The 144,179-nt window shown below is 33.2% G+C and overlaps 8 protein-coding genes and 2 long non-coding RNA genes across 13 annotated transcripts; 5 read left to right on the top strand and 5 right to left on the bottom strand.

The window, feature by feature from the left end:
* Positions 1–14,531: 14,531 nt before the first annotated feature.
* Positions 14,532–24,959, bottom strand: LOC111512776 (NAD(P)H oxidoreductase RTN4IP1, mitochondrial). The gene is made up of 6 exons (XM_074171180.1): positions 24,557–24,959; positions 24,290–24,495; positions 22,373–22,570; positions 21,635–21,747; positions 18,296–18,560; positions 14,532–14,673 (listed from the first exon to the last, which is right to left on the bottom strand). The coding sequence occupies exons 1-6, from the start codon at positions 24,771–24,773 to the stop codon at positions 14,545–14,547; spliced, it is 1,128 nt and encodes a 375-aa protein (XP_074027281.1). The 5' UTR covers positions 24,774–24,959; the 3' UTR covers positions 14,532–14,544.
* Positions 24,960–29,404: 4,445 nt separating this feature from the next.
* On the bottom strand, positions 29,405–32,716 carry LOC111512774 (omega-amidase NIT2). Of its 3 annotated transcripts, none has more exons than XM_074171183.1 (3): positions 32,692–32,716; positions 30,878–31,450; positions 29,405–29,805 (listed from the first exon to the last, which is right to left on the bottom strand). In XM_074171183.1, exons 2-3 carry the CDS (start codon positions 31,410–31,412, stop codon positions 29,510–29,512), a joined length of 831 nt encoding a protein of 276 aa, XP_074027284.1. In that variant the 5' UTR covers positions 31,413–31,450; positions 32,692–32,716; the 3' UTR covers positions 29,405–29,509. The 3 variants fall into 3 exon arrangements, with proteins under 3 accessions (XP_074027284.1, XP_074027283.1, XP_074027282.1); XM_074171182.1 differs by lacking the exon at positions 32,692–32,716 and adding an exon at positions 32,516–32,685; XM_074171181.1 differs by lacking the exon at positions 32,692–32,716 and adding an exon at positions 32,503–32,685.
* Positions 32,717–34,900: 2,184 nt separating this feature from the next.
* On the top strand, positions 34,901–42,119 carry LOC141480776 (uncharacterized). Its single transcript, XR_012464551.1, has 2 exons — positions 34,901–35,370; positions 40,396–42,119. It is a non-coding gene; the product is annotated as an uncharacterized lncRNA (long non-coding RNA).
* On the bottom strand, positions 36,273–43,794 carry Gmppa (GDP-mannose pyrophosphorylase A). The gene is made up of 7 exons (XM_074171184.1): positions 43,484–43,794; positions 43,235–43,433; positions 41,984–42,167; positions 41,711–41,922; positions 38,766–39,051; positions 36,470–36,734; positions 36,273–36,402 (listed from the first exon to the last, which is right to left on the bottom strand). The coding sequence occupies exons 1-7, from the start codon at positions 43,521–43,523 to the stop codon at positions 36,302–36,304; spliced, it is 1,287 nt and encodes a 428-aa protein (XP_074027285.1). The 5' UTR covers positions 43,524–43,794; the 3' UTR covers positions 36,273–36,301.
* A 673-nt stretch (positions 43,795–44,467) lies between these two features.
* On the top strand, positions 44,468–46,794 carry LOC141480777 (THAP domain-containing protein 2-like). Its single transcript, XM_074171185.1, has 3 exons — positions 44,468–44,720; positions 45,139–45,340; positions 45,535–46,794. Exons 1-3 carry the CDS (start codon positions 44,650–44,652, stop codon positions 45,631–45,633), a joined length of 372 nt encoding a protein of 123 aa, XP_074027286.1. The 5' UTR covers positions 44,468–44,649; the 3' UTR covers positions 45,634–46,794.
* Positions 46,795–52,014: 5,220 nt separating this feature from the next.
* Positions 52,015–65,533, top strand: LOC111509098 (cysteine-rich protein 2-binding protein). 2 transcript variants are annotated; one of them, XM_074171186.1, is made up of 9 exons: positions 52,015–52,237; positions 53,680–53,925; positions 55,312–55,601; positions 55,680–55,876; positions 56,008–56,060; positions 56,824–57,008; positions 57,209–57,502; positions 64,853–65,031; positions 65,094–65,533. In XM_074171186.1, the coding sequence occupies exons 2-9, from the start codon at positions 53,699–53,701 to the stop codon at positions 65,277–65,279; spliced, it is 1,611 nt and encodes a 536-aa protein (XP_074027287.1). In that variant the 5' UTR covers positions 52,015–52,237; positions 53,680–53,698; the 3' UTR covers positions 65,280–65,533. The 2 variants fall into 2 exon arrangements, with proteins under 2 accessions (XP_074027287.1, XP_074027288.1); XM_074171187.1 differs by lacking the exon at positions 52,015–52,237 and having other exon boundaries at positions 53,499–53,925; positions 55,312–55,484.
* A 3,222-nt stretch (positions 65,534–68,755) lies between these two features.
* On the bottom strand, positions 68,756–70,181 carry LOC141480779 (uncharacterized). Its single transcript, XR_012464552.1, has 2 exons — positions 69,761–70,181; positions 68,756–68,971 (listed from the first exon to the last, which is right to left on the bottom strand). It is a non-coding gene; the product is annotated as an uncharacterized lncRNA (long non-coding RNA).
* A 167-nt stretch (positions 70,182–70,348) lies between these two features.
* LOC141480778 (microsomal glutathione S-transferase 1-like) lies at positions 70,349–73,984 on the top strand. The gene is made up of 3 exons (XM_074171188.1): positions 70,349–70,635; positions 73,024–73,100; positions 73,156–73,984. The coding sequence occupies exons 1-3, from the start codon at positions 70,501–70,503 to the stop codon at positions 73,397–73,399; spliced, it is 456 nt and encodes a 151-aa protein (XP_074027289.1). The 5' UTR covers positions 70,349–70,500; the 3' UTR covers positions 73,400–73,984.
* Positions 73,985–79,137: 5,153 nt separating this feature from the next.
* LOC111509100 (microsomal glutathione S-transferase 1) lies at positions 79,138–84,636 on the top strand. The gene is made up of 3 exons (XM_023164791.2): positions 79,138–79,452; positions 84,036–84,112; positions 84,168–84,636. Exons 1-3 carry the CDS (start codon positions 79,318–79,320, stop codon positions 84,409–84,411), a joined length of 456 nt encoding a protein of 151 aa, XP_023020559.2. The 5' UTR covers positions 79,138–79,317; the 3' UTR covers positions 84,412–84,636.
* Positions 84,637–85,244: 608 nt separating this feature from the next.
* Positions 85,245–114,054, bottom strand: Cse1 (Chromosome segregation 1). The gene is made up of 19 exons (XM_074171189.1): positions 113,814–114,054; positions 113,613–113,758; positions 107,021–107,213; positions 106,812–106,957; positions 106,555–106,755; positions 106,320–106,487; positions 106,092–106,221; positions 103,243–103,406; positions 99,023–99,212; positions 98,659–98,857; positions 97,471–97,574; positions 97,228–97,384; positions 97,077–97,168; positions 96,814–97,019; positions 92,042–92,139; positions 91,814–91,984; positions 91,599–91,761; positions 91,398–91,542; positions 85,245–85,562 (listed from the first exon to the last, which is right to left on the bottom strand). Exons 1-19 carry the CDS (start codon positions 113,896–113,898, stop codon positions 85,408–85,410), a joined length of 2,913 nt encoding a protein of 970 aa, XP_074027290.1. The 5' UTR covers positions 113,899–114,054; the 3' UTR covers positions 85,245–85,407.
* Positions 114,055–144,179: the final 30,125 nt, after the last annotated feature.

Below are 144,179 nucleotides of genomic sequence, written 5' to 3' on the forward strand. Positions count from 1 at the left end.
TACTAATGTATTGCATTCGGTAAGATTAAATTGTTTTCCATTTCGTTAAAACGGTCAAATTGAGTGATTGCACGAAATAGTTGGGCGGGATTAACAGCAAAAGTAATAAGGGATGGAAAGGATAGAGGAAATAGGAAATGGATTGCCCAGTGCGTGTTCAAAAAAGTGCTGTAGTCAGAATAATGTTGCAATACGTGAGAAGGAAGGAATGGGTCAATTGATTGAAGGTAGATGTTCGAGAGAAGTTTTACAAGAATTAACTAGTGATGTAATGAATAGTGATAATAATAAAAATAGCTTAGTTTTTTTTTCCAGTTAGAGACCTGTGTATTTTCATTTTGTCCTCCTGATTTTTTGACAAATTCACTGTACTAGGCAGTAAGTCACAATTCATCTAAACAATTTACATGTCATTTGTACTATATTATCAATAATAATAACAAATACTGAAAAAAAGAGAATTGAAACTTTCTATGTTTTTACCGCTTTTATTTGTAACTAACGTTACTGTAGTTTCGTCCTATAAGGACATGTTCAAACTTATACATTAAGCTAACAATGGTTTATTACATTAGCCCTTATATATCACCCCTGTAATTAATAATAGAGGTACTTGGCTTGATTGAGTACCTGAATTTACATTTACAATGCGGCTGTGCTAATTTGAAAACCGGTGTTGTAAACTAAATGAATTTGATCATTCAACAGGTTGCACCCGCAATGTTCATGCTTGTGAATTTCCAAGGATTCTAAATAATTGAGTTTGTAACCCTTCCTTGCATAGTGCAAACTGTCTGTATCGTTTAGATTCGGGAACTTGTGGTTGCATGCCAAGGAATGATTTGAAAACGTCGAATCATTTTTTCCTAGTCTGAAGGACCTTTCATGTTCAGCATAGGTACCGTTTTTGGAAATTTCGACCACATTGTCCCACATAAAAACTATTACACTCCGGACACTTAAGCTTATAAACTCCAGATTTCCTCAACGTGTCCACCTTATCTTTGGCATTGAAAAGGAAATGAGATAACCTGGCATGTGGACTGAATGCCACTTCCACATTTTTTTTTCTGAAGAATCCCGCAATTATCTCTGTTCTTTTTCCAAAATATTTGTTAGAGTTACCCATTTCTTGATTTCTGGTTGTTTGACCTGAGGGTATATTAATATGTTAGTGAATTTCCGGCTTTGTTTCCTGACTAACTTCTGGATAGTATCTGCGTTGAAACCATTATTATGACCTATCTGTGTAATTGTATCAATTTCCCTAGCTAGATTGTCTGCAGACAAAGGCAGTGAGAATGCTCTGTGCATCATTGAATTGTAGACTGCTAATTTATGACTGTCTGGATAGAAAGAATCGCTTTGGATGGTGATGTCTGTATAGCTAGGTTTTCTGAAAACATTGAACTCGAATTTATTCTGATTTATGTAATGACCAGGTCTAAGAAATTTATTTGTTTCTCTATCTCTGTTTCGAGTGTGAACTGAATGTTGCTATTGAGATTGTTCATGAATGTCATAAATTGGTTCAGCTGTCGTGTAGTACCTCTGGAACAGGCAAGAATATCGTCTACATATCTGTACCAAAAATTAATATGTTTTTTTCCCAGGTCGGAGTTTTCTATCGTGGTCTCCAAGTTGTTCATAAATATGTCTGCTAAAAGTGGACTAAGGGGTGAGCCCATTGGTAAACCTAAATCCTGTTTATAGAATTTGTTGTTGAACTATAGGTAGCTCTGATTCAGGCACACATCGAAAGTTGTTGAAACTTCAAAGGAAGTGATATGGTCTACTTTGGCTTGATCTAATATGTCTAAAATGAGGGGCTTACACTCGTTGTACGGTATGTTGGAAAACATACTCTTCACATCGAATGATACTAAAATTGAATTATGTGGCGTGGTTTGGTTCCTCCTAGTTCTCTTACCGGACCATTTATATACGAAACTACCAGTCTTATGAGGTTATCCTCTTTATGTGTTTTTATCAGGCTATATAGTTTAGGGCAAGAGGGGTTTATGTTGGTGATTCTTCGTTTCTCTGATTCCGTGAAAATGTTTTTAGTATCTGAGAGGAAATTTTTCAGTTCATTTTGACCATTTTTCTATGAATCTTTCTTGATGACAGTAAGGTTTTCATTTTGAGTGACTGATTAAATTTTCTGAACATATGTTTCTCGTTCAAGGATAACGATGGCGTTCGATTTATCAGCTTTCGTGAAAACAAGATCATTTTTTCTTATTTTTTTTGTATAGCTTTTATTATGCTATATCTCTATTATCTGTCTGTTTCAATGCAATAGCTGTATCTGTTATCAAAGTATCCAAACTGTTGTCCCCTTAGACATTGTTGAAATTTTCTCTTCGTTAAACTCTACTTTGGTCAAGTTAATGATCCTTTCGCTGAACTGGATGTTTGATATGTATGAATGTTGTTGTTTTTGTATTAGTGCCCTAAGTTTCTTGAGTTGAGTTTGGTACTTCCGGTATATGAAATCTGGCTAAAAGAAGAGTGTAGGACACTGTTCTCAAAAAGTAGTATCCTGTATCATTATTTGAAGGTATTGCTTATAAACTCCACCAGTTCAAACGAACTGGAAAGGTATAATTCATAAGTCACATAATGAAAGGTCAAGAAAATAGACGGACACAGGTGAACTGAAAGATCGACTAAAGCGTACTCATACATACACGTAACAGAACCTCTTTGAGCAGATTACACTTGTTTATAATGGATATGCAGTTGAGAAGAAGCAACGTAAAGGAGACAATTAGCAAATCATCTCTGAATTGAGAAGAGTCATCTAAGAACACTGGACAGAAAGAAGCGTTGATACAACTACAGAAAACTGAAGATGAGCTGTTGAAAACAACAAAGATCTCACATGGAAAGAAGTAAACCAAAGAATGTAGAGGAAGAGCAAGCTGATCAAAGCGAACCGGAAGAAATGACATCTACTTGATAATAGACAACAGATCGCCATCATCAGAGAGCAAACACAAAACGCCGACCTCGGAAAGAAGGCGAAACTTGCAAATGCGAGTGCGATCGATGAGGTTTGAATGGATCCTGGCAACGGAAGGAGAAAGAAGAAATGTTTTAATCGAGGATCCAGACGAGACAACTGGTCCTACCAAAAGCACACATCGGAGATGTACGGCCAAATCCATAGCAGTCGAGTAGGTAAACACTTCGGCATCAACAAGACCCTGACAGAAATTGGACCTAGGAACTATTGGGTCAACTATCACGGTAACGTGGAAAAGTAGCATAAAAGCTGCGATTCAACACGAATTAACTATCGACTACTGTTGCAAAACTTGAAATAAAAAATTATAGAAATACAAAATATATAAAAATATACGTGTTGTTACTTTGAGGAATGAAATCTGACTGACTCTGAATGCGAAGCTTTAAAGATGTGTGCTCCTGTGAGAACTGCTTCATCAGCATCTAGAACAGGGTGGCTAGATCAGCGGGATTGTCCTAGATGGTGAGATAATTCCTCCTCCCGAAGATTCAACTACCATGGACGGCGGGATAGTTGAACAGTAAATAGATAGGTTTCTTCATTTATTACTTGCAGTTGGTTCTCTTCTTGACTTGGCTTCTTATTGGTGCAACTTTGAAGTACATTTTTTCTGTACAAGAAGTAAACTATCATTAATATAATCGTTAAATAAATCACTGAAGTCCATATACTGTTGATTGGTAAAGTTAGCCTTGGTTGAATGTTATTTCAGGATTGCTATCAGTTAGCTGATTTTTCAGGTTTTGGAGTTCTTTCAGGTCAACATGTTCCTATGGAAAGCTCATATTCACACTTCTTTTTCTTCATTGATGATTTCAATTTGATTCGCCTTGATTTTGCAGCCTACTGGGATGTCGATTAAATAGGATCCAATCTGGACTGTCGTTTTATTTGGAAATATTGCTATCCATTGGGCAGAGTCCTCCAGTTGGTTAGCTATTGGCTTAGTAATCTTAACATCGATTTGTTTTCACCAAGTATTTCTTCCTTGCAGAAGGGGACGATGAAGTTCCCTCAAGTGAAAGCAGATATATCCGTTTATCAGGACCCGCTGATGCTGATTCAAGTGAAGATTTTTTTTATTTCTTGCACTCTGATAATGCAAACATTATCCTTCCATAACCTGAGTTTTCATTTATTTCATTCAAAATTTCCTCTAGGAAATTGTTCAACTTACCGTCGTTTGAAAAACAGAACTAATTATTTCGCCCAAAGATATTCCGTTTCAACAACTCCAGGAAAACATCTTTTCCTAACGGAATCCTTTCCCAATTATGTTCACAACAAGAGAATGGCTCATCTCAATTAAGTATTCATGAATTGTTCTTCAATAATGATTTTGTAATGTAATTAAATACTTGATACAACTTTATCTGAAACCGTTAGATGGATTCAGAGAAATTGTTTGATGAGAAAATAATTTCACGGAGGTTATAGAATTTTGTATCTGAAAGGGGGTGCAGGTTCAAAATTTTAAAATGAAGAAAAAATTGAATAACTGAATGAAGTGGAAGAATATTGAACCGAAATCTTCGAGTCATTCATCAAAAATATATTAATAGGATATAACTGAAGATAAATATCAAAAATTGAAATACAACCTTATAAGAAGTGAAATTATAATTTGAATAGAAAAGGAGATATGTTTAGTTTTTTAGAAAAAAAATTGTACATGAAAAACATGTTTTATCCATTTTGTAAAACTCCTTAAGATGCTTATAATTGATTTGAAACAATTTTTGAATCGTATCTGCGTTTCTTAACTTTTGATCGTGGATGCGATCATCATTCAGAAAACGAACAGAGTATTAGTCTGGTTCACATGTGCTCGATTTAGCTCTTTTTGGTGACATTTTTCAGCCCTGTCCAAAAATTACGACCAAGGTGTCATTCGATTCGTATTTTTGCCTAAAAAGTTTAAGGAAAGTTCCGAAAACGCGACGATAAAAATTACAAAAGTTATAAACAATTAAGTGAAAAAAATGGGGCTTTAGTTTTTTCTTAATATCTCGGAAAATTTTCAAAATTTTGGAAATTTGAAAAAAGATTTGAAAAGATCAATGAATTTGCGTTATATGTAAAATGTAATAACATTTAAATGTTATAACATTTAAACACTACATAAGGACATATTGTAAAATAATAGATAACATTTAAATGTTATAACATTTAAACACTACATAAGGGCATATTGTAAAATAATAGATAAGGCAAATTGTAAAATTAATTTAGGGAGGTATACCTGAATGGGTGGTATACCTATATGGTTTACCTGTATAGCATAAATAACGTTAGCTTAGGAAAGTTTTCAGTTTAATCTTCCTCTTGAAGATGCTCACTTGGTGATCGAAACACGTGTCGAGGTGTTAAAAATAACGATTTAGTGTTGGGAAAGAACTCCAGTAATATTCATTACTACACCAAAGGTTCCAAACAGTGCATCATAAGGAGGTATACTAGTTGAGGTTATTATAGAAAGATGATATAGATTGAACGAAGCAGTTACAAGCCCGCCTTACATTTTAAAAAATTACGCATAGTTTTTTATGTCGCAAATATATATGTGCTATTTTTTTTTGGTTGATTCGGCCGTTACTTAATGAAGATCCATAGTAATTTCAAAAACTACAATATGCGCTATGTGCTATGCTATGCTAAGTGCTACATATATGTGCTATGTTATCAAGACTACAAAATTTATTTTAATTCGTGAGAATCCACTGTACATACCACCCTAATTGGACTTGGACTTAGGCCGGACCATCCTATCATCCCTATAATTCTCCCCTCGTAATAGGTTCATCCTGTGCTTCATCGAGAAATCTCAATAAAGCTGAATAAAAACAAGTCTATCCAATTTTTACGGATTATTTTAGTAACAAGTAATAACATCCGAGCGGGGTATTAATTCCGCGAATGAACAAAATACATATACCAATTATAAACGCAGAGATTAAGCGAATCTGAGAACGTGGACGCGAACCAAATTTATTATTATGAGAATACAACTAACGATGTGTAAAACAAAGTAAAGGATAATTACATACGGATTAGCGTCGACTACGAACGATAAATGCGGTCACTTCGTTCTCGTTTTGCTGCAGATGTTTTTCATCAAAATCGAATTTGTATTCGAAAACAGTTACGGAAGGATTGAAGAGGGTTTTCTGAAAAAAAACATTCTATTTTAAAAGACCTTTAAAAATTCGTTTGTAACAGAGTTGGGCTTTTTTTTTAATTTTTTCGGTAGAGAGGTTTTCAAATGATAGGAAAATAGAAAAAAATGTATCAATGGAAATTTTTTCACAAGACCATCATCGTGAAGAATTCATTTCCATCAGTATTTTGATTTTTCCATATTTGAACAATAAGGTTTACATACTGTGGATAACTCCAATGACAGTTACTCGAGTTTTCGTGAAGGCATTCAAACATTCTTTGAATGCCTATGAAAAAGAGGGTTTGAGGTTTCTATCAATTCAGCAGATGGCGTTTCCAAAAAGGAAGACCTCATTCTCACCTTAAGTGATTATAATAATCTCTTTTGTTCAGGGCAGCTGAGTGCATTCAAACTTTGCAGTCATGGCCAAGCCGAGTAACGCTGATGATGTGAATGGTCAATCAAAATATTATTGACTGATACTTGATCACGAAAGTAACGATACTAATGGGCTTTGCTGTCATAACTAGTTCTTGTGATGCACTGTTTGGAACCTTTGGTGTAGTAATGAATATTACTGGAGTTTTTTCCCAACACCAAATCGTTATTGTAACACCTAGACACGTGTTTCTATCACCAAGTGATCATCTTCAAGAGGAAGATTGAAATGACTCTTGAAGATGATCACTTGGTAATCGAAACACGTGTCGAGGTGTTAAAATAACGATTTGGTGTTGGGAAAAAAACTTCAGGGAGATTCATCATAACTAGTTGTCTGTGTGCGGTAAAGTCGGCAGAGCGATGTATAAAAATGCTTGGTTTTTTAACGCAGACCGCCACCGTCTTTATAGAGGAAGTCATCATGTTCATTTCATAGTCAGAATACGCTACCTGCATGTCTCTCTCAAATGACAGTTACATTCTTTATCACAACAATATGTTAATTTTTTTTTCTCCAAATGGAAATTTATATATCGTAAAATTCTTATTTGAAGTTAGGCTACGGCGGAACACGCAATAAGTGAAGGAAACCACATGACTCTCTTTGAAAACACGAAAATCATTGCCCCCAACAGAAATAACATAGTCGACTGGTACGGGAAGCAATACAGATTCACAAATACACGGATAATTTCAACAGAAAAGAAGAAATTGTGAACCTCAACCAAATTTGGAATTCCATTCTGGAAAGTTCAAGAATAACCAACATCATGACGGCAGGTAGAAAAGGGTCAACGAACGTTATTGACAAATTACCTAATCAAAGTACAGGTATTATACTATAAATCCAAAATAGTAGGCACTAAATTCTCAGAAATGACCGACATTATTATGGAATTGTACTATATATGTAGCGCACCAAACTATCAGAATCCACATAAATATACTATTTCATGCAGTCGTAATACCCAATCATCCAAAAACACCTCTAAAGTGTTACTATCATATACTAGAACCAGTGACGGCTCGTGCATTGGAGAACAGGGGAGGCTAAACTCATAAAAACTATATACACACAGAAAAGACCGCCGGAGGCGCAAACATTTTTTGGGGTACCGCACCTATTTAAAGCAAAATACGCAATATTTGCATAGATGCAAACAAAAATTGTGTATTGCCGAAAATTATACGTATAAAACTGACCGTTAAAAAAACAAAAACTCTTCTCAGTCAATAAATAATATTTTTCTCTTCTAATATAACGGTTTTGTTAAAAATTGCTACAAATAGCACAAATACTTAATTATGCTTATAAAAACAGGTCTAAAAGTAAATTTTATTGTCCAGCAAGAACCAACGAGGAGGTGAGAGTGGTGTCTTGCCAGGAAAGGAAAGGAGGATGAGGTAGGAAGGAAGGTTAAATCTGGTTTGTATAAGTGAATTCACAAGGCACCCGCAAACTACTTTTAATCGGCGGTCATTCAAGTTCAATATAGTTTGCGAATGTCTCGCATTTTGAAAGGTGAATTGAAAGGTGTATTTTGTAATTTTGGAAAGGAAGGAAAAAATTAAAAAGAGAAACTAAATGTAAACATAACATTTGTTCTTAACCAAGACAATATATCTGTTGCTATATTTTGTTTGCTAAACAATTTTAATTTACAAGACGAAAATATTTGCTCTTTAGATTTAAAATGTCTTTCTGTAGAACGAGTTTAATTTTTTAAATCGGAGTATCCTATTTTAGACTACGAATACCAAAGTTTGTACAGAAACTAAAACACAGGGCCAACAAAAAAGTTTTTCTCGTTTAATGGAGCCGGTTAACCAATCGCATTTATCGTACCAACTGATATTAAATCCTCGATTTTGTCGATTATCTGACGCTTTAATTGAAATCAAATTTGGTTGAGGCCTTCCCAGAGTTTTAATAATAACAAATGTATTATCAGAAGATGGAGACTCAATATTAATTGTCAGCAACCAATCGACTATATCGTCAGATTTTTCAATTTCGTCCAACTTATCCATAATAAATGAAAAAAAAAAACTTATCGAAAAGTGAAAACCTGAAAACGCCTTGAAAACACAATAAAAATATTACCAAAGAGCACGGCTATAATACAATACTGCCTGTTTTATACACAAATAACAAATATTATCAAGAAACACTAAAACGATTTACCGAAATATTTTTCAGTCCCGGTCCGTCACGGCATCTCCTCCGAATCATTAAATAAAAAATAAACGCAGTCGTACACTAACCGAGACCAACTGCAGACTAGCCTCCTCTTACGCTATAATTTCTGCAACCAAAATTACAAATCGGGACGTATGTCGCTGGTTGAATCGATCTCGCGGAGCTTGTGTTTTTTAAAACGGTTGGAGGCTTAGCTCCCTTGCAACATATAGAATTTATTATTTCGAGTTGATGGTTTATTCGTTATTTGTTCATGGGCGGTGCGTTTGAGGTTTGTTGATGCAGGATACAGTGTGATACGTACTACGTAGTGAGTGATAGTGTTTTTTCGGGCATATTATGTATTTATATTAAAAATTAATGGTAAAGTAAGATCACCCAAGCATTTTTAGAAAAAAATAATCATAATTATTTGTCAATATCTTTCAATTTATTGCGATGAATAGCCTCAAATTTTATGGGGAGGCTAAGCCTCCCTTGCCTCCTCTGACGAGCCTCCGATGACTAGAATCTTTCCTACTATAACTATACAATTTTGAAAAGAGTCCTTGATGAAATAAAATGTTTGTATATTTTTCTTACATTGATGTCTCTCATTTTGTTACATAAACTTCTGAAAAATTTTGTATAAAAAAGAAATTGAGGAAACCCTTCGAAAAATTTTCAGGCTAGCTAAAGAGTGCTGATTATTTTGTTATGACTCACACCATTTCATCTGACTGTGAGTGAACTGGGTTCGTATTGTCCTCTGGACTTCTGATGCTTGCATTTATAAATGCCAGTCCCTACTCAAAATTTTGACCTTAATCGGAATGTAGTTCTGAAAGTACTACATATCAGCAACCATGCTATTGAGGAACGCCTTTGATACCTTATAGGCCTTTTGATTTGGATTGGTGACAATTTAAAATCATTCGAAAAAATGGTTCGTTGCGTGTCACGGGAAAAGTTCCAAATACTTCTAGTACGAATTTATCGAAAGGGGGTTCTCGAATGATACCTACTGTCCTATTTTTCCTGTTCCACGTCGCGGCGCCAGTTGACCCAGTAATATCACTCCCGAAGTCAAATCAGGGTCCTTTTGATATCAAAGTGTTCTTCTGCTTAGCTACTGGAGACTTGTCCCAATACATATTCAGTTTATACTCTTCATAACATAAAATGGTGCAATACTTGTGGGGTTTCCTAATTGCGATACAATTGGCCATCGCGTATGCATAGGTGATCCCAATACATACTTGGTGCTAATCAGATTGAACTCCGTTGGTGAGTTAACTTCGAATCAACTTCATGTCCCTTCTCCTGTATTTTTTATCGACTGATTCATATGACATAAATCAGCTCCCTCCTAATCTAATCTTACGGTTGTGCCACTTTTTAAGACTTCTCTTTACATCTTCTTCACTTCTTCTAGCCTTCAGCAGTATCTGAATTGGTGTTTGGAACATAGTCTCATGAATAGCATATCTCCGATCACTATGGTGTACCACCTGAAACACTACTACTGAAGTCTCTCTAGCCAATTTATAACCTGATGGTTTGACTATTTGAATATTCCACTAAAGAGCACTGAGATCAAGCTACTTCAGACAACTCAATAAATGCTTTCGGCTTTACCGATAACTTAAAGACAATAGTTCACAACCTAGTTCTTTGCTTATCATTCCCTTCTCAGATATTACATAGCGAAAAAAATCACCTGTTTCTTGAACATCAAATATTTATCAATATTCAGTTCCAGGTACGAAACCACTTTCATTCAGCAAGCATGTTGTCAATCCTTGACAAGGCAAGCGGGTTGATTCATTCTTCATCATAGAAACATTGGGACTGACTTGACTTTTATGACACCTTACTTCTTATGACGGTTACTTCTTTTTGGCAAATGGAAGCCTTCTTGCAGCCCTCAAATCGATTATGTATCACCGGTTTTGATTCGATGCTAATCATACACCAGGTTTGTTTGTTCCCCAAATCACTTCCATAATTTTAGGATTCCTTTCTTTCGGTTTACTGCACCCACAGGTTTGCAGAGTTTTAAGAGGGTCGTTTTTAGTGAAAATATGTGGTCGGTAATGTTCCTCGGACTTTTTGGGATGTCAGTTAATAAGATCATTTTCGAATTACTTTCAGCACCAAATTAATACAAAACATGTCTCAATTGTTGATTATCAGAATTATTTCTTTAGTGTGTCGACTAATAATAACAAATATTCGGTTGTCATTAAAACTATCTGCATATGCGCTAAACTTTGGTTAATTAAGGGACAAGGTAGAAATCCTGGGGCTTTGAGCAAGGACAACAGACACAGAAGATGAAACTACATAGAATGCACATTCGGGCGATATGCGGGTGGTGTTGGAGACTTGTTTCTTTTTGGGGTTCGTTCATTTCCTCTCGATGGTCCATGGTCACTCCAGCTGCAGTCGCCAATGTTACGTCTATATGTAGTTTCTTGATAAATAAGTTATACGTTTATTCAAATATAATAACTTTTTCAATTATTCGAAATTACAACTGAAAACAGTAGAATAACTAAATGAAAAAAACAAGTGGGTTTATCTAAATAAAAGTCAATACCAATGCTTAAACAGAAAGCATGATGATGGGGTAGTTCTAACTTCAGATGAGGATCGTAAAACCACAGAATGACTCTATAGGCATCACAATATATGCTCAACTGGGGCATCACTTTTATATTATCGAAGCGCTTACCTCTGTTCATAATACCACATAATACGGCAGAGATTTCGTTAAAGTTCTGATAAACTTCCGCAATGACTAGATAAATGAAGAAGAAAAGGTTTGTCGGGAACAGCTTAAACACTACTTTCAACCCGGGTAATCTCGTTTGGTCCTATTTTCGGAACCACCAAGTCTCTTACTTTAATGAAAAAACTAATTCAATAGAGAATATGCTGAAGTGCAATGAAGGCAAAACTGAAAAATTCACCTCCTGAAGAGTCCAACTGATAACCTGTCATATTCAAAAATTTTGCCTATAAATTAAACAAGCAACTGAAAAAAAAAGGAAATTTCCATACTTAGCTTTTGTTAGATGCTTAACGTTTCGGAAAATAATCCTTTTCCGTTTTTAAAACCCAAAATTATCTTTAAAACAACACCTCAATGAACCTTTTTCCTGAAGTACGAAAAACCACTCACTAGCAGCGCTAGTAGTTCGGTAGGGACAAACATTGCCTAATCCTCATATAAACAAATGGTAAAGTTCAATTAAAAAAGGATGTTTTTAACAGAAGAAAATATTCCTGGAGCAAAACTAGAATTTGCAGCTGAAAAGAATAACAATATTGTAGCATTAAAACGTTGGCTTGCATGAAGTAATTTAAAAGTAACTGGAAAAAATTGAATTAATAGACAGGATAGTAGACAGTTAGTAATAAAAGAAATTTAACATAATTATGAATTTCAAATTTATTTCCGAGTGAAATATGAATCAAATATAGATAGTAATGAAGAAATTTAATTAAATATAATAAATAAATATAATTTAATAAAAGATTGAGGTTATATCTCATTATTTTCAATGGTAACTAACTATGAAAAATTTACTATTCATTTCGTGTTTAAAACATACATATGAAAAATTATTTATTTTTTGCACTGTCAAATCCACTTTCCTCGAAGCACGTATCCATTTCTTACATCTAACCTCATTGATATGAGGATTTATAAATGGTATAAAAAACATGTTTTCTTCCGGATATCGATTATCCGACGTACAATTCGCAAAACAGCAATGCTTTGTTGGCATTATACTAGCACAAAATAATTTTTTTATATCAGATTTATAATTTTAAATAATATATTAATATTACGTAAATAACACTGTTTTACATGTGAATAGTTTATGTTTGTCCCTACTACTAGTGCTGCCTCTCGTGACACGTTCGCTGTACTATTCTTAGGAAAAAGGTTCATTGCAAACAGCTATATTTCCTTTGACATACGTCAAAAAATGAAATGTCCAGATCCAGATGTCACATGCGATAGTCTACATGAAAATATCCGTTATAATACACATACAGGATGTTTTATGAAAATTCAGTTCAGATTCTTATTTCCGTGTTCAATCTTGAGCGTTAGCAATGGCTATAAAACTATTTGAAATACACATATTAGCAGCTAAAAAAAATTGCCGACTGGATGCAGGACAGAAATTCAGTGAGAGTTGCAGTGACAGAGGACAAATCTCGTTCAGCAGTCTGTACATGCTGTTTTTGGCGGATGTATTGGCTTGGAATGTGGGGGTTGAGCAAACCGGCCATCGGATGCCTGCTTTCACGTAGCCCCGCTGGATACGGGAATGACAAAATCACTTGTGGTTCTGTTATTCCCTAACTGAATGGCATCCCAACGATGGCTTAATCCTAAGGTGTGTGTATCCGTGCCGAGAGGATGAATGACACTGAGCCTATCAGCTGTCTCTACAGAACCTTCGAGATACCGGGCGCCCTCTCGTCGTAGCGGGGCTCCGCCATGATTGACCTTCTTTCCCTAACTACTCGTGGGACTTTTATGGACAGAGTAAACTTAAAAATTCTTTCTGATGCTGAGTCTACAGAGGAGATGGATGTCGAGCTTACGACTCCAACTGACTTCCTGTAAATTTAGATCAGGAGCGAGAGCTTCTCAACTCTCCAACTCCTGATCCAATAACTGAACCTAAAAAAAGATTTGGTGGTGCAGCCAGGAAACGACTGAGTCGTCTCCTCAAGAGCGAGGAAGCTTATAAAACCGCCTTGCACCAAATTCTTGAGTGGCGTACGCAGAATCTGTCTCAGGTGGAGAAACAAACCCCCCATGAGCAGGTTAGCATACGTTTCGCTCAAGTGATGATTCACCAAAACCAGAGGCGCAAAAGCCCTGTATGGTTGAATCTAGGGCATCGTCAGGTGTAGCTGACTTGCAAAAACCCTCATATGGGAAGGTTGTCACGGATATCAAGGTGGGAATCTTGCACCTTGACTACCTCATTAACGATGAAACAGCAGAGCATATACTTTGTACCTGCCCCGCTGGGGACCAAATCAGGTTTTTAGAGTTCGGCAGAGCCGTACTCTCACCATCTGAGAGGGTCGAATAAGGCCTAACCTAACCTACCCTAGCTTGTATTTTTAGGGCTAATGAGACCAACAATGCATTCTTGATTCATCCTAGCACCACTGATGAGAGTCTAAACAGCGCTATCTAGTGTAAGATCAGAAATAATTCATTTTTGGATACTGGTATTAACTCGTTACCTGAAATGGAAGCTGCAGTGAAAGACTGGGGCCGAATCTCGTTCGGCAGCCTATCTCGAAGCTTACAACAGAACAACTTAGGAAGTCTCGTTTATTTTTGATAATCATGAATTGAGTCTTTTGTAGTCTTTGTAGCCTAGGCTTGTCCTCAAAACAATTGTTCCGTTATAAATAACCAATGTTTCTTGGCAAAGTTGAATTACAAATTTTTATTTTTTCAAATTCTGGAAGGTAAAAAGATCCAGAAGAGGTCTATAAAAACTTTCAATTCTTACACAAAAACTGACGTTTTTTAAATACAAAAAAGTACTTGGACGCCAAATTAGTGAGGTCAAGAGGGATCTGAACCTCTTGACCTCACTAATATGTTGTAAATATGCAAATAATATGTTGTAAACAATGAAATAAAAGTTATATAATAAAACATCTCAACGAGAAAATATTCTATTCATTACAGTCATTGTCAATACTAAAATCTATCACAACTTTTCCTCTCAAGTGTCCCTCACTCACAGTCTTGAAGGCGTCTTGTAATTTACCAAAACCAAATGTTTTGTGAATAACGGGCTTGATCTGAAAATTAAATAATAGATTACATATCTGAGAAATGTAACATTGAAATAATATCTCAAAAGAAATCATTGGTAACAAATATCTATGAACACGTTTACAAGGCATCTAAAGGAGGTTTCCTGACAACCTATGTTAGTAAAACCAACGTTAATGACTATGTTAACACCATTTTTATCTGAACTCATCGAATTGGCTCGATAACGCTAAACGTTTTGGAAAGAGGATACCTTAAGCGTTATGAAACCAGATATGCTGAATCATGTAAATATTTACCGCTTAGCAAATTTCAACTTGCGGGTAGAAATTGATTCTAGATGTGCAGATGAAGTAGTGGTATGATAGATAGTATAGAGAAAATTCAGTGTCATTGCTTTTCGAAGTTGAAAGCCGCAACTAGATGGCGTTGCGATGGGGAGTTCACTTAGTCCAGTGATAGCAAATAATTTCATGGAACGATTTGAAGGGAAGACGATAGACACTTTTGAATTGAAGCCGACCTTGTGGCTACATTACGTGGATGACACCTTCGTCATCTGGAAACATGAAAGAGACGCCCTGAACCGTTTCCTAAACCACTTGAACGCCCAACACCCGAGTATAGAATTCACCATGGAGATTGAGCAAGACCAACGGATAGCTTTCCTAGATGTACTAGTAGAACGATGTGGTACCAGACTAACCCACAAAGTGTATCGAAAACCAACACACACAGATAGATACTTGCACTCACTATCGAATCACCATCCTAGCCAAAAGAGAGGAGTTATCTCCACTCTAACGGAACGGGCTCGGAGAATATGTGAACCAGAACATCTGGAGAGGGAACTGAAATACCTTGAAGTGACCCTGAGATCGAATGGATACAGTGCCTCCGAGACCAGAAAAGCCACAGGTACCACAGTTCAGAAAGCGAAAAAAGATCGGATGGTTGCACGCGCATATCTACCGTTTATCCCTAGGGTCAAGGATAGAATTGGAAAACTATTGGGCAAACACGACATCGTAACAGTCTTCAAACCCACGAGGAAGACACAACAAAGCCTCAGGTCGGCTAAAGACAAAAGAGACCCATTATCAGCGGCAGGGGTCTATCGCATACCGTGCGAAAGGTATATATCGGATCCACCAAACGATCCATGGGAACAAGACTAAAAGAGCATAAAAGGAACTGCAGACTAGGCCAAACAGACAAGTCAGCTGTGGCAGAACAAGCACTGAGTGAAGGAGACCACAGAATCTTGTTTGAAAACACAGAACTAATTGCCCCCAACCAGGGATACCATAGCCGACTGGTACGGGAGGCAATAGAGATCCACAAACACACGGATAATTTTAACAGAAAAGAAAAAGCGGTGAACCTCAATCAAATATGGAACCCGATTTTAAAAAATTCGAGAATAACGAACAGGACAACAGGCAGCAAGATTGTTAATGTTCCAGGTTCAAGTACAGGTACGAATCCAGGTACAAATACAGGTGCAAATACAGGTACAAATACAGGTACAAATGCAGGTACAAATACAACGGATTACCTGACAAGGCATAAAAATACGCTTTACGAAGCCTAAAAAGTAGTCATCGGACAGCAAGCCATGATGGTTAAACCTCTGAAGAAGCTAGCCACTCGCGCCAGCGAAACGTCAGGAAGAAATTGCAAAAATCCACTGTTTTCAAACTCGAAAAGCAATTTCGACCATTTTATAGAGAAAATTGCTATTAAATACAATATGAGGTATACATTTTCAAATGTAAAAGATATCAGTAAGGGATCCATAAAAGATAAATATTTTAAAATTACTAAAGTTACAGGTAATGAAATGTAATTGCACGTTTTGAATCAAATTCAATATATTTTGTTACATAATTAATCTTATTACAACCAGGACTGTAAAATTTCTAGTTTATACTTCTACCACTATCGTAGTCACTTCTATTTAAATCAGACACATCACTTTCATTTGAATTGATTATAATATCTTTCATAATTACCTATAACTCGTTTTTTTATGTGTTTGCAGTGCGATTTCCATTCAGCAAAATGTTCAATAAGTCCACTTTTAATATATGATCGGCAAAAGAAATATTGTGTTCGCTAAGCCATTATTTAATTTAGTTCTTTTCTACTGTCTAAGGTGGGGTACTTTTCGCTTTCTATATTATAGTGGGATGCAAATAAGAAACCAGCTTTTCCTGAAGTTATTTTTTACAATTAAAATAGTTCATCTCTCTTAGAATATGGTTTTCCAAGATTGTGTCATAACTCCAACCTTTTTCATGCATTTTCTCCAATGCCTTGTGGTACCTGACAAAATAGTGAGATGCCTTGAACAACTAATACCACTCTGGCGGACTCGCTTCACCATAGCATCTGGTCAGATTAGAGATCAAAAAGGTTGGGTCACTTTCAGAAGGGGTGTATTTCAGGGCAATTCCCTCAGTCTCCTTCTCTTCTGCATCTCACTATTGCCATTATCCGTTGCGATCAGAAATACTGTAGCACCGCCGTAAACCGGAGGCACAAAGTTACCTATTTGTTTTATTTGGATGATCTTGAACTTTATGCCCTTGGAGAAAAGGATCTTCATCAATCCTTGAAGGTGGTGGAAGAGTAATGCATGTTATCGGTATGAAATTCAAAATAGACAAATGTGCAACGATCCATTTCAAAAGAGGACGGTACGGGGACTACGGAGAGGATGTGCAACTCATTGATGGAAGCATCCTGCACCACCTGTATGCCGTAGAGACGTATACTTAACACGGGGTGGAACAATTCCACTCACATGAGGTAACAGCAGTAAAGAACTCCTTCCGCCGGCAAGTATCAGCACAAACTCCAACAGATCTGGTCATCTTAGCTGTCGGGGAAGAACAAAGTTGCTGCAACGAATATGCTAGCCGTTCCAATCTTAGTCTACTCGTTTAGAGTAGACTCAGATTGGAACGGCAAGATTGAGATGCAAACTCCTTAGGAGTTATAATTCGAGTTCACACAACTAAATATTCACTTCGAAGCAGATCTGTCCAACCAACCAGACAAACTAATAATAAAGAAAAGCTATAATCCAGAGAACGTTTCTATTTTTCGGTCCAAAATTTTACAATGAAATACCAGTACAAAAAAAAATTGACAAACTAAGAAATTTTGAAACTGAAATAAAGAACTATATCCTAAAAAACAAGGAAACTTTCTATAAAATACAACAATAGTGAATACACCCACCTTTTGCTGCTATCCCTGTCCTCTACAAATCGTCGAATGTCTTTCAGAATTTTGGTAAAAATACGTGCACACATTAAATATACAGGTGTTTTGAAGTTATGCTTTACATAAGAGTTAATTACCTTCCTTATTTTTTTCTTATTTTTTATCTTGTAAATCTTTGCCCGCCAAAATTTTTAAGATGATGTACAATACTAATAGTTTTTTTTAGAGAAGCCCTGGGTAAAACACACACACAGGCAATTATGCCTAGGTATGTTTAACTCAGAGAGCAAATCTAACCCCATTTTGTAAAAAAATTGTAATATTTTTTTGTACATGCAATACTTGAATAAAACTTGAATAAAAAACTTAAATAAACTTGAATTTAATGAAATGTAAGTAATGGCAAGGTCTCACCTTCTCTTTCGATATTAAATCATCAACAAATTCAAAACCTCTCGTGGATGGTATAAAAAAGCCCCATTTGACACAACTACTATCCTTGTAGGCTCTCAAATTAGCATCTAATAAATCACTAGCACTATACGCCAATCCAGCCATTAATCCATAGCTATCGGTACTTTTCAACAAAGGTGAATTAAGAGTTATGTAAGTATCATACTTCCAGCTTTTTGGTATATTCTGATATCCTATTTGAGCTGCATCTAATATTATATGGTACCTAAAAAAGAAGTATTCATTAATAATCTGTAGGAATTTATGACGTATCTGTACCAGTATAAGAAGAAATTATTGATCAACAAATCATTATAAATTTCATTTTCATGGTTGTTCATATAAATTTCAGCTAGCTGAGAACTCAACGGGTAATCCATTATTAGCCCTTCACAGAATAAATAAAACTTTTCAATAAACTGAAAATAATTTTGTGATAGACAAATAGTAAATAAATATACAATTTCCTGTTCTACTACAGGATTAATTAACATGATTTCTGAGTAAGAGACGCCAAACCAACTCAATTGTTTCAATTGACGGAATATTGGAAAACACATTCTGGACATTAAACGATATTGATTAAGGTATTCCAGAGGTCAATTATTTTGGCCTCTGGAACAGCGTTTGTATTGAAACTTGAACTTCAGTTTCAACACGATTGGAACTAAATATAATGCTTGGTGATCAGGTGGTGACGTAGGATTTCCAAACCAAGAAGAAGACTCAATCACAGTAGACACTCTTCAGAGACCAGATGTAGATATGTAAAAATAAGCCTTGGCAAAGAAATTTGAGGGTTTTAGAGAAAATGATGTTCGGGAAGTATTGGATTTTCCAAGAAATTATACGGCGGCTATAGTGAAGTGAAAGTAGGTTTTTAAGACAGAAGTCAATTCTGAAAGTGAAGTGAGATATCGCCCTAGGTTAGTAGCTAGGTTTCTCACAGAAACAAGAAATAGATTATGTAGATACTTTTTCTCCTGTGAGGAGACATTTGAGTTTACAATTGCTTTCTGCACTTTCTGTTGAATTTAGGCTAGATATTTATCACTCAGATGTTAAAACACCATGTTTAAATGGATATTCAAAAGAAACAGTGTATATGTTTTGTCAACTTAGATGTTAATAAATACTCAAAATTGAATAAAGTCATATATAGGCTCAAACAGTCATCTAGAGCATAGAATGATAGAGTAAATAAGGTTTTATGTGAACTGAAATATCAAAAATCAAAACATGAATCTTATATTTTTATAAAGAAGGAAAATCATAACGTTGTAGATGATTTTTAATTTTTTCTGAAGCCAATTAGCCTAAAAAGGAATTAGGCTTTAGGTTTTATGTTGAAGATTTAGGGAGAATTACAGAATGTTTGGGCATGCAATAGATTCAGATAAAAAATTAAACTTATAGAAACGATTCAAAAAATTATATAATTCAGTTGTTGAAGAAATTTAACATGTTCAATGCTAAAGGAGTTAAAACTCTGATGGAAATGTAGTTGGATTTGATAAAAGAAATGGTAGAGCTCAATTTTCTTACCAAAAGCTGATTGGGAGTCCTATCTACTTCTGTTTCAACTATGCTAGATACATCTTTTATTGTATGTTCAAGCACAGAAGCCGAATATATGTCAATATCTGAAGCCGCAAAAAAAGCGATACATATATTTAAAAAGTTTGTTAGCAGAATTGACTGAAAATATATCTTATCACCATATTTAATGACAATCAGAGTGTTATAATAAATTTATCGGTCAATTCAGTCTATCATAACCGCAGTAAACATATAAATATTCGGCACCATTTTGTGACAGAATTCATTTCTAATTTAGTTCTGAGAGTTGAATATTTGCCTACAGATGCTATGCCTGCAGATATTTTCACTAAAAATGTATGTTCAGAGAAACTTAAATTGTTAAAATTGGTAGGCATAATGATTACTTTCAATCAAAAGTGGGGTGTTGACGAATTATATCAGAAAAATCAGAAGTATGTACTCTGATCCAACGTTTTATATCATACTTCACTGACAGGCGTCAGTATGTTATATTCAATGGCATCAGGTGCGTGGAATATGCAACTACGTCGAGTATTCCACAAGGAAGCAACCTAGGTCCACTTCTCTTCAATGCCTTCATAAATGACATAGTTGAGGTCATTGACATCAACTGTTTGATATACGCGGATGACCTGAAATTATATTGTGAAATCAATGGCATCGAGGACTGTATTCAACTCTCCCTCAATCTGAAACGTGTTGAGCAATGGTGTTTTCGCAATAATCTTCCTTTAAACGCGAATAAATGTAATGTAATGACGTACACACTAAAAAAATCGTCCATTTTCATAACAATATTTAATAAACGATATCCCACTTCAAGAGCCTCTCACATTCACCGATCTAGGTGTTACCTTCGACACAAAACTTTCCTTCGTATCACACATTGAAGCCATTCTGTCTGCTGAAACAGAACTTATGGATTTATTGCACGAATCTCTAGAGATTTCGTGGATCCATCTACATTGAAAACCTTATACTATGCTTTCGTCAGATCAAAATTAGAATATGCATCCATAATCTGGAATCCATCTCATCAGTTGTATACAGAGAAAGTTGAATCAGTACAACGTCGTTTCCTAAAACTTCCCTTCATTAGATCAGACAATATCTATCCACCGATTGGATTTCCCCATAATGCATTGTTAGCTAGACATGCTATGAATAGCTTGAGTTGCCGTCGTGATTTTCACTCCACAAGTTTTCTTTTTGAACTTATTAATAATTTAATTATTAACCCACATATTCTGCAAAAACTGAATTTCAATATACCTAGACCAACCTCCAGAGTGGTTTATCCTTTTTATCTGCCAACACCACGTACAAATATTCTGAAATGTTCACCTCTGCGTAACATGTGTGTCAAATGCAATTCTGCAAGTTGTCAGCTCGACAGTTTTTTACTGTTTCATCTCTGAGATTAGGTATTTTTACTTCAGATAATTCTATATGTATTGTTTTTATCTTATTGTAATTGTATTGTATTGTAATTTGACTTATATCCCTGTTCTGTAGTTGAGTGTAACCTGAAGAACAGTGCATAAATCAATAAATAAATCTATCCAAAATTGTACTCATCTATCTTTTGTCTATTCGTCACGAGGTCAAAGGTTTAGTTTTGTGCTGAATTTGAAAAGAAGCACATTTGTCTTATTTTACTCTGCCTAACTACTTCACCTAAAGTTGTAGAATAAGATAAGTGAAATTTCAGTTGATAGTACATATTTTTCAATTTACCTGCCTTCAAGCTCCACATTTTTATGAAAATCTGGAGAGGTATAGTCAAATACACAATCAGCACCTAAATTGTAAACTAATGATACAGCATCACTGGAACAAGTCCCAAAAACCTGAAAAAATGATGATTGGAATGATCAGAAAAAAAATAATTTATACAATGTATACAGTACAATTATCGTCAATTAGCCTTACAGTGAATACCATAAATTGAGTTTTCAAAAATTAAAGAAAATAACGCTGACTGAGAATGACTGTTATAACAGAAAAAACATCTTTGTGCCAAGATGTTTTTTCACAGACCACCCTAAATATATAGTTTTTCAGATCACCCAACATAATTTAAACATGCCATTTAAAATTTAGATTCATTTGAATTTAAGTTTCTTATGGAAACATTGGGACATTCCAGCTCCGAATTCGTTTTCCATCTTTATCTGAATATACAATATAAATTGAAAAACTCACTATCATTAATAATAAAAGATAATGTATTCATTCCATTTTAAATGACTATTATAACCTTACTATAATAGCATGTATGTATAATTTTTGTGTTCGGACTGATGGCTGCTAATGGAAAAAAGAAAAATTTTGTTTCACATAGGATTTGTTTGCTACACAAGTATCAATCTTTTTGCATATTTTTATAGACTACTGCTATAGTATGCTACCATTTGTACTATTCATAATGCATCCATATTTAAAATGCCTCATTTAATTTATATTATGCCTCACCACACAGTCTTGAGATTTCAAAAGTTGAACAGCTGCAGTTCCTACACCTCCTGAGCACCCCAATATCAAAACTCGCAATCCATCTGTCTGTTTGCTCACCAAATTTCCAAAAATGAAGAGAGCACTCCAAGCAGTCATAGTAGCATAAACTAAAGAGGTACTCTCTATTGAACTCAGCTGTTTAGGTATTGGTAGAACCTAGAATATGTGTGATTGATGACTTGTTTATTTTGTGGAAATTCATGATCACTTTAATGAAATGAACGAAAACACTTTTGTCTAATTTCCACTGGTTATTTTATTTTTACGACCGGTTTCGGGTTTTGCCCCATTATCAAGTTTTATATTTGGTAATGGAGTAAAATCCGAGACCTGTCGTTAAAATAAAATACGTGTTTTTGTCCATTTCATTAAAGAGAATCTAGAATAAATAATTGTGAATTATAATTATTTTCTCCAACAACGATTCTGTGAATCTCAAATAAAAGTTTTTTCAATTCATTATCATTATATAAAATGAACTGTAATTTTGATAACAGTGATATTGATTAAAAATACAACAATTTTCATAGAAATGTTGTCAAACTTTTGGATAAGTATATGCCTAAAAAGGAATATGTAAGTAATAATTCCAAATTTTTGTTCAATCACAACATTTTGAAAGCCACAGAACAAAGAAATTATCGCTACAAACTGTACAATGTCACGAAGCAACTGAATGACTGAAATGAATATAAAAAAAAATAAGAAATTCAGTAGTCTCCAAAATTCGAAATGAGAAACTACGATTTGATTGTAAGCAAATGTTTAAAACTTTGAAATCAGCAATATTCAATGAAAATAACGTGAAACATCTAATGATAAATGCATAACATCAATGGATGAATATTTTAATAAATACAATGTTTTTTATGTCCAAAGCATACGTGAAATCTGAAAAAGAATTTCTGTTACTTAAAACAGTGTCAATTTGGTGAAAATTAACAAAAAATTATCGTATTTCAAATTAGTCAACATCGAAAGTCTGAGGGAGGTGGTTTTCTGCTTTTCTGATAAAGGAAGTTCAAATAGCATTACTAATTGGGAAAAAAGGTTTTGGAAAGCAATTAACTTCGAAATAAATTATTCACAAAGATGTGTAGATCATGTAATGAAGAAACTTTCAGCCACAAATTGGAAAAAAGTCCTCTCGAAACAACTACTTTCATATAAACATTTAATTACACGAAAGAAGAAATACTTTCAAAACATTGAATTATATAAAAAACACACGGTTCGTGCTCCAAACATGCATTATGGAATTGATTCAGATATCATTCTCAGGATTGCTATACAATATCATATATGAAAGAGGTAATATCATCTGCTCATGTCATCAATGACAGTACGTAATGACATTCACTTGCTTATTTAATCTAATCTCAGCCATAGGAATCTTGTTCAAATTGAAAGGGGTATATTTTGAGGATTTGAGGATTTTTCAGCTTCATACTTCTCCATCTTTACACAAAAAATGTGGTTTTGCCCAATTCTTGTGAATTTAATTGTTCAGAAAATAAGACTCAGTGCATTTTTTGGAAAATGAGACTCATTGTAACATTTGGAAAATCAAACTCAATATGTTTGGAAAATAAGACTCAATACAACCCACATGAACTTTTTAGTTTTGACATTACTCTATTCCAAACACAACTTCTTTGAAGTATAGCAGTGTTTTGAATGTATTTTTTATACTCAAATAGGGCTACTGAAATGAAGTCAATGTGATTCAAAGTTTGTTTTTGACCCTGTGTGTCTTAACATCATAAAATGTCTAGTTTTGAAAAGGTAATTATCCCAAATGAGCCACTCATCTTAAAAGTAATGTGTGAATGACTACTAATCTGTCCTACAAATGTGTAAAACATCCCCACATACATGGCAAGCATTGGCCAAAATAACTTCTGAAAAAGTTCCTTGCTTATGTAAAGGAATAAATCCATAAACTTCATCGCCAACTTTCATCCCATCTCGAACTTTATGACCTTTAGCTATGATAGTTCCAGCAAAATCTCGGCCTACAGTCAAAGGTAGTTCGTTTTCAAAATTTCTTTGAATTTGAAATAAATTTCTACCATAACCTCCTGCAAAATGTGAATTTTAATTATTTATATTCTTGAAGTAGCTAGAAAAGCATTGAACAACCTATCATAAGTAAATCTATTGGGTTAACGGAAGCAGCATTAACTTGTACAAGAACTTCATTTGGGTCTCTTATAACTGGCAACCGAATCGACCCAAGTTGTAGTTCATCAATTCCTCCATACTCATGAAGCTGCCATGATTTAATTCTCCGTTTTTTTGTAACAGCAGCATATTCAAAGGACTTTGAACTGAGAACTGACACGGACCTTCTCAACATTTTTAATTTAATTACTTTGTGGATCTTGGGTGAAAATCATAGACTCCTAACAAGTTTAAAGGCATGTCATATTATTTTTCATATGATAATGATACTTTTTTCCAAAGTAATTAAAATTGTGTACTTGACTATATAGGTTAGAGGTTAGTCGTTAGGCATAGACAATAGACATTACGCGACATACCGTACCTTAGCGGCACAGAACGGTAAATACAGAACATATCTAGTAGTGTTTTGTGATAGTAAACAATCTACTCTGAGTCAGTGGCTGCGTCAGAATTGCTACTCGATATTTTATCTTCGTACTAAAATTTAGATAATTATATGGAGATTCGACTTCGCTATGACTTTGATAAATGAAGACGAAAGTTCTTAATGATTCCATCCTTGTTTTCAAGAAAGCCAATGTAAAATTTTTACTCTTCCTGGTCTAAGTCTCAAAATCAATTTGCAAATTCAGGAAATCAGACTGTTTCTCTGTGCCATAACTAACAAAATCGTCAACCGAAAATTTAAAATGAATAACCAAAGTGTGTTACAATTTTATAGAACATGAAGTTATGTAAACTACCGTACTCAATGTAAAGAAAATAACATTCAAAAAGTACCACATAAGTAACCCAGGACGTCGTTGGTTGTAAGAAAAACCCCTGAGGAACCAATTTAAGCACCACCTTCACGATATATTACGTCTGTTGTTATAAATAAGAGTATACAGAAAGTTTGTTGAAACTTTATTATTACTCCTACAGCTGCCATAATAATATATTGTTCACCGGGGCATCATTGATTACGATCCAATTAGCAGTTAGAGTATAATAATGACTCAATTCAGAACTTCATTCAAATGATAAACCACCCCACATAATTTGAAATATTCAGAAACATATTTATTTTCATTTTACTGACTTTTTTATGACCTATTTTGAAGATTCAACGAATATAACAAAAGAAACCTACAAGCCTGGATCTCTTTTACAATTTCAACACGAAAGGTAACGATCAATTTATCAACAGATACCATCACGGGCCCAATTCGCGAAATCATGAGAGGATACTCACAGGGTTTTATATTCCCCCATAAATACTCCCAAGCAAATACTATATGGTATTCTTGATTGCAAATGGAATAGATATTCTCGTAGAACTAAATTACGTATGTATTAGAATTGATACCTAAATGTTGATAATCTACCAATCGAATTACTGGGAATCTCGGGAAATTCTAGATTTCTATGTTGAATATTTTAAGAAAAGATTTGCGTATTATTGATATTCCACTCAATGTTCAACGCATTCATCTATTGATTTCCATTTCACATCACAATTTTTTTTGTTAATTGTTAAGTTCGGCAATGCATGTATAAGTTAGTTGATTTCATATAATCATTGACTCCAGTAATCCCTCTGTTTATTATTTATTTTTCCTGCTGCCGTAATTCTCGCCCTTGTTTCTACTGTTACATACAGAATCTTATCAAAAATGCATCATGTATTCATTCCTTGATGCAACAAGTGAGATTAGTCATTGACTTTTATATTTTGTTAATTCAAGTTTCTCACTCAGTGTGAATACACCTGACGAAGCTATTGTATAGTGAAACAGGTGTTGCGGTTTTGTAAACTTCATGAAAATCTCACAATAAAGTGTTACTTGAATACGTTTTGCATTTTCATCAACTATCGGCCAATTCCATCACGACTTTTGTGAATGTTACCGTTTCAGGGAGTTTGAGATTTATCATTCATGAAAGAGGTTCTTCAAGCTGAGTTTTTATCATTCAGTAGGTATATATACTAGACAGAATCTGTTCACTTTTAGGAAACACCCTGAATAAAAAGTTGACGTTTTTGTCAGTAGATAAGTATTTTTTGTGACATTTAATTTTATTATACTAATTTTTAGTCAGCATGTAGCCACTATAAATCAATTCCTTGGAAAAAAAGCAATGGCATTATCAACATTAGAATCAATTCTATTAACGTTCGCCATATTGGGAAGTGTGCATATTTTAATAACCCTTCTCCAAAGCCTGGATAGTGAAGATAATGACTGCAGAGAGATAATGAGAGAGTATGCACGGCATAAGTTTTTTCAAGGAAATAACCACACAGCCTTCAAAGTCGCATCACCCTATTTTCATTAATTTGTAATTCAACTGAAATGTACTATAAAACAATTATGTCCAAAAATATACTCTTGTAGGAGAAAATAATCCTTTAACTTGTTATTTGGTTTTAACAGAGCGTCATCATCTGTGAAGTTATGCTAACATGACATTAATTTAGTCAAATTGCAAACAATTAAACCTATCAGTATTTGCTAATTCATAGAGCAAACTTTTACTTCGAAAAGTTATCACAATGTGAATGAATAGGAGCGTTAATACACCACACTTCAAAGTTAATGTGTTCTCATTTATTTACATTGTAAAAACGTTCACAGAGTGAAATAAGTTTGGTGTATGACTCAATCATGTAGAATGGTAGCTGAAGTGGTTGTGGTCCACATTATTTGTTCCCTAGATAGCCTTTAGGCTGTATACTTTCACCCAATCAGCTTCCTATTGAAAATAAATAGTGATTTTTCACTACATTTATAATATACACACACGAAAGTTTTATCTTGTAAACATCCAGTTCAAGTGTTCATTTCAGTATCATTTTTTACAATCTTATTTGCAAATTTCTATATAAAATATCACTGTTGCATGAAATGCATATTGAAATAACACAAATTTCATTCAATTTGTCCAAATTTTTCCACAGGCTGCATATAATGTATGTTTAAATATGTATTTTCCGTAAACCAACTATCGCACCCCTACGAACGATAACCCTCAGAAGTCGAAACTTGTGCGAGCTAAGGATTAACGAGATCTTACCTTTTAACGTGTGATTCCCAACACGGGTTGGACGATAGCAAGTGAAAATCAAGCGTTCAGTCTGGAACTTGAACTATCGATCGACTGATTGACTGAGTGAACAAAGCATCCACCTCGAACCGCCCGGCTACCGACCAACCATGCTTGTGGAATCTCGAGAATAAAATTGTTGGAATTCAAAATATTCCATCATTCCATTATGACTCGATGTCAATCCATTGTGTTCCACAATCAGAAATTATTTTTAAACAACCACCAGTTTTTTTTTTAAATATTGGCGGGTTTCTGAAAACTTTTAAGCTAACAAACATTCGATCTGCTTCGACTTGGCAACAGACGACATGCCAACTGACCTAGCAATTCACTTAATATAAATTACATGGCATACAACAAATTGCATCTACTTAACATGACAATTTTTGTAAAATATTTTGCACCCTGCATTTTTCTGATGATTATTATTTCAACAATTTTCAGTAACGAAGATAAAACAATATTTTCGGCTAATAACCATTAAAAGGTGTATGAGTAAAGGAGATGACATTTTCCTCTACAAAGAAAGAAGACTCGGTCCTTGAATATCAAAGATAAACAAGGTTCCCCAAGGTGGTCACTTACAAAGCCAAGATTCGATATCAACTGTAAAACAAAATTTGTCCTTTCTCTGTAGCTTCCACTGCAAGGCAATTATTTGAAACCAGAGCCTAGAAACAACGCATTCGTGATCCAACAACAAAAAGCGCTGCTTGACTTGCCATCAGTAGGTATCTAAGGTGAACAATGTACTGCAGGACAAACCTGAGTAAGCCAAGGCAATAACGTCTCCTCTTATTGAGTTAGCATAATAACGAGTTGAGAGACAGTATTTTATTTATTCGGGAAAATGTTTTCAATACATGCCAAATATATGCCTGACATTTGAAGAGCTAGCTGATAGTAATTGATTCTAGTTAATTTTTAGGCAATTTAATAATAAATGTGCGCTTCCTAACGGGTTTTTTTGGAGTATATATGGTTTTTTTGTATTATAAACTTATGTATGTTGTCATTTCTTCGGAATTTGCAAGAGAAATCATGAATTGCACAAATGGTTTGTTGTACCCATTCAGTCTTCTGATATTTAGAACAGTAGTTAGTTTGCACCACATAGCGTTTAGCCCTGCTAGGAATTGCACGTTAAAAGATGAGACCTCGTTAATCCTTAACTTGCACAAGGTTTAACTTCTGAGGGTTATCATGCATAGGAGACTGACATCTGGTCAACAGATCAGTTACATCTATAAGATGATTTCAACGATGACTTGAAAGACATCTTTCAAAGATATCATTATTTGTAAGAAAATATATCTTCAAGATGTCTTTATCTTATGTTTTCATAATATGTTGTCTTCAAACACACACCTTTAAGACACCTTCGTGCTCTAGGGGATGAAAGTTGGATCACAAATATGTATTTTTTTTTGGCTCTAGTTTCAACAAAGGTGCGTTTTTTTTCACAGTCTTTTATTCTCATTCTATGACTGCACATATTAACAATTGAACATTAGGTTCCTAAAATGGATAATCCATCATCTACTTTCTTGATAAGCAAATTGCTTCAAGTGAAAATAAGATAATTATTTCTTCTGAATAAAGACATCCTCAATATTGCCTCTAGAAGAAAAGAAGTAATGATATAACATGTAATGATACCACATAATACGTCGAATAAACCTGGTAATGCTATTACCAGAAAAAAATCTTAAGTTATTAATTCATTTTATAATTTCTTTATATAAATCAATATACATCAAAGAAAAAAGTGACCACCAGTCAAACATATTCTAACTCCATCATCCTGCAAACAAACCCTCATTTTTTCTTCACCGTATCATACACATCATTTCTTCTTTGATGAAAAATAGGAATTTGTGCCCTAACGTCATCACATTCAGCTAAGTCAATATCAGCTAATATTATTTCTTCCTTTTCTTTCGCTTGTGCAAGAACCTTACCCCAGGGACTTGTTATTTGAGAGTGACCCCAGGCAATGTACCCTGTATCATTCCTTGCAGGGCTGATAGTACATACAAACACTTGGTTATCCAGGGCTCGGGCCTTCTGAAGAATCTCAAAGTGTATAGGACCTGTTGTCATATTGAAAGCAGCTGAAAAATTCAATCAATTGATGGAAGAAGTCTCAAAAATTTTAGGTAACATAACCCGGTTCATTTCAAGTAACTAAACAATTCTAAAAGGCAAAGAGTAAATGATCAAAGTACATACGTTAAATAAACAAATCATTACTTTCTATTTAGCCTTCAGTTTATCATGCCAATGTTATACAAATATTTGAACCACGTTTGAAAGGTCAATATTGAAAGATGCAAAGTCAATACCCATTTGTTTGGTGAATATAAATGGTAACATTGCAGCTGAACAGTGAAACATTGCATAAATTATACAATATTTGGTGTTACTATAAGAAGGAAGAGCGTCATTATAGTTATTGGTAAAGTTGTGAAACAATCCAACATCCTCTTGTTTTAAACAAATGTAATATTTTCAAAACCGTAGCTCCAGTGGATTATATAGTATTTGTAGTAGACAAATAGTTAAACAATTTATTACCACTCTGATTCAATGACTAGTCACGAGTTATTGGACAAATGTTATTATATGCAAATTGTTTCCTTCTGCAGTTTTAAGTTCAGCAAAAAGGTAGGTAAATGGATGTGAAATTTCAAGGATTATACCTTCTCAATCAATCTCAATCTACAAAATTCTCATGTTTTTTTTAAATATATTTTGAAATGTAATGAAAAACAGATAAGTGAAAAATTTTTTTTAATAATACCAACATTCTTGGGGCTCTAACAGTTTCTAATCTGAATATTTACATTTCTCTTCTGCAAGTGAAATATATCCTTGAAAAATAATTTGAAAAATATATATGTATATAGGTATATCATGGGGTTTACTTAAAAGACATTTAGACAAAGAGAATTCCTAAATAATAATTCTGTTAAGAATAATTTTGTCAATATAGGTATTCAGATTATAAATTTTTTGATGAGCAAGTATTTTAAATTTCAATTAGGTGTATTAAATTAATATTTTGAATTATTAAATTAATATTTTGAATTTATCTCTGTATTTTTGCATACCATCTTGATTATATAATGTCTGTTCTATTTCTATTATCCAATGATCATGTCATTTCATCTCAAAACAGCTTACCTGGAAAAATTAAAATTTTACATCCCTGTAACCTGTAAAGCTTTGCAAGTTCTTCGAATCTTAAGTCATAACATATCCCCAGACCCACTTTCACTCCTTCCAAATCGAATGTCACCAACTCACTGCCTGGACTTAGGATATCTGACTCTTTGAAAGTTATTTTTCCAGGAATATCAATATCAAATAAATGCATTTTTCTAAACTTGGCTACCAGTTTTCCTTCCGGATTCCAAACTGTACATGTATTGTAGTATTTATTATTTTCTACCTCGGGAAAAGTTCCACCTACAAGGTAGACTGAATTTTCTCTTGCTGCTTTGGATAACATCTCACTAGTAGGTCCATTTGGGATGGACTCAGCATATTCACTGAAAAAGTTTGTTCCATACGGAGAGTTGAAACATTCAGGAAGAGCAATTAGTTTTGCACCAAGTTGCTTAGCGTTTGATATAAGTTTTGCTGCATGTTCCAAATTCATCAAGCGGTCAGCACCACTCTGCATTTGCACTAGAGCCGTTTTGATAATCCTCAACATTTGAAGTTTTTAATTCTGGATTACAGGAGATCAGTAATCTACAATAATTTGAATTGTGATTCTGAAAAACTGTTTATTTCAATGGAATAATGTTTTTCGAAATATTTTTTCCATTACTATACAAAGAACAGAAAGATTTGGAAGAAAAGAAACAGAACAAAGAAATATTAATGATTAATTCAAGAAATCAATAGTTAGAGTAGATAGAAATATGATGAAAGAAGTATACTTAGAGATAATGAATTGCTTAAAAATCACAATTTCTTTGTCAGTTCCTACATCGAATATTTATAATAGAAATTATACTAAATACCATTCGAACCCAATGCACAATAATGCAAAATATGAAAAGTATTTATCTAATATTTTGAATACCTACATTAATTGCATTTATTCTCAAACTGAGTCTATGGTTTTGAATGAACATATCTATGTTCAACTCTTCATCAGCAGTATTTTGAATAATCTTCAAACTTTAAAAAACAAGAAACAAGTAATAAATAGTAATGAGCATTCATCTTTCAACTTCCATTGTCTGAAAAGTTTTCAAGATTTGAAGAAATTTATGAGAAGAAATAGATAAATGAGAACTATTTTACAAAAGTTCAATAAAGATTAATCACTTATTTTGCTATAAATAAATATATCAACTTTACTGGAAAACATGACCAATTATCATTCATGAAAATATTATTTTCAATTACAAATGAATTTTTTTCATCACCAATGAGGACTCTCTGGGAAACTAAAAAAATTATATTAGTATACGCATATACATTTATTGGCACTCAAGTTGAATAAAAAATTTAATAAAAAATCTTATTTTTATGTGAATTTAATGTATTTGTGCCAAAATGGTTAAATCTTATTAGTTTATTTTAAAAAAGCATGCATTTGTGAATGATATGCACATTTTTCTACAAAGAGCTTTCATTGATTTGTTTGTTTTTTTTTTATTTTTCAACTTTTTCAGTTCTTCAAATATCAACAGATACGACAAGGTTTTTGTTTTTCCGTTATATATAAGTTAATTTTAATATCAACTTTTTATTCGACATTGGTGCTTCCCCTGTTTTGAAAATCACCTCACCTGCATTTAGTACCTATATATTCACACCTGCATTAGCATCTGACTTCAAAAAATTCTTCTCATTTACTCAACCACCAATCTCGAATTAATTAAAATATGACCTATAGACATTGACAAAATGAAAAGTCACTTTATCTTATCATGCAAACAACCACTACAAGTAAATAGGAATAAAGTAAAGTAAATTACATTGTTAAAACTAGAGTATGAATATGTTAGAAGTAAAAGTTAACTTCTATACGGTGGTACTGTTGATAGATTCAGTAAGTGGTGTATAATCAGCCGACCAGTCGACGAGATATTTTAAATGCGGAAACCAGATATTTTTACGTTTTTTGTTTATTAGCCAAGTTTAAAAGATGGACAAAGCTTGATTATCAGAAGCTCAAATAGGGGGTGTCATCAACAGGAGCCACATGATTCATTCAAATGGCCTTGTATTTACAAAGCGACAACTAACATATCCATGAAGGCAGCTATAACTATCTGCATGATATTCATGTCCGGGACTTTTTCTACAAAAGAGATATTTAACGAGTGGCGTATACATATAACCTAGCAATCATTCAAAAAGATGGTTGGCATATTGTAGACAACTAACAAAGTCAAGAAGATAGCTGTAACTTATTTGCGTTAAAAAATAATAATATTAAAAAACTATTAGCGTAACGTAGGAGTCCAGAATTGGTTAGGTATATAAAGGGATTTCAAGCAATAATGAACATTAAAAAAGTGAAGAACAAGCTCTTTTTTGTAAACACTTAGTTTTCTGAGCTCGTTGGTGAGTCCGCATATTTCAGCTTCTGGCAACCAAGTGTTGACCATCCTCTACACTTGGCTACAATTCTCTGATAAAGGCGAATAGGCCAGAAACACATATTTTTAGTTTTTCAAATTTGTCATTCGACTGCTTGGCCATAATCTTTTTACCCAAAATTCTTAGTTCAAATTCAGAATTTAATAAAATTCCGGTTTTTTCTCATGAATCGCTTTTCTATACCAGAAATCAATATCTCGAAATATAAAAAAATCGATAATAGGTGAGAAGACGCTCTGAAATTTCATACCTTCATTATAGATATATTGATGAGAAAATATTGTTTTCAGTTTGAGGGAGTTCTCTCTCTGATTAGATGTTTTGCTAGGAATCGCACATTAAAAGGTAAGACGTCATTAATCCTTAACTCGCACAAGTTTCGTAGGGGGCGACAGCTGGTTAACGGAAAACCAGATTTTTTAGTATTTTGACTAAAGTGTCATCACTAATGGTTTTGTTGCTGTGGGATTTATTTTAAAACAGGATCGCTATAAAAACTAAATATAAACTTACAGACCTTCAGAGAACAGTAATACTGAAAAAGTATTATTGTCGTTAATTAAATAACTTGATTTACATTTTGTTGCTATCTAAGGTATAAAGTAGTTTCAAAATAATTTTATTTTTTCAAGTATACGTTTCAAAAGGATTATCAAAAAACTATAAATCGACCGCTATAAATACAATTGGTCGGCTGAGCAGTCACTTCCACTCAATGGAGTTGGTACTCCTTCTTCACCTGACCTCGAAAAAAAGACGAGAGTCCCTAATTATTCGATCTTCATACGTTGCTAGTTTTTCTTTTAAAGTCATCGTTTTACATTAAACACGTCAATTTTTACAATTTTAGTTTCTGTCAATTATTGCAAAATTCTTTTACAAAGGCGGTGGGAGTAATTGTGACCAAAATTCCTACACGCACACTGTTTGAAATTCACTATCGTAGGCATCCCCTGTTTTATGGAATTGGTTCTATTACTGTCAGATTAGCAACTTACAAAATGTAGTTTTACTATTTTCATTGCTATTGAACGCTTTTCTTTGGGAATTTTAAAGTTGTTATGTTGGATATACAAAATTACCAAAAATGACGTCATTCTCTTCTTAACGTGAACAGCCTATATAGGATATACATGTTAAGAAGAGAATTACGTAATTTTTGGTAATTTTGTATATCCAACATAACAACAAGAAAAGCGTTCAATAGCAATGAAACTAGTAAAATTTAATTTTGTAAGTTGCTAATCTGACAGCCTATATAGGATATACACGTTAAGAAGAGAATTACGTCATTTTTGGTAATTTTGTATATCCAACATAACAACGTTGAAATTCCCACTGAAATGCGTTCAACAGCAACGAAACTAGTAACATTTCATTTTGTAAGTTGCTCAACTGATAGTAAAATTTAAGACGTTGCCGAATCGAAAACTCGAAAACTGTCAGTCTTTCTTTTCTTTTCAGAACTAATCATTTCTTTTGATGAGACCTGCGTATATCCATTATGCCTAAAGCATTGTCAAAATAGTCCCAACAAATACTAAAAGTAAGTAAGGATAATAGCGATAAAACATATCGATAGTACAAAAAATTTGAAAGTTCGAAATAGTGCACATGTTGGCAACGCCGTAACTTGTGACGTCATTTTCTTATTAACGTGAACAACCTATACCCCCTTTTATTGTGACTCACAAATATTCAAACTCGACCTTCTATAAACTAATCGGCTTCTTGACGAAGCCGATTAGTTTATATGGTAAGATATCTTTCAGGTCAGATGGTAAGAGTGTGGTTCTACCAAACTCTGAAAACATAATTCGCTCCGCAGCGGGGAAGGCACAAAATGTGTTCTGCTGTTTCATCATTTCCCAAAGGCGACACACGCTGTCTTCTGACAGTCCGAGTCTCTGCATATGTAAAGTAAATAAAACGCAGTTGAGAAAATTCATAATTTCCTGGGCAAAACAGAATACTTCGGAAATTTTAATATAGCAAATGCCAAAGTGCAATAAATCAGCCGTTGAGTATTTGCTTAAAAATCAACTAAAAAGGTAGTTCATAGTGATATGGATGAATTCCTTATAGAATTGCCTTTTTTTTTTCAATTCTTTCCTGACGTTATTTAAGAATATATTAAAAAACATTCTCCCATTGCCACTATTCTAACTGAGCAAGATGACGTTTACTGATTTTTAATGTAACGTTTCGTCTGTGAGTAACCAACACAATTTTTTTATATGGGCCAAAAAAAAATCACCCATTACCTATATGTTTAACCTTTTTAGCGACAATTCACTTAATCGAAATACACCACTCAAATAACATGATTATCCATGGCACACTTGACAAAAGTAAATAATTTTCCCATCTGATCATGGCCGATTAGATGCAATATCGAAAGTAAGTCTGAAAATGCCACACTCTAATCCAAAATTGTCTAAGGAAGCAAAAAAAAAATTTTAATATACCGGATGTTCCATTTAAAAATTTGAAACTAAAGACTTTCCATTGAAACCAGAAATGATAGGAAACTGAAAAATATGCAAGAATTTTTTTTCATATACCATTTACCTATACCAAGTGTCATTTTGATACACTTAATATTCCAAAAGTTATGTCTTGTCTAAAAATTTGTTGACACTAGGTGTATTTTCCATGAATCTCACAAACTTGATGGTCACCTCAATGAATTTTGTCTGAAGGTAAAAACGAGAATAAATTAGTCAATTGGGCATCTTTATAATATGATTGAACTTCTTTTTGTCTCATTATACCATACAGTAAATTATTGGAGTTTTATCGCAACACCAATCCGCAACACCTCGTGTCAAGGTGTTGAAAATAATGGTTTGGAATTGTGATGAAACTCCAGTATTCATTACTACACCAAAGGTTCCAAACAGTGCATCACAAATACCATACAGTGATAAAATGCATATATAATATAACATCAATATATAAAACACTATATTTTTGAATACTTTACAATATTATTTCATTCTTTATGCTTCTTGATAATTCTTTATTAGGAAGTACAATTGAATTCAATAAAATAGTCTCGGATGGAACGCTCACAGAACAGCCTGCAACAAAAGTGTAGTTGAAACAAAAAATGAACCATAATAACAATCTTCAGAACCTGAAACTCACCCAAAATTGTAATTGATGGGTTCAATCTTCCATCACTGTTGAACAAAGGAGGATTCTCCATCTTGGCAAATGGTTTGTTAGGATCTGGATCTGAAGGAGTTCCTTCAACTCTAGCCCATCGTCCTACCCTGGAACCTCGTCCAATAATGCTATGGAGAACTAAGCTGTGCTCATCAATGGTGGCTTCTGACAAAATTATACTCTCTCGTATCCTTACACCTGGGCCCACAGTCACTCCTGGTCCTATGCTTACATTTGGCCCTAACTAAAAAGAGTTCATTTTATTTTACTAGAAGCAAATCATCATACAAAAATTGTGGCAGTAATTCTACAAATGTGTAATAAAAATATTGAATTGTTCCGTGATAATTGTAAAATATGTCATATCCAAATCTATTTTTCTTATTGAGATGAATTGAACACTACTTTTACAATTTGCGGGAGTTGCATTTTTTGCAACAAAAAAGTAGAAGTTCGGACACCGCCATTCAAAAGGAAACATTGCAAACATAAAATCATGGTTTTAAAACCATTCTAGTATTCTGGTATACTATAGTCAAAATTTTATTTTTCAGGAAGTTTTTTGACTGAACCTCATTAATTTCGAAATTTTGTGGTTTAAATGAATACTGAACAAATCGTAAAGGTATATGTTCCACAATTCTCCTTTGACAATCATCTTCTTTAGGTAGGAATTATGGCCAAGTGGATATAAAAAAAATGTTTAATGTCTAAACAGGAAGAAATCCCAATAACAAGACATATTAATATCATTAGCAAGCATATTATATATATGCTTGCTAATGGTTAATGCAGTCAAGCTGTTGGAAATAATTCCATGAAAATCAAAAGATAAATAGATAAGTACTTTTTTGATCATTCCCATATTGATTTCAATTTAAGAGCCACTGGTAGACAGCTGTTTCAACCTATTGGGCATCGTCAGTACCGGGCAGGCGGTCCTCGATTGAAGACAAAATGTGAAAAACCAAGAAAAGTACTTGATAAAAATAGCTGCGTAAACGCAAGCGAAACATAACCACCTATTGGTGTGACACCCAAGTCAACTTGCCAAGTTTTTATGTCAGTGTTGGTGGTTTGACCAATCAACCGACAACTGCGGTAGCAGAAATTCGGAAAGCTAACCTGAAATGCCATCGAAAAACGAATCCACATGTTTCTAGAAATGATATGAAATCGAGAAAGGTTAATGCAGTCAAGCTGCTGGAAAATAATTCCATGAAAATTAAAAGATAAATAGATTAATACTTTTTTGATCATTCCCATATTGATTTCAATTCAAGAGCCACCGACAACTGCCGTAGCAGAAATTTGGGTTGATTGGTCAAACCACCAACACTAACAAAAACTTGTCAAGTTGACTTGGGTGTCACACCAATATGTAATATTTACATTTTTCTAGTTTATTTTCCATTGAATTTTCCCATTTCAAACAATTCCAAGTTCAAAATATACTTCTAATATATTAGGAAATGAATGTAAGCCCATTTTATTTAAAGTTGATAACTTGCCAAGAGAAACTCAGATCGGCGATAATGATGTGTTATAAGTTCATAAGAAAATCCACAGGTTGTAGACTAGAAATTCCGATTGTAATGGGCGTGCTGCGTCCCGTATTATTTCTAGACATAACTCCGGTTATGATTTAAAAGCGAAATTGCACAATTTCTTTCCTTCACACATTTCATTTATTCTAAGACAAGACCGAATTTAAAATTTAGGTGACCGGAACTGAACTAATTCACTGTTACATTGCGCACTGACTCGATATGTACTAGACGAGGTTTCACTTCAGACTGACTTTCGGGTATTAATATTTAATAACATCAAAAACATCCACTTGTAACTTGAATTAAACACACTAAATTCGATCTCAATTGGTAAACATATTTTGTATAATTAAAGAAAAACTATTATAATGTAAAACTTTGGCACTCTATTTCTTAAAAAACATAGCGAATAGGGCATAAGTATGTTTACATATGAACTTTTTTCGAGAAATGTGAATTAGAAATGATTCCTTGGAATTATATAAATATGTGGTTTAGAGTATATAACCTGAACCATCACTGTATATTATAGTGCCGCGCCCTGTCTGTCTGTTTGAACGTGATAGCCTCCAAAACTACCAAACAGATTTTCATACTGTTTTCACCGATGGACAGAGTGACTCAAGAGGGCAATTTATGTGTTTTGTGTAAATTGGTTAAAATATGACGATGCTATACGTGTAAAGACAGGTCGCTAGTACAACTTAGTTTTGTTCTATACTCACAACAGCTGTTGGATGAATTGTAGCCGTTGAATCGATATGGACATCTGGATAAATGGTACAGCTTTCCCCTGCAGCTCCTGGTGTGCACAGTAGTTCTGGATGTTTTTTTCTATAAAGTTCCAAGTAATGGCGATTGGCATAAATTGCAGATCCAGCAGTTTTCAGTTGAGACCACCAGGTATTAACCTGAAGGGCAAAAATCTTGCCTGATCCCGCCAATGGAGCCAATATTTCTTGTTCAAGCTGTATATAACCCGCCTCTTTATTTCCATTAGAGTTTCCATTTCTGGTATTAAATATAAGAGAAAAAGAATTATTTATAACTAATTTCAGGTTAATCAAATCAAATTTATTTTCATGATGACATACAATTCCTTGTATGACATAGCTGTTAAGATTTCAATTATCTTAAATGAGTATCTTTCACTTTTATTATGTTATATATTACTCATTCAGATAAGAGTACAATCCCAGGACAATCAACTATATCACCAAAAATAAAATTTAAAACTCATAGAGGAAACATAAAGTACGTATAAGTTGCTTGTATAAGAGGAGATACAGATGATATAGGAATTGTTATTCAATGTAGGAAATCAATTTCATTTTTCAGTATGAGTCAAATTTGTTTGACTGTTTAATTGTAAATTGCTTGAATGCGGTGGAAAGAAGAAAGCATTTCGGTTCGATATAAATTCTTTACAGTTTTTAACTGAAAGTAACTTATATGCACGATCTACACATATTTATAAAGAGTTCTTGTATCTAGATCATTAAAGCTTTTCCATCTGGTTATCTCCTTTCTGGAATCCTCTGTATATTCTAGATGTGAGCAGGTAGTTCTTTGAAGGCGGTGGAAAGAAGAAAGCATTTCGGTTCGAAATAAATTCTTTACAGTTTTTAACTGAAAGTAACTTATATGCACGATCTACACATACTTATAAAGAGTTCTTGTATCTAGATCATAAAAGCTTTTCCATCTGGTTATCTCCTTTCTGGAATATTTCTGTATATTCTAGATGTGAGCAGGCAGTTCTATCACTTTCCCCTTAAGTAATTAACTTTTCACACTATATCATCTAACACATAATTTATGGATATCTGGATTTTCAAGATATTCCTCAGGTTATTTCAACAATTATTATCTTTGAAACTAGTGGAAACTACCAATAGATGGAATGAAAAAATGCCACTATATTAGTGACTCGTTTCAATATTTTTGGGAAAACGTAAGAATATAGTTTTGTTCTCGTTATAACAAATATTAAAACTGGATATAATTGGTATAATAGTTATTTTTCATACATTTTATCCCAAAACAAAATGTAGGAAATGTTTGTGTATTTCATTCAAATAGAATAATACACGGTGAAGGTATATTTATAATCCATTACGAAATACCATTAACCGAGTCTTTTGCAACCTCCAACTGTTGAATGGGCATTTCATTCCTTGGCGCCTAGCGAATTATTTTTCAATAAAGTACCATAAATCAAATGGTTATTACCTTCATCATCAGTATACTATTCCAAATCAGATTCTCCCCAACCACAAACTCTGGCATGTATGTACATCAAAATTCGAATAATTGTCATCATGTCATCGTTGTCATCATGTCTTTTTTTTTCAGAGACAAAACAGAAGCACTGTAGGAAAATCCTCAAGGCTCTCTGAGAGAGGTGACTGTGCGAAAGTAGCGATTCACGTTGGATTTGAATGAATGGAGGGTTCTCAAACAGTGAAGTTCAAAATGTACTGAAAGTTTTGCTTCCGTTAACTTGTTTGACTGTATTTTGATTTTCACGAATGTCATAATTCACCGATAATTCTTACGGAATATTGAATAATACATAAATATTAACAAGTGATAAAGTAACGAAAATTTAATTTCGTATGTGTGAAGTAAATCTTAAAAATATTGTCCAGAATTAAATTTACTCATGAAACAGAATTTGTCAGAGTTTTCGAATAATTTTGCAGTCATTTGTGATAATGTAGTTTTAAAGTAGGTTTACTTCGTAATACTCAACAAATAATTTGAATTAATCAACAGATAAATTTGTTCTTGCTTCCATTCATTAATAGTAACACCTTTCAATACCTCATCTTACATTTCCGTTTCTGATAGCTTTCATAATGGATCTTACAAGTAGATAATAAATTCTTGCTGACTTCGTTAAGTTACGAGTTCCAAGTATTCAATATATACTTATATATAATAATCACAAGTTAATTAACCTATCCTAAAACATTAGATGCAAAATATAAACACTACTGGTTTTTCGTAGTAGATGGCTCTTGTTGCGAATAAACTCAATTTCTATAAAAACAATTCTTGACGTAAAATATCCCGATGACATCTTCTTGCATAAGTACATGATGTGGAACAAATTGGAAACAATCATTTACATACAAACACAAAAATGTAATTGTTTACTAGAAAATGATTACAGAATTATCTAACAAAGTGTCATGCAAAGTAAACCTGTAAATTGAAAAGAAATTCTTTGAATTATTAAAAAATGGTTCATTTGCTTCATATCACTTTTTTACTCCTAAATCAGCATAGTACTGTTTCTAATTTCATAACGATTTCTTGATCAATAAAGTTTCTTGATGAATAGAATCAATTGAATTTGTCAAGTTTCCATTGCAAGAATTTTATTTACATAATCCTTTTACATTATCTTTTGTGAATATCCAAAAATACCATTTTAACTATGGACTCTGTTAAAAGTAAGCAAAAGGGCTGAGGTGGTGAATTATCAACATATTTTTTGGGGAACAGGAAAAGCAAAATTCATAAATTTAATGACGGGAAAGTGTAGTTCCCTTAGGTGAACATGAATATTCATTAGAAAAATGAATTGTTATCATCTTTTCAATAGTTCTGAGGATATTCCCTATACTTTAAATACATTGACCAACGTAACCCCTATTGATACCTGTAAAATTCATCTTGCTTCAAAGTGAAAGCTTCTCCAATGGTTTGGAATATATCTAGAGAAAATACATAGATTCCACAGTTTATCAGTGTAGACACATAAGAACTTGGCTTTTCCACATAATGTGTAACCTCATGAGTTTCTTTATTTGTCACTATACAACCATAATGTAATGACTGCTGCCTTGTGGCTTCTGTACCCATTATCGTTACCTATATTAAATGGAAAATAGTAAAAATATATTTATAAATGTTTCAACAGGTTAAAACTCACCAGTGCTTTATTGTTATTTTTGATGGATTGCTCTTTATGAAACTTGTACAGCTCATTCAGGGGAAAATCTGCACAGACATCAGCATTCATAACGAAAAAGGCATCTGGATTTCCAAACCGGATTTGGTCTCGAAAATGAAAAAGACCACCTGCAGTTCCCAGAGCTGTGAACTCCTGAAGATATCTAAATGTGTTCAAATTTTTATAGAATCAATCTTGACATTCATTGAAGTTTTTGTTATGAGCAAAATTTTCAACATGGTTTTACACTCAAAACTATTTGTATTACAAATCAAAGTTTCTTATATCAGCATATGATTACCAGTTTAGATATATAATCATCTGCTGATACAGGGAATTGAGTAATTTCTCAATGAAAGCAAATGCATATCGAAAACAGTTATCAAGAAATTTCTATGGGGAAAATAACAATCACAAAACATATTCCCCGTTTTGTTATTTCGCGTTGATCTTTGCCATAACTATGATATAATATTCCTTCAAATTAATAAAGATTATATTCACAAAGACCACATTTATATGACATCATAAACTACAATTTCTAACAACCATTACTATTAAAACCAGAGTTAATACCTGTGTAGATATTATTTCCATCCAACGTTATCAAACAGGTTTGATAGTGCTGAACCTTTTGGAAAAGGAATTGGGATTATAAACACAAATTTGTTAACTTGAGTATACACCTACTGAAACAACTTATTGATATCGTATATCCCCAGAGTGCCGGAAAATATTTTTTTAAACTTAGGGTTGATTCAACAAAAAAACATGACGACTCAATAAACAAACATGTTTTTCTTTTTTTTTTTTTCGAGAACATATACCAGAAATTGCTACGTATGGAAAAATGCTAAAGCTACACATGTACATGTTTCGAAACAACTATTAATGAATATAATACATTTTTGGTTTCATTTATAAAAAAAGTGAAATGAGGACTCCTAGGCAAACATCTGTTTCTATAGAATATAATGTGCCTCTAATATAAACCTCAAAATAATACAGTTCCAGAAAGTGAGTGTATTCCTCCCATCAAGTTTATCAAATGTGTTAAGTTGGCGATTATCGAGTTGGGGACAGATTTTATAAAGGAAGAATGTAGTATTGCTTGATCGGTGTAAATACTTTCTAGATAGTGAATGTAAGAACCATGATTGTTATAAGAATCACTGTTATATGCTCACATAAAGGTGGTCAACATTCAGTGAATTATTCATAAAGCCTTACTTGATCATTATGTTGTACTGGTGCTGCATGTCATTAACGAAAGGTTGAATCTGGACAACAGGATAGAACCCAATCAGCAGAATTTCTTTTACACATTGTGTTGATACACAAGATTTTATATGGTGCTGAATAAGTGGTAAGCCGGCCACCGGAAAGAGAGGCTTAGGAATATCAAGGGATAAAGGTCTGAATCTTGTCCCTTAAAATTATATATTTGTTTATTATAGTCAACAAATTTCTTTGAAGTACCTTTTTGGGGGCCTCCTATCAAAATTACAGCTTTCAACATTACCTGAAATATTTGCAACTAAAAGCTAGTTATAATTTTTTGACACGTTGTATGATCAATAATTAATAAAATGTAAATTCGATAACGAAATTGACAAAACAAAACATCAACAAACTATAATTTTTTCATTTGCTGTTCTTTGTTTTGTTGTTCCTTGTCGCTAAAATACTTGAATCACAGAATTTCTGTGCTTGAATCACAGATTAAATATGTGCTTGAATGGCAACCAGTATTGCCGACGACGTATCTACAAAATACCCATACCACAGATTAAATTTAATCTGTGCCCATACCATTCAACCAAAATACCCGATTTTACCCGCTTGCTATTTAAAATATAATATACGTATTACATTCTGGCGTTTCCCCAAAACTCTTTTTTCTACTGAGAATCACAGTTTGTAGTGTAACCATCAATAAATCAATAGAAACTTTGGCATTTTAAAGTATATAAACAAATATTGAAGTAACAAAAAAATAAAAAATATCTCTAGATGACACAAAATTGAATATTTTACAAACACATTTCAAATTGCACATAATATATTTCAAATTTATATGAATATATTTCTTTAAAGTGAAACTCAGTCCTATATTGTGCACTAGAAAACGCTTCTGATTAGGAAATGTAAAACAAATAAATACATGTGCATACAATGTAGACTATAGACTCAACTATTCAACATAGTATAAAGAAAACCCATTATAGACCAAGTCGAGTTTTCTATTTTAGGTATTTGTTATTAGTGTCAATACCCATAGTCATAGTTCAGATATTACTTTAACAAAATATTGAGACAATCAAATAAAATATAAATACAAGTGAAGCAAAAATAAAGATAAAAAAATGGACAGAGTAGCTACCCTTACAAATTTAAGATATTCACGTAAAAATAATTAAACATATTTCGGGCGTTTTTTTTTTATAGGAAACACTGATATTCGACCTTAGATTAGGTAAAAGAGGGGATACATAACGCCAACCTCTGCGTACGAATCGAGTTTGTGACCAATTTCCGAGTGGCCGCCATATTGTTGGTGCTAAACATTGATCTTGGTGCTTGTTCGATTTTGTGCAATTATTGAGTGTATTTTGAACTATTTTGTGGGTGAGTACTGTATAAACATGGTGAAGTGCTCATCTTACTATTGTAGTAGTAATAGCGAGAAAAAGGAAACCGGTATATCATTTCACAGGTGAGAAAACATCAGTACATTTAGGAACAGTAGGCCAAACATGGATATTATGTGAAAACTATGTATGCAAATGTCTAGATTTTCAAGTATGTAACTCAGTGGTGGATAATCTACGGTTAAAGAAGATTTCAGTGCTTACTTTGTGAATTTTCATTCATAATTTTATGATAGACTTCAGATTCACCTTGAAAGTTCCATTTTTTTGCATAGGCGTGCATTTATAGCAGGGTCAGATCGAGTGAAAATTTGGAATATCTTGAAAATACATTTTTGATTGAAAAAAATGAATGACTACATTGTGGACCCTAGACAAATTAAATATTTCTTTTCTATTTCATTGAAAATGATCTGTGCAATACATTACTCATATTACAAGAAAATTTTATAGATTATTATTAAATACTATTTCATTTTTCAGATTTCCTAGAAATGAAGATAGACGGGCCATTTGGGTAGCTAACATGAAGATTTCAAACTGGTCCCCATCAAAAAACGATCGTATTTGCTCAAAACATTTTGAAACCTGTTATTTTTATAGAACTGAGGAAAAAACGAAATTGTTGAATGAAGCTGTACCCACTATTTTCCCAGAACGACCTACAAGTCTTCAGTCAATACAGGTATACTGCAAAAACAATTTGATAACCTTAATATTTCAAACCTTATTGATACTCTCTATTTAGAGGCCAGTCGACAATGTCTTTCAGCTAAATAGAGATTAAAGAATATGCATTTTTTGTTCAGCAGATTGAAAGTATTTAAGAGTACCTTACCATAAAGAGAGTTGTGTACTAAACAAATTTTTATTTTCCAGAAAAACAGGAAACGAATTAGACCCCAAACACCAGAACCTTATCCATCAACAAGTGCTCAACTGCAAAGAGATACACCCCGCAAAATTAAAAGATTTTGAAGATTGTGAAGGCACAGTACGTTTTATTAAATATATCAACACCGCTTTTGATATTTTAAACTCGATAACTGTGCAAGCACCTTGCTATAAAAAAGCTTTGTGCCCAAGCAAAATCGTTGAAGTTTTGGCTTTTGTTGCGAAATTCAATGAATATATTTGTGCTTTGAAATTTCCCAATAATGAAAAAATAATAAATTCACCTAGAAAAACTGGCTTTATTTTAGATCTCAAAAGTGCAGTGGATCTGTTTGATGACATAGTATGGCATAAAGAACTTTTGATTTATTTTCCTCTCTATAAAATGAGTCAAGACCATATAGAACTCTTTTTTTCTTCAATTCGTTCTAGAGGGGGTTGGAACAATAATCCAACCGCCCGTCAATTTATGGCTGCATATAAACGTCTCCTTATAAGAACGGAAGTGAGAAGTGGGGGCATAGGTAATTGTCTACCTTTAGAACAAATTTCTATTCTATCGGTTTCAAGTACAACCAATAAAACTCCTGAGGAGCAAATAAATAGTTCAATACCAATTATAACGGAAGACAATTTATTAGAAACCGAAAAAGAAGCTCAATCACTAGAAACAATTTTTTCTGAACATAGTTATATCATGAACACCAATGTTTTATCTCATTGCTCAGAAGAAATTGTAACCTATATAGCTGGTTTTGTTACTAAACATTTGTCGATGAAAATGAAATGTGAATCATGTGTTAATAGGTAACAAAGCGAATTTTCTTAATTCCCTTATTTCCCAAAAAACTGAAGGCGGATTAATATATCCCTCATCTGATGTTAAAATTTGCCAGATTAGTGAAAAACTTATAAGACACAACCACGAAGATTTGCCAAAAGGAAATGATGTTAAAAAATTAACCAATACTATATTGAGACAATGTCTTTCGGTTGATATGTTTCAATGTCTGAATAACCACATCTTAGACAATGAAGTCAATCATGTCTACTTTTTAATAAAATCAATTATTGAAAAATATTTGAATATAAGGATACACTTCATAATGAAAAAGCAGAGTGAAGCAAAAGATGCTATTCGAAACTATTTCACTAAAATGATTTTATTTAAAGGGCAGTAGGGCTATATTGTACAATTTTGGATGTATGTATGTATATAACAATATAATAAATATGTTTACTTATTACGAGTTTGATTGTTAATATTTTGAATTAATTTATAATGCTTTATGAAGTTACAATTTTTTTTATAGAAATATTCAAAGTTGAAACTTCAATATACCTCAGGTTATTCATAATAATTGGTATAAAGTGTGAATTAATCTGAAAGTGCAATAAATATAAGTCTTAAAATTCAATTAATGTGTCAAGTGAAATACAAACACTTTTTCTAGACCCTAACACCAAAACTGATGTTTTCACTTGACGCACGTTTCGCTAACAGTATTAATTTTCTTCTGAAGATGCTAGTTAGCGCAACGCGCGTCAAGTGCAAATATATCAGTTTTGGTGTTAGGGTAATTAATATCTAGAAGTAGTTTCAACTTTTACACCAAAGGTTCCAATCTCATCGTTTATAGGTGAAATACCTATAATAATACACCGGAAGTCTTTTATTTATTTATTACTTTTACTCAAGACTCCATATGATGAGGCGATAAAATAATTCAGTCCATACTGCTTTGATATATAGATTATGGAAGGATTATGTCTTGAACCCTTCTCATAGATACGCCACTGGCGTTTAGCGTTTGGTGCAGATTTGCCTCAGCATGCTGTTGGTTGTTACGAGTCCATATATCTTTCCTTGTCTAAGTATTCGACATATAATATTAGGAAGAAGACATGTATTTACTACGTTTGTAATAAGAAAACTTCCAACCATTACACGCCTGAAATTGGTTTTCGTGAATATAGTAGAGTAATGCGATGTAACGTAAGCCTCAACAATAAGTTTTAATAATTGCTTCATTATGTGTAAGTAATTTTTCCATTGATTACTTATGAAATTGAATAATGGAATAAGTTAAGAAATTGGAAATGAATTACGAATGAGAGTTAACATTTGTAATGGCGTCGGTGAGTGACGTTTTCGAGGCGACCACAACGACCGCGGTCTTTATATGAAACGGCTATAGGAGCATTTTGGTCGTTGTAAACGCTTAGTGGGCCGGATGGTGTGTGTAGCAAGTTTTATTCTTGAATGATGAACATAGTAATTTTTCTCAGTGTGCGAAGCATGATTTTACTCAACATATGATTTCAAGGTTACTAAAATTTGACCCCTTAACATCAAAGGTACCGACATAGTTTTAAACGCTGCTGATTCAGCAATACCCAAAAAATATTCGGCTCTAGGAACAAAACTCGAGAATACAAAGACCATCCTCATATGCAAAATTATATCAATGTATGTAAGGTAAGAGCATATACCAGGAAGTTATTACGAGAGAAAAAGAAACAAAACTTTCAAATGTTTTGTGCCCAACTCTTATCTGATACTCCCATCTCTAGGGTATGGTCTTCAGTTCGAGCATTTGCCGATTCCAGCATTTCTACTAAAAAACGGCATTGCTGAAATTATGATCCAATCTTTAACTCAGACACTCCTTGACAGCATTACTTCCGTGGAAAACCCTCATGTCCAACCCAGTATAGCATTCAACTTGGATGAATTGCATGCCGCGCCCCGGTACAAACGGGACGCCGCACTGGGCCTGGATCTCATAACTTACAGTATGTTGCAGCATTCACCGCAGACTGGATTTGTGAGTTTTCTGAATGTTTTTAACCTGAATGGTTCTATCACCATCCCAATGGAGTGGAAACAGCAATTACTCTGCCTTATTCCAAAACCAGGCAAGGATATATCGACAGATATATCTCATGATTAAAAACAGATTGGATTGGCATGTGGAACATCTCAATTTGCTTAATCCGCTACAGTCAGGCTTTCGTCGAGGTAGAGACACCACTAAGAATCTCTTTGGAATTCATTCTATTATTGCATCAAATTAAGCATCAGGTAACAATGTGGTAATGGTCCTGCTAGACATCAAGGCAGCTTATGATCATGTTTTTATCCCTAAACTGTTGGAACGATTTGCTCACTGTACAATTCCACATGATCTCGCAACATTGATCGGGCATATCTTTACCAACCGGCAAATTTGCATCCAAGACCCAATCACAGGGTGCATTATAAGGCCTGAATCTGTTAACCGAGGTCTCCTACAAGGTTCGCCAATCAGTCCTATTCTCTTCATTCATAGCGACCCCTTAAAACATTTAGTAGAAGACCAGGTATCTTTATTTGGGTATGCTGATGATCTAGCACTGATAGACGTCGGCACAGACACTCGAAAACTTATAGATGATCTCAATCAAATTCATAACTTTCTGGAAGAACTTGGCTATATTTTTCCATCAATACGTGCGAAGCAATTTCTTTCATCAATAAACATATGTTCGATATCGGCGACCATATACTTATCAACAACAACCCCATTCCATGGTCGCAGAAGGTAAAATACCTGGGCATAATTTTCCATCATCAGCTATCATGGCGGCTACATATAAATATGATTTGTGCAAAAGCACAAAAGGGAATGAATCTTATGAGGTCTCTATGTCGGACGTGGTGGGTGCGACTCCTTCTACTTTGATCCCATTATATAAAGCTCTAGTTCGCCCACATCTTGACAGCGGCAGCATATTTTTGGCAGATGCTCGAAAACAGTATTGTCCCAGCTCGATAAAGTACAATATCAACCATTACGCGTAGCTTTGGGTTTTATGAGATCAACATCCACCACAATACTACTATCAAAAAGCTCAGAGATGCCTCTTGCTCACAGGCGAAATTGGTTGGGAGTGAGATGCATTTCTAAATTGATATCTTACGTGAATCCTTATATTCATTCCGTAATGGAGTTGTGTGATACATATATTCAATATCCTACGCCGTTTTTACTGCATATATCAGACTAATGCCCTACATCCTGAATATTATGCTACTTCCAAACTTTCCTTGTTACCGCTATAGTTTACATGGTCAAATCTTCCCAATTCCCCACCACGAAATGAATCTCTTCAAAGAGAACGACAACCACCAAGATTTTCTCAGACTTGCCGAACAACAATTTGCCAATCATACATATTTTTCCACCAATGGATACAAAAATGTACGCGGTAACGTTGGCATTGGAGTTTGTTCACACAACCTACATCATTCTGGACAATTACCTCTTTCTTTTCAATATGTGAACCTGAAATAACAGCATTCGAGAAGCAGATCAATATGTTGTTGACAACGATATCAAACACGCAGTCGTCTTTAATGACTCAAAAAGCGCCCTAGCAAAAATTTCCCGGTCAACCATATTTGCAAACAGCGATTACCTTTCATTACGTACCAGACAAGTGATATATCGAGCCATCATAAAGGAAAACAGCATACATTTAGCATGGGTCCCCAGTCATTCTAACATCAAGGGTAACGATACAGCCGACACCATAGCCAATATTGAAAGAAACCATCCACTCTCTAATCATCCTCAAGCAGACTATAGAGTTTCAAGCATTATTGAACCATAATATCTGGATAGACTGGACCAATCAATATAGCGGGGACGCACAATTCAAAGCAAAACTTTACTTTTTCTCTGTAGCACAACCTTACAAAACTCTGGCTTACACAAGGATCTGGCTACTTGTTGTCGTAGAGAAATCATCAATATGTGCAAAATTAGGAGCAATCATTCTCTCAATAAAGCGCATCTCCATAAACTTAAGATAGTTGATGACGACCGCTGCGAATGTGGGGAAATATAGACTCTCCTACATATATTCTTTGTCTGCCCTAACAATTCTCACAATATACAAATGCTTCACTCAGCTGTCCATACTTATTCTTTCCTGCCTGTACATATATGCAGTAGAGGTAAATATTCAAAAAAATTAATCTCACTACACAAAAAATAATATGTGCCATAACTACAACACACGAAAAGATAAAGAATTGAGACTACCTCACTCACGTTTGGCGGTGGAACAGGACTCTGCGAGTTATCAAGGCATCATTTTCTATAACCATGCAGTGAAACTATTTGGAAATAAATGCAGTCTGCAAACATTTAACTCGAGACTATACAGTCACCTAGCAAACAATGCATTTTATTCTGTGCAAGAAGTTTTAATCTCCTAATATAAGTCGATAAGATGCTTTTCTTGTATTTGTAATGTACATGTATGTATCTTATATATAGCCTAGGGCTCATGTTTGACTAGTCTGATCAAATTTTATGAGTGTTATGTAATGCAATGCAATTGTAAAATTTTAAATGATGAATAAATTCTATTCTATTCTTTTCTATTCTTCATGCCTCTCTCAGTATCCCTCCTTCAACTATTCAGTCTTTTACCTTCCACGATATCTTTTTCAAACATATATCACCTTATCACCATTTAACATACAAACCATATCCTTATCCCTGATTACATCCAATATAAAGCTGTGTGATCAAGACAGACCTAATAATTGTGCGCGTGCAGTGCTTCGCCAATCATGACCTCGTAGTGTACACGTAACCGTAGTGCATCACCTCACATTAGTGCTTAAACTCTAGTGCAGTCGGACATTGCTTGTTAACTGACTTCAAATTATAGTTGAACTTTGTTTTAGCGCAAACCCAGGTGGGGTTTGGGTCCGACTCAGATCCACTTCAGTGTAGGCTCCACCTGTAGTAGCAACATGATTCTGGAACTCGTGGCTGGATTGCCTTGGCAGCTGAAGGCATTAATGGAAAAAGAAGAAGAAGATCAGAGGTCCGACCTTAGACAAGGAAAGATATACCTAATCTAAGGGTCCGACTTAGACCACCGACATAAAAGGTTATGTCGATGCATTAGACCAGGGGTCTCCAAACTTTGAAGCCTTCGGGCCATAATGATTTTTTCGGTTTGTTCCAAGGGCCAATTTCTGCCCTTAGCTATATTTCTAGACTAGGATAGTCGCAAAGTGCGTAACCTCAGCAAAACTTACGCTTTTTTTGCATTTAAATTATTATTGTGTATTGTGACACTTAACGACAGCTACCCGCTAGGTGGCATTAGGCGTAATTAAATATTTGGAATTACCGCGTTGATTCGAGAAAGTTCTGGTTCTAGCTAGTGTATTACGATCACCTCGAGATGGCAGTAATAATTGCATATAAAAAGGATAGCAGCGCAACTGCGAGTTAGTCTGCGTAGGAAATGCGAAGGAAGTGAAACTGTCTATTGGGAGATAAAGTAACACCCGTCAATAAAATTATTTTGATTTGACTTATTGCTTTTATGTGTGATTTGTTAGTATGGAAAAGAAGCGAAAAATCGACAGTGAATGCAGAACGTTCCAAGAAAAATGGAACTTTTAGTATTTTGTGATTGAGTTCAGTAATAAGGCTCTATGTTTAATTTATAATGAAACCATAGCTGTTCTCAAAGACTATATCATTAAACGACACTATGAGTCGAAACATCTTCAAAGTTACTCCAAGTATACAGGAAGGAAAAATTTGAAGCTTTGAAATGCGGACTCAAATCGCAGCAATCTTTGTTTACCAAAGAGAATACTGAACAAAAATATGTATGGTAAAAATAAAGGAGTGGTTGCATTTGTGTGTTGCATTTGTGTCATTGTATCATTCATCAACAGTCCTTGTGCGGAAAATGTTTGGATATGTCTGAAGTTCTAAAACCAGTCATATCAGTTGTTAACTTCATCAGATTAACTGGGCTGAATCACCGACAATTCCGCGAGTTTATTCAATAGATTGGAGAAAATGATTTACCATATCATACTGGCGTACGCTAGCTTAGTTGCGGAAAAGTCCTTAAGCGCTTTTTTGAACTTCGAGCAGAGATCGATTTTTTTTTCAAATGAGAAGCAGCGCCCTTTTGCCGATTTAGAAAATAGTGAATGGATGTGGAAGTTAGCCTTCTATGTCGATTTGACAAATCATATGAACGAACTGAATTTGAGATAGCAAGGAGAAAATCAGCTTCTCCATGATTTATACACCAATATCAAATCCTTCAGGCAGAAACGAATACTATTTCAATCGCAATTACGTAAAAAATGTTTCACACATTTTGAAACATGTGAAAAATTCAGCCACACTACATCAGAGACTGAATTTCCCGTCAATTTTGCAATCGAAACTTTGAGTGCTTTGAAGATAAATTTTGATACTCGTTTTTCAGATTTTGATGTCATTGCGAATGAAATTAAGCTTTTTCAAAATCCTTTTGATTCTGACATAGAAACCCTGGCTCCGGAAGTTCAATTGGAAATTATTGATTTACGGTGAAGTGATATGCTTAAGAACAAATATCAAAATTCATCTTTGGAATTTTATAAGAGTCTTCCACTGGAACAATTTGATAATTTGCATAAATTTGCTCGTGGGTTGTTTTCTGTTTTTGGTACTATTTACTTGTGTGAGAAAACGTTTTCCAAGATGAAGAACACAAAGAATGTTTACAGATCTCAATTAACCGATGAGCATCTTAAATCTCTTTTGATAATTGATACAAGTAAAATTGATCCACAACTACAAAGTATTAAAGTATTGTCGGTGGAAAATCACAATTTACTGCGATTCATTTCAATTATTTGTTAGTTATTAAAATGCTTAAACTTAGATACTTAAGTTAAGTTTTCTTTGTCATCATTTCTGTCGTTAAGTTTTACCTTGCAAATAAATAAAACCGAGTAATTATCATTCTGTGTTTTCTTCTTCAACTCATCACAGCAATAGTAACAACAATTAGGTAATCATTGGCTGTCGCGGGCCAGATTGATGACAGTAAATCATTGACTTTCGCGGGCCGGATTGATGACACTGGCGGGCCGTAGTTTGAAGACGGTGCTTTCGGCTTTCGCTTTTGTGTAGAATTCTGTGGCCAAAATGAATGTGTTTGAATCAGACGAATACGTTTTGAATACATAAGTGCCAGAGTGCCAGTTTTTGATATTTATTCTGACATTGTCTAATTCATTTCATTGTATGTTTTAATATTTTTAAGAAACACAGCATCTAGAATTATGGAGGTATTTACGGAAGACAAGTTCTGTAAGTACTGTGAAGAGAAACTAGGAATAAGTTTGGAAGAAGGACTACAATGCAGCGAATGTAATAAAAATGTTCATTTGAAATGTCTAAAAAGGGGCTCGGTGCCCGGAGGACTTTATGGCGATGTTTTTTTTTCGTTCACTTGCCAGGAATGTTCTTCCACAGAAATTGAAGTATTTTCAAGAATCAAATTGTCCTGGTGAGTATATAGGAAAAAGTTGGACAACATTTTCCAGTAATAAACCCCAACAAGAATTTAAAGATTCTAGGATTTGGTGTAAGGTTTTTAGTTCATTAGGTACTTGTTTTATCATAAAATATATTGAAATTCCCAGTTAGTATTATATAGTGAAATTTTCTAATTATGAAGTTCCATACAGAGTATCCACACACTTTTCTGAAATTTTTTGATTCTCATGTGCCAAGTTGATGAAAATTCACTGTTGCAACATGATGGTAATCTATCATGTACTCTACCGCATACACCTCAATTTGATTTTTTATTAGATTTGTAATGTGAGATTTTAAGTAATAGTTATTGTATTGTTTATTAAGCACATGGCAGATCCTCCATGTACATGAAGTGATTGGGAAAATTGAAATATCAATTAAGAATTTGGTAGAGCTACATATTCAATCTCATTTTGCTAATCCAGTAATTGGGCTGCTTCCAGTTCTATTAAATTGTTTATTTGATAAGTAAAATTCAGAACCTCTGGCGTGAAACAAATATTTCGAAAACATATATTTCTCACCAGAACAAAAATGGTGTCTTTCGATGCAACGTTACGCTAATGTGGCTAGCGAAACATACCAACGTGAAGTTAGTTATTATTCAAACGTCTCAATGGGAATACAGAAATCTTTTCATTTATATATTTGTATGTCCCAAGTAGGCATACTGGGTATGAAAACTTATTTTATGTACCGTTTCATTCAACAAATCATGGTTAATATTCAATATGTGCTCTTACAAAATTGATCTGTTTTCCAACAATCTGAACTTGATTAAAATTCAAATGCGTCAAATATACCAAATCACAAAATCACAACAACCAAATCACAAAATTTGGTTTCATTCCCTACCATTATATTAAAGCTAATTTCACCCGCTTCACGATTCTTGCCTGCTGCACGTGTCACCAACCTGTCACAATTGTGTGAAAAATGCTCTTCTAAAAATTGTACACTATACTATTTTGTAAAGGTGCATGTAAAATACTACATTATTCGGAAATATAATAGAACTGACCAGTACTCCTGTTTCTAATTCTATTTTTAACAATATGTGTAATTCAAAAAACTGCCATTTAAAATAAATTCAGACAATATACTACCATAATTTCACTCTGAGGCTGTTCACTTTACTTTATCATACTAGACATCTTCTTGTGTCTGCTTCAATTAGTTCATGACAGAGTTCTTGGTCTTATCAGTAAGTTTAGATTACAATAACTTTCAAAACTGAATACTTTATAAAACTCTAATGAAACCTTGTTTAAAATCATCTAGGAAGTGGATTTGAAAAACAATATGGAGCAAAGTAATGGATATAAACTTCAATCCAAAAATATTTTGATTTCAGGTTGCAAGTAGTTGTCTTAGTTTTATATCATCTGCACTATAAAAGTCCTGGATTAGCTAGAAAAGGGTTTTTCCATTGGAGGCATCATATTGGTAAATTTATCGATAAAAATTGGGAAACATTATTCACCAATGAATGCAAAAAGAAGAAAAAATGGACTGGGACCGTAGCAGGTACTCTTTCCCACTTCAGTAAATACATTTTTGTGTCAGGAAATGCTGTTCTCAATAAACCTGCTGTTTGGGCCTTGATGTACCCAAAACTTACTCCTCTTGCTATTTCTTGCATATGTAAGTGAGAAAATTATTCGCAATTGAAATACATAAGAAAAATATTTGTTACATGTATTACATATCACTTTTTTACAGATTCGGTAATGATGCTCGAGAAACAGCACATGAAAAATCAAAAGTTAACCCTTATTCCAGATGATGATCTTTTTCATGTAACAGTTCGCAAATGTATTGATAATGAAGACTTTTTGCAAGTTTTAACAGATACACAAAATGTTTGTGAAACCCAAGATAACAGTGATGATAATGATGTAGTATTCGACAATGCCCAAGTAAGAGAATTTTTTTTATCTCGTGTTTTAATGTTGAGGTAAGCTAATTTTTTACGTTTACTGTGTCCGGGAATTCTCGCTCCATTTGCTTGTCAGTAAAATTATCAATGTTAATGTTATTTCATTTTCAGATTGTCAAAAAAATGAAAAGGAGGAAAAACTGTGCTTCTCAAGTTTCTAAGAAGTAAGTAAAATTGTGTTTTGAGTATCTCAGCTTGAGGGTTCATAACATTATTCAGAAATATAGAAGAATTGACCAATACTTGATGAAAATCCTTTATAATGTATTAAAAAATACAATCCGACCGTGAGCATACCCTGAAGCTGCTGGATTCCATCCAGAGAAGAGCCATCTGCCTGATTGGAGACGCGAACAATGAAAGGTTGGAGATTTGTCTCTCTTCCATAGATACTTTCACGGGAAGTGTTCAAGTGACTTGGAACATTCGATTCCACCAAGAGTGGTACACATCAGAAATACGCGACGGACTGTGGCTGCTCATCATTTTGAGGTTCAATTCAGTACACCTCGAACTTCACTGTTCAAGAACTCTTTCATTTGGAGAATTACGTTTATGGAATAAACTTCCTTAAACTTCCTTAAAAAAATTGTGGTGTGCTCATTGACCATAGTAATAAAGTCTACTGACTGAGGCTACTAAGTGCGAATGGGAAGTTTTGTGCTTGCATTTTTGTATTTTGCGCGATCTGTTGTATCCAGATTACAAATTGATTGTCACTTTTCAATTTAGACTACATTGACTTCCAATTATATTCACTGGCTGTAGAAATCCAAGTGATACTCACGGTTTTACAGCCATTAAACTCGAGAATATCAGAACATATTTAAGCACGTCTACTCACGACAGATATTCATACTTTTTTTATCTCTATTTTATTCTATCACCTGTACACAGTTTTTCAATGTCCTTTATGATTTATTTTAGAATTAAGAAATTATCTAATTGTGAATCAATGCTGCCAAGTGACCTCCCTGGAATAAGCAGTTCCACAGATTTTCAAGAAGAAACTGAATATCGCATAATTTCAAGTACAACAAATGATGCAACCACAGTAGGAGAAGTAGCAAAATATGTGGACCCTATGTGTTATTATAATACTTCCTTGACGAGTAAGTCTTGCATTATTGTAAAAAACTTGAAAGAGAAAATGATTTCAGGGTATCAGTAACAAATTTGTAGTCAGAACAAATAAAAAATTTATGAATAAGTTATTGAAAGTGTAGTAAATTTTTTCACACATTTTCCAGTAAATCTCGATATTTATAAATACATAAAGTACTGAGTACTCAAAACATATTTTGTTTTTCAGGTTTTTCTAGAACAAAAGGGCTTGATATGTATTTGAAACTGACTGGAGGAATTCGAGAAATACCAATAAAGTCACCCTTCAGTGGTATTCACCTTCCACCTTATATTTTTAGAGACACCGATACATTTCCTCCCTGGTTGGAACTACTGGCAAGAATAAAGCTTGAAGCAAATAAAAAAGTTGAAAACTATATTTTACCGCCTCGGGGAGTTGTTGACTTTGTATATGTTCAGCCCGACCTTATTCCAGCTTTAAACAATCTTTGCAACCAGTTTTTCTGGCCTGGAATTGATTGTAAGTATCCATTGCTTTTTGTATAGTACATCAATTATATTTGCTTGTTAACCCTTTGAAGCAGATATTTTTTTCTCAGATACACTTTATTTTACCAATTTATTTGTTGCTTGTGGTATAAAAAACAAAAAAAAAATTAAAAAATAATATTTGTTGCTTTGTTTTTGCAAAATTCAATAAAAAGTGTGGTTCCTTATTAGGACCAACAGTTAAATTAAACAAGGGTCGTGGCAATATCTGAAGGAAGTTCAATCAAAAAAGCATAGACCTCATCTGAAGTTACTTTATTCAGGTTCATAATCCAATCTGAAAGAAATGAATAGAATATATAAATAAAATTTAAAAGCCTAGTGGTTCTTTTTGGGTTCACATCATTTTCTAACCTGTATCCTAAACCCCCTACATTTCTCACCCAAATAGGACCTTACATGAAACTCACGTCAAAATGATTGACAAAGATCACAAGCAGACAAAATAATGTTTTCAACCTGTTTGTTTACCTAGGTAACGTGTGACCTTGCCAGCTATTCAAATGTATCTCACACTTATGACGCCTCAAATAAAGTAAAATCAAGATCAAGGAGGGTTTCTAATAAGGTATAAACATCAGTGGTTTCAGCAAGCCCTTACTAGGCAAGTAGTACTTTGACAGGATCACTTGACGTCAAATGGTTAAGATTGACGTCATTGTTGACGTCATTGTTCTCTCTGTTAGAAATGATATACTCCGAATATAACGCTAAAGAAGCAGTCCCTGCTATTTTCTGTGATCTATCGAAAGCTTTCGACTGTGTCAACCATGAGATCCTTCTTAATAAGTTGCAACAGTATGGCTTCAGAGGCAACACTCTCCACTGGTTTCATTCGTACTTATCAGGTCGCAAACAGGTAGTTAAAACAACCGAGTGTTCCTCGGCTCAAACTATCAAATGTGGTGTACCACAAAGATCGATCCTTGGCCCAATTTTGTTTCTTATCTACATAAATGACTTGGCTTTTATAGATATAACGGCCACAATTACTCTCTTTGCTGATGACACCACTTTATTATGGCACAAAAAGGACATTCCTACCCTTCAAGATGCCATCTCAGCTGACATCAACAAAATCAAAGAATGGTGCGACTGCAATAAGTCATCATTCAATATCTATAAAACTAGCATACTTACCTTCCACTCCAACTTACCTGAGATCTGCCTTGGTGACAAAATCTTAGACAGGGTACATAATTATAAATTTCTAGGGTTGAACATTGATGATAAACTGAAATTTAAAAATCACACAATAAACTCAAGCAAGAAGCTTCCCTCAGGTTGCTATGCACTAAGAGTGATTTCTAGAGAACTAGGCTACTCCCATTCAAGAACAGCTAATTTTGCTTTAATAGATCCTCATATTAAGTATGGAATTGCCTTCTGGGGAGTCTGTTCTAGAGATTTATTTCAAATGATTTTTGTGCTCCAAAAAAAGGGCTGTCCGATATATGTGCAAAGCAGCTCCCAGGGATCCATGCAAGCCTCTTTTCATAGCTCACGGTATTTCAACAGTAGCTGCCCTGTTTATCTTGGAATCAATTTGCTTGATAAAAAAAAATTATTCTTGTGCATCTCCCCCTTCCTCATATAATACTCGTATCCACAATAGTAACATAGATCTGCCTATTCCTGCGAGCTCCCTTATTAGGGATTCAATTATATTCAACGGGATCAAACTGTTTAACCACTTACCAGCCCGAATTAAAGAAATTATAGTGCTTTACAAATTCAAAAAAGCAGTTAAAATGCTACTTGTTGATAGGGCCTATTATTCAGTTCAGGAGTATCTTGACGATTCACTTGAATCTTAACTTTTATTTCTATGTCTTGTTATTTCCAGCTGAATATCTCAGTGTATTTCACATTTTTAGCTTATGTTTATTGTATTTTGTTTAAACTGTTTATGTTTTTTTATGTAGATTTTTGTATCTTACATATTATTTATGACTGTCTACAAGATGTAGTTCTTCAGACAATAAAGTATATTTGATTGATTGATCTCAAATAAACATTTAGTTATCATTCCAAGGAATTGCCAACTCTTCAATAACACCTCCCACGATGTTGATTATGTTTGCTACATGTTTTTGTTTAGCGGATGGAAGCCTGTGGATTTGGTTGGGTATCACTATTGTTTATTTGATGCTGTAACAGATTTTTTCATTTGCTCTATTGGCCCCTATTTCATTGTAAGGTGGTTTAATATTTTCATATAGTTTCTACCATTTTGTTGATTATTGGTTTTCAGATTTTCCTTTCTCTGCTGTTACAATTTGAAACATGTCAATCAGTAAAATATTAACATACAATTATTTTACTCATTTTGCTGGCTTATTTCTCCTCTTGTTTTTTTGACTTGTATTAGAATCAACGGAGATCTGCAACTACTGGGTATTTGTGCAATAGTGGAAGAATCTTGAATGGTCTTCAAAGCTTCTGTTATTTCATGATTTGTTCACTTGGTGCCAAAAACTTCATGGCAAATATTTTTTTTACACATGTCCCATTAATAAAGGATGAATATTAGAGATGGTAATATAACACTCACAGAGACATGCTGTGTTGGCTGGTGCTTAAATGCGGATACGGCACATCCTGCTTGAGGGACATGCCCAATCTCGTGTTAGGAAATGTTAGGTTGGATTTATTACCACGGTTGCAAATATAGAAAGTTACTTCGTACCCATTAACTGGAAGCATATTTACCTATTCTCGATCGAGATTATTTTAGAGGGAATGGTGAATATGTGAAGACTGAGAAATAGTGAAGGTGGAAAATATTCTAGTGATTTTCACCTGTTAATTTAAGCAATGAGAGTTATATTCTCAAGTATACCTCTGAATCTCAAGTATACCTCTGAATTGTATATATACTTAATGGCATGTAATAATAAATCAATTCTGAAATGACAAATTTGCTAGAGAAATATTCACGCAGTGAATGTTTATGTAATTTTCACAATCTGGTATTTACATATTGTTAATGTGTGTGATGCCAATGTTCTAGTTGTGATGATTATTTAACATTTGTTCATTAATGTTAAAATTTCGTATCAAAACAACTAGTGTTGGTCCAGTTACTAATTCTCTTCAACAATAAATTGAATAAAAAGTACAATGTGACTTTTAAAACTTAGTCTATCATCTATCATAAATCCTAGATATTTAAATTCCTTAACCCATTCCAGATTTTCACCTTCTATTTTTATGTGTAAATGTTGGTAGTTTACGTTTTTTAATTTGTATTTTGTACTCAGGATCATTTTCTTTGAACTTAATTAGTTTTCAAAAATGATTCGAACCGTAATATTTCAGTTTTGATATTAGCATTTTTCTGTGAATAGTTTCAACGGCTCTTTTGAAATCAAGAAAAACTACAATTATAAATATAGTTACACTTATCTGTTTCTTGCTTCTTGCTTATATATATATATATATATATATATATATATATATATATATATATATATATATATATATATATATATATATATATATACAGGGTCCTGCAACAGTGGCGCGGTGTTCCATATCTCTATATAGGAAGCAGATAGGAATCTAATTTTCTATAATATTACCTTATTGCTCGAGCTCGACAAAATAAAAATATTGGCGGTCACACAGGGTGTTCGATTTTTTCTGAGCGGATCCCAACTGTGTCTTTTTAAATGGCAACCTATATTTTTTATCGCTTTTTCGGTTTCTTCATAGAAAATAAAATAAACTTTATGTATATCTGCACTTCGAAAATATTGATGGTTTTCGAGATATCTAGCATGACAGGTTTTTTTTTCCAATATTCGTCACTCAGAATATTTGAAATTATAAAGTGGTGCCAAGTCCAGTTGAAATTTTTTTTTGGTCGAATATTCTACATTGGTAACTCTCTCAAACGATATATCTGAAATCGACCTGTGATATACAGGGTATGAAAAACCGCTTGCCAAATATTGTAAATGAAAATTTGCAAAATCTTCCTTATATTAAATGGAACACCCTGTATATTATTGATCCATAAGAAGCGCCAACGAAACCTCTACAAATTTCATTAAGTATTCCCTATGGCTAAGTTCAATAGTTTTTCTTAAATGAGCATTTCTTTCGAAAAATGGTCATTTTTTCAAAGCGAAATCCATTTGACGACTGATAAAAATATACGAAAGATATCTTGTTTCAATTTTGTACATTAGAAGGTGTCCAAACAAATATTTTTTAACGAAATAAATGTATGTACCTATCACTTTTTGCTAAATGGAAAATTATTTTTTCATTGGATGCAGAATTTCACTCATAAATCGTGCAATATCAAACCAAACAAGTTAAAAGAAAGAAACATTATAAATAACTATTTTTTTCATGTTATTATATTCATTCAGAGCTTGAGTTCTAGATATTCAAATTTGTCAACTGGCAAATTACAAAACTACAAAAGGGAGAGTTTAATTAAGGTTGATAATGAAACTTTTATAAAATATGTTCAACATGTCTTCCATTTTCTTGAATGCAGACCTGAAGTCTATGTTTGAAAGACTGTTCTACCCTGCGCAAGACAGCTGGTGTAATGCTGCGAAAAGCATTCGTTATTCTAAGTCGCATATTTTCGGGAGAAGTTGGTGGCTCAACGTAAACCATATTTTTTATGTATCCCCATAAGAAAAAATCTAGTTTCGTCAAATCTGGTGATCTAGCGGGCCACCGTACAGGCCCATTCCGTCCTATCCATTTATTGGGAAATACTTCATTTAGATGATCTCTCACTTCTGCCGAATAGTGAGCAGGTGCACCATCATGTTGTAACCACATTCTATTGCGGAGGTCAAGAGGAATATCATCTAACAAACCTGGTAAATCATTTCGTAAGAAATTGAGATACATTGCACCATTCATATGTCCCTCAAAAAAGTATGGACCAATTACATATTCTCCAATGATGCCTCCCCAGACATTTATCGACCACCTATGTTGATAATCCACCTGTCTCAATAAGTGAGGATTTTCTGTCGCATAATAATGGTAATTATGTCGATTTACAAATCCATTTTTATGGAATGTCGATTCATCCGACCATAAAATATTATTGAAAAAATATTCGTTTCGACGAATTTTGTTCATGGCCCAATTGCAAAATCTCACTCTTTTCTCGAAATCAGCATACAGTAGTTCTTGATGTAACTGAACGTGGTATGGATGCAAGCGATGTTTCTTCAATACTCGTTGCACTGATCTCTCACTTATATCCACTATTTCCCCAATTTGTCGTTGACTCCTACTAGGATCTTCTTCAAGAGCAAGAAGAACTTGCAATTCATTATCTTCATTAGTAGCTGGCTTGATGCGCTCATGTTTGGAATAATTAATAGATCCAGTTTCAACGAATCGTCCCAAGACCTTTTAGAAAGATCTTTCATCTGGATGCCTTCTATCTGGATACCGTTGAGAATAAATTCTACTTGCCAATAAACAATTCCTGTCTGATTCACCTAATATGAAAATCATATCAATCAAATCACTTTTTGATAACAACAATCTGATGAAATTATACCGACAGTTCAACTTCACGATTGACTAAAAATTTCAATATTCATTTGCAGCCAAATATTTTGTTCTGTCATTTGCCAGACTACTTGATTTCCAATAAATATTTCATTCGCTGAAAGGTTGTTTTAGACCGAAAGAATATGGCACAAATTCCGAGATTTTTGAAATTATTGTAACTATTCAAGAACGTCCATTTTGTGGTGTAATTCGCAACTTGTTTATCTAGCTACAGGTAATTTTAGGAATGGGCGATATTTTAAGGAAAGGGTATTTTTTGTATATTCTTATCAGTCGTCAAATGGATTTCGCTTTGAAAAAATGACCATTTTTCGAAAGAAATGCTCATTTAAGAAAAACTATTGAACTTAGCCATAGGGAATACTTAATGAAATTTGTAGAGGTTTCGTTGGCGCTTCTTATGGATCAATAATATACAGGGTGTTCCATTTAATATAAGGAAGATTTTGCAAATTTTCATTTACAATATTTGGCAAGCGGTTTTTCATACCCTGTATATCACAGGTCGATTTCAGATATATCGTTTGAGAGAGTTACCAATGTAGAATATTCGACCAAAAAAAATTTCAACTGGACTTGGCACCACTTTATAATTTCAAATATTCTGAGTGACGAATATTGGAAAAAAAAACCTGTCATGCTAGATATCTCGAAAACCATCAATATTTTCGAAGTGCAGATATACATAAAGTTTATTTTATTTTCTATGAAGAAACCGAAAAAGCGATAAAAAATATAGGTTGCCATTTAAAAAGACACAGTTGGGATCCGCCCAGAAAAAATCGAACACCCTGTGTGACCGCCAATATTTTTATTTTGTCGAGCTCGAGCAATAAGGTAATATTATAGAAAATTAGATTCCTATCTGCTTCCTATATAGAGATATGGAACACCGCGCCACTGTTGCAGGACCCTGTATATATATATATATATATATATACATATATATATATATATATATATATATATATATATATAAATCGGTTCAATTCGTGAGGTTGCAGTCAATTGAATTGAACCGATTTATAGTTAATCCAGTCACTAATTATTCTGTTTTATATATTTATATATTTATATATATATATATATATATATATATATATATATATATATATATATATATATATATATATATATATATATATATATATATAAAGTGTTATTAAAGTATCTTTAGGTATTTTTTTGTGTTACTACTGTAATGAATCTGAGGCCGGCCCTGACCGTTATCTCAGACACCAAACATATGACTCATCGCGAAAAGAATGCGGTCGGTGAACCACAACGATAATTCTAGATGAGTGCCGAAATGACGAGAAGAGATCTGCAGTGATCGTTGCCGCTATATAAGCCGGCCTTCCGTCTCTAGAATAGTAGTCTGTATCTAGAGAGCAAATCTAGTGGTTAACAAACCGTGAAGATAAATTAAGCGTTAGTTACTAAGTGTTGTATATAAATTAGTTGTGAAAGTGAAATATTGTTAAAAATAAATTTGTTTAAGACAGTTAATTCTTTAATTCGTTACACTACTATAAAGTAAACTACTTTATAGTTGTGTTACAACTATAAAGTTGTATATTAATGAGTGTGTCTCTTATAAGTACTTTAATAACTCTTAAACACATACAATGTTTTCATTCAATGATTGGAAAAAATTCAATTTCAACATATTAAAACTTTTCTATCTGTATCTATATGTACATCTTTTCTTATCTCTCAAATTTGATCACACCTTTGATTTATTGGCTTTTTTTTTTAGTAACAGAAACATTAAAATATCCAGAATACAGTTGTGTCGTTTTGTACAGAAGACTCATTGTTGGATTCGCTTTCATGGTGCCCGTTAAATTTAAGGAAAATTATATGCCATTCATATTTACGAGACCACATTGGAGAAATTGTGGAATTGGACAATTCATGATATATCATCTGATGCAGGTAAGAATTTAACTTAATGAAAACCCATTTTCCACCTTGCATTTTTGTTGTATTTTTTTCAGGTTTGCATGGGTAAAGACATCACACTGCATGTGCCAACGGATAATCCTGCTATTATACTGTTCAAAAAATATGGTTGCCAAATAGAGAATCACGTAGAAGGTTTCTATGACAAGTACTTAGGAGTTGATATGAAAAAACCAAAACATGCATTTTTCTGTCGACTAAGTAACGACTGGCCCTCCTAAACTTGATGAAAACATTTTTTAGAGTAAATTGATTTTTTTTAGTGATACTGGTACTGATAGATGAATATTTTCGAAATATATTTAATTACTATCAGTAGTTACCAATTATGTGAATACTGTTGACAAGTTCATTTTTAGGTCAGGTTTCATGTAAAAAATATTTTATGTTGGTAATATGTTTTGTTATTCTGTTTTATATCTTGTATGTGAAGTAATGTTTAATGGTTTACAGAATTAAAAAATATATATTTTTAGATACTGATCATTTTCTCTGAAATAACCAGGGGTCTTCAAATAAAAAAAAAGTCCTTATGGAAGATCACAGTAAATTATAGTATAAAAATTGAAGTTTCAAGCTCTCACAGCCAAAAGTTTTATGGAAACTATGGTTATCCGAATTATAGTTCATTTTTCAAAGCAATGCAGTAATTGAGAGCTCATAACGTATGCAAAACCCTTACAGAATACTTCTTGAAGTTCTCTTTTTTCTACTCATTTTCTATTGTGAATAAGTATTTTTGTTTCGACACAGGTAGACGCTGTATTCACATGACTATGGGTTTTTGCATATTGTTCCCTCTAGTAAATTGCCGAAAATATTGTGTCACACCTTTTTTAAATTTGTTTTTATATAGTGGCTTAATCTATACGAGTTATTATTGAAAAACATATCAATTTCGATAGCATGAAATTTTCAGGGCTATGTGCTATTTTATTTCAATTTTCATCAATGGATAAGTTATGTTGTATCCATTGTGTCAATAATTTTGAAATGCCACTGAGTCCTGATACCTTCGATGACTAGTCCTTCCCCCTCTTCCACTATTTAGCGCATGTGTCTGATATTTTGTTGAAAACAATTTTTATTTTGAATCAACTGATATGACAAAGTTGAGAGCAACTACCAAAGATATAGAAAAGGTTTTTATTCTGAAACAATATACTAAGCGGGGATCAATTTCAGGGACATATAAGCACAAATGATACCATAATTTTGCTAATAGCCAAAGCTTATAATCAAATTAATGAAAGTGAATCAGCTGCAGCAGTATTATGCGACTTAACTAAGGCCTTTGAATGCTTAAATCACCGAATTCTGCTGGACACACTACTTTGTGGTGGTTCAGGTCTTACCTGAAGGATTGTTACCAGTTGGTAAAAACTGACTACTATTCACTGATTGGAAATCCTAGGTGCAGTGTGCCCCAGAGTTCGGTATTGACACTATTTTAGTTTCATTGTACGTCAACGATATTTCTGATTTGAATATATCTGGGAGGTTCGCGTTATTTGCAGATAATACCAAATGGTATCATCTGCGGGGGTCTAACACTGTATGTGTGTGTGTAGAGGTCCCTTCACAAAAAAATGATTTTGTAAAACCAGAAATGTCCGTGAAAATGCACTTAGGGAATATTGCCTTTGTCAGTGAAATGGAAAGAAGTATAAAAACATTTATTATTCCCAAGAAACACGAATGTTTATATCATAGGTATGTGGACAAGTAAATCATTACTTGAACTATCAATAATGTAAGTAATGATACAACCTCTGCATTTTCTTTAAAATAGTAAGTATGAACTTGATGGTTCTTTCGTGGCTGTGCTTTCAGTTTATAGACTAAATTGGGATGAGCAATTTTCTCTTCAACTTCAACATATTTTCATGTAGTTACTTCTGTAACATTCATATCAGTGCCCTTAAAATAAAATAATATTTCATCACTGAGAGAGAACATTTGAGATAGTTCAAGTAAAGGAGTAACTGAAATACATTCCATTTCATTGAAAATATAACTCAGAATGCAGAAAAAGTTTGTTGATATCTAACATGGTTTTCGTTCATCTGCTTCAATGAAATGTAAAATATAAACTCCTTTGTGTCTAAAACTATTCAACGTATTTTCATCTCAAGTACCCCAGAGCAACCAACAATTTTTTTAAAGTTCCACAGATTTTTGAAATATGTTAAATCAGTATTCTTTGTGCTGTTCCTACTATACTGTGGTAATGTGGTAATACTCAACAAATTCAGTTCAAGTTTCAAAAGTGTTCATTATCATATGAAAAATATAGACACGAAATCCATCTTGATTTTAATCAGGTTGAAAATCTCTTCCCGTACCCTTTCAATTGTCTTTCGCCATGGGGGCGAGTGGTTCAAATCTGAGAGTGTTGTTTTGGTAACGACATAGAGGTAAATGACATCTATGCCGCTCTGGCCTTGTGTACCCCTTCCTGACTGGGGTATTGATGAAAAAAACTGTTCATTTTAACAGACGTCGTGGGGCCTTCACTCAACCGAGCGACGGGGCCATGAAAAATATAAACTTCATTGATGCAATAATATAGATTTGTTCTGGTTCTAACATCCGAAACTGTTGAGAAACTGCGCATGACGGTGCGTACAAGCAAAAAATCTCAAACAGTCCAAAATATTCTCGGACACTTGTTTAAACCAGAACGCTTTTGAGGAGACCACTGTGCCACCTATCGTATATATGAAGAGATGAAGACAAGAAAACACTATTAATCATGTCCATTTTATTATGTAGCGTATCCCTATAGTCAGTTCAAATGTTATCTACCCTCAATCATCAATTATTCAAATGAAATAAATAAAAAAAACATCCTAGCAAATAGCCCAAACAAATTTCCACACGAATGCGCATGAGCAACGGGAACAGTTCAGCCTCGAGAGCAAGAACGATTCGGGACGGTTCAAAACAGTTTAGGATCATTTCGCAGTCGAAACCAGAACAGAGGATTCATCAGTCCGAAATTATCCTCAATAAACCAGAACAAACCTACGAAATTCAGGTTCTGGGACGTCCAGATCATGCGCAGTTGATATAGAGCGAACTGAAACTAAATAACTTAAACACGGTAAATACAAAGCTTTTAGATGCCTTCTTCTTAATATACCACAGTAGAATGCTTTGTGATTATACATCGAATACACAAAACTATATCTAGAGGAGAATGGTCGAATATGAAAGTTGCCAATCATGAAACTCCCGAAATTACCGCAACCATTTTTACGTGAATATGGTCAATTGCCAAGGGTTTATAATTATAATTAGATTTACAGAGACACATTTTATGTTCATATTCTCTATATAGTGATGAGTCTGGCTTGGACCATTAACTCTCCTAATTCTAAAATTTTATTTGCACCGTATTACCGTATTCATAATACTCAGCACTTCGCTTTGACGACTTAGGGCTTTCAAGCGAAACTTTTATGAACATAACCTAGTTTTATGTCTGCGATTGGGACTGATAAGTATATACCTACCAGTACCACTATATCCTTCAATTGTATCTGCAAACAACAGATTATAACCTTTCAGTTGTCTTTCAATTAATTTCAATAGCAAGTGATTCTTCAGAATTCTGTACCCCCAAAATATATTCTCAATAGTCAAACTTAATCATTGAACTTGAAGTTCTAACGAAAATTAGAATAAAAACATAGACAAGAAAAAAACGATATTTTTATTTTCAAAAATTAGTCACTTAATAACCGAATTAGAAATCCAAATAGCTTTATGTCACATTAACTTGTAAGCAACCTCCTGGCGTATACTGGTACTGGTTAGAACTCTAGGCTGGGTATCAAAGGTTCTGTGTTCAATCTCGGTTCACGTCACATCTCCAATGTTTCTCATTTTTTTCCATTCAATTTGCAAACTAAGTGAAATTGAATAAAATAACAAAAATAGAAAATATTCCTGAATGCTTTTTTTACGTTTATTCTTGTTATGAAATTCAACGCTAATATTCTGATTTGGGATATCCTTCAACAATAAATTTTATTTTTAAATATTTCTGTTGTTATAGAGAAAGTGTGTTTCTGAAAGGGGAGATTTTTAGGAGATATTAGTTTTTAGGTATAAAGATAAATAAGTAGATGGCCAAAAAGCTTTTTTCACAAAAAAATAAAGTATTCTTCTCGTTGAAAATGTCCATCACTCGCTCGAATTTCACTGTCACGAGTAATGGCCACATTTCTCCCTCAATGAATAAATCTGTTCAAAAAATCTGTTTTTCCGTTAATCAGCTGTCGCCCCCATACGAACGACAACTCTCAGAAGTTGAGAAACTTGTGCGATCTAAGGGCTGACGAGGTCTTACCTTTTAACGTGTGATTCCTAACACGGTTAGGAATCACACGTTAATATAACGTTCAACCCAGCAGACTATTTAGTGAACCCTACTTCCGAGTGAAAATTTGAAAACATGGCATTGAGGGCACACTATAGCTAGCTACAGCTAGTAAGGGTAAGGTCCGAAAGAAACCAAATGCTAATTAATACTAACCGGCAGTTTTAACAGCGATTACCTAAAAATCATGAAGGAGTGGCTATTTTGGAACACATTCAATTGTCAAGTTTGAAGATAAATTTTTATTTATAACTTAGTTATTTCTGTCTATTGAGGAAGGAATAGAGAATTTGCTGGATTTTTAAAAGTACCTACTTTTAACGTCCGATGAATAGACTGTTATTGGCCGAGGACTGGTAGTTATATATGAGGTCCATAATCGTGCTATTCGAATTCAGTAAACAAGTTGAAGAACTTCACTGAAGTTGCTGGTTTTTGTACTGAAGCAGATAATATTGAATATATAATATAGACAAGGATTACAGTTATTCTGCTCTAGGTCTGAATTTGGTTTCCTCATATTATATTCATTATTGACATTTGTTTATCGTACAATATTTGCCGGTGCCTTAAGTCAACAATTTTTCATGAACACCACAGTGGCGGTTACTTTAGGAAACTTTCGTAACCAAGAATATTTCAGAGGCAAATTTATTTTAAATCTATAACATCGAAAATTGATCACAGAAGTCTAAATTTACAAAGGGGTGCTATGAAATGTCTTGAGAGGTTATGTTTGTTTTATATTTCTCTAACCTCTTAACACTATATCTAATATCTATCTATATTTTTTCTAATGTCAAGGACTTTGAACTCTATTTTCATTGAATGCGATACTTGATTGAACAATTCAAAGTTTATGTATAACCACAATTCATATCTAAATTACTTTTTTTATGTTATCTACCCTGCCCCGCTTACCTCAATCTATTTGCGTCACTAATTACTATCTAATCTACATTTACACTACATGATTTTAGTTTGAAAAATTTGGACTTGTGGGTACGTTAATCTGAAGTAAACAATTATTTTTCTCCTAGAAAAATATCAATAAAATGGCTCAAGGCTTACCAGATGCTGTATCTACAGATAATCCTGTTTTCCGAGCATATCTATTTTATTGTGGAATACTTATTTTGAAAATGATGTTGATGACCATATTAACTGCTAGGCAAAGGATCAAACACAAGGTGAGACTAATTCCAATAAGTGTTCACAAGTCATTTTTACTCACTTCGGTTTTGTTTTAGTAGGTACTTTAGAAAAAAAAGTTTATTTAATTCTATATTCTTTCGCTCAAAGTATTATACAGATTAGAAAACGAAACTCTCCTTGTTCAGATCAGCAAATGCTGACGCTCATATGATTGAAGATAATCACAGACTGACCATCAATCTGGTCCTCATTAGATTGAGGACAATATACTGTGGTTTGTCATCCTTGAAGTGTGTTAATACTGAGTTATTATTCACTATGTGGTCACTTTGTATATTTATGTTATTTCTATCATAAAAAAAAGATATTATCAGTTGACAGTTTCATGTGAATAAAAGTTGTAAAAAAGTATTTAAATATTTTTGTGATATTGAAAAAGTTCAGGGTGGATTATTCATTACAAGGAAATTCAGGCCCTGGTTGCAGAGCACAAACTCATTGACTGCCCCATTGCAGACCGGATCTGATTTTCAGCTACCCTACTTGTTTGTGTCTTCTGTCCAGATAAATCAATTAGGTAGGTTATCAAGTGCCTCAAAGTGGAAAACATTCTTTCCTGAGTGGACATTATCACTGGGAATATTAGTAATATGTCACATGTAACAAACATATTGTCGCAACTCAGTACTTGCTTGGCTATTAACAGGAGGATTTTATTCGCTGTTTCAGCCATTCATTCATTCATCCAAAATAATGAAAGAACTCATTTAAAACTTAAATAAACAGTTATTGCGAAGAAATGGAAAAAATAAACTTACACTCAAATATTAATAAAAAAAATACATTAAAACACCAAAAACTTACATTATACTGCCACCCAGCAGGATTGAAGAGAAGGAGATGTGCTGCAATGCAATATTTTCCATATTTGACAATATTGGGGTATAATTTCTGATCACACTTTGTCAAAGCTTGAATAGCACTTGTTAACCAATCAAACCAATTTCATCTGAACTTACTGATGCTTTGAAACTAGGGTGAAATATAATTTTTTGGCCAGACAGGCATATCCTGATGGAAAATAGATTTAATTGTGATAGCTCCAAACTTATATTTGACAATTACTTATAAGTCAACTCCTAACATTTCAGTCAACATGTCCAATATATAGGGACCTCCAAATATCTCCAACACTCTCCTTATTTAGTGAGTCATTGATTGAGTATGCAGAGGCTGAACTCGTCTCTGTTTGAATCCTTTGTGAGTCAGAAACCATTTGTTTGGTTGATATAATATATTTGAGCTCAATATGCTTGCTGATTTTTTTCTAACAGAAAATTGTGCCTAACATCAATATGCTTCGTCCTAGCTGCCAATGGCATATGAAATATCCGGTCTCGAAATCTGTGCTGTAAAAAGGAATCTTCCCATAGCTTCCTGGTAAAGATTTTTCTTCATTTTCCCTGATTCTTCTGCAGATTGTGGATCTTTGAGAAGTTTTCATTGTTACTCATTGGTGTGGTTTGCAATGATCCATATTGAAACTCTTTGGTATTTCTTCTATGTACACTTCTTGACTGACCCAAATTTTATTATCACGATAGCGCTTCAACTGAAATACAAGAAAAAAAATGGCTTCTAGGTCAGTTATTTAGAACGTTTTCTTCAACTCAGATTTGATATTATTTTTCATGTTAATATTCGACAATATAAAAAGATCATCAACCCATACAGCTTAAATCAGCATTTTCTTCCCATCTACATTGAAATATACAGGAGTATCAAATTGAGCTCGGTCAAGACCCATTCTCTTCTTGCATGAGTCCAATACAGGTCCAACACCCTACATAAAAATTCTATGATCATATCTGATAGCACAATGGAAGTTTCAAGCGGCAATTGGTAATTTTTCAAGGATGCGAATGCACAAAGTTCTATCAATGAGACACTTCTTTTTCGTTTTAGGGTTTCTTTAATTGAAAATTAAATTTTGATAATTGCTTTTCTGAACAATATCTTGATCCAATTATTTTATGACTATGTGATTGATAAATGAGATAACTTTTGTATTGTAATTCATAACTTTCTTAGAAAAACTTTACATATTTCAAATTGTATCACACTGAAAATATAGAAAAGAATATTAAACCAAGATTATATTTGCAATAGGTTACCGGAAAGATTGAAAAAATACAAAATTCCTAGAGAAATTTTGTGAAATGAACTCTCACTATTGAAGATATTTGGTCACCAATTGTTTTTAGACTATCTAAAAAAACAAATTTTTTTATGTCATATTTTGAATATTATTTTTCATTTCTATTGAAATCACTAATATAAACAGATTTGTTTCTTGGTATAAATAAAGGAATTGTTCAATATATAGATATAATTTTAATGAAAGTCCATATATTTATTTCCAGGCATTTGCAAATGAAGAAGATGCCAAAAATTTGAAAGTGAAAGTCCGAGTAGATGAAAATGTAGAAAGAGTAAGAAGGTACATAATTCTAGAATTTCTTGAAGAATCATATATTTACTATTTGAATTTGTAGAGCCCATCTGAATGACCTGGAAAATATTCCGTTATTTTTTGTTGGCGCACTTATATACACACTGACCAACCCATCAGAATATGTTGCGAAATCTCTATTTTTAGCATACACTATTGCAAGAATTGTACACACTTTTGTTTATGCAGTTTATGTTGTACCACAGCCAGCAAGAGGATTATCTTTCGGAGTTGGGGTTTTCATCACAGGATACATGGTGATTAAAGGTTTAATCCACTTTGCATAGAATTTCTGCAGAATATTTCAGATAGTTATTGAGGTGAACCGGTTTGTTACTTTCATTAAATATATTTTCTGTATAAAGATAAGAAGGACCAGCAAGGGTGAACCGAAAACCGAGACAGATACAAAGTTGTTTAGGAAAAAGATGACCCCTTTAGAGTTCACTTAAATTAAGTTTGAAAATTTTGAAAATTCTTATTGGTTCTAGACATATTAGAAAAGAACTGAAATTCGCTAACTCCGTTTGAATTTTTTTTCTTAAATTATTTAAGAATATATTAGAAAACAAAAACACTTTCTCAAACACAACCTTTCAAGCTGTACAAGCTGGACTGAAAAAAGAATCACCCAGTATAAGTTGACCTTTTTGGTGAAAACTTTACTGTTGTATCATCATAATTATATAATAAGTAAATTTTGAATCGTCATCTAAATAAGCTTTAAAATGGGCAAACATTTTATTAATTTCAACTTTATCCCAGGTTTTTCGATTTTCCCATACTGGCCCTTCGTATATCAAGCATATTGTATATGTTTTAAAATTATTTCTAATTTGTTGTTTAATACACATTTTCATCAGAAGATTCAATTATATAGAGTTTTAATGTGTCTTGTCAACTTTTCCTACTACTTTGTGGTGTAATGTTTTATTATATGCATATTTTTGTATGTACAAAAAATTTGAAAAATGTTCTTGATCTATTTCTCAATTTCCTTCTAACTAAAGATAAGGCAAATTCAACACCTGGGCCAGTATCAAAAATTCAATGCTGTAAACACAAAAAACAACATTTTTATTAATACAAAAGAACAAACTTATCCAATGAAATTGTTAACAATTAACTTGAAAATTGAACATTATACTCATATTCTAAGTTAGTAATAAAACTAATCGATTTTCAGTCTGTTTAATACAGAGTCTGACACTGTGAATTCGTACAGGGTGCTAATGCTAATCCTGAAGCGTGACAATCCTTGGATGATTTTAATTCTGAGATACAAGATGTTGAAATTTAAGAAAACATCATTTCTCCCCTAAAATCTATGAAACCTCTTCGGTTTTTGTAAATTTCGTACATTAATGTTTAAAGGTGGCGTCTCTGTTAACTTGCCATATTAAATTCTGATACCAAAATAATATATTGGAAGGCAACCTTGAGGTATATGAGAAGATGGATACCTTCAAATTAAGATATATTCATTTCAAGGTCAATTTTATTTTAAATCTATATCATCGAAAATTGATCATAGAAGATGAAATTTACAAAGGGGATGCTATGAAATTCTTTAAAGTATATGTTTGTTTTATATTTTTCTAAACTCTAACGCCTTATCTAATATCCACCTAAATATTTTCAAAACGCTTTTCCCATTTTCCTATTATCAAGGACTTTGAACTCTACTTTCATGGAATGCGATACTCGATTGAACACTTCAAAGATCAAAATGTTTCTATAACCGTTTCACTAATAACCGCGGTCGTTGTGGTCGCCTCGAAAACGTCACTCATGACGTCATTACTTTCGCTCACGCAAGCTTACAACGACCCATCTGAAGAGGTGGGTCGAAGTGGACGTTGAGAATATTTCGGCGCAATTTTTGAAATATGACATTATTGTTATCTGTCATTCGTAATTCATTTTAAATTTCTTAACTTATTCCATTATTCAATCTCATAAGTAATCAATGGAATAAATACTTATACAAAATGAAGTAAATTTAAGACTAGCATGAATTTAGAGTATAATCTAAATAATATAATATAATAATATTTATTTACACTACATTAAAAGAGAAGGTACACTAAAAGAAGACATTCAATGGTAAATAAATACATACTACCCAACAAAGCAAGCCTTGGTAGTGGGAGTAAAACTTTACAAAAGTAATAGCTATACATTCAATAGCCTAATGGGGATCTGGTCCACAAACCAGAGAGTAAGTAGTTTGTGATCTGGTCAAAGTAGACAAAATACCAAAAGACGGACCTTGACTGCAGTGAAATTGTCTACGTAGATCCAGAATCTCGAAATCATATCAGGAAAATTAAAAGAAAATATGAAATTGAAATATGAATTATGAAGTGTTTAAAATATAAAAATATTGTTGTAAAAATAAAATTCAAAATAGTGTTGTGAATATAAAATTTTAAAAATAGTGCTGTAAATATAAAATTAAGGATAATGTTGTATATATATATATATATATATATATATATATATATATATATATATATATATATATATATATATATATATATATATATATATATATATATATATATATATATATATATATATATATAATATCATGGAAAGAGTATCGGAAGAGTAATAAATAGTGCTTGAAGGTGATTGACAATGTTTCGTGATGAATTTCACTAGTTCGGACTTCCATTGTCTATTATATAAAATGATTTGAAATCCCTGAAACAAGTAAAAAAGTAAAAAAGAATAATTAAAAAAGAATAGTTGAAAATAACAATTATATTAAGCAACAATAAACCTGAAATGAAATGATAGTAAAATAACCTACAAGTAAAAATATAATAATTGAATAAATAAAAATTAAAGGAATGCAAAAAAGAAAATAATAAAAAATAAAAAAGTGTAGAGATTCCAAGTCACGTTAGTTCACGACGTTTCGATTGTTGGTATCTACAATCGTCTTCGGGTGATGACTGGACTGATTCCTCCGAGAGATGACTATTTTATAGGTCGTTGAAATACTTTCACTTTCTCTACTTTCCATTTTCCGCTTCACTGATTTCGTGAGAGATGACCGATTTGGCGGGAGTTGGTCATTTCTCGTTTGATGATGGGTTTCCATATGTTTCGTATATCTACGCTGGCCTGGCTGAATACGTTGTTAGACAACATGTATGCGGCTTCCTTAAATTTTCTCCTGAACCAATGTTCCTCTCTGTGCAAGATCTCAGCTTGGGACCACTCGATGTTGTGTTGATGGGTCCAAACATGGTCTGCTATTCCTGATTTGCTGGTTTCTCCTCGCTGTGTGTGCTTCTTGTGCTCGGCAATGCGAATATTCAATGGCCTCTTAGTTTCACCAATATAGGATTTTCCGCACTCACAGGGTATCCGGTAAATGCAATTCTTGGAATCGCAGTCCGCGTTTGGGGGCCTGGTTTTCGTGAGGCTGCTACGGATAGTGTTACCGGATCTGAAACAGGTTCTAATGTTGTACTTGGAACCAATTCTTCTTATCCTCTCCGATAATCCTCTGATGTAGGGAAGTGCAAGCACTGGTTGTGACGGCTTCTCTTCCTTGCGAGGCTCCTGCTGTCTTTTGGCCAAAGTCTTTTCTACCATCGCTTTGGAGTATCCATTCCGCTGAAGATCACTTTTGATGATGTCTAGTTCCTTCTCGAGACCTTCCTTTGTATTACAAAGCCCAAAAGCACGGTCTAATAGAGTCTTGATGATTCCTCTTTTTGTCGATTGATGGTGGTTGGATTCGTGGTTCAGATACTGTCCCGTATGAGTGGGTTTTCGGTATACAGATGTTTCCCACTTAGTGTCGGTCCTCTTCACCAAAACGTCTAAGAATGGCAATTCATTGTGGATTTCCTTCTCCATTGTGAAAGTGATGGAAGGTCTCACGCTGTTGATGTGTTTCAGAAAGACGTCTAGTTCAGTATTCCCATGGTTCCATATTATGAAGGTGTCGTCAACATATCTCAACCAGACTCGAGGTTTCTTGTGGGCTTCTTCAATGGCCAGAGTTTCAAACCACTCCATATATATGTTGGCTATGACTGGTGAAAGTGGCGATCCCATTGGCAGTCCCTCATCTTGTGTAAAGAATTCGTCCTTCAGTTGGAAATAACAGTTTCGCACACAGCATCCTAGTAATTCCATAATTACTTCTATAGGTAGATTCGTTCTCTCTTTCAGGTTCCCGTCTTCGGATAGCTTTCTCTGTATGATTTGGAGTGCTTCTTCGACCGGAACGTTGGTGTAAAGGCTTTCCACGTCGAAACTAATTAGTTGATCTTCCTGTGTGACTCACGAAATCAGTGAAGCGGAAAATGGAAAGTAGAGAAAGTGAAAGTATTTCAACGACCTATAAAATAGTCATCTCTCGGAGGAATCAGTCCAGTCATCACCCGAAGACGATTGTAGATACCAACAATCGAAACGTCGTGAACTAACGTGACTTGGAATCTCTACACTTTTTTATTTTTTTTATTATTTTCTTTTTTGCATTCCTTTAATTTTTATTTATTCAATTATTATATTTTTACTTGTAGGTTATTTTACTATCATTTCATTTCAGGTTTATTGTTGCTTAATATAATTGTTATTTTCAACTATTCTTTTTTAATTATTCTTTTTTACTTTTTTACTTGTTTCAGGGATTTCAAATCATTTTATATAATAGACAATGGAAGTCCGAACTAGTGAAATTCAATAAATAGTGCTGTTGATATAAAATTCAAATATGAAGTCTCAAGTACCTATATAAAATATAGAAAAAATAGTGTTTTATATATAAAATGTAAAAATGGTGTTGCAAATATAAAATCAAGAGTAATGTAGGTATATATAAAATATCATGGAAGAAGTTTTGAATGAAAAGAGAATAATGTTGTATATATTAAATATATTTACCAAGGAAACAGTAACGAAAGAATACTTATATTATAGAGCAATAATTTCTATGTGATTTTTTTTAATAACAAATTGTAATATATGTTTTTTATATCAATATATTGATGGATTGAAAGGCGTGACTGGGCGCTTATCCATTCCTTAATTTTTGCTTTAAATGAATGGTGGGAATTATATTCTTCATTTCATGAGGGATCAAGCTATATAATTTGGGTCCCAAGTAGACATAACTTCTGTGTAGGGTGTTTTTTTTCTGGTCTTGGTATAACAGAAGAATTGATTTTGTGACGTGCACTGTAGTTATGATTTATGGCTATCAGTGTATTTCTGTGAGTATGCTGTCGCATTACTGCTGAGAAAATATAGTTGTCGAAGATCAAATAAACTTCGTTTCGCGGTATAAGTCATTTGTGGGGTAAGTGTATGGTTTCTTAAATATTATTTTGATGATCTACTTTTGTATTTTTTCCAGTTGTTTGGTATAATTATTTGTGTAATGTGTAATTAGTTTCGAATTCTGAGGATTGTCGTTCATAAGGGTGCGATAGCTGGTTAAGGAAAAAAAAAACATATTTTAAACAAAAAAATTAGACAAATTTTCAAAATTTACAGTGTAATATGTGATAGACAATCATGTACCTGAAATGACTTGAATCATTCATCTAAATAACGATGAAATATAATTAATAATACGTCGCCTTAATTTTCAGTTTTCACAATTATGATTTTGTAAAGTTGCATTCCACTCTCCATCTGAACTAGATGAACTACTTTCCTGGAGCACTATTGCGACTCATCTATAATTCTCCAATTGCCGTATAAGACATTTTGATTACCTACATTCAAACTAAATTTGTTAAATAATTTATATTTATTTTTTAATATAAATGAAGTTAGCTTGCATTTATTGAAAATATTGTTAAGGTTTAACCTCATTAAAACATCAACTAAATTTTTTCAACCTCGCCATTTGTAATGTTTACATGAACGCTCAAAACGTTCCACTTGTGTTTACGACATAACGATCGCAAGCTAGTGGAACGGGACAAACTGCGGTCATGAGCGTAATCGTTGTGAGCGCCTAGTGGAACGCACGGTTATATTTATGTCATTACCTTGCCTTGCCTACCTCAATCTACTGCGTCACTAATTACTATCTACGTGTACTCTTCGCTGTCTGCATCCTATATCTACAGTAAAGTAAAATATTTATAGTTTCAAAAATTTGGGATTGTGGTTACGTTGAGCTGAAGTAAACAACTGGTTTTTCTCCTAGAAAAATATCAATAAAATGGCTCAAGGCTTACCAGATGCTGTATCTACAGATAATCCTGTTTTCCGAGCATATCTATTTTATTGTGGAATACTTATTTTGAAAATGATGTTGATGACCATATTAACTACTCTACAAAGGATCAAAAACAAGGTGAGACTAATGCCAATAGGTGTTGGGCCTAGAAGTTTATGTCTATGAAGCTTCACAAGTTTTAGTGGGTAGGTACTTTAGAAAAAAAAAGTTTATTTCGTTCAATACCCGAGGCACAAATCTTAAAAAAAACTAAAACTTCTAAATTTAGAAGTAACTTTCAGTTGAGAAAGCTATTGTATAGCGAAACGTGTCGCGGTTTTTGTAAAACCCTTTATAGTTTTATAGTGAAAATCCTACAATAAACTGTATTAATTATTTTTTTTAATATGGATTTTCATGAAGTATTAGCCAGTTTTATTAAATCACAAATATTTTCTGTATAAGTACTGTACAGACTAACAAATATGAATTATAAAATATCCAATCTAATTCAATTTTGCAGTGTGCTCAGAGCTTTACCCAGGGTTTTACAAACCATACTTTAAAGCAAATTTTGATTCGACTTATTCTGCTGGAATTTAAATCTCCAATTAGTCTCAATCTTTCCAGTCTCTTCGGTTCAGATAACTTTATGAAGTAATCAAGTGCCGCGCGCGAAAAACATCTTTGGCTAAATTGTACTTTATGGGATACTCACGGATTTTCTCATTTTTTTCTGGGGTGATGCTACATGATGGTAGGAATTCAGAATACTTTCAATTTTTTGTTGGACTCAATTAGTTTTCGAGATATAGCCTGTCAAAGTTTGTATGATGTCATATTTTACCTTTTTTTGGGCAATAAACGATTGTAATTCACATATTTTTCAATTAACAAATTTTTTTTTTAAATAAAATATTCGAAAATAGGTTCCTTTTAGAATTCGGAGGTTTGGTTAGATTTTGAGGAAAGATTGTTTTTACAAAATAAATATTCGAAAATAAGTTCGTTTTAGAATATGAAGGTCAATTGAGATGTTGAGGGTAGATAGTTTTTTTAAAATTCTATATTTAATTTTCTAAATCACATGGGGTATTCAATTTAGTAGGTAAAGTTAGATGTTGAGAAAAGATAGTTTTTTTCAATGTTAAATATTCGATCCTTTTAGAATTCGAAGGCAGGTTAGATGTTGAGAATAAACAGTTTTTCACAAAAGAAATAATAGACAATACGTTCGTTTTAGAATTCGAAGGTCAGGTTAAATGGAATGTTTGTTGCGGTTGTTCTTTTTGGTTAGCTGTTCTCTCTCTAAATTTCAATATTTCAAATGTCACTTTGGAAAAAAATTATTATGAAGTCCTAGATACTTTTGACAGGTCAAGATGAGTTAGGTTTGGTTGTGTTAGGTCGAGTTAGGTTGTGTTGGGTTAGGTCGAGTTAGGTTGTGTTGGGTTAGGTCGAGTTAGATTAGCTGAGGTCGGGTTAGGTTAGGATAGCTAAGGTCGGGTTAGGGTAGGTTAGATTGGATTAGGTCGATTTAGTGTAGGTTTGGTCGGGTTAGGTTAGATTGGGTTAGGTTAAGTTAGATTAGGCAAGGATAGGTTAGGTCGAGTTATGTTTGGTCGAGTTAGGTTAGGTTAGCTAAGGTCGGGTTAGGTTAGGTCTAATTAGTATAGGTTCGGTCGGGTTAGTTTAGATTGGGTTAGGTCAGGTCGAGTTAGGTTAGGTAAGGTCGGGATAGGTTAGGTTCTGTGATGTAGTATCATCACAGAAAAAATCGCGAAAATCCGCCACTATGAAATTAAGATAGAGAACAGCTAACGAAAAAAAAGGCAACTGTTTTACAGATAAACGTGCGCTACTAGGCACTAACAGTTGAACAAATGCGCACATCAATATTTTTCAATATTCTGTTTATCCGTCATTTATTTTTCTCATTTTAGGTATAAATGTCATAATTATATGGTAGTTAAAATCAATTCAAAAACGTTATGAGTTTCTAAGTGATTACTGAAAAATATAGTTCAGGAGGCTAGGTGGTGCAACCAGGAAGGGATTTATCACTTCTTCAAGAGCAGGATATTTTACGAATCTGCCTTACATCAAATTCTTGAGCAGCAGAGTCAGTAAATTGCATCATGAGAGAAAACAAAACTTCCCTGGGCAGGTCAGCAATCGCTGACGCTCATGCGATGATTCACCCTAACCAGACCCCAAAAACCCTGCATGATCTTCTTCGCCTCTGAGCGGATCAGGAGAGAGTTTCTTTGCTGATGGGTGGAGTTGATATCCTGCAGCCACGAGAAGCCTTTCCCTGAAATTTGTCTTACCTAATCTACTCCCCAAGCCACACATTTGTATTGCTTAACTTATCTGACTGAAGATAGTCGCAGACTGACCGCCGATCTGGTCGTCACTGGATTGAAGATAATATACCACGGTCTTTCAACCTTCAAGTGTATTAATAATGACTTATCATTTACTATGTGGTCACTTTGTATATTTATGTTATTTCTATCATGAAAAAAGAGTTTATCAATTGACAATTTGAATGATTTTGTACTTTTTTATGTGAATAAAAGTTCTAAAAAATTGTTTGAAATATTTTTGTAATGTGAAAAACATCTCTTTTCCTGTGTGGACATTATCACTGGGAATATTTATTAGCAATATGTCACGTGTAACAAACATTCTGGGATATAGTTTCTGATCACAGTTTGTCAAAGTTTGAATAGCAATTGTTAACCAATCAAACCAATTTCATCTGAACTCACTGATGATTTGAAACTAGGGTGAAATATTTTTTTGCCAGGCAGGTATATCCTAATGGAGAATAGATTTAACTGCGACAGCTTCAAACTCAACATTTCAAAGTCAACATGTCCAATATATAGGGACCTCCAAACATTTCTTTGGTTGATATAAAATATTTGAGCTCAATATGCTTGCTCTGATTTTCTTCTCGCAGAAAATGGTGCCTGACATCAATATGCTTCATCCTTGCTTGGTATGCACCATTTAGGGCAAGATTGAGAGCACAGTAGGGCTATCAGTACTTTTTGAAATTACTTCCTGGACCAGACCTTTCAACCATAACACTTTTTGACTCGCTGTAGATAAAGACATATATTCTGTTTTTGTAGTTGAGATTGCAATCGTTGGTTTTCTTTTGGTACACCAACTGATAGGAATGTTACACATAAGAAAGATGTAACCAGTTACAGATCTTCTCTCGTTTGGTTCACTTTTCCAATTAGAGACAAGGACTGTTACACATAAGAAAGATGTAACCAGTTACAGATATTCTCTCGTCTAGTTCATTTTTCCAATCAGAGGCACAAAATCCAATAATTGCCCATTTTTTGTTTCTGATGAATTCAAGTTTCCACAGCAAAGTACCTTTTAAATATCGGAATACACGCTTGCCGATTGAATACACGTATTGTGGACTTGGATTACTGTTGAATCTGCTCAAGTTGCTAATGGCATATGAAATATCCGGTCTCGAAACCTGTGCTGCAAAAAGTAATCTTCCCATAGCTTCCTGGTAAGGATTTTTCATTTTCGCTAGTTCTTCTACATATTGTAGATCTTCAAGAAATGTATATTGGTACCCATTGGTGTCGTTTGCAATGATCCATACTGAATCTCTTTAAAATTTCTTCTATGTAAACTTCTTGACTGACCCAATTTTTTTTATATACGGATCACGATTCAACTGAAATCCAAGAAAAAAAATTTGCTTCTAAGTCAGTTAATTTGAATGTTTTCTTCAACTCAGATTCGATACTATTCTTATGACTATATTCGAGAATATAAGAAGATCGTCAATCCATACAGCTAAAATCAGGATTTTCTTCCCATCTACATTGAAATATACACAAGTATCAAAAGTGAGGTTGATCAAGACCCACTCTCTTCCTACATGAGTCTAATACAGGTCCAACACCCTATATAAAAAGTTTATGATCATATCTGATAGTACAATGTAAGTTCCAAATGGCAATTGGTAATTTTTCAAGGATGAAAATGCACAAAATTCTATCAACGTAACACTCCTCTTTTCGTTTTAGAGTCTCATTATTTGAAGATTTGATTTTAATAAATGCTTTCTTTCTAAACAATATCTCTTGACCCGATTATTTTATGACTATGTGATTAGATAAATGAGTTAAGTGTTGTATGTAATATAACTTTCTTTAAAAAAAGCTATAAAAAATCAGTCCATCATAAATTTCAAATTGTATAACCCTGCAAATATAGATAGGAATATTAAACCAAGATAATATTTACAATGTGTTCACCAGAAAGAATAAAAAATACAAAATCCCCCCAAAAAAAAATGGAGAAACGAACTCGCGCTATAGAAGATATTTGGTCACTAATTATTTCCATAAAATACACCTTACGATTTGATCTTCACAATTGAAAAAGCTACTGTGATAGCAAAACATTGTCATGATACATTTTGAAAATAAGGTTTGTGAAGAATAAATCGTAAGGTGTAGTTTATGAAATTACTATGGATATTCGTTTAAGTAACGGCCGAATTAATCAGAAAACACCAATTATTTTTAGACTATCTATAAAAACAATTTATTCGATGTTCACATTTCTAATGAAGTCCCTAATATAAACAGATTTGTTTTTTGGGATAATAAATGAAGGAATCATTCGAAATATAGATTTTTTTTAACGAAAGTTCATATTTTCATTTCCAGTCATTTGCAAATGAAGAAGATGCCAAAAATTTTAAAGGGAAAGTCCGAGTAGTTGAAAATGTAGAAAGAGTAAGAAGGTACATAATTTTAGAATTTCTTGAAAAATCATATATTTAATATTTGAATTTTTAGGGCCCATCTGAACGATGTGGAAAATATCCCATTATTCTTTGTTGGCGCATTTATATACACACTGACCAACCCATCAGAATATGTTGCGAAATCTCTATTTTTAGCATACACTGTTGCAAGAATTGTACACACTTTTGTTTATGCAGTTTATGTTGTGCCACAGCCAGCAAGAATGTTATCCTTTGCAGCTGGGAATTTCATCATGTCATACATGGTGATTAAAGGTTTAATCAACTTTGCATAGAATTTTTGCAGAATATTTTAGATAGTTATTGAGGTGAACGAGTTTGTTAATTTCACTAAATATATTCGATAAGGATGACCAGTAAGGGAGAATCAGAAACGAAGACAGATACAAAGTTGTTTAAATTAGGAACAAGTTGCCCACTTTAGAGGTCATTTAAATTACGTTAAAATTTTTTGAAAATTCTGATTGGTTCTAAAGATATTCGAAAAGAATCGTAATTTGCCAACTACGTTTTGATTTTTTCTTACATTATTTAAGAACATTAAAAAACAAAAACACTTTCGCAAACAACACCTTTCAAGCTGCACAACAGGGCGTTTACAGATTTTCAATTCAACGATTTGTCTCCAAGAAACCACCAATTTAAATTTTTTATATGGACTGAAAAAAGAATCACCTAGTATAAGTTGACCTTTTTGGTGACAACTTTACTGTTGTATCATCATAATTATATAATAAGTAAATTTTGAATCGTCATCTAAATAAGATTTAAAATGGCAAACTTTTTCCTAATTTCAACTTCATCTCATATGGTTTTTCGATTTTCCCATGCTGGAACTTTTTGTATCAGACATATTGTATATGTTTTAAAATTATTTCTAATGTGTTGTTTAACATACATTTTCATCAGAAGATTAAATTAGGTATATCAATTTTTATTGTTTCTTGTTAATACTTTTAACTTTGTGTTGCAATTTTTTATTATATGCATATTTTTATATGAAAAAAATAATTAAAAAACATTTTCTTGATTCATTTCTCAATTTCCTTCTAACTAAAGACAAGGCAAATTTAACACCTGCACCAGTATAAAAAATTCAATGTATAAATACAAAAAAATATCAACATTTTTATTAATAAAACTTTTAAGAATAAACTTACCTAATGAAATTGTTAAAAACTAACATAAAAATTGAACATTACAATTATATTCTGAATCAGTTTCTAAAAACATAATAAAACTAATCGGTTTTCAGTCTGTTTATAACAGAGTCAGACCAGCTGTACTCCAAACTTTGCTAAATATCCCTGAAGAATAGTCTGACACTGTGAATTTGTACTGCTTATAAAAGTTGGTAATCGCCCAGGATGGGATCTTCCTAGGGCAGCAAGACTTTGGACCAGGAATTGCCTTGGCTCAGCAACAGCTGCAGAATAAATTATATTACAAAAAAGACAAATACTCTTAACACAGGGTATTTAATAATCGAATGCTGATCCTGAAGGGTGATTATCCTTGGATGATTTCGAAAAAAATCTCATTATGAACATAGGTCCCCAAGTGCTTCATTTCTGACATACAGGATGTTGAAATTAAAAAAAATATTTACCCCCTGAGATCTCATTGGTTTTTAGAATATTGGTAAATTGATGTTCATCAGTTGAGCCCCTGTTAACATGCCATAGTTTTTATCAGGATCATGATACGCCAGTGTCTTTTTTCCAAATAAATATTTTTTTTTCATAAAAATGGTCTCATGCCCTTTTTTCGTTCGGCGAACGGTTTCTGAGGTAGAAAATAAAATACATTCATTTTATATTCACAAATTCAGGCTATTTATAACATCACCAAAATGCAGAACGATTTTGCTATTTACCCTTTCAGACTACATTCACAAACATGAAAGACCCTACCGGATTTGATTGCCATCCCAAAAGATCTACTTTATATCCAATGATTTTCCTTTGAATGAATCTTCTATACAACAAGTTTCAAATATCATTCTTGTATAGCCACAATTAAAGTTATATAAAATTGGACACCGATTAGATTGTAATAGCATCTTACAGCTGCAGCGACATCGAATTATTAATTTTTTATATTACCAGCTATACATAGTTTTTATAAAAAAACTATGACTGTTATCATAAAAAGGAAATAATTTTCAGAGATGATAAAAAACTTTTTTTTTTGGTAAATTTCAACATCCTGTATCTCAGAAATAATGAATTTTTCTTAAAATCATCCAACGATAATCGCCCTTCAGGATCAGCATCCAATTATGAAACACCCTGCATAATTATAGCTCAAAAAAAAATGTCAAAAAAAGTTGGTGTGAGAAGCACTGTTGATTCCTGATATGAATTGACATGTGTAAGTGTAAGGTAAAAATTAGAAAAAGCAACTTTTTGTAAACACAGGATTATATATAGGGGGGTAGACAAAGAACATCCTAGATTATATTGTTTTAATGGTTGTTTTCAACATACGAGTCTCTTCAACAATTTTCTGGTGATCACTTAGCATAAATCTGTTTAAAATAAACCGTTTAAACGATTTTTGGCCATCGTAGACCGCAATCTCGTTTTAACACGTCGCTAGGTCGAAAAATGCATTATATTGCTTGTTGTACATGGCTGTGCCAATGATAAGTTTTCTTGTAGCCGGAAAGAAGATGTACGCCTTCTTTAACACATCATTGAAGTCTAATTTTTCCACAACTTCACTTGGTTCGCCTTTATCTTTCCACAATTCATACCATAATTCCGCTTCACATTCAAAAAGAGGAAGATCATAGTACTGACAGAAATCTTGTGGTTTTTCTTTAAATCAATTACTACTAAGTTAAGCCTGTGACTTTCACAATGTAAATATAAGGCTTTTTTATATTTCTCCCTCAGTTTTTCTGAACGCCACCAATACTTCCAGCCATCGTAGAACACCCATCGTAACTTTGGCCAATGCATCTATCAAGTTAAAGTTCTGAGTTTTCTAAAAACTTGTCAATTTCTGACGCTAAAAAATTGGCATTCATTGCAATCAATTCTACGAATCCCAGAAATTCTTCACGTATCATATTTTTATTTTCCTCATAAAAAAAGATTGCAATGGAAAGCTGCTCTTTTCCAGGAATGTCACATGACTCATCTGCCTTGACACTATAAGCATAAGCTTTCGTTGTAACCTGTAAAATTTCATTTTTCACGACCGAACCGCCTAAATTAATTATGTTAAAAAAAATTATATTAGATATCACATTATTGGATTTCACAAGCCAGCCTTCAAGCCTGTTAGTTTCTTAGGTTTTATAGGTGTCGCAAGCTATGAAGCCTGTCAGAATTAGTTTACCAGCGAAAGACCGCTCTTCTATAAGGGGTGCAGCTGCCCCTTCCTGCCGGTACCTCGATACGCCCATGGTATATATATATATATATATATATATATATATATATATATATCTATCTATATATATCTATCTATATATATCAATCTATTTATTTTTTATATATATATATATATATATATATAGATATATATATATAATTATATATATATAAAATGTAACAAATAGTGGACATAACACTCCAAAAATGGGGGCAAACCGTTATGTCATGTTACATTTGTTACATTTTTTATTTGTATCATACTTACTCGATAAAATCTCTCTCTGTATATATATATATATATATATATATATATATATATATATATATATATATATATATATATATATAATTTAGTGCCATAGGCGTACTGCATTCAAATTATTTACTCTCAACGAATTAAATAAATGAATTTATACGACGAAAATACAACATTTATTCTTGAAAAATGTCATTCATAACAAACAAAATAACAAATCTACTATTACAAATGTTAAAATATGTCCAGTAGTATAACCAAGACATTCTCCAACAAATAGGTATTTAGTTGAATTGAATTGGAAAAACATTGTTTTTTTGAAGGAGGTATAAATAGATATTCCTTTGAATTATACTTTCAACAGACACATCGCACCCATCAATAAGACCGACTTGGTTTTTTTAGCGGGGTTATTCGTGATATTCTTCAGTTTACTTCGAGAGCGCATTAAATAAATAGCTATACAACATGGAAGCTAGTTGTTCGGGAATCGTAATGCGTGCGAAATTATCACCATTAAATATAAATGAAAAAACATTTGTTATGAATGTATATAATTCTTTAAGAATACAATATCCGCCCGAAATAAAAAGTAAGGAGGAAGTAGTGCAAAAATGCGAGAGTATGACCGGTGTCAATAGATCGGCAATTTTTAGAATTCTCAAGGAACTCAAGGAAAACAACAACTTTTTCGAGCCGAAAGTATCCACTGGTAGAAAGTGTTTGGTTATCAATGAAGAAGTCAAGAATTCTATTAGGAGAACAGTAGATTGGTTAAAGAAAATGGATAGAGTCTTTAAAACGTCACCAGATGATACATATTTCTTTTAATATGCATTTTTTTTAAATTCAAGTAAATGACAAATTTGATTTTTTTCCCAAAAAGCGAATTTATCAAATGCAGTAACTTTTTTTCTACACTTGTATTTATTTGTAAATTTAATATTCTGATTATTTTATAGATCTGTAGATCTAAATATATTCTAAATAATAAAAAAATATAAATTGTCCTTCCCAAAATTTTTAAATATCTTATCATACAGAATATATCAATGTAAAATTTATATTAATACCCCCAGTCCGACGCCTTAATATTATCTTAAACGTAATATCAGAAAAAAACATCGAGCGGTTTTTTTGACGGTATTTTCGCATTCTTTGTCGGTTTTTTCGCGTTCTTTGCATATCTCTATTTTAATGGCTCGTTAGCGGCGTACTCAATGATTTTGTGGGTGAATTGCAGTGCTATTTGCTTGAGACAACTATTTTGCTTTCTTTAATGTAGCGACATGTTTGCATTCTTGAAATTCTTTTACTCTCAAACAATACTGAACGAACTATAGTAAATATTATAACTTCATTTGAAAAAGTTCTGAAACGAGTAACTTTTTCCTAATTGAACCGACTCTGTATCTGGCCCTCCTCATATTGGACACATCAAAGTATAGAGTATATTAGAGAAATGCTGAAGAAATATGTTGGTACTTACAGTTTATTGTGATTTTCACTATGAAAGGTTTACAAAACCGAAATACGTGTTTTGGTTTTGTAAACATTTCTAGTGAAAATCGCAGTAAACTTTTCTAGTAAGTTTTTATGCGGATTTCCATCAAGTACCAGTTAGTTCCATTTAATCAAAGATATTAGTTTTGAGTGGAATGAAAATTATGATTTGGCATTACGTGAATTGAAACTAGTTCAGAGTTCAATTTTTTTAGGAGTTGATTAATCTCACACAATGCCAGTGGATATTAAAAAGTCAAGTTAGATTATAATTCGAGAGCATTAACAGCAGAAACTCAAGGCGATTATGACCATTGGAAATGCTGACAATCTGTTTTGGACAAGTTCTCATTTTTATTGATTACTATACTGATAATCCACTTCTGTTAATATTTAAAAAGCCATTAAATAAATATCCAGCACGTCTGCGCACAGGATGTTTTTACAGGTTCAGATGTATGAGATTAATCTTAGGTATATACCAGAAAAACATTTAATATGCCAGAGTGTATCTTGTAATATTTTTGAATTTCTCATCTCTATTAACTATACACATCGTCAAAATTCTTGGATCCCCTAATGTTTGTCTAAATGAGGTACTATAATTGGCTAATTCAATTTTAACTGAACAAAAAAAAATACAAAAAAATAGTGCATAATAAAATGATTACCGGAATCTGAAATGTAGAAGAAAACCATTTTAGAGCGAAATCAAAAATAATAAGGGCGTTAATGGTATCCATTGTGATGTTCCATTCTTCTTGGACCGCGAGTGTGAGTTCCGGGAGGGTGCTAGGAAGATTAATTCTGTTTGAGATTGTTCATTTAACGAAATACCACATGTGCTCAATGGGATTCATGTCTGGTGAATTTGCTGGCCACGGTAATATTTGAATATTCTCAATCTCCAGTGTATTTTGTACTCTTCTCGTGCGATGGAGCCTAGTATTGTCATCCATGAAAATGAAATTGGCTCCAATTTCATTTCGGAGAGGATAAATAATGGGTTCAATAATGGTTTCGTCCAAAAAAAGGACATTTTGCCGTTGAGCTGAATAAAAGCCAGTCTCTGTGTTCCTGTGCCCACTGTAGACGAGCGGCTATGTGTCTGGGAAGTAGCCTAGGTACTCTTAATGGCCTCCTGGATTGCAAATTGGCTCTAGCAAGTCTCCGGCATATTGTGGTACTGGAAGTTGATCGACCAAACGTTTTTCTTAAATGAGTTCAGACTATAGAGACTGTTATGCTTCGATTCCAACGTATATATCCTGCTAGATACTGATCTTCTCTTGCATTAGTTACCCTAGGACGCCCAGTTCCACGTCTCCAGTTAACGCTGTTAGTTTCCTGGTACAAATGCACTATTCGTATAAGTGAAGCACGGGGAATTCTTAGTCTAACCGCGATTTGATGATTCGGCAGACCCACCATGCAGAGCCAGTATTCTTGCTCTATTGAACACTGAAATTCTATTGCCAGGCATAATTGCAAAGAAGAACTCAACAATCACTTAAATCGATATGAACCACTTTTAAAACATTGGCATCTAAAATTAGAGGAAGTTGTTTTTGTAAACATTTTTGCATGCCTAGCATAGGTGAAAGAAAGATGAAATCTACAAAAAACCAGACATGATAAATATTTTGTTTTACAATTTACGAGGGGGGTCCAAGAATTTTGGCGATGTGTGTACTATTCAAAATGATAGAAATTGAAGAATTGAATAAAGACACCACCAACTAAAGTGTTATAGATAAAATGAAGAACATTTTCGCCAGACACGTGTTCCAAAAATCATCGTTTCTCATTCTATAGATAAGCTGAAAGGAATGTTCAGTTGAACTAATTTTCAATGAAATCCTCTACAATCTTTCGCAGGAAATTCCATTACTTTAAGAAAAACGTTCAAAACCCCTATCATCATCTTTTGAAGAATATTAACATTTCAATGAAGTATTAATCTGACATTAAATGTATAAGTTCTTTTTTTTAATCATTGTAATAAATAAATGATACGTTACTTTAAAATACAATAATTGGTATATTTAATTGTATGGCATATATTTTTTCCTTATACAAGTAATAACTTTAGATATCCAATTATTTCAACACATACCTTGTAAAGGATCATTTTGAGCAGTACTAGCAAAGTTCAATTTTGCACTTGTTGTCTGGAAAGTGGGAGCATCATCAACTTCTATGAAATGATCATCGGGAAAAGTACTTTCATCTCTTGGCATTTCAAAAAATGATAGCAATGCCTACAACATTGAAAACATGACATCTCAATGAGTTACTTCGATTATTTCAATAATACCTGTAAAAGCTGAGGCCAATACTTTTGATAGTTTCCTACATACATTTCTTTGCATTCACATAACAGTTTGGTGATTCCGCATGCTACAATTTTCCTCTCGATGTTTCCTGAAATCTTTTGTAACTCTGCTATGAATAGTTTTTCTAAAACCATGCCGAACATTCTGAAATTGAATTTTGATAGAAAAACTAAATACAATTTTCAAAAATACTCACTGTTTTTGTATACCATCAATAGTCGTGACTAGTTCGTTTGCAGAGTACTTGACAATGTAGAAACAAAAATAAACTATTAGACTTTTAACAAATTTTGTAGTTTTGCTGGAGGATGAAAGTCTCTGGAACAGCAGGAAAAATATCTGATTGTGATATGGTGCTAAGACTTCTCTGAAAAAGTAATTTGTTGAGATAAGGGAATACTTAAAGAATCCTGGTAAAACTCACGTTGGGAAATGTTGAATCAAGCTCTGCATGAGAAGAAATCCTTCATGATCATTTGTTTTTGAAGCTATTAGTTTTTGAAAAACTCCTAAATATCCTGCCTAAAATAATACAAATTCATGTTCCACAAATACTTTGATATTTTTACAATATTTTTAAAAATGTATGCTTTCAATTCTTATAAAAAAAATAAAAAAATTAAACAGATATTTTTATTAACTTCCAATTATGTACTTGTATATTACACTACTTTCTTTTTGAGGACTACTAAGTAATTTGAGAAACAGTAATTTTTTACAATTTGTAGACGAAAATTTCAGGAACAACTTTCAAAGGAAAAAATATTTCCGAATACATTTGCATTCTGTATTTTGTATATTCACATAAAAATCTGTTCATATAAGATATTTTGTGAAGGACATCGCAAGAATCCTTATGGATTCTTGGCTAAATTGGTAGAGACTTTGATATTACAGATAACAATGTATTAATCAAATGTCTCAATGGTACGAGGTTGAAAAATTGCCAGTTTTGGAGATAATCGAGGTCAAAGGTTGTCAAGTATTCATTTTGAATTGCAAATTGGCACTCGATGAAATTGGAATAATGAAGATTTGGGTGTATGCATTCATACATTAGTAGTTGAAAAGGTGATTTTGGTAATCTGTGACCTTGAAAAGTGATCTGAAAAAAACCTTTCAAATTATATGGTTTTTCAATGTTTCACAATTCGAGCTTTGCCATCAAGTCTGACGAATTTTTAGAATTACATGAGTACTATTATAATAAAAAATGATCAAAGTGAAAAAATTGTAGATGTTTTTTATTATTGGAAGTGCAAATTTGTATGTTAATATTTTATTGAAATATTCATTTATTTATTGTAGATACTATACAGGTCGTGACCCAATTATACAATTACAAAGTAAGAACTATATAACAAGTAGGTTCATATACACAGTCTGACATTAAATAAAAATAATACCATGATAATAAAAACTAAACAAATCTGATACAATCTGCTTCTAAAGGTTTGTATAGTAGTTTATATTGAAACTGGAAATTCAATATAAACTACTGAGATGATCTTGTTCTATGCGCAGGTACATTGAATATTATTGTGCAGAATTTTGTGAAGTTTGGGAATGCAGATTGTATCTACAACTACTTTACTATTATTTACTCTTTATAGCGAAAATACACCTAAGAAATTTGTTTTGAATTCTTTCAATCCTATAGTTGTGACACTGATACTAGGATAACAGATAAAGGATGCATATTCCAAAATAGGTCTAACAAATGTTATGTACAGCAGTACAGCAGATGAAAGCTACATTATCAACTGCCCGGAGTTTCTGAAGAATTCATACATCTTTATATTTTGTTTGTTGTTTAATATTTGAGACTTGAATGATAATGAGACTCCGTGTTTAACCTCATCCTGTACGTGGATTTATCTCTCCTTTTTAATATGAAGCCCTTACGAAGTTTCTGTTAAGTTTGATATACTAGAAGCAAACATATTATTCATAGTTTCAAAGATACATCAATTTTGGTAAATTTTTCAAATAAGATGTTATATTTCTCAGGAATTTCGTATGAGATTCAAATCATTATACCATTGTATTTTTCTTAAACACTGATACAAATCGCAAGACTTTTATTTATAAAACTTTTATGAAAACATTGATGGTCCATTGAACGTTTCTGAGATAGAGTATAAACATATTTCCACTATCTCTGAGAATAAAGAAGATGCAGTCTAATATAAAATTTCGAATTTCCCGGTTATTCCCTTATATTTCTGGAACTAAAAAACCAATAGCCATTTTTTGGCATCAATCAATAGTACTCTAAAATTAGTAATTTTGCATCTATTGAAAACAATTTTCTCTTCCAGAATGAAAATGCTGTTACTCGACATATGTTTCGCCAACCAAGTTAGCATTAGGAGATTATTAAAACTATTCCTTATATGCTATATTAATATTTCTATATGCATCTACACAAATCATTACCTTGCTTAATGAGGGTCAATTGATTGATTCCCAGTATTTTGTTATTGTCCTATTGTTATTTACTACCAGACTGATACCTAATCTTTATCTAAGATGACTAAAACTACTCTTCACAAGCTATGTTGAGATTTTTTTAAGCGATTCACATTGGAATTGAATCGCTGGAGATTAAGTCCATTCGGAAAAACGTTCTCAGGAAGTTTATTCCACATAAACGCTGTTCTCCAAATGTAAGAGTTCTTAAACAGTGAAGCTCGAGGTGTACTGAGTTGAACCTCAAAACGATGAGCAGCCACAGTCCGTCGCGTATTTCTGATATGTACCGCTCTTGGTGGAATCAAATGTGCCAAGAGAGACAAATCCCCAACCTTTCTTTGATGTTCCAGACTATGAAGATTGCAAGTGATGTTCGTGTATCCAATCAGGCGGATCGCCCTTTTCTGGGTATGCTTAGGGGCGGAGCTCAATACATGAGAACAATACTTCAACTAAGGTCTGATCTGAGCTTCATAAAGCATCAAAAGTTGCTGAGGTTTGTATAGTTTTCTGGTTCGAAACAGTGTTCTAAGTTTTTGAGAGCAGCCTTAGCAATTCTAGCGACATGATTGTGCCAACAAACAACAAAACCCTCAACAAACTTATCGAAGTAGAAAGCATTTTCACGAATCATTACCTTGAATAATGAGGGTCAATTAATCAATTCCTAGTATTTTGTTATTGCCCTATCGATTCTATCCTACTGCCCTATTAATTTTTTTCCCTTTTTTCCCTCTACTTATAATTTTGTATCAATGTGAACAATAAGCTATGAGCTAACTTATCAAGTTAGTGATTTTGCCACAATTTTACGAACTCTTCATCTCTTACCGTTTACGAGATACCCATGCACAGACACGAATTTGAATAGGTCTGTTCAAAAAATAGGGTAAATGTTCAAATTTCGCGGATTACATACATTCGATTAACGATTTTTTTATGTTGGTACACATCTCGAACGTTTGTTCACAGTTTCAATTGTTCAGGATGTTTAGTTTGTTGGCGAGGAGCATAAAAGTTCTATTGCAAAAGAGCATAAAGAGTCAAATAAAAACCAAACGACCATACAAACAGCTTCACAAATTCAACAACATCCAACTCAACAAATATTGACTCAATATTCACCGACATCTTTCACAACTAACGTTATACCTTACATTCCAGGACTATCTGAAAAAATAAGACGAATTGGAAATAGGTATGATGTTAGAAACACTAAGGTCTATAGAAAAACACTGAAGAAAAAAACAAAAAATTGCATTTATGAAATACCTTGTTCTTTTGATGAAAAGTCATATTGCGTGAGAATGAACATCGAGATTATATAAAAAATAGACAATTGACAGAATCTAAATTGTCAGAACACATTTTAAAATCAGACGGTGAACATCGAGATGAATGGAACAAGACAAGAATGATTACCAATGAGCCTCACTCTAAGAGACGTAAGCTAAAAGAATCAGCGTATATTTTCAAATTGTATTTCGAACAGCTCCTTAGAAATAGACCTTACTTGGCTACCCATCTTGAAGGAAAATTTGGATAGTGGCGAAATGGCAACAGATTGATATCAGAGAGAACATTGAATGTTTCAGTTGTCAATCAACAACATTGACATCATTTCACATTTCAAAACTCCATTGACATCTGTCGAAGAAGTTGAGAAATATATAATCAAAAGGAATAACTGCAAATATCTTATTTTTTTTGTCCATTTCTGAAGACGGAGGCAGATTGTGGCCTCCGAAACATAAAGTATTGTATTATTTCTTAGCAATTTTTTTGATAGGTTAATATATATATATATATATATATATATATATATATATATATATATATATATATATATATATATATAGATATATAGAAGGAAAGGTTAGCTCGACTGGCTAAGTTAAGGAATAACGAAGGGAATGAATCGGGTATAGCAGTCAGAGGCAGAAAGATTGTAAAACTCTTTTTTCTGTTCAAGCTTTCGAGGCGTTTATTGTCTCTTCATCGGGAACTCTACAATAATTATTGAATAAACAAACGGGTATGGACAACGTGTTCATACTTTCGTGTACCTCACTTTCGTAAGTATGAACACGTTGTCCATACCCGTTTGTTTATTCAATAATTATTGTAGAGTTCCCGATGAAGAGACAATAAACGCCTCGAAAGCTTGAACAGAACAAAGAGTTTTACAATCTTTCTGCCTCTGACTGCTATACCCGATTCATTCCCTTCGTTATTCCTATATATATATATATATATATATATATATATATATATATATATATATATATATATATATATATATTTATATATATATATATAGAAACAGAAGTTAATATCGGACATAGCACTCATGAAAGTGGCAAACCATAGACACGTGTTTCGGGCTTTTGGCCCATCATATTAACTTCTGTTTCTATATCAAGACACTCAATAACTTTCATATTTGTATATATATATATATATATATATATATATATATATATATATATAATACGACAAGTTAATGATAAATAGAACATTTTTCTTTGTGAAAAATATTTTGAATTCACGCAGTAACTTATCGGGGTCAACTGTAAGTTTGCCCTTTCTACACTTGTATAAAGTTCTCCATTATAATTTTTCACATTGTGGAAGGTAAAAAATACCCAAAAAAGGTCAGTGAAAAACTTCCTCCACAAAAAAAAAATACTTTCGTTGAATAAGAAAAAAAAGTTCACTAACCAGTTTATCTTGTGCGATAATCTGTGGCGCAGCCTGTGTAGCAAAAGCGCTTAATAATCTCACCAAAGGATTGATATTAGCAGGCCTCTCCCAAAGAATAGGTGCTAACAGACATGGCAATAGTTGCATATATGGTTCAGGTATTGAACCAGTAGGCGTATTCTCCATCAGTAGGGAAAGAATTTGGAAAACGTAAGGGATGAATTCTAAAAAAGAAATGTTATCATACAAATTTGAATGCATTCATTTTTGAATAGAAAAACCTTGAATATCTTGCTGCAGAATTCCCTGGAAGATGGGGAAAAGGATATCTTCAAAGGATGTTACAGCTGATTGGTTTGCTTTGCAAACGATCCTGAAGTTATTCAACAATTGTAATTAAAAAAAAAAACAGTAACAATAAACATTACATACCTGATTGCAAGTGAGAAGGTTTCGAATAGATAATGGTTGAAATGGGGTTTTGAAGGATTTTTAGCCACCATTTGTAATTTTTCTGTCAGTTTTGGAAGAGACATATTTAAAAATGGTATAACTCTTTCTTGCAGGGTTGCAAACGTTCGCATTATAGCTAGAATAATCATAACAACAATATGTGAAAAACAATAACATTTAGTGGTACTGAGAAATTCTCAAACAAATATTTCAACAATTTACCTTTCATTACATACTCATTTTGTTCTGAAACTGGCCTTTCCAATATGGCAAACAAGTTTGAAAACAAATCGCTCGAGATAGTTTCTAACTGCATTCCAGATACGCTGTAATGTATTTATATTAAGTAGAAACATACTAAAAACATACAAAAAACTAACAACTAGAATACAATGAGCTGTATCATTAGAAGTGATGAATACTCCATCCAATTCTTATTTTACATGTCTTATTTATTTGAGGAACCTCTACTGGAAGCTGTTTCCTATCTTAATCAAAAACTCTCTGAAATCAAAGACATTTATTGAAAATCACTTCATCTGCATTCCATATCAAAACATGTCCTCTGAGGTTTTTGATATCATCTTTTTTTTTCAAGGACAAAACACAAGCACTACAGGAAAATCCTTAAGGCGCTCTTAAAGCGGTGCCTGTGTGAAATTAGTGATTCATATTGGATTTGAATTGCTGGAGATTAAATTCATTTGGAAAAACTTTCTCAGGAAGTTAATTCCACATAAACGCAGTCCTCCAAATAATACAGTTCTATAACAGTGAAGTTTGAGGTGTACTGAGTTGAACCTCAAAACGATGAGCAGCCACAGTCCATCACGTATTTCTGATATATATCGCTCTTGGTGGAATCAAATGAACCAAGTCACTTGAACACTTCCTGTGAAAGTATCTATAGAAGAGACAAATCTCCAACCGATATATGACTATTGATATGGTGATTGAAACATGTGTTGAGGTGTTAAAATAACGATTTGGTGTTGTTAAAAAACTCCAGTAATATTCATTACTACACCAAAGGTTCCATCATGACTGGTCGTAATTTAGAGTTATATGTGTGGATGTAAAAATAATATCGATTTTCATGGCCTTTCTAAGCTTTCGTTTGTGGTATTACATTTATCCACAAAATGTAACAATATTCATTAGAAAAGTAATGTAATACCGTGGTTTATTAAAGTTTTATATTGTTTGGTCAGTCAGGTTAAAACCCTCATGAACTCATTTTCGATGTAGAAATTTAAAGAGTTGATTGACAAAACCTAAGAATAGATATAATTATAAAAAAATCAAACAAATAATATGAAGGTACTTGAAGAAGTAGATGTATGATACCATTAAGAATTTTTTTTATTAGGAAATTATATACCTATACCTAAAATGTAAAAAAAAACTTACATTGGTTGATTATTGTTATTCTTCATGATAAGAATTTTTTCCAAAGCACATGCTGCATAGGTATGTACAACAGCACTCTCACTAGACATGTGCCTTATTAATTGAGGTAAAGTACTGACCACAATTTCATTGGGTAAAATTGTTCTGAATGTCATGACATATTTTATTGCGTCTGCTTTGAGAACTGGTAGTTCGTTTACTGAAACATAAAGATTATGCATGAGTATTAAAAATTTTGTACCATTATAGATTTTTCAACAAAAAAAAGCCTTGCAAATATTCATAAGTTCCCAACATTATCCAATCAATAAAAGTATAATTTATATTCTTAATTATCGATAACATCTCTTATGGTTAATCTTACCATCTGGCCTTTCTAATTCCGGTAAAACTTGTTGCTGGCAAAACTGAGTTATATTAACAAGTTGACTAGTTTGAGTTACTCCATGCTTTTGTGTTGATCCTCTGCTTGCGAGAGAAGTAACTAAATACAGAGCGGAATCTTTACTTCGCCAAAATTGTTTCGGATTTTCTGCATATTTTGTCAACATCACCTAAAAAGTTTGCATGAAATAAATAATGATTACAAAAATTAAGTGATACAATATAGTATAAAATGTCAAATGAAGTAAAAAACAATACGACCACAAATTATTGTGTATAAGTCTAAAGCTGTATAAAAATCTTAACAGATTAAAATAGTGAATGTATCAGAGGGAATCTTCATAATAATTCAAATTCAATTTTATTGCATCCATATTCTATTAACAATAAATAGATTGGATTAGTCCAATATTCTTTAAAATTATAATAGGCTTTTTCCCCGGAAGGTTCTTCATTGCTTTTTTAGATTCAATAAGGGATTCTATGTTCTTAATGTCGACAGATAAGTGATGAATCCTAAAGCTATTGTGAATACATGAGTTTTTATCAAAAATTGTAGGAGAAATTTTGGCAAGTATTGTAATATGTTTGATGGGAGCCAAACGTGTTTAAATGTTTCTTTATAATCAATACCATTTCTAAGATACATAATGATTCTGCAGTTGATATTTTATAGGATTTAAATAGTGGCTTATATAGCTTGTTATATTTAGCTTTACACATATATCTTGAAGCTCTTTTCTACAATTTGAATATGTTTCAAATACAGAGTGATACACCATTTCAACTGTAGAATACCCTAATTCTATCGATTTCATCTTTACTACATTCACCATGGAGTGAATGTTCATCGAATTTGAGTTTATGATTCCTAAAGAATTTACACGGGTTTTATTTTCTATTATTTACAAATTAATTGTCAAATTTTGTATGCCAATTTTTTTTTCAGTATAGCTGAATACTTTTCTCGTATCTTCCTCAGCACACTTTTAAAATCCTCCAGGACTGTTCCAGAAGATAGTTTTATCATCAGCATATAATGTAAAACTACTCAATGTATCATTAATTAATGATCATTAAGATAGATTAAGAAAAGAACTGGATCCGGAACCGAGCCTTGTAGAACGACACATATGAGTTTTTTTACACTTGAATTTTCATTAGCTTTTACTATTTCACTACGATTCAATAGGTATGATTCTATGCATCGATAAGAGCGTCCTCTGAATCCACACAATCAAATGCTTTAATTAGATCACATCATCAATTTCAGTATTTATGTCATGTAAATGATTAAATACAGCATCGGTAGCGTTTTTTATATTTAGAAATAATGTTTTTTTTCAGTTTTCCAATTTTTTTTATTATTTTTGGTATAGTTGGAATGAAAACTGTTGGTCGATAGTTTAAGCGTTCTTCATGGTCACCTCCTTTATGTAGTGGAATTATAATTGATGAACTAATATCAACAATGCTTCATCTGGTAGGTTCTCAATGATTCGTATAGAGATTTCATCAATTTCAGAAGATTTTTTTTTTATACCAGAAAACTTGTTTTAGTTCTGTCAGGTCAGTGACATATAAAACGAAAGTTTCACTGATTCTTCTAGATTTAAGATATTTGGTGAGATCCTCACCAGGTCTGAAGTTATAACTGAGATTTTCTGCAACTGAACAAAGTGACTGATTTGTAACCCATATTTGGTAAAACTAAATCCTATTCAAAAGCCCCACAGTAAAAAGTGCTTGACAAAATCTCTGGTAAATGCGTCACATTCAATTAAGTTTCGCCTTCTATCCTTACACATATAATTTATCCATATTTTGAAACAAACTTTCTCCAGCATTGGAAGACATCAGTCAAACCTATACCTATGAAGCCCTCGACAAGAGTAAATAGTCTTGGTGATCTTTGTCCGAAAAGTACCACAGACAGGCGACTTTCAAGTTCCTTGACAAACAAGAAATAGTATATCTTACCCTATTGGATATGTTACCAGCTTTTGATACTGTTGGCACTATTAATTCATCAGTCAACTGGCTCAGAGGTTAACTCTTCAAATGATTACAATTTGTCCTAATGATCATGTACAGAACTTACTAGAGACACCCAAATTCTCGAAAATGGCGAACCTCAGAGTTCGGTACTCGCTCCCACTCTTGTTTCTATATTCAGATCTGACTTGTAGCACTTAGTGGAACATTGTAATCTGCATTTCAGGTGAATACTCTCTCTATCTGAACTCCCACCATTATCAAAAATTTATTCGCTGACAATAAGTCGGCTGAGAAAAACCCCAAAACCCTTCTTGATGAATTTTCTGTATTTAACGACAACGAACCTATTCCTTCTGTTTCTGAGACTAATGCCTTGCTGTTATTTCTGACCAACAGTTAAAATTATCCAAATAATCATGTGCAATTGCAAAAAAAATCTATCTTTTCTCTAACCCATTAACCGTCAAAGGTGCGTCAACGCAACTTTTCTATACCCTTTTTTTTTGTGATTTGGATCAATATTATTTATGTTTATTCTGATGAATATTCATAATAATAATCCAGAAAAAGTAAAAATATTTTTATTCAATCCAAAACATGATTTTTTCAATTTCTGAAATTTATTTGAAAATGTTATAAATTGACCGTTCTTGTAATTTTTCAATAAAATCAAATTTTTTCGATACTGAATATAAAATGATAAATTCATTTTGTGCTGAACAGTAATGAAAAATGTGCTCAATGATAACGTGTATTCTCATTTACGTAAATATTTTCGGATGTCGTACATTTTTGCATGTATTTGTGATGGTTTAGCCGATAATGGTAAACATTTTCATGCACTAGTATGCGAGTTTTGACAAGTTTGGGAATATCAGGATACGATGGTCAGTTGATTATTAGCCTTGATTGAGTTTATTTCAGTGCGAATCAGTATCAGCAGGGAAGATTTCTTGTATTTTTTATAAAAAATTGTCAAAATGAGGTAAGAATCATAACTCGAGCGTAGACTTTGGTATTTCATTATCATTATTTATTCTTATAGTCCGTTTTCGAAATGGAAAATGAAGAGAGCACTGACGACGCAAGAGTTCTTTTTGTGAGCTTGAGAGAAAAAGGATTTTTCGCAACAGGAACAGTGAGGGAAAATCGCACTGCTGAATGCCCCGTTGAAGATAGTTAAAAAGGAAAGAGGTTTTTACACTTGTGCTTTCGATCCCATCCTCGGAGTTCTAGTTGTGCGATGGAGTGACAATTCTGTTGTAACTGTGATATACGTATGAAGTTCTCCCTCTTGTTCAAGCTAAACACTCCAATCGAAAAGGACATAAAGAGATTCTTATACCCCAGCCAAATGTTATACACCAGTATAATAAATATATGGGAGGAGTAGACCTCCATGACAATGGCATTGCCAACTATCGAATTAGGATAAGAGGAAGAAAGTGGTGGTGGCCCCATTGTTCACAAATATGATCGACAGTATGGTTGTGAATAGTTGGAAAATTTATAAAGTTGCGAATGAATCCAGAATATCACAATTGGAGTTTCATTCTCAACTGCTAATAAGTCTACTGAAATGTAGTGGGCAATCAAGTAATACCAATGAAACCTCGAATGGTGCCGAATCCAACCCATTATACGTTCTACCAGATGATATAAGATTTGATAATGTCGGACATGTGATAATTAGACATACCAACAGTGCAAGAAAAAAATGTTGATTTTGTAAAAGTAACACCATATATTTATGTAGAAAATGCAAAGTGCATGTGCACCCAGATTGTTTAGAAAATTATCATATGAAGAAATAGGACACCTATTCTATTTTTTTTTCATTCGATTATTTTAACCATTTTTGGCCAAAGGTGCGCTTACTCACCCACTTTAATGAAGAATTGTTTTTTTTTTTGTTTATTCTAAACGTGCCACAATAAATATTTTTTCTAAATTACAAATTTCTAATGTCTTGGCCGTTAATGGGTTAAAAAACTAATTCCTTTTAAAAAGGTCTGTAGAAAATGCCTAATCAACGAATTTACTTCAAAGCAGCAGTCCCTCTCAAGCAAATGTCACCTTGTTCATCAGGGAACTGCAACTCTTTTGAAATTGAAAGATACACACTTTGTTTACTTCAATGTAATGGTCATTTGTTTTTGTATATTGTGACACAATAAATTATGTTATTCCGATTATACTCACGTGTAAATATTGACCAAAAATCTCAATAATTCTCTTTTCAAAATTCTGACTGAGAGTATTTACTAGGTCACAGACAGCTCTTCTTCTTGTGTCAACATCTGACCCTTCAATATCTCTACGAGTATATTCCTCAGGATTGTCTTCAAACAATTCTTCGTCAGATACTGAAAAAAAATCTGTTCAAAATCTGTTTTTCCTTTAATCAGCTGTATTGTTGATTCTATTCTTTCAAAAATGTATCATTTTGATACAGGCTATAACGACAAACGTATCCACGAATTGAACTGTCATATAAACATGACTGTAGTACAATTCAATAATAGTAGGTACTAACTTCTCAGAAATATCGATTGTAGCCGTTGCTACGTTGTAGGAGATCATCATGAAAAATAAAAGTGTCTATGTTTTTTACCAACTTTATTCGTAACTAATTTTGTTACTGCAGTTTCGTCCTATAAGGACATGTCTTTATAGGACGAAACTGCAGTACCAACATTAGTTACGAATAAAAGTGGTGAAAAAACATTAAAAGTTTTATTTCTCATTTTTTATAATTGCAATATTACTGTAATTGTTTGAAAATGTCCTTAAGGACGAAACTGCAGTAACATTAGTAACAAATAAAAGTGATAAAACACATAAAAACATAGAAAGTTTAATTTCTCATCTGTCATCTCAGAAATATTATTTGTTAAATATGGAATAATGCCACTACCGTGTTTGTTCATATACTATTCTATGACACAAACACAAACACAAACACAAAAGCAATTTTACACTAATGTCAAAGTCCCATACTTGCAAAACCCGTTCATCTAATCTCATGAAAACACAGTCTTTTCGAGTTACAAAATCAAAAAACAACTGCCCTCCCCTAGGGCTTTACAATAAAATACCGGAGAGAATAAGGCAGCTCCCACTACAGAATTTCAAAACAAAAAACTAAAATGTTACCTTCTTAAAAATTGTTTCTACTCTGTGGAAGAATTTGCCTCTTCTCACATGGACATATAGAACACTGTACGTTGATATACAGGACCCACTTATTGAAATTATATATATGAAGAATTTTTCTCTATTTTAAATATTGCCTTCGGCAATACTGCACGTCTGTATGTGCGTTTAGGTAATTTGTATTTTATTTATACAGTGTGTAACAACGAAAACTTAACAGAGCCGTTTTTGTTAAATAAAATCCCTTTTTTAAAATCAATACCCACTCCTCTTCTTCCAGTTTTCATTAGTACATCGTTCGATTGTTTTGTTTAAACGGGTCGTGTATTGTTATTTGTTTAAAAATGCCTTACACTACTGCTGAAAGGGTTTCAGTTATTGCTTTATTTTTTGGCAACGACCAAAATGCTAATAGAACATCAATTTTATTTAACCTAAGCAGGAATGACGTTCTGGATTTGGTCACAAAATTCAGGAAGACAGGTTCGGTTTTAAATAAGAAAAGAAATGTTCAGAGAAGGGTAGTGAATGACGATAATGCGATTGGAGTGATTGGTCAAGTCATCGCCAATCCCACCCCTCCGAGGGGGTGCGTACTACAAAAAATCTGATTAGTCTGAAAGGTGTTCCCCTTTAATTAGAAATCGACGTGTCCGAGCTTTTTTTAAAAATCTTACTTTTTATATTCAAAAACGGCTCTGTTAAGTTTTCGTTGTTACACACTGTATATATTTCAGTCGGTATGTGTGTGCGAGTGCGTGGGCATACCTATATATATGATTTATTAATATAATTCATATTATAAAGGAAGTTATACTATAAACTGACAGAGTCTTCCTAGTTTCTACATTGTATAATGAATGACATGACTTGCTATAAATGTTTTTTTTTACATAACATAGTCAAATAAAATCTATCTATCTATCTATCTATCTATCTATCTATCTATTTATCTAAGGCAAAAACGTCAGTTATTTCTGAGAATTTAGTGCCTAATATTTTGGAATTATGGCATAGGTTATTGTATTAAAATCAAAAAAGTTAACTGGTTTCCTGCAAAATGCCTTGCAGGAAACCGGAGAAGTCAATGACGATGATGAAGTAGTAGATGAAGAGCCTACCAATAAGATATCCCATCAAGAAGGTTTTGCTGCTTTAGAGAAGGCTTTAATTTATATTGAGCAGCAATCAGAGGCAACTCCTTCTTAATAGATGGTGGAACATTGCAGCAAGAAAAAGACAATGCAATATGAAACAGAAGTGAATAGATAGTAATTTTACTGTTTTGCAATGTACTTATCTACATTCCACATATTTCCTTGTTAATTAAATATTTTAGGAAAATATATAATGTTTTATAAGACGAATAATAAATAAATACGGATTATCCGAGTTTTCATTTATCCGAGATGGGTTCCCCCCCATTACCTCGGATAACCGGGGTTTTACCGTATTTCCAAAAACGACCTGCTAAAAAATATAAAACGGTTCCTAATTCCTTAAAAAAAAAACTTGTAGACGCCTAATATAAATGTTACTTCGACAAACTACTTCACAAACATTTCAATTGTTAATATCCGTAATCTTGGATGACTCAACTCATAGATTTCCAATCTGTAAACAACTTTTCAGATAATGGACATTAAAGCATTCAATGTTATTATTACTACTACGCATGTCTCTGTTGCATGTTTGATAGCCACAGTGAGTCAGAAGATGCTACATAAATCGTCATTTCGTCAACAAAAATATCATCATGCTTAATAAAAAATGAAATATGTTTTATATAACTGGTAATTTTTTAACATTATTTTTAGATAAATAAATTTCAAATATTTCAAACAATAAGATTAAAAAAAAAAACAATAAATTATCATATAATTGGAACAGCTTACCCCTAAACTCCATATTAGGTATGATTACTTTTTCACAGATACTACTCAAAACAGTATCGTCTTCAAATAAACTTCTATATTTTGCCCGTTCTGCTACTGACGACAAAAATTGTAGAGCATTTGAAACTATCTGAAATGACCAAATTAAACATTTTCTTTCGGTTTTCGTTAAATTATTTATTTTCAAGTATCTTAGGAATGTATCCAATTGTTACAATAAGTCCTCACCAGATCATATTTAGGTTCGAGACCGGTTCCAACTAGAAGGCTCCAAGTATCAGTCACAAACTGTTGCAGAAAAGGTTGAAATTCTTCATCATATTTTTGAGCATACAGAGCAATGTTATCACATACTTGCGATTTCAGTTGTTCAATAACTCCAGCTTCTTCACTGTTCTAAAATGCAAAAATCCATCTTACCTTTATAATAATGTTACATGTATATCATTAAATGTATACTTACATTATTTTGAAGACTTTTTACCTCCACAGTAAGCAAAGTGTGAAAATTTGACATCCAAACTTGAATATTATCTTCAAAGAATTCTGGTAAGTCTTGGAAATTTAAAGAATAAAACACTTTGCATATGAGAACTAAAGAACTATAGATTACTTTCAATGCATTTACATCATTGGCATGAGTTTGGGAAAGGTTTATTGTTGCCTAAAAAAAGTTGGTCCAGAATTTGTTCATGAAATCAAAGGGTTGAAATGACTTACAATGAAAAGATCGGTAAGAGGTTGAGCTATTTTCTCAAGTACATATTTTATTTCCATCCACAGTTTTTGAGATTTGAACTCGTATCTATACTTTTTGAAAAGAGAATGTGCTGTTCGAAGCACACCATTAATCACATTGAAGTTGCCTTGAAAATGAATAATCAATCACAAAATTTTAATATATATTTTTAAATAAATTTTCAACATACCTGTGGCAAACATTTCAACCATTTGTGGAATCAAGTTTGGCCATTCCATGCGAAAATCAATCTTCCCAATAATACTTATTGCTTCACTCAATTGTTTCTGTATCATTTCTGGTGAACTCAACATTAGAGTTACAATTGAATTTTTAATTTCTGCTCGATCTGACTCGTGGATACGATCCGCTTGGTTTTCTTCCTAGAAAACGAATATTGATGTCCTACAAGTGGTATAAAAACAGAAAGTTGTAATTCTTATTTCTCATGATGGTCTCCTACCACGTGTAATGGCTACATCCACCAATTTATTTTAATTTTCAGTGTCACACCATTTGTGGAAATGGAAATCCTTATAAACCTACCTCACTTCCACAAATTACTAGAGAGAGAGAGATAAAGAGAGGCTAGATGGACCACATACAGAATTGTGCATATTGTCAATTTCTCAAAGCAGACTATTGATCGACACTGAAACTCTCAGCATTCTGGGAATGACTTTTGACTTAACGTGTCCTTCAGTCTATTAAAACCAGCCTTATACAGTCCTAATCCCAAGTAGAAAGCTGTATCGTCCAGGAGGAGATCAGCTAGCTGTTGATTCACAATTGCAGGTAATACAGAATGAGATTTCAGTCTGCCTAGGGATCTGAACGACGTTATTTTAAGCAGAAATCTACGTCACTGATTTATGTATATTGAAACACTGAGAGTATGTTTCAATGCATATAAGAATCTACATCTCTATTACAAGCAACATCAGATTTGACCAAAATTCCTCTCTCGATGTACGCAAAATAGTCAAAAACAAACCTTATGGGCGCAAGAAACGATGTGATACAGGATTACCAAAACCTTTAGATATTCATCTACTTCAACTGTATGCAGATGACACCGCACAGACAAACTCCAAATAAAACATCAAATAGAGGAAGATCTCTCCCATATCGAAAAATGGTTAATTTATCACAAATTAACTCTTAATGCCAACAAGTCAAACTATATGATAATAACAAGGAGCAATCCATGAGATGATATGACAATACAAATTGGAACAAGTCACCTGACTAGAACAACTTGTATCAAGTATCTTGGCCTTTATATTGATGACAAGCTGAAGTGGGACAAACATATACAGCAAATTTGTAAAAAAATAGCCCCTGCTATTGGTGTCTTGGGAAGAATCTCAAAATTCACCACTTTAAACCAGAGAAAATCAATATAATACTCCCTTGTGCATAGCCATATCACATACCTGACACTCATCTGGAGTTGTGCGACACAAAAACGAATAATCAACTGAAAGTATTGCAAAACAAAGCTGTTAAGAGAGTATATAATCTTTTGTACCGATATCCAACAGCACAATTATACCTAACCAGACGAATCAATTATGTACACTCACTGTACATAATTCAAACCTGTACGTAATATAATAATAATAATAATAATAATAATAATATTTATTAACTTCTCTCGTTAAAAAGTATAAAATTTCTTTCACAAAATAGTACACAGTAACATGGAAGACGTCCATAGTGTGTAAAACACAATAAACATAATACAATACAAATTAAAAAAATGGAGTGTAAAACATATTAAATATAAAACAATACAAATTTAAAAACATTTACCGTCTAACATACAAATGGGGTGTAAAACATAATAAATATATTACAATACAAATTTATAACATTTATAGTCAACATACATATGAGAGGGTAAATTGTTTACTAATAGCTGCCCGTCTAGAGTGAAGAATTATTGATTTGCAAAAAATTCATTGATGGTGTAGCAGTTTTTTTGGATGAGATAGGCTTTCAATCGTGCTTTAAAAATCGAAATATTAGGAGATTCTCTCACTGTGCCGTCTAACTTATTGAAAAATTTTGGGCCAAGGTATGGATAACTTTTCTGAAAAAGTGCAGTCCGATGTGCAGCAGTTACCAAAAAATTTTTTGATCAAGTTGAGTAGCCATGATTTTCTCGATTCGCTTCAAATGAAGATATATTTTTGAACACATAAATACATGATTCATATATATACAACCCAGCAAGAGTGAGAATTCTCAATTTCTTGAAGGAATCTCTACATGACTGTTGCCATTCTAGATCATCAATTATTCGGATAGCATATTTTTGGAGTACATACAGAGCACCCAGCTGCATAGTAACCATTCAAACATTCACTTCATATCGAATCTACAAGTCCATAACAACAGTACCAGAAATAGGCAACAATTACGAACAACTGCTGTGAGGAATTCCGCTGGTCAGCAGAGTATTACACATCAAGGCATCAAATTCTACAACTCAATTCCCGAAAATCTAAAGATTCTTGGAGTGTTCTCTTTTAAAAAGAAATTGAAGGACTTAATATTTAGTGGTTATTTCCAGACATAGTATTAGTATTAATAGTATTAACGATCCTATGAGATTGATGCTGTTATATAGATTTATATATATGTGTATATATTTTTCTGTTTTCTGTTCTTCACTGGTATTAACATTACTGTGAGATTGATGCTGTGATAGTTTTCTTTATCTTCTTTTCAAATTTTATATATCTAGAAAAAAATATTTTATTTTTTAATTTGAGTAGCTTATAATAATTGATTCTCATATTTATTTTCTTCTAGTTGATTTACATATGTATCTTTTTTTTATGGCCTACATAGTTTCCTAAAGCTCAAGGCCTTAACCATAATATGTACTTTGTAGAATTTTGTACTCATATTTGTAGTTTTTGCAATTCATGGAATAAATAAATAAATAAAATCATTGAAAAAAATAATAAGATTCCTACAAAAGCAATGAGATTCCTACAACTGAAATCATAAGGAAGAAATTGGATACTTCCGGCCATAACGTGAGCTGCTGTAACAAAACTCTTCAGAATTGGATAAAGAAAATAGGATTTAGATTTAAAATAATAAACAAACGTCAAGCAGTTATGGAAAACAAAAGAATAGTGGAAATGCGTAATAAATACTTAGAACAAATAACTAACTATACACAAGAACAACGGCAAATTTTCTATTTGGACGAAACTTGGTATGCCACTCATGACACCGTTACGAAAGGGTGGACTGTTGGTTCGAAAATGTGTACGCCTAACATGCCTGCAAACAAAGGATCGCGACTAATCATTGAGCATTGCGAAGTAAAGGATTGGTTCCGAATTCTTTAAAATTATGTGGAAAAAAACTTGAGGACTGCAATGTTGACTATCATAAGAACATGAAAGCTAATATTTTTGAGGAATGGTTCAAAAACACATTGATACCAAATTTGGATTCGAATAGTGTAATAGTTCTTGACAACGCTTACTATCATTCGCGACAGCTCATCAAAGTACCGAATAAAAATTCGAGGAAATACAAAGTTTTTTAATGGAAAACAATTTGTATTTTGAAAATAACTATACAAAAAACCAACTTCTTGAAGTTAAAGATGAAATACAACGTTTTTTAATGGAAAACAATTTGTATTTTGAAAATAACTATACAAAAAACCAACTTCTTGAAGTTTTACAGACAAAAACATTTGAAAAAGTGTATGCCCTTGAGAGTATTGCTAAAAAGTATGGACACACCATACTGAGACTTCCCCCCTATTTTTGTGTTTTCAATCCTATCGAATTGATTTGGGGAAAATTGAAACAAAGTATCAGGCGGAAAAATAAGTTTCCAAAATTTGATAAAAAGGTACTAGAGCTAGTTAAAGAAGAAGTAAGAATATTACCGAAGAAGACTGGCAGAAAAGGATTAAAAAAGTAATTTTAGTTGAAAAAGACTATATGGAGATTGGACACTTGCATATTAATAGCAGAAATAAATTCATTATTGATTTAAATGACGATAGTGATAGTGAAACAGACAATATGGAAGAGGAATTATCAGAAGCTTCCGAAGAAAGTATGTGATGTGTTTTTGAAGCGATCGGTCGATTTGAAGCGATCAATCGATTTGAAGCGATCGATATATGTGAGTAAGTAGTATTTAGAAGTATTTTCAATCATCACTCGTGTCATTTGAATCCCTACTTTCCCACGCATCTATATAAACGAAATATTTATTATATGTATTGTTATATAAATATTTATATACATATATATACACACACACAGATATATATATATATATATATATATATATATATATATATATATATATATATATATATATATATATATATATATATATATAAATATATATATAATCGAGAAAGGTTAATGCAGTCAAGCTGCTGGAAAATAATTCCATGAAAATCAAAAGATAAATAGATTAGTACTGTTTTATCATTCCCATATTGATTTCAATTCAAGAGCCACCGGTATACTGCTGTTTCAGCCTATTGGGCATCGTCAGTACCGGCAGGCGGTCCTCGATTGAAGACAAAATGAGAAAAACCAAGAAAGTACTTGATAAAAATAGCTGCGTAAACGCAAGCGTTCCACTTATGTTTCGCTTGCGTTTACGCATAAGTGGAACACAAGCGTTCCACTTATGTTTCGCTTGCGTTTACGCATAAATGGAACGCAAGCGTTCCACTTATGTTTCGCTTGCGTTTACGCAGCTATTTTTATCAAGTACTTTCTTGGTTTTTCTCATTTTGTCTTCAATCGAGGACCGCCTGCCCGGTACTGACGATGCCCAATAGGCTGAAACAGCTGTATACCGGTGGCTCTTAAATTGAAATCAATATGGGAATAACCAAAAAGTACTAATCTATTTATCTTTATATATATACACACACGTCTTGTTACTCTATGTTTGAAGAATTGTCTTATTTTTGTGAGGTTATGTGAATCAGTGAAGTGTAACATTTCATCATTTTTCATTTCAACCTCTTATTTGATTTGTCTAGTTACTGTCATAATCATAATATCTAATTAAACCTGTGTATTTCTATAAAAGCATTTATGCAAAATTTTAATATTCAGTCACAATTATATTTGAATATTTGATTTTATTGATTCAATTTGATTTTCATCATTTTATTGGATTGAAGGAAATAATCAGTATAAACAGGGGTGACAAAAGAAATCAAATAGAATTCTATGGAACTGTCACTCTAAATGAGAATTTCACAAGGCAGTATTATAGATCCCTAAAAATTCTTATTCTACTTGAACACTCAAAAGTTGTAAAGGTAGATGATTTACTCATTCATAATTTTTGTTCATGGTCGGTCGGTAGCAGCGCGGTTCGACGTGGGTGCTTTGTTCAAGCCCCAGGCTGAATGCTCGATCTTCACTTTATATCATCCAACCCGTGTTACGAATCACACGTTAAAAGGTAAGACCTCGTTAGTCCTTAGTTTGCACACGTTTCGACTTCTGAGTGTTATCGTTCGTAGGGGTGAGATAGCCGGTTAACGGAAAAAACATTTTAAACATTCAAACATTTAAGAAGCCTAAAGAAGGTATTGTATAGTGAAACAAGTGTTACATTTTTGTAAAACTGTTTAGTGAATGAAAATGTCTGTAACAACAGCTATCCAGTATTAGTAAAAACTTTTCCAAACATGAAATGTTTGTATCAAATAAATGGTATATTATACTTCAATGACAACACTTTTGAAAAATTATCATTTTGTGTCATGAACATAATTCAAAAAGAAAATGTATTCTAGAGATGGTTCATAAGAAATAATAAAAAATATAATAATATCAACAAGATTAGAAGAATCAGAACCTCTGATTAAAAATTAATGTAATAAAACATACCAGAGAAAAATTAGTCGATATGTGCTTGGCTAATTGAGTTAGCATCGTTTGGAAACAAAGTATAGAATAATGCTGACTTCTGATAATGTTAACTTAGTGAAATTTGTATTGATAGAATATGCTCCAGTTATGGTTAATGGGAAAAGTTCATCATTAAGATATAAATGAAAAGTAAAAAATGCTGATGCATGAGACATGTATATATATGATTTTCTTAAATGACTTTATAGTAGCATCATAGCATCACTTGAAACAATAATAATAGAATGAGATGAAAGAATAAATATATCCATTTGTGAAATTAGTTTATGGCTAATACAGGCTTAATTTAACTTGGAATTTCATGTGAAAGGTGTATCAAAGTCATCAATTACATTGCTTATTTCAATACCTTGTTTTGATAAGTTATATCATGTTGAAAAGCAGATTATTGTTTAATGATTTGCGGTTGTTGAAAAAGAAGTGCTGACTATTCTTCGCCAACAGACAATCTGCAATTCATATTGCAGTCCAAAATCTATGTAACTGTTTTTGTGTAAGTTAATATCGTGATGTTAGTTTTTGTTGATTACTTACATGATTTTATTCAATTTAATATGGTCTAATTTAAACGTGCAAACTTGTTACATATATCTAGAATATATTTTAGGGGAGGGGTATTAGTGGATAGTCTTAACAAAATGAATAACTTGCGACTGGTCAGCATATTAGCAATTTCAACAACTGATAATTTTCTTACCATGTGTAACTCAGCAGCAAAATGAAAATTATAACAAAGATGTAAATTATAAATTCACCTATTCCTAATATCACTTGAATAACTCTCAGATTACATGAAAATGGTTTGAAAAAAATATTTTGAATACTCACTAATTCCCAGTTTCGCTTAATATAATTTTTGAATGCTACAGCTCCAGCAATGCGAATAGTCATATCAACATCCGATTTATTAACTACATTTAAGAGAATCACGGGATAATTTTGATTGACCTCGACTCCTTCTAAAAACTTCTCAGCTGAAAAAATTATTTTATAAAAAAAGTAGACAATTTTTCAAGTGAAAATGCTCACCCGGCCTCCTGACGTTAATATCAGGATTGAGAGTTTCCTGTAAATATTTTGCCAATGTTTTTAGGTTTTCCTCAGATATTTCCATTTTATATACACTAATTATTACAAAAACCAGAAACTTTATCGGTATCGCTCCTTTCAAAAACGGTTCAAATTATAACCTAAAATTTAAATTGGCAAGCAAATTGAAAAAAGATCAAATACCTTAGGCTTCGTACAAATCTACAACTTGCAAAGTAATTTGTCGCCAAATACGTACTAACTAAAATCAGAGAAAACATATGTTCTGTGACTAGACGGGAAAATCACAGAACTCATTTTTCTGTAAACTCCAAAAATAGTGAACTCTATACTACATATCGTCGTGGAAACAGCAATATGTCCAAAAATCAAAGTTTTCAGGAGGAACAAAAAACTGTTCCAACATGTCATTTTGCTTACAATTTATTTCTTAAATGCTCAAACATTATTTATTTCACCTTAGAATGATAATGCCATAATTTTTGTTTGAAGATTTTTTAATTTATATAATTTATGTTGACATACGACCTTTTGTAAACAAATTTTTTTCAATTTTCGTTAAAATACGACTTTTCCTCAGTTGTTCTAAGAATGAATGGTATGTATGTAGGTCAAAATAAAAAAAACAAAATTGCTAAAAACTTCTTTATTATTTATAAAAATAGTTTAAAAAAAGACAAACTAATTGAAAATACTGTTATGTTAAAAAATTAAAAATCCTTATTCCAAAATGAAAATTAGAAAGACTTGAAACTAATAATTAGCCTAATTTTTGTATGGAAGAGATTCATAAAAGCTTCTGTAATCTTCTGGTATAAGTTTTTTAGCTCTTGAAGGTGTTCAAATTGACTTTTTTCAATTGGGAAGGGTCGGTCATATAACTTCCACCTAATGTCGCTGAGGTTTACTGAACGTTGTGGACGGCATGGTAATGGTGCCCAATTGTCGTTAAATGCAAGTTTATAATTGATTATCTTATCCGGGGTATACTGGAGGGCCACGTGGTCATTAACACAGGGATCTCTTGCTTTATACCCTGCTCGAAAACTGGTATATTAATCAGAATTGAACTCTTCAAAGTCATTGTAGTTCAAATAATAAGTTTTGAATGGCTGGTCAGGTCGTGCTGATTGTAAAATTGGAATGTAGTCTGCAGGAAGGAACACTTGCTTTCGATGCTTCAGCTTACTTTCAATTGCGGAATGGCATCCATCTACTTCCATGTGGGTTCGGCCCACCTCAAGATACTTTTGCTCAATAATTAACCCGTACTTCATGCTCAAGTCTAATAGGGCATTAGACAGTTTGGTATTCCTATTTTGATAAACACACCCATCACTCCATATAACTATTTTTTTGTGGAATCGGCTTGGCCTGGGCTAATTCATTTGAGATGAACATAGTTGCTATAGAAGCAAAGACGTCACTATCCAATCCACCATTTCCTTCGTGCCAAACATAGAACGAAACATCTTTTGATGACAAATTATAATGAACCTGATTGTGGACTTTTAATTTAGTTTTGTAATAATTTTCCGTCGCATTTAAACGTGGTGCCAGAAGCACAGCTGGTAGGTCAACTGTACTACTATTTTTAACAGCTTTACTTTTGTCAGCCTCTTTTTCGGTGATTGCTTCTTGTTTTTTTTTAATATGCTTTGCATAAGATTCTTCATCTATACTTCCATTTTTATGCATGGTAGATTCGTTGCATTGATCTTTTTTTGGCGTGTAAAATGCCAAGTTCATCTTGCCCATAATTTTTTTTAACGTTATCCTCGATACTTTAGTTTTTCCTAAAGACTCAAAAATTGCGATATATTTTCGATAAGTCTCTCATACTACCCCAGACTGGTTCTAGGTACAGTTTATCAGAAGAGGTGCGGCAGTAATGTGATTCAACCTTTCCCAAAGAGTTCAGCCTCTCCTGTAATTCTGTTATTGCGTTTCCTGAGGCATAATATTTTCCATAAAAGTGCTTGCCTGAGAGCTAGAGGTTTCAGGCGGTTTCTCCCAATCACGTAATGGTCTTTCCCCAATGCTTATTGTGTGCATGAACATTTGTTTACAAACTTGTTTCTTAACTTTGCCCCTATTCCCATCACTCACTGAAAACTAAAAGCGGAAGGTCGTTTTTTTCTCGTGACATCAATGCTGTCAACTCCCTTTTATATAAGCTTTTTTAGAGTCCCAGTTGGGGGAAAAGCTCAGAATTCTGAGAAAAGACGATGGCGTTCTTCATCGACGATTTGGTCACAAAAAAAAACTTTGTCTTGGCCCCCCTTTTTTATGCGACTGTACCCTTTTTGTTTGTTTTCTTTATATTTGTCAGAGGCGTCCTTTTTGAAACCAACATGGGACTTGCCAAATAAGTGCATATTTGCATTCTTTTGTTTTGTATACTCGCTGCCGTTCCTCCTACGTTTCTTCCTTTTTCTAATTGTTTCTTCAGTATCTGATTGTTCATTATTTTCAGCTTGGAGGATGCCGGCTTCTTGTATTGAATCATCCGATTCAATGGATGCAGTTGAATTTTTACTAGAAGGTCTGTACTGTTCATCAGAATCGCTGTTGAAATCAGAGTTGCTGGAAACTACTGAAGAAATTTCATGATTTGGTACCTTCAATTCTAGGTACTGCAATGCTTCAACATTCTCATTAAATGCTGGTGGTTGATCTCCTGTTCTATGTATGGCCATAGGTATTGCCAAAAATTCGTGAAAGTGATAAAGTAAAATGATATTGAGTATAAAATTACTCACTTTTAATGTATTTATTGAAGAATTACTATGAGTTATAAATAAACAATGTCAACAAAACTTGAAATGTATTGACATACCACACCTTGCACTGACCAAAATGAAAGAAAACAAATAAAACTCATCACTCTCTGTGACATACGACTCTATTTGTTGTGACCAAACATCAAGCAGATGTCAGATAGACTTATTGCAAGGGGAGGATTCTCAGCATTTTAATTGGTTTACTGAGTTACTACCTATTGCATGTTGTGCAGATCAACAAAGTTGGCCATAGTGGTGCAATAAGAAAAAAATTGATTTTTTTAACATACGACATATATTGCGGTTTCTATGACGATATATACTATACATTCCACTGTCCAAAAAAGATCAGTGTCACATACTGAAAGGTTTCAGAGTAATATCATTACTGACTGAAAAACTAAAGAAAAATCATTAATTTTTCATTCGGGTATGTTAGACAAAATTGTATTATTGACAGTCAAATTTTACCTGTTTAAATCATTTTATGAACATGAAATCTGTATTAAAAGTTTCCTCACGAAAGTTTCCCTTTGACCTTGAGGTTTCACAATTAACGAAATTCTTGAGAATAGTTGTTGATTATAAACTAACTTGGGAGGCACACATATTATTCAAAAGTTGGTTCTGCGTGTTATACAGTTCAAAATCTAAGAGATAGTGTTTCCAAAAGACATCTTGAAACGCATCTATCATGAATTCGTACATTAAGGCTACAGTATGCATGAAATTCTGGTGTAATTCAACTCCGCACACACTGATCGGTTATACACCTTCTGTAGTAAGTAGTAGTTAAGATGTATTAGTAGTCACTGCTGTTTGTGACAGCTGGCTTGAAGATACAGAAAGTGACCTACATTACCGGCACCAGCATGGTGACGAATTCACATGGTTGTAACTGACTCTTTAATAAATTAGTTAAACAATAAATGAGGAATCTGTTTGAGTGTGAATATTTTGTTTGGCATAATACTACACCTTCAAAAAAGGGTTATTTGTTTCATGGATAGAGAACCCTTTCCAGATCCGTGTAAACTACTTTTTGAAGAAATACAACATTCTTCTATTGTCATCACAATACATAACTTATTTCGATATACCTACCAGGAATAAACAGCAGCCACTTGCAAAAACTGGTATTCATAACTACTCCATGAGAAGGAAAGATATAGAACACCAACCGTTCCTTCGCTTAAGTGTGGCTGAAAATTCTACGAATTTCGACATTTTAGATATAAAAACGGAAAGATAAAACATGAATGTTCTCCAGATCTGTTTAAATATAAAATGGTGTAAATCTTAACGGTTTAATAACAAACCAAATGAATCTTTGTTCACACATCTAACATGAAAACATTTGAATACAAATATTCTCTTATTTTGTTTAAATATGAAAACAATGAAGCCGAACTCGTTTTTCTCTTAGTATAAATCAACTATGTTGCTGGGACAGTAGTATAGTAGCCAATATTCATTGAACGCCTGACAAATTTTGTTTTGATTTTCAATTTTACTTTCTCCTATGGATATATATATATATATATATATATATATATATATATATATATATATATATATACTATATATACATACATATATATATACTATATATACATACATATATATACTATATATACATACAAATAACTGAGTAGAGAAAAATATCTTCTGTATAATTCAGTGTTCATATAAAAGTATTTGTTTCGAAATAATTTTTTTCTTTCGTGTAATTCAATGTTTATATGAAATTAGCTGTTTCAGGAGGACTTTCTTTCAGTTTGTGTCTGAAAGTTACTTTTTTGCATGATCTTCACATCCATGTATAGAGTTACTTATTTTCAAATTGATTACTTCCTTCCTTCCTTTGGAAGATTCCCTCATCTTTTTTTGTATCAAGATGGAGTAGTAGAAAGCCAAAAACTTTCTTTCCCAAAAATTAATCACTCCTAAAAATATAATCACTTCAATTCATATTGTTCATCTTCTAACAGGGGACATGAGGGCCTTATTCGATAGGGTGTCTGGGCCTTCTATATTGGGAGGGGTCGTCTACAGTATAATCCATAGCTTCCCTGACTAACGGATTTTCATGGGTTTCTGCGCAATCAAAGATTTGCCGATTCCTCGACTGAATGGACTGCTGAATGGAAGGCAGCTGTAAATCTCTGTGGATGGCTTCATTCCGCACGAACCAAGGAGCATTCACAATCATCCTTATTAGCTTATTTTGCATATCTCTCCAAAATGGAGATATATTTGACGGAGCCGTTTGTCCTCAGACGCCTGAAGCATACATGATGACAGGCTTAAATATCTCGTTTTGTAGATCGTAATTTTGTTTTTAAGGCTTAATTTAAAGCGTCTGTTGATCAGAGGGTACAGACTAGCTATCCGACCCTCGATTTTTGCCTTCGCGGTTGTGATGTACGGGTTCCAGGAGAGCCTACGGTCTATTAGAAGACCGAGGTACTTTTCCCGCGCTTGCGAGTCGATCTCCCTTCCAAATATTCTCACTTTTCTGGCCGGAGAAGATAGCAATCTTCCCATGGTTATCGCCTGGCTCTTTTCCGGATTCACTCGGATTAGGTCGTGTTTGTTAAAGTAATATGAAAAATTTTTCTTTTTGTTTGTCTAATATGTTTTTTTAGTTAGTTAATCATAATAATCAATTTTGATTTCCGAGATTCTTCTTTCTTTTGTAATGGAATTCGTCTCGAACCTTAATAAGTCTAGCAATACTACTATCAAAGCAAACTGGATTTTTTTTGTAGTCAAATAATTTGTTCATACGTCGATTTGTGAGGGGCATTAAGTATCCTCTCGTGAATTTCATTTGGATCTTCATATTCAGGTACAGTTTTCGAATGATTGATTATTTAATTGTGCTGTGAGTGGACGTCAAAAAAGGAAAATAGGTCTATCAAAAAAATTGATGTCATCCTTCTTTACTTTTTTGGCATCTACTCACAGCACAAAATAAAATAAGTATGTATAACAAATTGGTAGATAAATACTTACTTTTTCCGACACTGGCAGACACTTAATCGATTCACTTTACTTCAAATTTTCTTTTCGGAAACAACAAATTAACGTTTATCCTTGGCATTCATATTTAATATTTATAATCAAACATGTTCACACTAAATTACAAGCATACACAAGTTTTATTTCGTTTTCTTGGTGCGTCTGAATAAGCGTTGCATTCGGCGGCGCTTTTCGAGTATCGACACGTTATACTGAAATAGAAATTTGCAAATTTTTCCATTCAACGGCAGTCCCTGATCTTCTTAAAATATTACTCCACTATGGTTAAGAACACCCAAGGACACGATACCCAATGAAGCACAGGGCATATACGAAATACCATGCTCAAACTGCCCCAGAACTTACATCGGTCAGACCAATAGAAGAATTTCCAACAGATCCTATGAACATGAACTAGCGGTTTGCAAATCAGATCCAGCATCATCTCTCTTCAAACACCACCAGGAAACAGGCTACACAATAAGCTTCGAAAACACCAAGACCATTGCTACGGTAAAAAATCTTCAGACCAGGATAATTTGGGAAGCAATAGAAATTGAAAAACGTCCCAACTACCTTAACAAGCGAGATGATTCGCAGAAACTACCATAAACATGGAGAACATTGATTGCACGCAAGATACCTGAAAATAACTCAGGTACACGGTCAGGTAAACCAGATACCTGCTACAATAACATAAATATGGGCTTCGAACAACAGAATGACCAGTATACGAACTTAGAGTGGAACACAGCACACAGAGAACTAGTAACGAGACTTGGTCATCGAGTCATGTAAGTACAAATCTAAGTGATTCTTGAGAATGGCTCCAAAGCAGGAGCCTATCCGAACACACACACACACACACACACATATATATATATATATATATATATATAAATCAAAAATGAAACAATTAGTGGACATAACACTCCAAAAAGGGGGAAAACCGCGGACACGTGTTTCTGGCTATTGGCCTCATCAGCGCGGTGCAGCCAAGTGTAAAGGTGGGCAACGCTTGTTTGCCGAAAGCAGGAAACAACACATATGAGGTTTTCCCCATTTTTTGGAGTGTTATGTCCACTAATTGTTTTGTTTCATTTTTTATTTGTACATCATACACACTCTATATATATATATAGCCAGCTATCAAAAGCGCTCGCACTTCAAATCCTTTTTGTGACATATGTTAATATATTAAAATACTGAAAATAAAGGAAGATTAGTTGCTCAAGGTTGCCCCTTTCCTCTCATGCAGACCTGCGACTTTGTAGGTTCGTGTGGCACATATCCAACGGAAATTTGTGATGCACTGTTTGGAATCTTTGCCTATTGATTGACGCAAAATGATAGGCTCGGATAGGTTTCCGTGGTCAGTTGTAACTGAGAGATATGTATTCACTGGGTAGGGAAAATAGACCGGAGGTAGAACTTTAAGGAAGTAAAATTTATTGCAGTAATTTTTATATTGTTTACAGACAGATCAAGTACTCATACAACAAAATAATTCTGAAAAAAAAAGTGAAATAATGTTTATATGTGTTACAGGGTGTGCCTAACAGATTTTAGGGACACCCTGTATATTTTTGCAATTGGATGATTAGTGTTGCACAAGAAATACAATACTGTAGAGAAGAGTCACTTGTTCATCATTAACACATTATTATTGGGAAACAACAAGTTACTAGTGTTGAGAAATGACAGTTTCTGCAACTTTGTGTTGTTCAACCCAAATGAAACAAATGCAAAAATATGCATGGTGTCCCGAATGAATAGTCGAATGTATTATTGAAAATGCTTCGTATTTTCACAATTTTGGAAATACAAATAATAATATACCCGATTATTTGATGAACCAAATCAATCAGGCAAATGAAAAAATATACAGAGTGCCTATTATCATATATTAGGTTGACAAATATTTGGACACCCTGTATATTTTTGCATTTGTATGATTGATATGGTACATCGAATGATAGGGTATTCAGAATGAATATTTTAGTGTATAAAACAATATGGGTTCTCAAACAGTTCCATTACTTTCTCAATAATCTAAATTTTCGGAGAACAGTAGACTTCTCAGACGATTATTTTTAGATATCTTTTTGAGAAAAGCGGATTGACAAAGAGTCATTTCGTGAATTTTAGGATGATCTGGAGCTTTTGAAGACTGGACTGTTGGGGTTAAGTTGGTTTGATCTGTTGTTTAAAGCTGCCTGGGTTAAAGGAACAACAGCACTCAAAATATCGCCCAGTAAACCTAAAAAACAAAAAAAAAATGTCATCTAGGTTAATTGAAGACCTATGAAGATGTATGATGTTATGCTCTATTATTCTACACATTTCCTAATAGTAACTTATGATACTTTAATAAGTCGATCCTGTTTTTGTATCGCGAACGGGTACCAAACAAACCATTTTATGAGTGTTCGGGTCGTTTCTACCTGAAGTGGCGTGCGTTTGGGTATTTAATCAAAAATACTATGTTCAATTATTTATTTATATACAATTAACATTGTAACATAATATAATAACATTTCAGTTAAAATATTTACATAATAATAAATATGTATGCTTATTTATTTCATCGAATGTTATGATTATAGGTTCTGCCATTTTTCCCACACACATGTCCTCTTTTTTTATAACATGAGGAAGATTAAAACTAAATCTTCCTCTTTGAAGATGATCAGTTGGTGATCGAAACACGTGTCGAGGTGTTAAAATTAACGATTTGGTGTTGGGAAAAAACTCCAGTAATATTCATTACTACACCAAAGGTTCCAAACAGTGCATCATATGTTCAATACAATCTCGGCATTTTTTGGAATCGAATTTTTCTAAGGACTCCTCAAAAAATATTTTGAGATATTTTAATGCAATGAAACCCTTTACTTGAGCCCAAATTAGTTCAATGGAATTAAGTTCGCAATGATGAAGGCATATTAATAATTTGTCGAAATGCGTCAACTTTATGATTAATTTGTGATGTAAAATGATTCCAAAATACTTTGATAGAGACAGATGGCACTTATTATTCAAACATCCTTCAAAAAACAGAAAGTTAATCCTAATGATCTTTATTGAAGGTCTGTGTGATCATAAATGGTTATTAAACAGTAAAAAAGGATGCTGATTTCTTAAACAATATCATTTGGGCAGATGAATCAACATTAAAAAATTGCGAGATATTTGGAGCTACCACTTCATAACAGAATATTTTGTAATTTTCTATTCAACATTTTCCTAGCAAATTGAATTATTGCCTAGCATGCATATATTTAATAATATAATATTTATACTAGTCAACTAACAATGACTTGTGTCCTGATACATGGTTTATGAAATATATTTTATACAATATTGTAATATATTATTACGTCTATTATTATGCGGATCCATTACAAGATTCGTTCACAATTATCAAATTGTACCTATTCATGCATGTAGTTTGACATAAATGTTATTGAATTTTTTTATACTCTGAAAATTGTTTTACTACCACAACAACACAACAGCAAAAAAACTATTTCTTCGGGTTCATAAGAATTCTTGCAAATAAGGATACATTTCTTCAACAATTTCGTTATTTAAAAACAAATCTATACTTAGATGCTTTTTATAACACAAGTTCCTACATGTAAGTTATTATTTGATAATGTGATAACTTACAAATCTTCAAACTCATAAATCAAGATTGTAAGTTCGGCCGATATCCTACAGTGCCGGTAACGTATGACTAGACACACTAAGGAAGATTTCGGATATTAAGCTGGCAGGGCAGAGATTTGGCAAATGCAATTGAAATTAAATTTCACTACGTTTCATTGAATGTTTCTCTAGAACATTTATATGATTTCAAAATGTTTTAAAGCAGCCATGATTTTTATCTCAACAAAATTGACGTTTTTGCTGGATGCCAGAGATATACATATAAGGATATGCAAAAAAGAAATACCGGAAGCTTATGAAAAACCAATTTTTTACCTAGCCAATTGCTCGGTCTGTCAGAATGTCCCCTGCTCTTCCAGAAAGACCAGTGATTCGGATTCAATTGATTTGCCCTGTTGTTATCCATAGCACTAGTTTCTCTCTCCAAGGTCACGACAAGCCAATGTCGTCAGACTGCCATCACCATCCCCACACTGAAACAGGCAACGAATAATGCTCTTGTACAACATGTTGAACATTTTATAGGTAAATTCCAGGGATTCCCCGAATTACCTTTGAGGCGACTATGTCGCTATTGTTGATCGACATCGAAAACCTTGCTACGAATAGGTATTGGATAGCAGTCCTAAAAATCACTAGGTATATTCACGTCTGGGCTAAATATTTGAGTATTAACGGTAACAGCTGGCGTTGAGGGTTTTTACATGTATAACTCTGCAGGTTACATGTACGAGTATTCTCGATAAAATGGGGATTTATAAAGTTATCATGAAATAGCATAACCGTTCACAATGACATATTGAGGTGAATATTATAGAAACAATTCATGTACCTACCTAACTACATGATATAAAATGAAACCGGCTGAAATGAAATGATATTTGTCGCTGGTGATTGTTTCGAATCAGGTTCTACATTACAATGAATCATATCTTTTTTTATACAATTTTCGAGTAACACAAAAATCTGTTTGAAATATGCTTTTTCCGGTTTTTATTTATTTCCTGGGGAGAGTATATGTCCTGAGAATTTATAATATATTTTCTCACAAACAAACCAAAAGTTAAATGTACTTATGAAAAAAATATTATAGGTAGGTATACTTTGAATATATATTACGAGTATATCTAGCACCAGAGCCGGATTTGGAAGTCTGGAAGCTCTGGGGCAACGAAAAATTGGAGGCCCCCTATTTCAACAAAAACTGTAGTAGTTTGTTGAAGTCTCAGAGTAACAAAAGACAATAGAGATGCCTTTTCCATCCTTACATTGAAGGCAGCATAACTTTGTTTGTTTACGGGAAGAAATTTGGACCATAAAACAGTGGCGGTTGGTTTAGTTGATAATCGGAGGGATATTATATATTTATAAAATAAATCATTTCAGGTGAAAATGTATTCTGTTCAGATAGTTCCTACAGAAAATCTGATTTATTAATTATGATTATGGAAATGGGGCCAGTTTTATTTCTACCACCTATTAGATTTTTATTTGTATCAAGGGGTCTTTGTGAACCGACAATATGAAAGGGAATATTTTTTATGTTTTCAATGATCTTTTTTTATCTTATTGTTATAAATAAAGATTTTGAATCTAGCTTTATATTATTTCATTATTTATTTATTTGTAATACAATACTCTACAGGACATAGCCCAATTACAGAGCAGGAAATAACAAAGTATAATGAATACATCACAAACAAGTGACTATAAAGACTACACATTTTATATTATTTATTATAGGTGACAAAACAATTATTTTAGGAAATGGGATTTTATATCTGACAATTTGCAACTAAATATATCTAAATTATCGCTAACAGAGTTTGTCACTTTATACATGGTATGGATCGGAGAATTCTTCAGAACATTTGTGCGAGATGTTTTTAAAAAGAAAGTACTCGTGTGTCTGGAACAGATTCTAGAGGAATGCAAATATTAAACTTTTTCAGTAATGTTAGGCAGTCTGTTAAATAAACTGCGTTGAATCATATACACTAACTTTATTTGGCAAGACGTATTAATTTACAAAGGTTCAACATAAACGTATTCACTTGAAACACACACTCACTTAATACACATTTTATACACAATTTTTTAGATTAGTACAACACTATAATATTCACGCCTTTTTTCGAGACTGAAAAAGTTATGCTTTTGTAACAATTCAGATTGGAGGATAAATGCCTTCGGTTTTTAGGCTTAGCAGTTTTAAAAATCGTCGTTGAACTGCTTCTATTCTATCACACAAATAAAGTTTTTGAAGTCGAAGTTTCTTCTAAAACCACTACTGTCACGTGCAATTCATTCGTACAAACGACAGGAGGAGGTTACAACATTATCGATATGCCTATTAAATGATAGTACAGTGTCAAATGTGACGAGATCAGTAAATGATTCTGGTCTCACCAGGGAAACTTTTTCTATTGAATAAACAAAGATCAAGATGTTCGTTTTTAAACTGTAGGACATGACCTTACATGTATCCGGGTTTAGCGACAAGTTATTTCGATAACACCATTCTATTACTTGACATATCCCACCAGGGAAACTTTTTCTATTGAATAATCAAAGACTAAGATGTTCGTTTTTAAACTGTAGGACATGTCCTTACATTTATCTGGGTTTAGCGACAAGTTATTTCGATAACACCATTCTATTATTTGACATATCCCAACCAAAAAGAGGTTACAAAAATGACCATCGTCATTTCTTATTGAATATTGTCTGTATGCAACTCAAGAGCTGTGACGTAAATTAGTTGTTAAGTGAGCAATAACAGATTTAACACCGGTTGCACAAGAATAACTAGTATACAAACTGAACATTGAGCAGAAAGCTTTTTAATCTGTTGATCACAGAATGAGTATGACCTATGGCACACATATGAAAACATATTTTTCATTTTTGAATACAGATTTTTTTCATTTACATTAATGATTTTTCGTAATTATAGAATTCGTCAGCATGAATTAATGGAAAAAACATAATGTCGGTCCACAAAGACCCCTAGATACCAATTTTGAATGAAATCACATAATAAAATCAAACCACTATCGTAATTATAAATATTCATGATTTCATCGAAAATTCTTTATATCGGACCTCACAAACCGTACCGCTTGTTCATCAAATCTGAGAATATATCACAAATATCTTCATCTGATTTTATGAAGCAAAGTTCGTTACTTTTGAAATTAACATTTATCATTGTTATGAATTAGTTCATTTGAAATAATTTAATTTTAACCCAGTAAACCACGCGCTGTATTATAAAGCCATACATATATAAAAATCTAGTAGGTGGTAGAAAAACTGGACTCATTTCCATAATCATTAATAATAAATCAGATTTCCTAAAGGAACTATTTGAACCGAATACATTTTCACCTGAAATGATTTGTTTTATAATTATATAATATCCCTCCGATTATCAACTAAACCAACCGCCACTGTTTCATGGTCTAACTTACTTCAAATGTAAACAAACTCTCCATAACCTTTCATTACCCGCCACCCCCCTTGCCCATAAGTTGTTCAGAAAAGGATAGTCCGATACCCGTTTCAAAATACATACATATATTGTATTGGTATAGGCACAGTATTTCTGTATACAGTAGTTTCACTCAGCGTCAGTCCCTTTGATGTCGGTGTCCAGGAGTTTCATTTTTTATAATGATGACGTATTTGACACTAATGACATTTCTCCCTACTACAATCTCAACCAAAGCGTGTATACACTGCTCAACATAACAACTATTCATATAAACTGCTCAAAAAAAAACAGTCTATGAAAACCATGTTGGGCACCTGAGAAAATTGTACAAATGATAATTTTGCATTTGTGTAATATTGAAGTAACCCAGATCATTTGGGCAATGATGAACTAAGTTTCAAGTAGATTTTAAAAATTCATGGAATCGGCAGATGTTCATATTCGAATGTGACAAAATATATTTTCATTTCAACAAGAAAAAAGACAAGATAAAGAACGTGTTTTGTTATTCATGAACCATGGTACGAATCCATGCGAAATTTCTTTGTAGTGATTTTTGGGGCCATATTCATTTATTGATTGAAGAATTCAAGATGGCGGACGAGTTTGCCGATTCGATTATATTAAGGACCAATTATTAAAAATATTCCTAATCGAATTCATCACTCAAGATTAAAGAATCTGTAGAGCCTATTCTTTCTGAATTATGTAGTTACTATTCAGGACTTGAAGAAGTAAAAAAGTAATTAAGTATGTAGTGTTCAATCATACAAAAATAATTTTTTTGTATGTATGTACTAACTATAAATGTATGTGAGAGTTTTCGGAGTCGGAAGTTATGAATTATTTACACTGTAAGATAATAGGTTGTTTTGCTGCTTCCAGCTTTTATCCAAGTAAAAATTGATAATAAAATCACTGACAAGTCTAAATGCATTTTGACTATACCATTATATATGTTTTCCGACAGAAAACAACTACTTCTTTAGCTAATAACTCGACATATATTGACAAATGTTGATATTTGAATCTATACAAGTCTAGATGTCTAATCAACCCCGAAAAGTTGCTGCGTAGATTAAAAACAGTTATTCTAAATGAAACATGTCCTATTAGTCAGCAACTTCTTATATAATGTAAATTTGACTATCAAAAATACCTTACGACAGTTAACGTTTCGGAATCCAAATCTCCTCTGACATAAGTGCAAAGCTTCTCACTTTGGAGAAACAACTTTGCAAATAGTGGGACTTCGCCTTTTTCGAACAAGGACCCAACTGCGGACCGTTTTGAAGTGTTCCTTATCAATGCAGACCATGCTATCACGGTTGTATACACACAGGGACTCGGTATTCCTCCTAGAGAGCTCTTGCACAGTACCATGGTTCATGAATAACAAAACTCGTTCTTCATCTTGTCTTTTCTCTTGTTGAAATTAAAATATATTTTGTCACATCCGATACCATGAATTTTTAAAATCTACTTGAAACATAGTTCATCGTTGTCGAAATGATCTGGGTTACTTGAATATTATCACACAAATGCAAAATTATCATTTGTACAATTTTCTTAGGTGCCCAACATGGTTTTCATCAACTGTATTTTTTTGAGCAGTTTATATGAATATTTGTTATGTTGAGCAGTGTTTAAACGATTTGGTTGCGTGCCTGTCTTGAACTCGTCGTTTGCGCAGACCTGAGACTGCAACTCCTGGGTCTGCGTGTAGAAAATTCAAACCAAAAATCACCCGAAGTGGGATTACTGTATATAGTATACTGTGGTATAGGCATGACAACTCGATGTCTTATTATTACCCTGAGGTTGAAGTCAAATACAATTTATTAAAACCAAACTACCGCGTTAACGAATGGTATTTTGCGAATTTTTTTTACTTTAGAACTTCTCGTTTGCATCGGTCGCACAGCGGATGTCACCGCCCAAGCGAAGCAGAAAGGATCCTCATTCCACATATTAACTACTACCCTCTTCAAAGCGATGAATTCTGGAAGTTTGATGTAGGAGGATCCACTGAGAGGGCTATATTTGTTGATGTTTACTTCGATAAAAACAACTTTATCCAGAGTCCAACCTGTGAACACATTATTTGTTGAATGACTGAAATCTTTCAGATTTATGTAGATAATATACCTGAATCACGTTCTTGAAATTCCACAGCTTTTGTAGACAGCGTGTCGACAAATATCCTATATACCTTCTTAAGGTTGTTGGATTGATCAACAATTTGATTTTGGATGTTGAAAGACTTCACCTCTAATATTTCCTGCGTCTGAAGTATGTACCTCCCAAACAACTCCATGTTCACTTTCATGGTGTTATGAACTTGCACCATATTCGATCAAATTCACAACTTTATGCCTCACTTCTTTGAAGAATGATTCATAGTCTGGATGCAAAAACAACCCCCCCACACCCTTATATGCTTTTAAAAATAAAATTCAATAACTCCATCAAAATATCAGTGGATGGGGATTTTTTGGCATGATTACATTACTTATGATGTACTGTTTGGAACCTTTGGTGTAGTAATGAATATTACTGGAGTTTTTTCCCAACACCAAATCGTTATTTTTACACCTCGACACGTGTTTCAATCACCAAGTGATCATCTTCAAGAGGAAGACAAAACTGTTTTATCTTCCTATTATTCAAGATAAATCCTTCTTTGAATTAGATGGGAATGACTCTTTTTATAATGAAGGGAAAATCAATCAAAACGACGGCACCATCTTATACATGAAGAAAACATTTTCAGATAACGCTGAGATTTCTATCCAAAATCTTGGAATAATAAGAGCAATATAATTACCTGTGAAAATAAACGGTAAAAATATTTTTTGAACGCTATTTTATCGACCCCCATCCCTTTCACCAGAAGAATTCAATATTCATTTACAGGATTATTTAATCAAAACACAGGTTAATGAGAATATACAATTTATTGTTAAGATACTTATGTATCTTAATATTTATGTATCTTAACAAGGGATGTACCCCCTTAAAGGGGGTACATAAAATTTGTATAACAATTTTTTTCACAAGCACTGAAGAAGTTACAATATTGAAATTAACCTGACGTTTTGTACTACCAAAAAGACACTTAGCCAGTAATTTATTTGGTTTACCCCATGGTTGTAAGGGGTGGAAAACGCAAACCCTAAAATTTATTTCCAATGTAACTTTTTGTCTTATCATTTGTTCACCATCCAGTACTGCTGGATCTTCCTCCAGCAGTACTGGATGCACTTCTCTTAAAAATTAAACGTATGCCTCACCATTTAATCGAGGAGGTAGAAAATGAGGCCCAATTAAATCATCCCCAATAACTCCGAGCCACACGTTAAGAGAACTGTTCTTGATGGTTAGTTTCGACAATAGCGTAAGGGTTTTCATCAGCCCATATGTGGTAATTATGAAAATTAATAATCTTGTCTCGAGAAAAACTACATTCGTCTGTGAATTCTATCGTCTTCAGAAAGTCACAATTTCTTTTAATCATTTCCACCATCCAATTGCAAAATTCAAGACGGTTCGGAAAGTCTCGCGGTAACAGTGCCTGTACTCGTTGCAGATGGTAAGGGTATAAGAGTTGTTCCTTTAAAATTCGAAATACCGTCATATGATCAACATTTAGCTGAAAGCAATCTTTCTAGTACTGGTAGCAGGTTGTTCTTCAATCAAACTAAGTACTGCTTCCTCAAGCTGTGGTGTTCGTACTTCTCGATGGCGACCATAATCCTGCGTTCTTTTGTCGAATGTACCATATTCTCGTAATCGTTGATGAAGTCGAGAAAATATTCTATGTGAAGGATGCTGCCGTTGAGGATACATTTCAGCATATCTTCTAGAAGCTTCTAACCCATTCCCCTGCGACAGACCGTAAACGAATGCATATCAGCCATTTCCTCATTTGTGTATGCCATTTTAATAACAAGTGAATTATTAAAGTAACAAATTAAGAACAGAACAACAACACACAATTAGTATTAATTCAATTTCGAAAATTCACAAACTGACAGCGTCGTATCGATTTAATTGTCGCTATTGCTAATAGCGACTTACTAGATAGATTAGTTTCGTATTTTCGCATTTATGACGATGTATCTCTAGTTGTTTGTAAAATAATGTTTTGCTGCGAACTGGTTTATTTTGGGCAAAAAACCCAGGATACATTTTTTGTCCAGAATGAAACAGGCTATCGAAAATACATTTTTAAATAATAAGACAAAAAGTTACATTGGAAATAAATTTTAGGGGTTGCGTTTTCCACCCCTTACAACCATGGGGTAAACCAAATAAATGTCTGGCTAAGTGTCTTTTTGGTAGTACAAAACGTCAGGTTAATTTCAATATTGTAACTTTTTCAGTGCTTGTTAAAAAAAATTGTTATACAAATTTTATGTACCCCCTTTAAGGGGCTGTACCTTAACAAGGGATGCTCCAATGAAATTCCTTCATATGAAAGATCCTATCTTTTTTTCGAAGAGGAATCACCTCCTTAAATGTTTTACACTTATTTAGTTACACCCTGTACATTGATCCCAGATATAATAATATTTCGAATGAGGCCGACCTTTATAGAGAAATATTCCAAATTTGTATTCAAAATTATGTAAATATCACGAACAAATGTTTACAACTTGAAATGTGTACCAACCCGTGTTAGGAATCACACATTAAAAGGTAAGACCTCGTTAGTCCTTAGTTCGCACAAGTTTCGACTTCTGAGGGTTGTCGTTCGTAGGGGTGCGACAGCTGGTTAACGAAAAAACAGATTTTAGACGGATTTTTTTTTATGCAACTAGGATAAAGTTAACGTTTTGCTAATTTTTGACAGATATCCCCTTTATTTAAAAAAACAAGTTTGGTTAATTGTCATCAATTCATGTATACATAACAAACTTATCATGGAGTTTAACTTTTCTGATAAATTTTTACTTATACGGACATTTTTAGAGAGAAATTAAAAATGTGCTATAAAAATTTCAACAGGACTGGTGCAAAGTTTCAATCACTTTTCTTAAACAAACGTCAGTACCTTCAATTTTGAAAAAGCAGACACAACTCAAAAACTGCAATAAGTATTGATAAAGTTACTAGAATTGAAATTACATTAAAATTTCAATATTCAGTATTTACAGATTATTTTTAAACACTAACTAGGGCGGTAAGGATGCTTAATCACGTTGAATAAAATGTTTAAGTAGGTCTTGACAAACAAAATGCATGCTATGGTAGTGTCAAGTTGTTGAATTACTTGTCAAATTTTTCACAGTTATTGTTGCAATAATGTTGTCTCTTCAGGAAAGAATAGAAATAGTTTTAATATGTGGTGAGAATAAATACACCATACCGGCAAGTAGCTAACATTTTTAATGAACGGCATCCAGGAAAAAATGTTCAATACACTACTGTGTCAAGGATGATGTCGAAATTCAGAGAAACAGGATCCGTAGCAAATCAATTTAAGAAAAAGCACACTCTAAGTAAATATGATCAAAAGTTATTGAACACGGGCAAACGAGCATATCCGATATTATAAAAAATACCGATTACAAGTGAGAAAGTGTCAGAAAAATTTTATTAAAGAATAAATTTTGGCCTTACAAGCCAAAATTTATAAACACATTAAAAGAACGAGATTTTGATGTCCGTTTGGGGTTTTCATTCTGGTTTCAAGGAGAGAGAGAAGAAAATGTAAAGTTTCCGTATAAAATTTTATGGACAGATGAGGCAACGTTCTCTTCAAATGGAACGGTAGGTAAGTTCTCAAAATTGCGGATGGTGAGCCCAAGAAAATCCCAATTTCACAGTTGAATGTGAACCTTTTAAATAATGAGGTTAGTGAAGTTTCAGATAATATGCCTTTAAATATTAAATATTAAATATGACCTATGGTATCAGCTTGATGGCGCACCAATACATCACACGGTTGCTGTAAAACAGTCCCTCCAACAAATGTTCAGAGGCAAACTTATTGGACGTAACTGGGAACATTATTGGCTACCTAGATCACCCGACTTGACGCCTTTAGACTTTTTCTTGTGGGGTTACCAGAAACAAAAAGTGTACCGAAGTAGACCATTTACTGACATATAACATCTGGAAAATACCATTCGCGAGTGCTGTGCAAATATAAATCCCTGATTTATTTAAAATGCATTTACAGATGTCAGTAGAAGGACCATAATTTGTATTGAACGTGGAGGACGACATACTGAAATGTAGGCTATAAGTGTTTGACAACCTCATTTAGATTAATAAGTAAATTTTTTGTACCCATTTGTATTTTATATAATATTATTGTTGTTTAAAATTTATAATAATGATAGTTTTATCGAAATTATTTGCATTTTTTTAGTTGCCTCTGCTTTTTCGAAATCAAAGGTTTGTTTAAGAAAATAGCCAAGTGATTGAAACTTTGCACCAGTCATGTAAACATTTTTATAACAAATTTTTAATTTCTCTCTAAAAATGTCCGTATAAGTAAAAATTTATCAGAAAAGTTAAACTCCATGATGAGTTTGTTATGTATACATGAATTGATGACAATTAACCGAACTTGTTTTTAAAAATAAAGGGGATATACAATTGCCGTAGACACAACTTTTTCAAGTAACTTTTTGTTAAATTCGATCTAGAAATGCACTTTTTCTATTTTTTTCAAAAAAAAAGTTGAATTTGACAAACACTGAACGTCAGTGGGTCGCAGTTGGACGCATCATTTTAAGTTGAATTTAAAGCACAAACAAGTGCCGAAGTTAAACTTCACTGAAACTTTTCGAAAAAAAAGTTTCCCATATGGTGCGCACTTTAATGGTGACACTGTATAAGCGTATTGAAGTCGAAAAGCCTAATTTTTGGGCGAGAGTAGAATAGCTTCGCGCACGTAAAAGCTAGTAAATTGGTATTGTAGTCAGTAATTTGGGTTCGATTTCTTCGAATTATATAAGTTTTTTGGTAATAAATATTGGTTATCGTTTGGTGATCTGACAAGAATTAGGGATTTTGGGCACTTGCCCAAAGTGCCCATTGGGAAAGAGGGGTCCGTGTCTAGCTTCAAGAGACGTATCTTGCGAATATGCCAAGTCGTGCTGTTTACAAGCCTAGAGTCTAGTGGATTAATACCGGGATCGCGTCGTGCAAGACGTTCTTGTAGTTTAGTACCAGGATCGCAATACTGATAGCCAGGTAAGTGTAATTCGAATGGTAGCTTATTGATTAGCGTATCGACGATACCTTCTCCGTGATAAGTCAACATTTGGAATTGCGTGGCATGACGATCAATTACTGTTAGGATAGATTCATTGAGTGTTTTCAGCTTTTCATCTATATTTTTAGTATAGTATATTCTGTGTAAATTCATTTTCTCTAGTTCGGAGCAAACCTCATTCATATCAACATTTTTAAAGATTCTACAGTTTCATGACAGGTTCCGGCTTCGAAATACCAAGATCTGCAAAAACCGCATCGTGGTCTGATATATCACAAAATATTACTCCAGAATTGGATGTAAGTTCTGTTTGTGTAACCATTATTAAATCTATCAGTGTCGAACTTTTCTCACACGCTCTTGTTGGTGAGTTTATCATTTGCGATAGCTCTTGATCGCTCATAAAATTTTCTAAATACTTGCTTGAATAATTATTAGGGTTGTAAACATCCACATTCAGATATATATAATATATATATATATATATATATATATATATATATATATATATATATTATCTAATTCATCGAAGAAGGAAGCAATATCTGAACTAGGTGGGAGATAGGTTACACCACAGATGAAGTTCACGGACGTTGTCATCTGAACTATTAACCATAACGGCTCAATTTTTGTAGAGGTTTCAATGAGTTTGAATTTAATTTTATTGGAAATATATATGCCTACCCCGCCACCACTTTCTCATCCAACCATGTCTCGCTAATAGCAATAATATCACATTTATTTGTTAGGATAAAAGTCTTGAAATCAGTAAATTTACCCATAATAGAACGAACATTTAAGTGCAATATTCTCAAATTATTCTGCATCATATTTCAATAATAATTGAAGAAACAATATAAATATTAGGTACTATTTCTGAATAGCTAAGAAATAAAAAAAAAGGTATATAAAAAAAAGAAAAAGTAACTTTTTCTAATTTGCGGTCGCCACTCTTTTCTTCATCCAAGGGTACTATGCAAATACAGATTAGATCATTTCTGTGTTAGTCCGGCCGTACACGGACTACATATTATTTGCAGTTGAGGCAACCACAACATTGTGGTCACGTTAACTGCATTTCGCGGTTGACCCAACCACATTTTTGTGGTCGAATTGCAGTCATATAAACCGCACATGCAGTTGAGGCAACTGACATCAAAAATTGAATGCTGTGAGACTAATATGAGAAAAAGTACACCACGGTGTACGCGGTTGGGTACGACTGCAAGTTTGTGGTTAGTGTACGGCGGATACCGCGAACACATCTCGGCGGAGATCAGCCGCAAGTTGACTGCAGACGTCCGTTTTGACTTTTTTGAACGCCTGTGTACGTGTTTTACAGTATTTCTTATGGGCGGCTTGAGTTCGCTGGAACGCGACTGCAATTGTGTGGTCGATCCGACCGCAAAATGTGGCTCGTGTACGGGCGCTCTAAGGGTTTGGGTGAATTTTGCGATATCATCATGCTAAACAATTTTATTTACCCTGCCATTAATTTTTGCTCGAACTTGCCCGCCCATACTCCAGGTGTTCTTATTACCAAATGCAACAACTGCCTTAGTTAAAAGTCCATAACGAGTGGTCGTAAGATCTTCTTTGATGACGAAATTCGTTCCTTTCAGCTCGGATTTGTTGTAGAATAATTGGCGTGAAGTTATCTACAGATTTCTGGCCACACATGCCGACGTAGATGAAAATAAAAATCTGTGGTTGGGATACAAAATTATTAGCACCCGTACTAATATCTGTGGCTGGAAATACCTGTTCACTATAGGTTGAACGTGAAACGTGAGTCTGATTGTTTCAATATTTTTTCCTGGAAATCTGTATGAGTGACAAGAAAACGGTTTTCACTATATCGATCTACCCAAAATTCTATAACAGTTATGTAATTTTCATGAACGCACATCTTCTGGTTCCAATTCTACAAGGAATCTCAAAAAATGAGTCTGTTTGTTGCAACAATTTTTTTATCGAAATCTGTATGGGTGACAAGAAAACAGTTCTCACTATATCAATCTACCCAAGATTCTATAAGAGTTGTGTGATTTTCATGAACGCACATCTTTTATTTCCAATTCTACAAGGTGTTTAAAAAGTGAGTCTGATTATTGCAACAATTTTTTTCTCAAAATCTGTATGGGTGACTAGAAAACGGTTTACACTATATCGATCTACCCAAGATTCTATAACAGTTGTGTAATTTTCATGAACGCACATCTTCTAGTTCCAATTCTACAAGGAATCTCAAAAAATGAGTCTGATTGTTTCAACATTTTTGTTTTCGAAATCTGTTCGGGTGACAAGAAAATTGTTATCACTACGTCAATCTACCCAAGATTCCATAAGACTTATGCGATTATTATGCACGCACATCATCTGGTTTCAATTCTACAAGGGGTTTAAAAAGTTAGTCTGATCATTTCAACAATTTTATTCTCGAAATCTGTATGGGTAACAAGAAAACGGTTTACACCGTGTTGATCTATTCAAAATTCTTTAAGAGTTGTGTGATTTTCATGAATACAAGGAATCTCAAAAAATGAGTCTGATTGTTTCAACAATTTCTTTTTCGAAATCTGTTTAGATGACAAGAAAACTGTTATCACCAAGTTAATCTTCTCAACTATGGAAGTTGTATGATTTTGATGGACGCACATCATTGGATATCATTTCTACATGGGGTATTGGAAAGTAAGTCTAATATTTTCAATTTTATTTTTCCTTAAATCTGTATTGTTGATGAGAAAAGGATTATCAACGCCTCAATCTACTCAAGACTCTATAAAAATATTAAACACCAAATAGTCTTAATAATTTCACGTTCAACCTATAGTGAATAGGTATTTCCAGCCACATATATTAGTACGGATGCTAATAATTTTGTATCCCAACCACAGATTTTTATTTTCCTCTACGTCGGCATGTGTGGCCAGATATCTGTGGATAACTTCATGCCAATTGTAGAATATGGAATTTATTTTTTCCTTTGAATGAAATTTAACCAATAAAGGATGTGGCCCACCTGTCTTGCTGACGAGCAATCGATAACTGAATTCTATATCTTCGTCATTGATATTGACTTTCATTTTGTTTTTAAAAATGGCAACTACTTGATTGACATGGCTTCCATCCTGACTTCTGTCTTCCTCTATACCATATATACGCAGGTTATTTTGTTTAGTTTTCTGTACCAACTGATCCACTCTATCTTCTAATGAGCTAACCTTTTCTTTATAGACCTCGATGTGTGCCTCGATCATGGCAGGAATTTGCTTGCAATCACTTCAACTAATTTTTGCAAGAACAACTCAAATGATATAATTTTTTCACAGATTTGCTGTATTTATGTTTCGATATCGAGTTGGTGTTGTCTTCTTGGCCTAGACATTTTAGTTCAACACAGAAGTTTGAAACTAACAACGAATATTGGCGAGCGACCTGAAACACGTCTACTTTCAACCACACATTCGAACCGAATGTATAGTTAGGAAGTACATAACTAAGTACATACATAATAAAATAACAGAAATAACATATTTTACAATGAACACATATTATATCTAGAAACAAAAATACCAATGAAATGCAGTCAAATAATGAAATTGGTTACAGAAAGTATATGTAACGTATAATAGAAATAATATGCAAACTATGAAATTCCACTAAATAGATTTTTTTCAATTTATATTTAAATTTTGTAATGGAATAATGCTTCTTTATTTTTTCTGGAATTGAATTACATATAATGATCCTATCATGATATATCGACTTTTTTCCAAAAATTTGTTTGTTATCTTAATTTGTGACGGTAATTTGGTTTGTTTTGTGGCATGATTGTGAAATGTCCAATTCGAATAACATTTAAGTTCGATTTCTTTGTATTATTTTTAACAGAATGAATGAAACAGCTAAATTTGAATTTTTAGAGTGAATTCAAGTCCAATAAAAAGTTTGGTTTATATAAGTTCAATGTTGGTTCCAAATATGATATTTTATAAATGCTTCTTATTATTTTGTTTTGCAAGGTTTTTAGAGGTTTCATTATAAATTTACATGTTGTTCCCAACAGAAATAAGATGCAGTGCAGATGTGATGTTTATTTTTTGAACGGGTCAACTCAGAAAATGTCAATTGGGGATAATGATATTATTGCATGAATACTTTATTTTGAAGTGAAATTGACAGATGAAACTTTCCAGATGGCGACTGGGCGCCATTTAAATGGAAACGGGTTCTTGTGACACATCATTTTGAAGCTCCTGACAAATGCTTCACAACCCTAGAATATGAAGACAAACACATTAATATCGATATTTCTAGAAATATTCGCTTTTATCTGCCATATGGCCATTCCAACAACCCAATAAGGTTTGTTAAGGTTTTTGTCAGTACGACAATGAACATCATTGTTCAGTTGGAATATTCTCATTTGGTTTTTGGTTTTACTAGTAGAAAGGTAGCACGTCAATAATGTCTAAAATGGTCAATTCTCGTCCATTGGAAAAAAAATTGAAGTGATTTTTATTTACGGTGCGATGCGTAACTTACACGAGACCGAAAGGATTTTCAATGATCATTTTCCGAATCGTCCTATCTGTAGAAAATATTTGAGGTAACTTGTATACAAATTCACAACTACCGGTAGTGTACATAACAAAAAGCCCCCAGGTCTTCCGTCCATTCCGGAAGAACAGCAATTGCAAATAAGTGGTGAGATTGTAGTAAATCCTGAACAGTCTACTTATTCCGTCGCGAATGTTTGTGAGGTGTCTCCTTCTACTGTGTGAGGACTTTTGAAGAGGAATAGGTATCATCTATACAAAATTTAAATGATACACAAATTAACTGAAGATGATCCTGATCAAAGAACAGAATTTTGTGAAATCATGACGAAACCATTGCAAGGCATCCTACCTATCTTCACAATATTTGTTTCAGTGACGAATATACATTTTTTTAAACGGCATTGTTCACAGACAAAATTGCCGTTATTGGAGTGACACCAACAACAGACAAAATTAACGTTTGGACAGGAATATTGGGAGAGCATATTGTAGGACCTCTATTTATTTATCAAAATTCAACAGGGGAACTCTATTTGAATATGCTGGAAACTACTGTTGACCCGCTCATCACTAAAATCGTCGAAGCGAATCCTAATGAATTCGATATGGATATTGTATTCCAACAAGATGGAACACCACCACATCACTCCAGACGAGTAAGAAACTATTTGCAATTAGACGGATGAAATCGCTAGTGAACTTGGAGGCAGCCATCTATGCTTACCATGGAATGTTTCACTGTATTATGACTTACGGTCTAATTAACTGGGGCCATTCTTGATACACTCAGTCGATATTTATTATCCAGAAGAAAGCCATCAGAGCTCTGGCCGGTATAACTAAGACTGAAAGCTGTAAACCATGGTTTACAGCTTTTGAGGTCCTACAGAATGGCCAGCCCGCTTGCCAGATTTGACACCTTTTGACTTTTTTATGGAGCTAAAGGGAAGCAAAAGGTGTACGAAACTGAACCTGCTTCAATATTGGATATACGGCAGACACTGACGTTACTGTGTTCGAAAATGTTCGGCGTGAAATATCGGATAGGCTGTTCATATGTCAAGAAGTTCAAGGCAACCATTTCGAGCATCTTCTGAACTGATTTCAAGCTCATTACCTCATATTATGTAGTGAAATGTCAATGTATTCAGAGAATTATTAAAAGTTCCGCCATTTTGTAGTAGTTGAAGATATTGACATTATATTCTAGGGTTGTGAAGTATTTGTTAGAAGCTTCAAAAAGATGTGTCACAAGGCTCCCCTTTTCTTTCAATTTTTTTTCCTAGATGGCGCCCAGTCGCCATCTTGAAAGTTTAATCTGTCAATTTCACTTCAAAATAAAGTATTCATGCATTAATTTCATTATCCCAAATTTCAATTATTTCAGTTGACTCGTTCAAAAAATAAAAGTGGGGACATTATACTATATACTATACTGTATACTATAATTCCAAAACAGTGGCCACTAAATTCTCAGAAATGACTGACGATTTTGGCTTAACCTGTCTCTTGCAGTGGCATATGGAAATTATACTAAACAGATGAGGAAAAATGATGATAAAATATAGGTATAGAATCACAAACTCAACAAAAATGTTTTCGTTTCAATGCAATAATATTTCTGAGAATTTAGTGCCTACTATTATGGAATTGTACTATAGTGTGTAGTAAACAATACAGAGGTCCGTCATTTATATAAAAAAAATGTTTATTCATAAAGCCATATTTGCACAGACAATAATCAATATATGAAAAGACAAATTTGTCTTACATAAAATAGTATCAAAATCAAATCTACAGATAAATATGTCAAACTAATTAACACTTATTTGTATTGAGAGATCCATATTAAATTTAAGTAGTTCAAGTATCCATCACATGGCTATTCAGCTCTGGAGATTCCTGAAAAAGAAACGATGAATCAATAAAACATTATTTTAACATATTGTGTTCATTGAAATATATGAAATAACTATTGTAATAAATGACCGTCGGGTCTGAATTGGCGATCCCTATATAAGTACTACTAATGAATATATAATAATCATCTCAGTTTACTCGCACCAGAAAAATTCACCCCCCTGTATATGGGATCGTTCAGCCAAAGGTATTTATTTTCTTAATTTAGTTTGGTAGCGTGAGAGTTGCTGCCACCAGATCAGAAAAAGTTTGAAATCCGTCCTGATCACACGGATTAAGAATTAGTAGGCAACTTGGTCAACAGCTGAATTTTTCCTACCTTCTAATCTTCGTGGAGAAATGGCTTGGTTATGCCACCAATTATATCCTCAGAGACTGGATTCGGCTACGGCTTAAATGCGTGGTCTTTTAGGGGTTTGAGGGAATAAAATAATATTAGCAAAGTTTCCACAAACCAACTTTATTAATGAGTAAAGTTGGCAAAATAATCTGATTAACAATAAAAAAAATTGAATGAACAAAAATTAATACTGAACGTTATTTACACTATATAAAAGAAAAAGAAATATATAATTATAAACATGAACAAACTATGGATCAACTACTAAAACAAAATGACAGGAGTAATCCTTTGAAACTTGAAACTTCACTAAGGACATAGATATGCCTTGCCTGAATTCTACTAGCTATGCTATAAAACCAACTAAAATACAATTCTGAGAAACTATCAAGAGACCCACTTAATCGCTCCTCCCTGTATAACGTAGGAAATTACTATGACCTATAATAACCTAATAAAATGAAAAGGGAACCCGATTCGTAGCTATATTATTATGGTAAATGTTCACTAATACTCTAGGTGCCAAGTCGAAAATATAATCCACATACGCATGCAATAACATCTACACTATATATCAGAATTGTTTAAAATACGCTCACCAAAATTATCGTAGACGGACTCCCCTGAAAACTCCAACAAAAGCCACTATTTCCCCAAAAACTCTTACCAGGAACTCGAAAAAATCTCTAAATCACTAAATTGAATAAACCCGCGGATACTTCCAAAACCCAATTGGTATCACTTCTCTAAACAGTGACTTGAAATATCTCACTATTTCAAATCACTCAAAATTTCCTTTAGAATTTCCAGCTACTGTAGGAAATTCAACTGGATTCACCAAATCTCCGCGCACCACTGACTTTATCTCAAATCAACTAAACCTCGATTATTTATCAATTCCAAAACACTTCGCAAAACGGTGACCTGAACTACCTCGTATTTCAGTACCTCCAGAAGTCACTCACAACTTCGTAGGAAGTCCAACCGACCTACTTCTGAGTTCGTACGCTCCTGACTTTTTACCTCAAGTCAACTAGCCAAATAAAACGCGAATAACTCCCAAATATCGAGATCACTTCTCGAAACCGTATTTCACTCTATTCGAGTATTTCCCAAAACTCTGGAGGAAATTCAACCGGCCTATTTCTGACTTCGTACGCTCCTGACATTTTACTTCAAGTCAGCTAGTCAAATAAACCGCGAATATTCATCGCACTACTGAAATCCCGTCGCGACCCAGTATCTTAAAACCCCTAGCACCTAAGTCCCTTCAATAGCTTTCCCAGCAACCTCCCCAAAGGGGCGAACTGCCCCGGGCAAGAGCCCCTAAACGACCCTGGGGTCCGCGCACGACTGACTTGATTCTCTCCCCAAAAATTTCCACCTTAACTCTCTTAGGGGATGTAATTCAAATAATCTCATAAAAATTCCCGCCAATCAGAAAGTTCGAAATTATTTCCGGAACTGGTACTCTTAACGTCCTCTACATGTCCAGCGGATAAGTCCGCAAGAATTACCGTCTAGTTCCCGACATTTCTAATGTCGTGAGTCTGCTACTGATATATAGATGTCACCGCAAGGGTCATTTTGATATTTTTGCTATTTTGAATAGTAGTATGTAGACTATGCCAGACATTAATTTTATCATGTCGCTACATTTTGAGCTCATAAGATAAATTGCGATATTCATTATACGTTTGAGTGCTTTCTGACTTTTATTCTAAATGGGGTATACAGACTGGATGACATATTTTCGACCCTTAACGAAAGATAATGAAATGAATTATGAGGTTGAATGTTTCAAAATATCGAATTTTTTAGCATCAAGCAGTTAATTTTAACGACTTTTCCTTTAAATGGCTAGGCTCTGTTGGCCTTAAGGTTATTTCTGACAGATGATAAGGTTCCCTTTTCATACGAAAACACATGTGTTTTGGTATCTAAAATTCAACGAAAAATATAATATATCCAACTTATTACACTATAATTTAAGTGTTGTGTTGAATGTCGTAGACAATGTTTTTGGTGAATGTTAGAATCCTAATATTCACCATTCCATTGTCTAAAAAAGCATTAACAGATTTAAAATATATGAGAAGATGAAGTGGATGGAATATTAAAATTACCAGAATTGAAATATTCCAACGAGTTAGGTACAAAAAAAACAAAAATTTAAATATTTTTAACTAACTCATTTTAATACTTCAGTAGGTACTGATATTTTTAACATTCCATTATTTTTTTCTTCTCATAGATTTCAACGTAAACACTTTTAGACAAACCAAACCTCCAACATTCATTACAATTTCGAATGTCGATAACCAATATAAACCGTTATCAATTGAATTACAAAAACTGATAGGGCAATTAACCATTTCATAAACTATGCTGTTTATGAAAAATGATGCATTGATGAAAAATTAAAAAAAAAATAGTTCATTGTATATAAACAACCACTCCTATATATAAAATAAATAAAATTCACAACTGAATAGTTGTGGATAGAATTGGAAATTCTGCTATAACATAAATGTGATGAAAGTTCACTTCATACTAGCATATCTCGATGCAAGGACCAACCAACTTGGTGTCATCAGAAGGCTGTTGAAAAATAAAAAAAATGTCAATGTATGACCATCAGTTCCCTCACATCCCCATACGACTGAGAGGAATGATATTTGAATTGACTAACCCAATAACAATTGAAGGGAAGCAAATAGGTACCATAAAAATGAGAGAAGACGAAGAGAAAAAAAGTATATTTTAGCCTTGAGATTTCGTCTCTCTGGTTCTTCATTAAGTTATATAAATAATGAAGATATTTAAATGAGATAAACCGGAAAATAAAGGCCCATTTGATACACTCTACCCATCTTACGAATCTGTATCGTTCCCACCGGTTTTCCCAAGGGTAGCGTCCTAGGACCTAGGCTACTTCTTTTATTCGTACATGACCTCAACAACAGTAACCTTCAACATTGTACAGTGCAATTTGCCGAGACACTTCGTTCACTCTGAAATACTCGGATTATGAGGGATTATCGTGTCAGGCCAATCGAGCTGTTGCTAAAATGCAATATTATTAATTACTGATAGTTCAAAAAAGATAGTGAGAACAATGTGTTTCAGAAAATATGAAGTCTCATGTAGGGACCTGTTACCGATTTGGATATTTCAACCATTATTTCACTATACAGTTTGTTTCAAATTCGATCGTCACCATTGGGATTTCGGAAACTATGAGAGATACGAAGATGCTTAAGTTGGGACTAAGTTTCGCATTTAACTGATTAACAATATGCCGTTGAGAA

This window comes from Leptinotarsa decemlineata, unplaced genomic scaffold (genome assembly GCF_025532065.1).
Source record: "Leptinotarsa decemlineata unplaced genomic scaffold, Ldec_3_MD MMD2_tig00000010_RagTag_RagTag, whole genome shotgun sequence".
Lineage (NCBI taxonomy): Eukaryota > Metazoa > Arthropoda > Insecta > Coleoptera > Chrysomelidae > Leptinotarsa > Leptinotarsa decemlineata.

Coding starts and splice junctions, on each gene's coding strand:
- LOC111512776 (XM_074171180.1), bottom strand. CDS start 24,773: ATGTTGAGAAGGTCCGTGTCAGTTCTCAGTTCAAAGTCCTTTGAATAT. Junction 22,571..24,289: donor TTTTGGCCAATGCTTGCCAT/GTATGTGGGGAT, acceptor CACATATTCTAG/GTTCTACCAATACCTAAACA. Junction 18,561..21,634: donor AATGTGGAGCTTGAAGGCAG/GTAAATTGAAAA, acceptor CTTCTTTTTTAG/GTACCATATAATATTAGATG.
- LOC111512774 (XM_074171183.1), bottom strand. CDS start 31,412: ATGTTGAGGATTATCAAAACGGCTCTAGTGCAAATGCAGAGTGGTGCT. Junction 29,806..30,877: donor TAAAATTTTAATTTTTCCAG/GTAAGCTGTTTT, acceptor TGAATTTTTCAG/CTGCTTTCAATATGACAACA.
- Gmppa (XM_074171184.1), bottom strand. CDS start 43,523: ATGTTGAAAGCTGTAATTTTGATAGGAGGCCCCCAAAAAG. Junction 43,434..43,483: donor GATAGGAGGCCCCCAAAAAG/GTACTTCAAAGA, acceptor TATAATTTTAAG/GGACAAGATTCAGACCTTTA. Junction 36,403..36,469: donor CCCATCAATTACAATTTTGG/GTGAGTTTCAGG, acceptor CTTTTGTTGCAG/GCTGTTCTGTGAGCGTTCCA.
- LOC141480777 (XM_074171185.1), top strand. CDS start 44,650: ATGGTGAAGTGCTCATCTTACTATTGTAGTAGTAATAGCGAGAAAAAG. Junction 44,721..45,138: donor ACCGGTATATCATTTCACAG/GTGAGAAAACAT, acceptor TTCATTTTTCAG/ATTTCCTAGAAATGAAGATA. Junction 45,341..45,534: donor CAAGTCTTCAGTCAATACAG/GTATACTGCAAA, acceptor TTTATTTTCCAG/AAAAACAGGAAACGAATTAG.
- LOC111509098 (XM_074171186.1), top strand. CDS start 53,699: ATGGAGGTATTTACGGAAGACAAGTTCTGTAAGTACTGTGAAGAGAAA. Junction 56,061..56,823: donor GCTTCTCAAGTTTCTAAGAA/GTAAGTAAAATT, acceptor GATTTATTTTAG/AATTAAGAAATTATCTAATT. Junction 57,009..57,208: donor TTATAATACTTCCTTGACGA/GTAAGTCTTGCA, acceptor TTTGTTTTTCAG/GTTTTTCTAGAACAAAAGGG.
- LOC141480778 (XM_074171188.1), top strand. CDS start 70,501: ATGGCTCAAGGCTTACCAGATGCTGTATCTACAGATAATCCTGTTTTC. Junction 70,636..73,023: donor GGCAAAGGATCAAACACAAG/GTGAGACTAATT, acceptor ATTTATTTCCAG/GCATTTGCAAATGAAGAAGA. Junction 73,101..73,155: donor AATGTAGAAAGAGTAAGAAG/GTACATAATTCT, acceptor TTGAATTTGTAG/AGCCCATCTGAATGACCTGG.
- LOC111509100 (XM_023164791.2), top strand. CDS start 79,318: ATGGCTCAAGGCTTACCAGATGCTGTATCTACAGATAATCCTGTTTTC. Junction 79,453..84,035: donor TACAAAGGATCAAAAACAAG/GTGAGACTAATG, acceptor TTTCATTTCCAG/TCATTTGCAAATGAAGAAGA. Junction 84,113..84,167: donor AATGTAGAAAGAGTAAGAAG/GTACATAATTTT, acceptor TTGAATTTTTAG/GGCCCATCTGAACGATGTGG.
- Cse1 (XM_074171189.1), bottom strand. CDS start 113,898: ATGGAAATATCTGAGGAAAACCTAAAAACATTGGCAAAATATTTACAG. Junction 99,213..103,242: donor TTTTTGGTCAATATTTACAC/GTGAGTATAATC, acceptor CAAACTTTTTAG/GTGATGTTGACAAAATATGC. Junction 97,385..97,470: donor AAATGAGTATGTAATGAAAG/GTAAATTGTTGA, acceptor TGATTATTCTAG/CTATAATGCGAACGTTTGCA.